This window comes from Brienomyrus brachyistius, unplaced genomic scaffold (genome assembly GCF_023856365.1).
Source record: "Brienomyrus brachyistius isolate T26 unplaced genomic scaffold, BBRACH_0.4 scaffold56, whole genome shotgun sequence".
NCBI classification, from domain to species: domain Eukaryota; kingdom Metazoa; phylum Chordata; class Actinopteri; order Osteoglossiformes; family Mormyridae; genus Brienomyrus; species Brienomyrus brachyistius.
Window position 1 is genome coordinate 1,785,760 of NW_026042331.1, and position 144,179 is coordinate 1,929,938.

The 144,179-nt window shown below is 44.6% G+C and overlaps 5 protein-coding genes across 8 annotated transcripts; 2 read left to right on the top strand and 3 right to left on the bottom strand.

The window, feature by feature from the left end:
- Nucleotides 1-23,233: 23,233 nt before the first annotated feature.
- On the bottom strand, nucleotides 23,234-113,756 carry LOC125724482 (uncharacterized). 3 transcript variants are annotated; one of them, XR_007387193.1, is made up of 3 exons: nucleotides 113,147-113,756; nucleotides 111,595-112,466; nucleotides 23,234-24,021 (listed from the first exon to the last, which is right to left on the bottom strand). XR_007387193.1 is itself a non-coding variant. In XM_049001208.1 (2 exons), exons 1-2 carry the CDS (start codon nucleotides 113,152-113,154, stop codon nucleotides 111,749-111,751), a joined length of 726 nt encoding a protein of 241 aa, XP_048857165.1. In that variant the 5' UTR covers nucleotides 113,155-113,756; the 3' UTR covers nucleotides 110,852-111,748. The 3 variants fall into 3 exon arrangements, 1 of the variants encoding a protein (XP_048857165.1); XR_007387194.1 differs by lacking the exon at nucleotides 23,234-24,021 and adding an exon at nucleotides 110,852-111,594 and having other exon boundaries at nucleotides 111,655-112,466; XM_049001208.1 differs by lacking the exon at nucleotides 23,234-24,021 and having other exon boundaries at nucleotides 110,852-112,466.
- On the bottom strand, nucleotides 23,970-26,432 carry LOC125724483 (uncharacterized). Of its 2 annotated transcripts, XM_049001210.1 has the most exons (3): nucleotides 25,598-26,432; nucleotides 24,105-24,854; nucleotides 23,970-24,072 (listed from the first exon to the last, which is right to left on the bottom strand). In XM_049001210.1, exons 1-2 carry the CDS (start codon nucleotides 25,603-25,605, stop codon nucleotides 24,137-24,139), a joined length of 726 nt encoding a protein of 241 aa, XP_048857167.1. In that variant the 5' UTR covers nucleotides 25,606-26,432; the 3' UTR covers nucleotides 23,970-24,072; nucleotides 24,105-24,136. The 2 variants fall into 2 exon arrangements, with proteins under 2 accessions (XP_048857167.1, XP_048857166.1); XM_049001209.1 differs by having other exon boundaries at nucleotides 24,010-24,854.
- LOC125724459 (germinal-center associated nuclear protein-like) lies at nucleotides 34,541-37,694 on the top strand. The gene is made up of 11 exons (XM_049001163.1): nucleotides 34,541-34,630; nucleotides 34,707-34,841; nucleotides 34,944-35,097; nucleotides 35,308-35,602; nucleotides 35,725-35,822; nucleotides 35,897-36,287; nucleotides 36,391-36,642; nucleotides 36,726-36,855; nucleotides 37,044-37,223; nucleotides 37,319-37,469; nucleotides 37,564-37,694. Exons 1-11 carry the CDS (start codon nucleotides 34,572-34,574, stop codon nucleotides 37,648-37,650), a joined length of 1,932 nt encoding a protein of 643 aa, XP_048857120.1. The 5' UTR covers nucleotides 34,541-34,571; the 3' UTR covers nucleotides 37,651-37,694.
- On the top strand, nucleotides 38,895-47,999 carry LOC125724498 (germinal-center associated nuclear protein-like). Its single transcript, XM_049001219.1, has 28 exons — nucleotides 38,895-39,133; nucleotides 39,215-39,444; nucleotides 39,559-39,640; nucleotides 39,769-39,907; nucleotides 40,287-40,437; nucleotides 40,592-40,717; nucleotides 40,814-41,011; nucleotides 41,091-41,359; nucleotides 41,441-41,603; nucleotides 41,687-41,841; nucleotides 41,961-42,184; nucleotides 42,279-42,475; nucleotides 42,566-42,666; nucleotides 42,759-42,890; nucleotides 42,974-43,087; nucleotides 43,173-43,325; nucleotides 43,408-43,605; nucleotides 44,592-44,660; nucleotides 44,737-44,871; nucleotides 44,974-45,127; nucleotides 45,338-45,602; nucleotides 45,756-45,853; nucleotides 45,928-46,318; nucleotides 46,422-46,673; nucleotides 46,757-46,886; nucleotides 47,075-47,254; nucleotides 47,350-47,500; nucleotides 47,594-47,999. Exons 1-28 carry the CDS (start codon nucleotides 39,046-39,048, stop codon nucleotides 47,750-47,752), a joined length of 4,704 nt encoding a protein of 1,567 aa, XP_048857176.1. The 5' UTR covers nucleotides 38,895-39,045; the 3' UTR covers nucleotides 47,753-47,999.
- LOC125724474 (splicing factor U2AF 65 kDa subunit-like) lies at nucleotides 59,161-66,843 on the bottom strand. The gene is made up of 8 exons (XM_049001194.1): nucleotides 66,713-66,843; nucleotides 65,034-65,185; nucleotides 64,567-64,683; nucleotides 64,341-64,479; nucleotides 63,036-63,115; nucleotides 59,965-60,087; nucleotides 59,787-59,873; nucleotides 59,161-59,600 (listed from the first exon to the last, which is right to left on the bottom strand). Exons 1-8 carry the CDS (start codon nucleotides 66,759-66,761, stop codon nucleotides 59,223-59,225), a joined length of 1,125 nt encoding a protein of 374 aa, XP_048857151.1. The 5' UTR covers nucleotides 66,762-66,843; the 3' UTR covers nucleotides 59,161-59,222.
- Nucleotides 113,757-144,179: the final 30,423 nt, after the last annotated feature.

Consider the following 144,179-nt stretch of genomic DNA (forward strand, 5'->3'; position numbering starts at 1 on the left):
GCGCAACAACCAACTGTGAGCAGAGCTGCCGCTACTCTCCCGCGCCGGCCTTTTCAATTCACAAACGCGGAAGTAGCGTCGAGGCTCGGGGCATGGCCAGGTCCGGGAGGCGGAGACGAAGGCAGCCGGACAACAATCAGGACAATCCCCCCCAAACCTTACGGCACGTAACAGAGGTCAACCGCCCCTCCCAGGGCCAGCCCCTGCCACCACCAGCACTCCAGACCCCACGCCCCATAACCACCAGTTAGCACCCGCTCAAGCTCCCCCCCACCACCCCCAGCCAGGGCAAACACCCAGACATCATAAAACGGCAGCCATCCCAAGAAGCCACTAGACGCCCATTGCTCGAGGGCCCAACCCCGCCATCCGCCAGGATCCCGAGGAGACGAGACCACAGCCGACCACCCCCCCCATATAATGGAATTGGCCCAGAGAGAGAGTGGACCAGAGAGAATCCAATTCACATAATTGTTTATTTTGGATGGGAGCAGATATTCTCTCCATACTTAAGTGGTCTAACAGTAAATTTCTATGCTGAGTAATACATAAATTATTTTTTGATTTCCTGTTCATGAAGATAGTTTTCTTTGCAATGCCTAAGGCAGTAAGGATTATGTGTGCCTTATTTTCTTCCATATCTAATTCACTTGCATCTCCTAAAATATACAGTGTGGGTGAGGTTGGGATATGACAATTAAACCATACTGATAGATCTTCACATATCATCTGCCAGAACTTCTGCACCGGTGTGCAGGACCTTATTGCATGCATGTACTGTAGTTCTCCACAAAGTTACCTGAGCAGTGGGTACATAAGTTTGAGTGTTTAAGGCCTATTTGGAACATCCTTTGTCCTGTGTAGTGTATTCAATGGAGAGTTTTGTATTGTACAAGTTGCAAGTTGGGACTTTTAGTCATTTTGAAAGGGTTTAAACATATTTGATTCCAAACGTTTTGCTCGGGATCAATGGATAGATCTTGCTCCCATTTTGAGGTTGGGAGGGAAATTGAGTCATCTATTTATAGATTTATAATCCCTTTATCACGCCATACAGGAAAGTTCAATGCTTTCTTTTTTTGGCAAATATCTGGATTGTTCCAAATGGGTGTTAGATTACAGGGCTAAGTGCAGACCTGGTTATTTTAAAAAATTCCCACCAGGCTGTCAATGAGGTTACTAAGGCTTTTAAAACAGTTATAACGCTTCATGCTAGGACTTATAAAGGGTAGATCAGAGATTTTTTACTTCTCCACTGATTGCTTGTTCTAAGTCCAGCCATGGACTGTCTACTGGGCTTGATTTAATCCAATTTGATACATACTGCAATCTGTTGGCTAAGAAGTAGTGATAGAAATTTGGTAGTTCTAGACCACCATCACCTTTAGCATTTTGTAGGGTTTTTAATCTTATTCGCGATGGTTTATTCTTCCATAAAAATGATGAGATGCTTGTGTCTAGTGATATAAACCAAGCAATAGAGGGTTTATTAGGGATCATTGAGAACAAGTAATTGATTTTAGGCAGGATCTTCATTTTAATGGTGGCAATTCTACCCATGAGTGATATAGGTAGATTTTTCCATCGCATGAAATCTACCATTTTTAATACTGGAATGTCATTCATCTGTACCAAGTCTGAGAGCCTGGTGGAAAAATGTATGCCTAAGTATCTGAGGTTACCTGACTGCAATAGAGTAGCAGTTGTGTTTTGGAAATTACAAGGCAGAACTGTTGGTCTGCTCCAGTTGACGGAGTAGTCTGATATAGATGAGAACTTATCTATAAGTGATATTGTCTTAAGAAGAGAGGCTGGTGAGTTCCTAAGAAAGAGTAATACGTCAACTGCATAAAGGCTTATCTTATGGTCTATTTTTTTTTTGTTTGAATTCCTTTAATATGTAAATTTTGTCTAATCGCCGCTGCTAGTGGCTCAATGAAGATAACAAAAAGCGAGGGAGAGAGCGGGCAGCCCTGCCTGGTGCCCCTCTGCAAACGGAGGCTTCGAGAAAATAGTTCATTTGTCCTAATACGTTCATTTGGAGAGCTGTATAGTGTTTTAATCCAGCTTATGAAGGATGAACCAAATCCAAATTTATGTAGAACTGCAAATAGAAATTTACAATTTACTTTGTCAAATGCTTTCTCTGCATCTAGAGATATAACCGTGGTTTCTAATTTGTTAATGGAGCAATAGTCTATAACATTCAATAGTCTACGTGTATTATTGGCTGAGTGTCTACCCTTGATAAAAACCTGTTTGGTCAGGATGTATAAGAAATGGACTAACTTTCTCTAATCTTTTGGCAAGGACTTTGGCAAATTATTTTAAGATCTACGTCTATGAGTAAGATTGGGCGGTAGCTCGATGTCAGCGTTGGGTCTTTACCAGGTTTCAGAAGCAGGCTAATAGTTCAAGTTTGGAGATAGCGAGTGATCATTCTGAATTTGAGTAACCATTCTGATAAAAACGGGTGCTAACGTTGGCCAAAATACTTTGTAGAATTCTGCTGGGAAACCATCGGGACCTGGGACTTTATTATTTGGAAGATGCTGTACGGCTCCGGGTCCGGTGGCAAAAGACCCATCCGCTGACATACAGTTTGTTGACCGCGATGACAGCACGGGAGCCTCCGTCGATGAATTTTTTCCTTATAGGGAACAGGATCTTCCTTCTTTCCAGGATCTCCTTGGGAAACTGGTCGTTGATGCTAAAGTTTGTTCCTTTTAATTCCCGGCCGAGGCTTTTAACCAGTTCTTTTTGTTTAAAGTGCTCGAATTTAGCCACTATTGGTCTGGGTCTGCGTCCGTCGGGTCTCTTCACTCCTAGGTGGTGAACTCGATAGAAGCTGATGGTTTTTACTGTGTCCTCCGGGAGTTTTAGCTGAGTTAGAATGAACTCTTTCACTGTAATAATAATAATAATAATAATAATAATAATAATAATAATAATAATAAATTTTATTTGTATTGCACTTTATATTTTAGCAATTTCAAAGTGCTAAAATATGCTTTCTCCAGGATGCCTGAAATTACTAAATTGTCTGTCATGCGGCGGGCCTGGAGGTCAATGATAGTTTATTTTATTTTTTAATTTTCCTCCGAAAGGTGCATCATTCCATCTGTGAGGGATTTTACCGATTCCCCGAGGGTCGCATTCTCTGCAGCAAGTGATTCCACCTGTTGTTGGCTGTACTCCACTGACTCACGCAAAGCCTGGAACTCTTTATGGAGAATTTCCATTAGGGACAGACGCGCCTCTAAGCAGGATAGTCGTATATCTATAGACTCCAAAATGTCTGTCACATCGTTGGTATTACGAGAAGCCGCTTCTGGGGAGTCCTCGGGGCGGCTTCTCTTGGAGGACGAGTTATTTTTACAGGTGGAAGTGGTCGGTGTTTTGTCTGATTTCCGCATAGCAATTCTCTCGAAGTACTCGTCTATACAATTTTCTAAACTGTTCAGAATTTCACTGTGCTCCAGGATGCTAAATTTTTTTATGGATACAACTGAAATGAATTTTGATTACCTTTAAGGCTGTCTAGAGATAAGTTGGCGTGGAAAGAATCCGATTGATAACCTTTTTGCAGTCAGCTGCGCACCGCCGTGTTCAATACTGCCGTGCTTCTCGTCGAGGTCTCGCGTTGTTACAGCATAGCCCCTACTCAGTTTTTCTCCAGTTTTCTTGCTGCTCTTGTCTCTCGCACCCCAGTAAAATGGCCGCCGCTTCGTTTTCATTATGCATACCTTGGACAATGACATCAACTTAATGCGACCTATCATATTTTGACTCTCGTTGCTCTAGCTTGTTAGTAGCTGACAGGAGAACAAAAGGATATCAGTTCATCAATTGAAATTTCTCAAGTTCATGACTGTAAGTATGACCACAGTGCATATGGTGCAACTGATAGTTTTGTTACTTCATACCATCTGATGTGGACCCAGGCCGCATGTTAAACATGTCAAGTAAATTGGCGATGCTAATTTCTGTTAGCCTGTTAATGGCAGTTCCCATTAGGTGTTAGCATAGTGCTAATTGTCAATGACGGTAATCGATCTAAAATCATTTTGGAGGCCTACGTGGTCCCACTGTTAAGCAAATAAATTCAGTGAACCAAATCTGAAACAGCACAAAGACGATAACAGTCTTAAAAATGATTAGACTTAGAGCTCTTTCATTTAAAAACAAATTGAGCTTAGGCTACTTGAAGCCTACATCTAAATGCCTGTGTTTGTGTGTTTGTGTAGGTTCCTGTGATATCCTTCAAGCCCAGTAATCACCACACAATAAATATTACTTGGCTTGTGCCGTTTATTTGCACTACTACAAACAGGCTTAACGGCTTCTGGCTCAACTTCTTGTTCTAGCTAGCTTCCATTATTCCCCAGAACGTTAGCTCCCTCTAGAGGAATTATATGGGTATGCTTTCACATTCAGTTTACCACAGTTAGCCTACAGAAAATCTGTATTGGATCAGTATTTCTGTTTAGCCTACATTTTTGTGCATTACTGTATTTAATATCTTTGACACTAATAGGCAGTGTTGCAGGAAAATAGTAGCCTATAATGGTTAATTTAGAGAATGTGTTTCTAATTACAGAAGTGAGGGAGAGCAGAATCATGTGAAGGAGGTGTACGTTTAAGGTGGAATGGACGATAAATCCTGAGTTCAGGTACTGGATAGGGCATGTGACAGATAATGTACATCGGGCATACTGCAAGATATGCAAGAAAGCTTTTGATGTAGGCAACATGGGCATTTCTGCTGTTCAAAGCCATGCCAAAGGACAGGGACACAAGAGGGTCCTCTCCTTTTGAGCAAGTCACTGGTGTTGTGTTAGACCATAGCTACTTGCCAGCCAGCTTTGGAGCCCTAACTGAGAATGCTCTGGTGTATATCACAGGTTTTGTTGTTAGGCAGGTCGTGAAGAAGCTGAAGTGTGATGTGCTGCAGTAGCTTGGTTAGTACAGCCGTGCCTTCACGTCTCGTCAGAACTATCATCTGCTGACCTTGCGTAACAATGGAGGCCTGCTGATACTAAGCCATGGTACAGTAAAGGTGATTGGCTCAGCTGAGCAGTGCATCAGACAGGCCTCCAACATCCAGTCTCTGTTGAATAGGGTTGTGAAAGCAGATGTAGGTTTTCAGGATATATTTAATCGTTGTGATCACATTGCTGAAACTCAAGATGGCATTGGCAACCATCATTTCAATTTAATTTCACTTGTCTTGCTTTCACAAGTTGAGAGAAGACCATGTGGCAAAAGTACATACTCTCCAACTACAGAGCAGCAGTTTGAGGAAGAAACTGTGTAAAATAGTATTGTTACAAGGATACTAAATACTAGACACAGAGCCTCTGTCTTCCCACCCCCACGTCACAGGAAAGACACAGCTTCTGTACTGACACCAGTATATATTGCAGTTCATTGGCTATAGTTCTTGACAAATATACACAAGATGCCTGTGTGTATGGACCTGCCCTGTCTATAGTTATTTTTCCAAAAAGCAGGTAAACGGATGTTCATCTTTCATATTAAATGTAAAAAAAAAATAAAGTATTTTCTTTGTCTGGAAAATGTATTGTGTACAGTTCATTGTCTATAGTTCTCTACAAGTCTATACAAATGCCCGTTGCTTTGGATAAAGGCGTCTGCCAAATGCTTAAATGCAGTAACGGTCCTAGCCGATGAGGCGCCCTAGGCGAGCATCAGCGCCGGCGCCCCCCCAGGCGTAGGGAAACTATAGCGGAACTAATGTTGCGTTTGGGTTGAGGTCTGGTCAGTTTTGCTGGTAACATTTTTGTTTTGCTCAGTTATAAGTGCAGCATTTGTTATGCGGCTGAGAAAGTGTTTTAAGTTATAATGTCAATATTCATGGATATTGGAGTTACTGTATGAGCTGCAGTCATAAGTTAATGGCGTGAGCGAGCTGTAGCCTATTTGTTTGTGTTTGGTTATTTTTAGGAAATTGCCTGTGTTTTTACTTATTCATTTTTTGATTTATGTGCTTTATTTTATCTAGTTCTCACGGCATGCTCGACCGGATAGATATGTGAATAAATGCCCGTGATCAGAGATCAACTTGTGTTCGTTATTGAGGGAGGTTACAAGGGGGGGGGGCTCATAGGAAAGTTATGTATCATCATCATTGTCATCATCATCATTATTATTATTACTACTTAATAGGCTTTGTTTAGCAGGTAAATTTATGTGGGCTTGTTCTTTTCATATTAAGACACATTAATACCAACTAGCTTTAAGAATAGTGGAATGTTACACTTTTTTCTTCCTCCATTTGTGGCGCCCCCTGGATGAATGGCGCCCTTGGCCCATTGCCTATATTGCCAATGCCACGAGCCGGCCTGCATTAATGTAAATGCATGAGTGGTAACACAATGGGATTTATCATGGAGATTACCAGGGTCTTTCAGCTAACATTGCTGGCCTTTTTTGTGGTGTTTTGTATTTGCATTGTTCTGCACGTAGTAGGAGAGTAGTGTATGTTTATTTCGATTGGAAGAATGAAAAAATACCTATATGCGCATTACATTTTGAACATAAAAGTAGGCTGTGTTAAGAAAAACCGCTTCCCTGTCGATTTACTCGTGGCTCGGTCGTAAATACATGTCTGACAAATATAAAGTACAGGTATTTCATGGGTGTCACTGAAATAAAGGTAGCTGATCATGAGAAAGACCTTGGTGTGTATGTTGATGCTTCCATGTCCCATTCTCGCCAGTGTGGGGAAGCAATAAAAAAGGCCAATAGGATGTTGGGGTATATCTCCAGGTGTGTGGAGTTTAAGTCAAGGGAGGTAATGCTAAGATTATACAATTCCTTGGTGAGACCTCACCTAGAATATTGTGTGCAGGTTTGGTCACCATATCTTAAAAAGGACATTGTGGCCTTAGAAAAGGTGCAGCGTAGGGCCACAAAAATGATTCCTGGTCTTAGAGGAATGTCATACGAGGAACGGTTACTTGAGCTAAATCTGTTCAGTCTCAAGCAAAGGAGATTGAGGGGGGACATGATCCAGGTATATAAGATTCTAACAGGTTTGGATGCTGTTCAACCAAATAGTTACTTCAGCATTAGTTTAAATACACGAACTCGTGGCCATAGGTGGAAATTAGCGGGAGAACATTTCAAGCTGGATTTAAGGAAGCACTTCTTTACGCAGCGTGTAGTCAGAGTATGGAATAGCCTTCCTGATAATGTAGTGCAAGCTGAATCCTTGGGTTCCTTTAAATCAGAGCTAGATAAGATTTTAACGACTCTGAGCTATTAGTTTAGTTCTCCCCAAGCGAGCTTGATGGGCCGAATGGCCTCCTCTCGTTTGTATAGTTCTTATGTTCTTATGTTCTTAAGACAATAAAAATCGCTTCTCAAATTTGCCCATTTATGGTTCTTTATTTCTGAATGCCAGCTTGTCCCTGATAGACGTTCATTCATTTAAAAGGAGCTCTACCCCGTCCCAAGATGGCGGCTCTGTTGACGCATTCGCTCCCAAAGACGGCTGTATTCAACGCGACATCCAGTGTTTTTATCTCTGGTACTGATCTAGCTGTAGTTAGATTAAATACAGTACAACTCTTCACGTAAACCCGCATTAGAAACAGAGGTACAGAGAGAGTGTAAGGAAGCTAAACTTCATCCATTATTATAAAAAGAATAAAATACATTACTCCAGATTGCAGTGTTAGTTTGGCCTCCTTTGCATATTTTCCTTTTCCTTCACAATTCATTTATAAAAATAGATCCAGAAAAAGGAATAATTGGAATGTTTCCTTATAGAAACAGTGGGACAAGATAACACTGTGGCCGTTATGAAGCCAGGCGCCGAAAGTTGGTGACGTATCCCAGCTAATAAATGTTATTTATGAGAAAACTACAGTAATGTGGATGTCAGTTCTTCTTTATGCGTGAAGGATGGCGCAATGGCCCTGGTGGACGGCGTGGCCAATGCTGCTGACAGCCTTCGGCTATGATACAGTCCCAATGACCGAGCTGGAGCACACTTCCACTTTTAGGATTGGATGGAGAAGCAGCATACAAGATCGACAGCAAGACAACTTCACCTGTCCAGGAAACCAACCATGCTGAACTGGCCCCTACTAATGGAAGTGAGATGTACTTCTGCAGGGGGTGTTATAGGGGGAAGAACATCCTTGCGTCTGCCGGAGTGCCCCCTCAAGTGGCTGTGACCGAACTCGATGGATGAATTGGACTGCATGAACTATGGCTATGTTAAATGCCAAAATACAATGAAATAATGTTCAACGAATGTTATTGACATCTAATCATAGTGCATGGAAGCAACTGTGGAGTATTAGTTCTACTATGTGGTTACATCTAAAGCCTGAAATACCTCAGTGTAATGATACTTTATGCACTGGGCATGGGGGAATGTATAATGTAGCTACACACCAAGCTCAATGTAGATTCCACGGGTTGTCCATAATAGCTGGAGGGGCATAATGGTGTCGCGGATCGCCCAGGGGAAGCCCCTATGATGTCACGCGGGACTCCCCTGCCACACCCCCGCTGGTTTCCCTAGGAGGGAGTTGAGCAGCGGCCGTAGCGCTTCTACACCTGTCCCGAGAACCGGCAGGACCGGTTACCGTTTGCCCTCCTCTACCAGCTGATGCCCGTCGGGGTAATCGGCGAGCCTTTTTATTCGTGTTTGGCACACCTGCCGGTCTTCAGCCCTCCGTGCTAAGTTCCAGCGTTTATTCCCTGACCTGTCTCCACCTCTGTTCTGCCTCTTCCGCCCTTCGCTTATAGCCTAGCCCTCTCACTGCCGATGCCGATCGCCTGACCACCTGTCTGTTTTCACTACCTCGATTTTGGATTTTTTTTGTCTCTGTCCTGTTGCTCTCTCTCCCGGAGTTGACGGAGAAGATAAATATTGGACTGATCCGCTATAGCGTCCTCCTTATTTTCCGCAACCCCCGCCGTGATTAATGGACTCTACAGGTAAAGGGAGAATAGCTAGATACCTATACTAACAAAAGGTATGATATACGAGATTGTGATAAAACTGATAGAGGATATATATGCTCACTACGAACACGTCATACTAACCCATGTTTTGATACGAAGGGAAACGTGTGCCAATAGTACTATTGGCCCCCCCGAGATATGCTATTTGAAGTCGGTCCTCACATCCTTTGTGTGAGTACCATCCACGTCCATGAACATCTACCATACGTGCCGTATTCCGGATGTTAGAATAACACATATATTTGGAAATGGCAAAACAAAACATATTGGTTAAAAATTCGAACACCTTATGAAAGTATAAACCAAACGCAAATGTCACAAGCAACGCAGTTACTGAATATTTTTGAATGTGTGAAACTAACGTCAATATCTGTCATTACTTGTTGCACATGCTTGAAAATTAGTCAGAAATCTGTCCACTTAAAACTACGTAAATAAATTCTCTACTTGATGGGCTGGTGCTGAATGAATAGGCCAGCTGGCCAACTTGTGTCTGTGCCACTGACTGGCATCCTGACATATAATGACTTTTCCCCCCTCACTGTAAAAAGTCCAGACAGCAAATTAGTTAACAGTAATTAGTAATCACGTGTAGTTCTCATTTATCGTGATGTAAACTTCAAAACCTTTTCTGCACATTTTAATGATTTAATTAATATTACCTAATTTGTTTATCATTTTCTGCAATCACTGTATGTTAAAGCAAGTTTTAAAACTAGCTGTAAAATTATTGATGCTGTTGTTGAGCTGAAATTTGTTCCCGGAGCCTTAGGATATGCCTCTATACACAGGAGTGAGGGGATGGATACACTATTCTATGGATGCCTCTGAAGAGAATAATTATCCCGATTTTATATTGAGAGAGATGGTTAATTCCATTTTAATGCAGACTGGGTTCACAGCCCCTGTTCTGCCCTTGATCTTTTGCATGCATGCTATCATGTATTAGTTTACTCTGAATTTTGATCACATGTCAAACTAAATAAATTTTGGACTGGATTCCATGTTTTTACGCTGTAAGTTACATTTTTATTTCAGCATAATTATAAGATCCCGCAGGTAGAAAATAAGTCTGTTACTTAATAAATGACCATAAAGTAGTTGCTGCTGTATATATTCCATAAATATACTGAACTGGAGTTCTATGCATCCTTACAAAGTAATAACTGTAAGCGTTCTTTAAGTATGAAAGAGTTTAGGACATTGTCACCTGCAGTGGATGGCCACATGTCCCCATAATTATAACTTTAGATTATATTTCTGCATGACTGAGTATTCACTGAGTAACTGGTAGTGTTGGATGGTATTCACGCCTCATATTTACCATTTATATCAGTCTTCAAAGTGTTTAGATTATTAAGGCTGGTCTTGGTTGTTTTCTTGCCTGGAGAAACAGAAGTTTGATGCCATGACGCCACAGCTGCTCGCCGTTCCTGTCAGTACGGTGGAGGTAAGAGTTTGAAACGTTCATCAGCCTGTCAGCTACGCATCTCGCCTGGATACAGGACTCAGCTTTTATTCTTCCGTAATACGCCCTAAGCCCCTCACTCTACTCAATCTCAGTGCTGTTTGGTAGTAAATAAGTCATTGTCACTGACTGCCACAGATTACGGAAATTAAATGGCACAAGTGTAACCCTGTCATTTTAAAGAGGGTAAACTCTGATCAGGAAATTTACGATGTCAGAATAAACTGATTTTTTAAAAGAACTAACTAATGTGCCCTAATAAGGAAATGCATACAATCAGAATAAAATATCTGTGGTTTTTAACAGTGGTACAGTAACAGTCTGATAAAGAAAGGTATCAGATCAATATATCTATAGCATGTAATGGAACTTGCATGAATATATTCTCCCCTCCGGAATTCATATGTGGCGAGTGGTGGTGAGAAAAATACTGCCAAATAGTACCAAGCAATGGTACCAATAGCCACACGTTAGTCCGACTACGCCACCCCAGGTATTACACCCAGAGAAAGTTAAATCGCCCTATCCCCGGGCAAAGGCACACTGGTCCGTTCACCAGAAACAGCGGAGAGACGTTGTTCCAAACACACACACACTTTTATTACACAATAAAACCATAAAAAGAGTAATCAGTCGATCCCAGCACCGTAAGCTTGGAGCACCGCCGCGTACCAGCAGCCACTTCCTGCCGATCTAAGGCTAGGCGCCGGGACCTAGAACAGCCAGAGTCGGGCGGGCACGAGCAAGGAGGGAAAAACAAAATATAACCACAAACCAAACAAAATCACGCAAAACCCAAAGAAAAGCACTGCAGTCTAAAACAAATAAAATACAAAACCATTACATTAATACACAATAAAAACCCCATTCAAAACAGAACAAATGTATCAAAACAAACATAATACAATCAAAACAAAACACAAACCCTTAGGAAGCGGGGGACCAGTCAGACTCTCCAACCCCCGCTCGCACTCATATGGGCACGCACACCCCCCTGCCCCCAGCTATGGACCCGCTTGCGACTCAGCCTGCTATAGGCTAGACAGAGTATGGACAAACCGGAAGCGCAAAGCGCGAAAAGGTGCAAACGTCACTAGACAGCAGCAATAAGGCAAAGTGAAGCTGAGCCGCCGCTAGGCAGAGCAGGGCGCCGTCGCCGCTAGGCAGAGCAGGGCGCAGTCGCCGCTAGGCAGAGCAGGGCGCCGTCGCCGCTAGGCAGAGCAGGGCACAGTCGCCGCTAGGCAGAGCAGGGCGCCGTCGCCGCTAGGCAGAGCAGGGCACAGTCGCCGCTAGGCAGAGCAGGGCGCCGTCGCCGCTAGGCAGAGCAGGGCGCAGTCGCCGCTAGGCAGAGCAGGGCGCAGTCGCCGCTAGGCAGAGCAGGGCGCCGTCGCCGCTAGGCAGAGCAGGGCGCCGTCGCCGCTAGGCAGAGCAGGGCGCCGTCGCCGCTAGGCAGAGCAGGGCGCCGTCGCCGCTAGGCAGAGCAGGGCACAGTCGCCGCTAGGCAGAGCAGGGCGCCGTCGCCGCTAGGCAGAGCAGGGCGCCGTCGCCGCTAGGCAGAGCAGGGCACAGTCGCCGCTAGGCAGAGCAGGGCGCCGTCGCCGCTAGGCAGAGCAGGGCACAGTCGCCGCTAGGCAGAGCAGCAGTAGTTCCACGCGAGATGAAGCAGCTGTCAACCCCACGCCACAACACACGGGACCCTGTAATAATAAAAGGTAAGGACTCAAAACCCAGCCGTATTAGCCCCAACGTCAACCGTTCTACTACAGCTTGTAATATTCACCGTACCGGGCTGAACACACCAAGGTAAAATGTCCGCAGACGAACAGGAGATCCAGCAATTAAGGTGACCGCCGACAAGGAGCCTAGAACATTAGTGCCAGGGTAACCCTTATAGTCTGAGCGCCCTCTCTGATTGGCCACTCCCCTCCAGAACTTAATTAGGCACACACCTCGTTTCCTTCTCCTGCTACACATAGTTCCAGTAGTTATCTGAAATTGCCGTTATTCGGAAAATTACAGACTATGAACAAAAACGGACAATGCAAGAAAATAAAAGAATGTGTATGACGGAACTCTAGAGTATTTTTGCAAGGGTGGGTACTAGCTGGTTTATGTACTAGCTCACATTCAAGAAACACCATAAATGCTACTCATACACAGTTGGGGGGCAGGGGTCAATACATAGACCAAGTCCTTGTGCCTGTAATCGGAAGGTCACCGGTTCAAACCCAGCCTCAGCACGTCTGCGGGTCCTCGAGCAAGGCCCTTAATTCCCCCCAGCTCCCTAGACGCCCCAACAGGTAGCTGCCCTTCACAGACAACTTACTCCACAAAGGGCATGTTGAGGGAGACACAAAAAACGCAATATCCCCACAGGGATTAATAAAGTATTGATTATTATTATTATTATTAGAAGTTGTAGACGATGAATTCCAGCTGAATGATGTTAATTTACACATTGCTGAAACTAAAGTGGAACACCTCAACATAAATGATCTAGAAGCAGGCAGTGTGAAGGTGTCCACATCACATGGCGATGTGGTGAAGGGGCCTCTGCAAACAACGTATGGGAAACAGAAGAAAGGAAAGAACCGGCAAAATTACACCCCACTGTCAAAAACGAGAGCCGGTGGCTGAAGCTGAACATCCTTCTCAGCCTGTTATTTGAATTTGTCAAATTGTTTTTAATCATTGTGGGATTAGCCCCATTGAACCCTTCACATACATACTTACAGCATCTCTAATATACTTTGAATTGTAAACATGTTTCTTCTCTACATCCATTTATCCATCCATCCATTTTCCAAACCGCTTATCCTATCGGGTCGCGGGGGGTCCGGAGCCTATCCCGGAAGCAATGGGCACGAGGCTGGGAACAACCCAGGATGGGGGGCCAGCCCATCGCAGGGCACACTCACACACCATTCACTCACACAGGCACACCTATGGGCAATTTAGCGACTCCAATTAGCCTCAGCATGTTTTTGGACTGTGGGGGGAAACCGGAGTACCCGGAGGAAACCCCACGATGACATGGGGAGAACATGCAAACTCCACACACATGTGACCCAGGCGAAGACTCGAACCTGGGTCCCAGAGGTGTGAGGCAACAGTGCTAACCACTGCACCACCATGCCGCCCCTACATCCATTTATTTCTTACCTATTATGCAATGTAAGGGGAATCTTACTAATGCTAATAATTACAACTAATATTGTAACTGTGTTTTGCTTATGTTTGGAAGTCCTGGGTTAAGGACGAGGAGTTTTGTGCGTGCATGCGTGCCTGCATGTGTGCATGCCTGTGTAAGTACCTACCTGTCTGCGTGCCTGTGTACATGTCTGCCTGTGTGAGTGCATGCGTGCTTGTGTGGGTGCGTGCATTCCTGTGTAAGTACCTACCTGTCTGCGCGCCTGTGTGTGTCCGTGTGTGTGCCTGCCTGTGTGTATATGTCTGTGTGTGTGCATGCCTCTGTGCATGCCTGTGCTTGCGTGCCTGTGTCCGTGCATTCCTGTGTGCTTGTATGCACCTGTGTCTCTGTGTGTCCTTGCATGCATGGGTGCCTCTGAGTGCCTGTGAGCCTACCTGTGTCTGTGCCTGCCTATGTGTGTGTGTGTCTGCGTGCGTGCCTGTGTGCGTACATTTGTGCGTGCCTATGTGTGTGTGTGCCTGCCTGTGTGCGTGTGTGCTTGACTGTTTGGAGGAGTGCCTTTATGCATGTGTGCATACTTGCCTGTCTGTGTTCGCGCGCGCTTGCCTGTCTGCCTGCCTACTTACATGCCTGCCTACTTACATGCCTGCCTACTTACATGCCTGCCTGTGTGCACCATTCACACTCATGGTCAACTTGTTAACTCCAATTAACCGCAGTATGTTCCCAGAGGCGGGTGGCACGGTGATGCAGTGGTTAGCGCTTTCGCCTCACACCTCTGGGATTTGGGTTTAAATGCGGCCCTGAACAGGAGAAGCCCCTGCGGCCCTGAACAGGAGAAGCAGTTTCAGAAGATGGATGGTTGGATGGTCCCAGAGTTGTGAGACAACAGTGCTAACCACTGCACCACTGTGCCATCCCCATGTATGGGATATATAGGAGAAAACCTGTTACAGTTATCCAGTGTGTAACATGTCAAATCATATGACCCAGCCTGTTCCTAAAGGGGACTCGAGAGATTCTGAGTTTAAGAGCCAATAAGGCACAGTTTAAGTCTCTGTAGTGTAAAAATAATGTAACAACAAACAGTTCTATCAACCTGTATGAAGCATATGCAAAATCAATGAACAATGCAAAAATAAGTGTAACTGTCCTGCACTATGTAGCGTATAGTATAGTCATATATACTTAGTCAGTTAATTTTTAATTAGTTACAATTTTGATACAAATTACTATACATTTTAGAAGAAAAATGTTCTATCTATAATTTCTCATGTGTCAGTAATGGCTGGCTGCTTTTGCCAGGTTCCATGTATAAAGTAAATAAGGCTGAATTTTACTTAAATATATGTAGTGCTGATATTAGGAAGAACCATCATTCTTTAGAATTCCACATCCTTTTAAGTTTGGTTCTAATTGTGGTTGAGGAATACCTTCTCTTAGCATCCAAGAGATAGCTTCATTTTCGATTTTGTATTTGTCGCTCCCTCGCTCAGACCTTTGTTCTGTAAACTGCTGTTCAATACTCTCAGCTGTAAGCTTTTCGTTGATCTTTGTAAATACCGTTCTGAATACGCCTGGATGGCTCTGGATAGCATCCAGTAGTCCACAGCTACGAAGCCCATCCTGGAACCTATAAAAAATTTTGATACATTGATCAAAAGAGAAAAAAAACATCCACTAATTTTGAATGCCCTATAAACTTTGAACATGGATAATACATGATGAGGAACATGCCTTTCAAAGTGTTTCCTTATCCTGAAGGACAAACCAATTAATGACGTCTTGCACCACTTCATTTTTATTACTGACAGAGATGCTTCGCAGACATCCAGCCAGCATCAGGTGGGTCTCACATCTTTCAACAGCTTTGTTCAGGTTTTTCTTAAACTCTGAAGCCACAACTTGACACTGGATTGAAAACATTTATTTTTACAGTGAATTATTTGTTCATGCAAACATTAATATCAAGCTTTTCAAATGCACATGAGCATAAAGAGAACTGACAAAACGTACTAAAGAATACGTAAACATTGCTATAAACACCATTTTAAAATTGTACAGCAGTCTGAAATGCAATTATTCACGTTCTTCCCCTACCTCTGACAGCAAGCTTTTTAATTCATGATCATGAATGTCCTCAATGTCTGCACTTTCTGCACCTGACACTATGGCTTGATACAAGACTGGAGCAAAGAAACGTGGGGATGGTCCTCCTTGAACTATGCCCATTGCAATCAACTCTCCTGCATAAAAGTAGCTGTTTTCTTTTAAAGCTACCAGAGAAAGATGAGAAATCATGCAATTACATTCTCAACAGTAACCAAAGCCTGACATATATATGAAATGTTTGATGGTTTCCCTCTGCAACACTTACACACATATATGGCACTCCAAAACTCGCTGGTAGTCAGAACCTGTGAACACTGGGCTCTGCCTTATATGTTGAAATGCAAGTCTGAAGAACTCCCTCATTGGGCCACCCATATAAACTGCTTCTACAGAATTTCCCTCATAAGTGAATTTGGCATCAATTCTCTTTCTGGCAGAGAAATTTGGTCTCCTCATTGTGCGGACAGCACCATCCTAAATGTTCTTCCGGTTGATGTTGAAGCGAAGAGCTTCATCCTTATCAATATTCCTTTTGCAGCATCTGCAAGACATCCTGCAGCCTGAAAAGACAGTCACACAACCAAACATAAAAAAACACTACATAACAAAATTGCGACATTTGAACATTAAACTCACTTGACATTTCTATCAATGACTCTTCTATAGCTCGACTGATTTGTTCATCCTCTGACTCACTCACATCAGAGCAAACAAGGTCGAAATAGTCCCTGAAAAAATTTGCTCATTTGAGGTTGTTCTTACATTTTCTATCTTTCTGAGACCTCATTTACATTAATCATACCTGTATGTACAAACAGATGGACTTTCTGTGTCTATAACAGTGGAAGTTAAAATCTGCGGGGTGATATCAGCTTGGATGTTAGCTAGTGATTGTGAAGTACAAGGTGCTTCCTCTGCCTGGCATCTGGTATCTGGCTGTTGGTTTTGCTTTACAAGAAGAAGAATATAAAGACATTTTCATTTAAATGATACATTAAAATCACTCAGCATACATCTAAATACTTTAACAAATGCTCAGCGAGTTTTAAAGTCCATTTAACACACATTGAAATAATGTCTCAGGTGATGCAAGACAAAAAAAGTCTAAATCATGTATTTTACCTTGAGCACTGTTCAACATGCTGAACTAGAGACTGCATGGGAATATAATTTCTACAGGTCTGACATTTTTCCAGCACCAATGCTTGGCCCTTAAGGTAGAAAGCATAACAGTTAAACACAGCATAATACAAACAAGACATATGTAAATCTCTGAACATAACTCTATTTAGTAATTATTTGTAGTAGTTTAAAGAAATTGAAGATATTTCGTAGGAGAAGTGAGATGCTTTCATGAAACATTTACAAGTGTACAAAAAAGGCAAGATTTTTTGTGACTAACCTCATTAAGCTTACACAATCCATCTGTGCTTATGCTAACTTGGACGGAGTGGACGGATATAGTCGACTGCCTGATTCAAACCACTCTCTGTTCTAAGGTATTTCACGCTATATCCATTGGGTGGTATTGGCAGAGGTTCCAAATATATTGATCTAAAACATGCCAAAATTTGAAATCCTCCAGAAGTATTAAGTGGTGGATAAGCTGCATACAGGACATCTCAGAGGTCTTTGTAATTGCCATTTTTATCTGGGAATGTTATTCGCTTCCTACCTAGGCCACAGTTCTGTAAATGACTATGTTCTTCTGGCAAAGGATGGACATCTTTTTCCGCAAAACAGAAGAAGTCATGTGTCCATGACTCTGTTGTTATACTTGCTCTCTATTTCACCCTTTGGTATGGGTCCCTTTGTCCTCTTAAAACGGTCATACAACTGGAACAGCTGGACTAGATTTCTTTCAATCTGGTCCTGTCTAGATGTGTTAAATTCAGAATGTGCAACAAGTGCAGAAAGACTGGCTGAGGTTGACACCCCAGGTGTTTGATTTGACACCAGTGATGTCGCTTCTGCTACAACTATGTCTGAATTTTCAGACTGTCTCATTAATATCCTTGCAGCTTGATGCAGAAGTCTGGCTAACTTTGGAGACTCGCCACTGGGAAAAAATGCACAATACAGTATGTACTCAGTTATCCAGACATAATTAGTATAATGTCTGTTTCAGCAAAGAGTAGCTGTAACTGGTGATTGTGATCTCACACACTACTAAAACAAAAGTTTAACGAATAATATAGCATTAATAAAATAATGTCATATTAAAGTGAAAAAAGTACTTTTAAATCACATAGCTTTCTAAATTTTAACGTCAAGATATAGCAAGTTCGACCCAATGAAAAACATAACTTCTAAATACTAAGAAGTGCAGGGTGCTGACTACTTGTCATCTACTTAGATTTCCAAAAGGCTTTTGATGTTGTCCCCCACAAGAGGCTCCTACTTAAACTCAAAGTGACAGGTATTTTAGGTACCGTAGCGACCTGGATTGATAACTGGTTAACAGATAGGAAACAGCGAGTAGTTATAAGAGGCACAATGTCACAGTGGGCTTGCGTTCATAGTGGGGTACCGCAGGGTTCGATTTTAGGACCACTATTGTTCCTAATTTACATAAATGATATGGATACCAATATATACAGTAAACTGGTGAAATTTGCAGATGACACCAAGGTGGGTGGTGTAGCAGATACTGAATTAGTGGCTCAGCAGCTACAGCGGGATCTTGATTTAATTAGTGACTGGGCCGATACCTGGCAGATGAAATTTAACGTCGATAAATGTAAGGTACTCCATCTAGGGAGCAGAAATATAAAGTACAGGTATTTCATGGGTGTCACTGAAATAAAGGTAGCTGATCATGAGAAAGACCTTGGTGTGTATGTTGATGCTTCCATGTCCCATTCTCGCCAGTGTGGGGAAGCAATAAAAAAGGCCAATAGGATGTTGGGGTATATCTCCAGGTGTGTGGAGTTTAAGTCAATGGAGGTAATGCTAAGATTATACAATTCCTTGGTGAGACCTCACCTAGAATATTGTGTGCAGGTTTGGTCACCATATCTTAAAAAGGACATTGTGGCCTTAGAAAAGGTGCAGCGTAGGGCTACAAAAATGATTCCTGGTCTTAGAGGAATGTCATACGAGGAACGGTTACTTGAGCTAAATCTGTTCAGTCTCAAGCAAAGGAGATTGAGGGGGGACATGATCTAGGTATATAAGATTCTAACAGGTTTGGATGCTGTTCAACCAAATAGTTACTTCAGCATTAGTTTAAATACACGAACTCGTGGCCATAGGTGGAAATTAGCGGGAGAACATTTCAAGCTGGATTTAAGGAAGCACTTCTTTACGCAGCGTGTAGTCAGAGTATGGAATAGCCTTCCTGATAATGTAGTGCAAGCTGAATCCTTGGGTTCCTTTAAATCAGAGCTAGATAAGATTTTAACGACTCTGAGCTATTAGTTTAGTTCTCCCCAAGCGAGCTTGATGGGCCGAATGGCCTCCTCTCGTTTGTATAGTTCTTATGTTCTTATGTTCTGATTACTTCTGTTGCTTAGTTCGATGTTATTTTATTTCCAGGTGTGATGTGCCGAGTATGAAGCTATTCGCCGCATTATAAGTATGAAAAGAAGACAGAATATCAAAAATATCGAGGCAGAATTAATTCAACAAAGTATCAAAAATATTATTCAAGAAAATGAAACACTTCTTGCGACTGAAGGCGTCTGTCGTCGAAAAGCGAAGCATTACTGTCGCCTTTAAATCATGTCACATTTGCGACGTTTTACAGGAGGTAGTTAATCTTAACTTCAGGTTTGTCTGTAAAATATCATTATAAACAAGTAATGTGAGTTTTCAGTTTGCTTAAAGCAAGATAAATGAAGTTACACTTCCTTTAAAATGAAAGATTACAATCCGTGGCAGAGGGGCAGTTTGCAGCACAACACCGGCATTAAACATCAGCATAATTAAAGCCAAACTAAATGAGTTTAGCGTCATTCGGTAATTACATAGCACAATTATATAACTTAATACATACATATAATGTAAGGACTTCCATATATTGCTGACCAGGAAAAACTTTAAGTTCTAACACGCTGTCAGCGCGTGCCTCGGTGTCCCCACAGTGCACCCACAGTCCTTTGCATGCACCGGTGCGCCCTTAAAACTGCAGGAGCCTTCTTACAGGCATGATTTTTATGATCGCGCATTGCATTTGTTTGACTTTATTAGGCTAAAACTTTTGTTCTAACTCAGACTTTCAGTTTCATGATGCAGGCCCCAGGTGCTACACAGTTAATGGTCCCTGAGTGCACCACAGCTTTCGCTATAAAACAATCTCTCTACAGCCATATTTGGGGGCTGCCACAGGGGTGGCCAGAGGTTTCCAAGGAGGGATGTGGCCGCCCCTTGGAGGCGCCCTTGACATTAAGAGGTGGGGAGATACAGTATATTGTCACACTGGGCCTCCTGACCCTTTGGGCCAGTAAGGCCAGTGTCTCTCTCCGGTAGGCGATCACCTCTTTATGGTGTCTTTCATACTGCTCCATCAGGGCTGCCGGTTCCTCCCGGATGCCCCTCAGAACAGATATTTTTTCCACCTTCAGACCTGAGGAGCTCTTCACTACATTGGCAGCGAATGTTTCTGCACCAGTGGGCTTGAGTGCGTGGGGGGAAGGAGGGGCGTGTGGTGACAAGGAAGCAGGATGGTTGGGGTTTGGTGATCTACCAGACTGAAAGGTATTCTGGGGACTCAGGGGACAGTGTCGCCCTGATGTAGAGGGGCCTATAGGAGGGATGGCTGATGTAGAGGAGCCAGGTGTGGAGGTGCCACACATTGAGGAACCCTGGTGATCACACTACAGGGGGACAAATGTTGGTGGGCCAAGAGGAAGTGGCTGGGGAGTAGAAAGCACAGATGTCTGGGAGGTGGGTAGACTACAGAGATTTATGCACCCCGGGACTCCCTCAAGTGCTTCTGAGATCTAGGATGGCCAATACTCGGTCCTCCCCAGGAGTGAGAGAATGCAGACTGGTGCTCCCCCCAGCCCACCTCACCTGCTCCCTCCAGAGTGCTGCAACCATCCTTTTGGTGATGCTGACATCGTCCCTGCACTTCCTCCTCATACCCTCTGCCAGGCGGCAGCAGCCATGGCCCGCAGAATGTATCTTTTTTCTTTCATCTCCTGCTATATATTTTCCTGATATATATTTGTCTTTTGCAAAGTGCATCGTGGTATAGGAAACGTACCCCAGAGCAGGACTTCAGACTAAACCATTTTCGGGAAGGGTAGGTGTGCTTGGGGTGAAAAAACTTTACATTAACTGGTGAGATAGATTATTTTTTATCTGTACTTTTTTGAATATGAAGAATTATATTATTTTGGGGGATATCTCCCTATTTTAATGCTGGAGGGAGCCCCTCCCCCCAAATTTATGCCTGACCCACAAACCCACACACTGTTCACAGATGAGAACAGCGCAGACCCTGCACGGTCATGTTTGGCAACTCCTTCCAATTTTATAGCCCAAACCAGGAGTAAAAGATGTCGAAAATCAGACCCTTCATAAACTTTTCTATCTTCAATGATACTCCATAATGCTGCTTAAAATGAAGCAATGCACGCACAAGTTAAAGCTCTTTTCGTTTTAATGAATGAGGAAAGAAATAGTTTTGGATAAAGAAATGAATTAGTCTTTTTTTTCCATGTGAGCATCCTCCTGCAGCCTTTAAATATGGAAAAGTGGCTGATGGATGGACTTCTGAGTGAAACTCATTACCCCAAATTTTCTTAAATTGGCTTATATATTTACAACATGGTGACTGCAACAATAATACACCTACGACTGTGGTGTTCTACCTAGAGCACCACTAGAGGGAGCTCACACATTCTATTGTACTTGCCACAGTAACAACAGTGATGTATAGGAACAGTTAGAAGCCGGTAATTTATATATAAAAAATGTAATTTCATTAATCTGAATGGGTGGGCCCAGCTGTCAATCCCACCCAGGCCTATCCATAGCTCCGCCTCTGTGTCAGTCCATCTCTTTGCAGTCCAAGTTGTACATCTACCAATCTGGACAGCAAATTTACAACCGTTCTGTTTCGGTGGTTATATTTAAGGAATGTCACATTAGTAAATTCACGCTTTACATGAACATCTGAAATGGGCAGAGACAAAATCTGCAGTACAGGCAGACCAATGTCTTTAAAACTCCTTTTTCCTTCAGCACCCTCATACTGCAAAACCTCAATCCAAAGTTCTCCATGTTGTTCATCTCTGTGAAACTGCAACAGGAGAGCTCTCTCCACTGGTTTTCTAATTCACCAAGGGAACAGGAAAGGCCCTCTTTTGGTAGGCTGCCTACTGCAGGTAATCTTACCCGGGGATGTAGCATCTCCAGCTTACTCAAGTGACTCTGGAAGTCGCATTTGATACTGTGTCCAGAAGCAGTCCATGCTGCGCTTAGGAATGACGTCTGTTTCAGTGTAGAATTGACTGTAAATTCCTAGCAAAAAAAACTGCCAGAAAAGTATTGCAAAATTGCTGTTAATCACTGTAAAACCCCCAGCTCCATGGGTGTCCCTACAGGTGGCTGCCCTTTGCTGCCAGGCTTGCTGTCACCTTCGTCTGTGCCCATGTGTCAAGTAGGGCAAAATGGGGTAGGTGAAAATAGAATTTCCCCAAGGGGAGTAACAAAGTACCTTCATTTCATTTAGAAAAGAATTCCAAAATGTCTTTTACAGGTTTTGTCGTATGTAAATTACAGCAATTGTCTTTTTTAAACAGAAAAATAACAATTAACTGTAATCTAGTTTAAAATGTTATCATGTATTCTATTCAAATTATTGAAGTTACCTGGCAACTGGAATTGGCAAATACTATTGATTCCAATGAAACATTTGAAACCACAAAATCACATGAAGAAAACGTACGCTGACCGTTACTGAAACGACCTGGTATCTGTTTCATACCTCACTTTACAACACACAGGACTTTTTTTTAACAATTTAAAGGCACAAGTTATTTTACGTCATGGCCAAGCCACCTTTGCTAGTTTAATGGCAGAAAAATAGTCAAAGCCAGGCGCCTGGTCCACAAGGGATGTACTCAGTCGCTGCTGTGTTTATGGTTTAAACATGCTATAAACTAATTTTTTCTAACATTTTCTTTAAGAGCTAGGTGCACTTGCACCTTGGTGGATTGCCATTATATTTGTGGATTTGCCAGGTAGAAGAAAAGAATGCTTCTCTACAGAGATACAGAAACAAATCTGCTTGTACACAATGTGAAAGCGTTTGAGCAGACCATCTACAACAACAGCAGGATTCCACCAAAGTAGAGGTCTGCATTCCCGTAGAATCCATGGCAATTAAGTGCAGGGCAGGACAAACTTTCATTTTTGAATGCAGGAGCACAAGGGAAGTGACTGATATGCTCGCAGTAAAAAGAATGAAACAAGTGCTTTTTGTTATCAAACAATTATTTATTTGCATGAGTAAATAGAAAATTACACAACAAAGTATAGCACGATATCACAACATTACATTGTCTCAAAGCGCTTTAGAGCACCCCCACCCAAAGCCCCCAGTGAGTAAGCCATAGGCGACAGTGGCAAGGAAAAACTCCCTAGAAGGAAGAAACCTTGGGAGGCACCAGACTCAAAGGGGAAGCCCAAACCTCCAGGGGCCGGCAGGGAGAGTGAAAAACACACACATCAGATAACTGCAACAGGTATTCTTCTACATATCCTATACATATGCATGGTACAGTGGTTAGCACTGTTGCCTCACACCTCTGGGAACATTTATCCATTTTCTAAAACCGCTTCTCCTGTTCAGGGATGTGGGGATCAATTTGCCTTTTGGAACAGGCGGTCAGATGGATCCCAGAGGCTACAGGCACGAGGCAGGGAACAACCCAGGATGGGACACCAACCCATCACAGGGCAGGCTCACACACACAGATCATTCACACACACACACACACACACACACACACACAAACACACACACAAAAACTCACCATTCATTCACACACCATTCATAAACACCATTCACACACCAGTCACTCACACAGCATTCACTCACACACACACCATTCATAAACACCATTCACACAGCATTCACTCACACACACCATTCATAAACACCAGACACACACCAGTCACTCACACACCATTCACTCCCCATTCACACACACATAGACCATTCACATACACCATATACTCACACACACCATTCACTCACACACGCCATTACCACTCACACACCATTCACACACCTGTCACTCACACACACCATTCACTCACACGCCATTACCTCACACACACCATTCAATCACCATTCTCATACACACACACACACACACCACTTACACACACACACACACACACCACTTACACACACCATTCACACCCATCATTACCAAACACACTCACATACCATTGACATATACCACATTCCCATTTGATGTGGACACCTTCACACTGCCTGCTTCTAGATTATTTATGTTCAGGTGTTCCACTAATAATTTGTCCACTTTAGTTCCAGCAATTTCCCAATTAAGAGCATTCAGCTGGAATTCACTGTCTACAACCTCTATCTCCACATCCATAATTTCCAATTCAAATTCTGAATTAAAACCCCTCTCTGCAGTCTCCTCCAATTTGACCTCTCCAATTTGTATTTCGACAATTTCAAATTTATCATTTACACCATCTAGCTCAAACTGGCAGAGGTCGACCACTACGGCTCCTATTTTCAGCCTGTCTTGGTGGTCATCTGCAGGCTTTATGGAGACTGTCCTTTCATTTAACAGAAAAACCTCTAACCCATGCATGTCTAACCCCTTATCCCTCCCAGGCTGGTTGATGGGTGGAGTTGCTGGGGAGCACTCTCCTTCTTCACCCCAGCAGATGATCTCATCCCACTTGTCCCAGGCTGCCCAATACACATCATCCGTCCAGCTAACTGCCTTGGCAATTGGCTTTCGGGTGTGTGACACGATGGAACGGTCAGCCTGGTCAGAGGGTGATTCTGCTGGGGAGCACAGCTCTTCCTCATCTTCCCAGTCAATCACTTCCATCCACTTGTCCCAAGTTGCCCAGTATCGATCGTTGCTCCAGCTGACAGCTTTTGCAATTCGTTTGTTTCTGAATGAGGAAAAACACACAAGCAATACAATAGAGCTGTCAGTCACTCCTGGCACATGGAATTCAGTTCTGCACTGACACCTTCGCAATGAACAACTGCATTATAGCATAGGAAACTAGTTAACTTTCACATACAATTTACATATAATCAAGAAAGAAGCCTGGAACAATTTTAAATTTTACTAAATGGCAATATACTGATTTTAGTCACCAAACAAACTTTTCAGGTCTTGCTTCACTACTTTTATCTGTGTTTGTTGCAATACATCTGCCCTCTCCTGGTCTGCTGGAATATCATTGCTGTAGGCAGCACCGAGCGCAACCACCCGCATCCTCTTCCGAATGCAACATGAAAGCGCAGGAAAGCGCACGTGCAAAAGTGAAATATCATCTAGACTTTGCGGCACAGGAAACTAGCCGACTTGCACATAAAATTTAAATATAACCAACACAGTAGCCCGCAACAATATTCACCTTATGTAAAAGCAATGAACTAATTTACTCACAAGCAAGCGCAATTATTTACTTAAGCGCAGTAAAGCGCACGCGGAAAAGCGAAATATCAACTACACTTTGCGCATAAAATTTAAATATAATTAACATTGTACCCCGGAACAAAATCACTTTATTTAAAAGCAATATACTGACTTTACTCACCAAACATATTTTAATATACATGCAAATTTGACAGATACTAAATAAGAAAAATTATCCGATAAAATGGGAGCAGAAAAGCAACGTACCTCGTCATCTTGGTGCAGAAAACAAGTGAAGCTGCGTCTTTCAAACCGGCAGCGTCCCACGTGCCGAAGAGTCAAATGTAATCAAGCAACACGGCCCACACAATTAAATAATAACATCATAATAATTATAGCTCTTGTATAATTATTCTATATATTATTCTATAATTAGAGGAACAGACTTTTACAAGTTAACTTGTTCACCGAGAATAGTATACAACACCGTAAGCATATAACCCTTAAAGGATGATTAATTAAAATTCGCACATTCATCCTGCATAACATAAAACAATGACTTAAAGAGACTTAATATGAAATGAACGCTACTGTCCGAGGGCATTTATCTCCACAAATCGCTATGTAACATAATGTCTTAAATACTCTGATTTTCAGAATGACAGAATCTTAACATTTAAAACTTTGTTTTGCGATACCGATACGTAGTGATATTGGTATGTGGAACAACGTTATGTTACACACGCCTCCCACAATTCAAGAAGCTGTAGTTAGATTAAGAGCGTATTCACAATTTACCCGTTTGCCTTTTACCTTGACTGAGCACGATCCCCCACCCCAGCTGGTCTGCATTCCCCACATTGCAATTAACGATCCTGGCCTCAGCGCTTTTGTTACCGTGGGACTTTGTTATGTTGAAGAAAACATTAGAAGGGAACTTCTGTCGCACAACTGAATGAAATTTATGATTAATGCATGGCAGCATTCTCCAAGTACAGTGGGACGGACTCCCCAACGGACCGAGAGTGCTTGTGATGTAAAATACACTAAGATAATTCAGTTCCTTTAAAGAGCGGTTCTTTTAATACTCTGTATTATAATTTTCGTGTGCTGTCCCCTTAAAAAGCATATCACCAGTATTCCTTATTCAAATTGTCCCATTAAAAACTACAATCCCCAAACGTCAAATTGCATGCTTCTGCATGTCACCTACACTTCAGACTTCATCCTCAAAATCAAAGCAGTATTAACACAAGCGACATGTGCCATCACTTAAAGCCAATGTAACTTTTTTAAAATAAAGTCTGTTTCAACTGGATTTTTACCTAAGTAAAACAACCATTTTATGTTCTATTTATCTTAAAACTACTGAAACAAATAATTGGCTACAATGCAGTTCCGCTGTTTTGTTTGGCACCGTAAATTATGTCCTGCATTCTGTGGAAAAAAATTAAGGCTGAGGAATGTTACGTAACACAGTTAAAATGCAAAAGTTCTCTCTGGTGTAATTCACTGCATAAAACCATGGTCTTAAGTGTGGTGTCTTCTTCATAACACTCCCTGACTTTTGTATCCGTGACCATGAGATAGGGTGGGCTGCTTTTCTTCCTTCATTTTACTAGTGTTCCTCCCTTTCCTCCCAGCCTTGGCTGGTGGTTCAGGCAGCATCACCTTCTTTTAATGGACCCAGGTGTCATTTATTTTGAAGTGCAGAAAATGTTCTAGCAGAGGTCTTAGACAATTTCTGAATTACACAGAACTCTGACTTCTTCTGAAGCTGTGAGAAATTGTTCATCTGTAATTGTTGCATTGATATTTGTTGATGTGCGTGTGCCCTCCTTGAGCAGTAAAGGGGAGATCACATGCAGAGCTGATTTTCTGTAGTTTCTTAGTCTAAATAAAAATAAAATATTCTCTTCATATAGTCTGGAAGAGCCAATTAGTTATTTCTAGAAAAATAAATAGAGCCAATGAAGGAACCAGATGTCACAGTAACACAGGTCACTGTCTGTGGTGCTGGGTGTTGGGCTGGCGCTGAAGAAATAGGATAACTGGCCAAAGTGTCCGTGTGCCTCCACTGATTACAGGACATTAGTTAACAGTAATTAGCAATCACTTATAGTTCTCATTTATAATGATGTAAAATTATAAATATATATATATATCCATCCATCCATCCATCCATTTTCCAAACTGCTTATCCTACTGGGTCGCGGGGGTTCCTGAGCCTATCCCAGTTCCCAATGGGCACGAGGCAGGGAACAACCTAGGATGGGGGGCCAGCCCATCGCAGGTCACACTCACATACCATTCACTCTCACATGCACACCTATGGGCAATTTAGTAACTCCAATTAGCCTCAGCATGTTTTTGATTGTGGGGGTACACCGGAGTACCCGGAGGAAACCCCACGAGGACACGGGCAGAACATGCAAACTCCACACACATGTAATCCAGGCAGAGACTCGAACCTGGGTCCCAGAGGTGTGAGGCAACAGTGTTAACCACTGCACCACCATATATATATATATGTAAATATATATATATATATATATATATATATATATATATATTATGGACAAAATATAATCGTGATTTAATGTATCCCTTCTGCTCTTAAAAAAGCGCAATATGTCTGAATGACGAATATGTCTATTACGTTTTAATAATCTTGTTAATATTTGTTTACTTTTTTTTCTGTAATCACTCTATGTTAAAGCAATTTTTAAATCTAGCTGTGAAATTGATGATGCTGTTGTTATTCTGACTGTCTGAACATAAGTGAGGGGATGGATGCACTATTCTATGGAGGCCTCTGAAGAGAATAAATTATCCCAATATTATATTGGGAGAGATGATTAAATCAGAGCTAGATAAGATTTTAACAACTCTGAGCTATTAGTTAAGTTCTTCCCAAATGAGTTTGATGGGCCGAAAGGCCTCCTCTAATTTGTAAATTTCTTATGTTCTAAGACATACAGTACTGTGTGAAAGTCTTAGGCAGTCCAAAGAAATGTTTAAAGCTGTTTATCTGGGTAGCAAGTGTACTTTGACTTAGAATAAATGACACAATTTAACATTAGAACATGTGCAAATTAAGAGTAACACAATAAAAACTAGTAATAACTTCTTCTGTTTTCTAAAGCGTTACTGATATCTAGTTGGATGGCTAGATGAACACCGCTTCAGTTCCCAAACTTCTCCCCAGCGGCACCTCAGCCGTTCCATGATTTTGTTAAATTTCACCAACAGCTCAATTAAATAATTAATTATACTGGTTTAAAAAGTCAGTGACAGATTGACTAGCTGTACTGTATGAGGTGTGCTAGTGGCCAAGTCAAAAAATACATGGCTGCACTGGATGGTCGTTACAAATACTAGGATGATTTTAGCAGAGGTTCTGAAATGGCTAAGCTGACACACTTTGACAGGCATAATGTAGCTGAAGTTCAGCCTGTAGCTGAAGACCCTGCCCCACTGCAGAAGTTCAAGGGAATTCTGCTTTTCCTTCTCCATCACTTCCTGGATGGCCTCTTTCGAAGACCTCTTCATGCACACCCTAGCCAGATGCACTGAGAGGCTTGGCTGTGTCTTCTTGCACACGGGGCAGAGCAGGAAATGCCTGCTCGAAGCACTGGGGATAAAATAAAATTAAAAAAAGTCATAAATAAAGATTAGATTTGATTCATTACTTTTAGTTGAATAAAGAAACAGTCCAGTCATCATCAACACTGTTCGTTTCACAGTGGTTTGGATAAATAACATTTGCATATCCTGATGGCTCCTAGATTGAGTAAAGTACATAATCACAGCTATTGAAACATGTTAACTAATTACTTACATTTATATTAAAATAAAATTTTATTAATTAAATTAAACTTAAGCTGCTTCAAAATATTATTTTAGGTTTGTAATGTACATAATCATAGCTATTGAAACATGTTGACTAATTACTTACATTTATATTAAAATAAAATTTAATTAATTAAATTAAACTTAAGTTGCTTCAAAATATTGTTTTAGTTTTGTAATGGATGCAATTTAAGTTTTAACAATAGCAGTCAGTGGTCAGAGACTTTTGCACAGTGTCAGTAAAGTAGAACAAGTTTATCCACAATTTCTACAGATTCTAATGAAATGAACAGTCCATTATTGGGATGGCTGAGGTCCTTCACGATCTTCTTGGCCTTGGTCCAGCACCGCCTGCTGTAGATTGAGTGCAGGTCAGGGAGCTCGGTGCAGATGGTGCGCTCAGCTGATCGCACAACCCTCTGTAGAGCTCGTCTGTCCTGCATGGTGCTGTTCTCGAACCAGGTTTCCTCCCAGAGTACGTGCAGATCAGTTGCATTGGGGAGTCCATACTGTGATGCTGAGTGAGTGTAGTAGGAGTTTGAGAGATGAAACTCCTGATGATTTACTCCCTCGGCTAACTAACCAGAACAGGATCATACCAATACCAAAATTATAAGTTTATAAATGTTTTTCACTACCCTGATTCATTCAGTTATTTCTGTTTGTTAATTCCACCCCCCAAGCAAATACATAAACAAACAAACAAACAAATATTGAGGGGGGATGTGTCAGAGGTGATAGAATCAGTGGATGAATCTAAAAAAAAAAGTCATGATTTTTTTCTCTCCAAAACATAATGCACAAAAGTTAGGTAAGACATTGACATGTTATGACAGTAGCATGATGCAGAGGAACAAACAGAAGGAAATATCAAACTAAACCTGAGTCAACTAGGACTAATTACACTAAATTAAGTGGAACACACAAAATACCTAAAACCACTTAATAAACAAACAACAAATATTGCATTAGATAAACTATACTGATGCCTGAGAGAAGTTGTTGTGCAAGCTGCAGCAAGTACGTAAGGCACAGGTGCAGAGACACTACATATAGTGCAAACTAATTTAAAAGTATACAGTACACACAATGATTCCTGAAAAATCAAAATACCGTGGAATACTAATGAAATACTTATCAGGATGATGATGATGATGATGATAGAAATAATAAAGAATTAGTTTAAGGTATTATGCAATTGACATGTACAATTAAAAAAGAAATTGCACCAGACATTTCCTGTGGCAAAGAAGGGTTGCTTTGTGGCATGTCGCCGACAGGATGTCATGGGCAGGAGGGTAGGCAGGCAGGGCAGCACAGGCAGAAGGGCTGGCGGGCAGCCAGAACTGTTTTGCCACTGCAGTTTGTTTTACAGTTTCATCTGCATTTGTTTCCCCAAGGTATAACAGCAGCTAATTTATGAACATGCTGCTTTTCAGAAAAGAAGTTTAATTTCCAGGAGCATGACCAGTGCACACATTTAGTGTTGACGGTTCTTTGTAAAATGGATGTCCTGTACTTTTATTGATCTGTCCGTCCGTCCATCCATCCATCCATCCATCCATTTTCTAACTACTTCTGATGAAGTTCCGGGTTATGGCGAATTGAACGTCTGACTCCGGTCAGCTGAGCAAAGTTGGTAACCTTGGTATTGTGTGTAGGAGATTCGGTATAACTATAATTTCGTTCTCCATTTACATGCCGGAAGTGTCTTTAAGTGTTATGTAGTTTTGCCTGAAACGCAAAAATAAAAGAAAGCAATTAGAGCTAACCAGTTGCTGCTGTAGTGATTGAAGAACTTTTGTCGGAAGTTGGATTCGAACCCACGCCTTACTTCAGAGAACAGAATACACCTTACTTCGGAAGGCTGTTTACGTTGAGTCGGGCGAATGAGACCACTCGGCCATGGGGCAGTTTCCAGTTAAGGCTGGCTCGCTGCGAAGAGTGGGTGAGTCCTAGTGTGCGTTAGAGCGGGGTAGCGATTTCAGTCAGAAATTTCAGGGTAATAGCGGCGAAAAAAATGGATCATATTGCCAATGTTGCTCAGAATCGCAGTAGCCTTCCGATGGTATGCGGTGCGTTGCGGTAGATTACTGTGACAAGAAAGCAAACTTTCATTATTACCATTCTGTTTATATTAAATTACGATCTTCCATATTAATCAAGGGATTGTAAAACTGAGAATATTTCAGCTCCAGTAGTTTATATTAAAGTTGCCCGAGTCACAACATGGTCTTTAAATGGCAAAGACAGACATAAATCAAATGTATATGAGCAGCAACATAACTTAGCATCCGGACCCCCCGCGACCCAATAGGATAAGCGGTTTGGAAAATGGATGGATGGATGGAAATGTGATGTGGTGGCGAAGTCGTGCAGAAGTTTTACAACTGCACTATCGATTTATCACTTTATTTAGAAATATAAATTCAGTTCTTATCATTTTTAAAAGTTACTTTCTTTCACATTTGAATTTCAAGGTGTCCCTCACAGTGACACTGAAGGGCGGGGCTACGGGGGGCGGAGGTGGGGGACGCGGTCAGAATGGTATGCACTTTGGCTCCTCAAATTTCACCATCCTATGATTCTGCTGCGCGTCCTCGTGACCCAATTTTAATAGTTTTATTAATATATTTTTTTTAAATTTGCGAATACAAAAAATGTCGTCTTTACTGCAAAAAGTCATCCCTTATGTGTAATGTAATGCTTTTTTTTTACCACTAGATGTCGACATAGACCGTGGAAAGCCGGTCAAAGTAAGTGCGACACTTAGCGGCAATTACAATATTTATTGTTAAATCAATGTAAAAAAAAGTTAAATGTAATGACTTGTACTTTTTTTATGAATTTGGATCTCTTTAGAGCAAACATATTCAAATGGTTTGCTTTTATAACGCTCCAAGTAACTGCGCAAGCCCCTCAAAGTGCTTTATGCCTCTCGCTTCCCATTCATTTCAATGGGCTTTCCCGACATTTGGGTAATTGTTTATTCCAAAGCCTCGAAAACACTCTGAACTGCAATTTGTCATGCAAAATGCATAATTTGTTGTATAAAATATGCTGACTTCTAAAAAACAATTTATTAAAAGAAAATAAAAAGGGCATGCCATTATATATTTGGTTGCTTTTTGCCACCGTTTGACCGTTTTCTGCTCAGTAACTGTGCCTGGTCCTTCCCTGCTGTAAAGCTATTTTTAGTACCTCTTGCTAGCTCACCATTTGGTCACTGACAAAAGATAAAAGAAGCCGACCACCCAGACAGGCAGGCGCCCAGAGTAATTACTGCCATAAAGCTATCACGTGTACGGGGAATGCAAAGAACGAAACTAAATGGATACAAACACCCCAGCCCATTTCAAAACAAAAACATTTCGCTGCTATTTTGCAACATTCTGGATATTTCAGAGCACAATGTTTACCTTCTATGTAAAGAGCTAAATGAGCATGAGCGCCGAAACCCCCTCCCCCGTTGTTCCCCCCAGTTCAGGAGTGGACGCTTCTGCTCAGAAGCTGCAAGGCTTTTGGCACAGCGTTTGGGGAAGCTCAGGGAAAGCAGCAGTCGAGCCCAGAGGACCCCCCCGCGGGAGTGAATGCGTCTTTTCCGGTGCTACATTGCTTTTGCACGGTGAGAGCGTTTGGAAAGGCCCAGCTCGGCGAAAGCGGCAGCCGATCTCTTTACGGACCCGCCCCCGCTGGAGTGAGAGAGTCTTCCACGGTGCTGCAAGGGTTTTGCACGGTGCTAGCGTTTGGAGAGGCCCAGCTCGGCGAAATACTAGGTAAGTTGAATCCTAGGTCCTTAGGACTCTGAGCGTATTCACAGTGGGCTGTCTTTTCGGAGCCTGCTTTTTATTACAAGTTTAGCTGTTTATTACTAGCTATCATTCTTTCATACCTTTAGCCCCATCCCTTCTGCATTGCCATAGCGCTTTGGTTTCATATCTGATTAGTATTTAGTTGTTTTTTTTTTCATGGTAGTTGAATGCAGGCTCCGCTCCTAATCCCATTAAATTTGAATACTGGGTCATTAGGACCCAAAGAGAATCACGGGCGCCATTTTGATGACGTAAACTTTTTTTTTTTTTCGCCATTTTGGTATCCTGCCGTCCTGAGATATGCCCCGAAACACACAAAGTCAGCGCACTGCAACTGAATCCCAACATGTTTAAAAAAAATGCTTCTAAACCGCAAATTAAACTGGGTGACGAGGACCCTGTAAGGTGCCAAAGGAGAGGAGACCTGCACATGTAAAGTCACTCTACCTCTGCTTCCAGCGAGACAAGAGCTCCAGATTCTGTTGAAGATTTCATCTTTTGTTGCACAACTTCTCAAGAATGGCTTCCAAGTTGTAAGTTATGATCAATTTATTATTTCATTTGAATCTGTAGAAATTGTGGATAAACTTGTTCTACTTTACTGACACTGTGCAAAAGTCTCTGACCACTGACTGCTATTGTTAAAACTTAAATTGCATCAATTACAAAACTAAAACAATATTTTGAAGCAACTTAAGTTTAATTTAATTAATTAAATTAATTAAAGGCGATTGGCTCAGCTGAGCAGTGCATCAGACAAGCCTCCAACATCCAGTCTCTGTTGAACAGGGTTGTTAAAGCAGATGTAGGTTTTCAGGATATATTTAATCTTTGTGATCACATTACAAGGGGGGGCGGCTCATAGGAAAGTTACGTATCATCATCATCATCATCATCATTATTATTATTATTACTTAATAGGCTTTGCTAAGCAGGTAAATTCATGTGGGCTTGTTCTTTTCATATTAAGACGCATTAATACCAACTAGCTTTAAGAATAGTGGAATGTTACACTTTTTTCTTCCTCCGTTTGTGGCACCCCCTGGATGAATGGCGCCCTTAGCATTTGCCTATATTGCCAATGCCACGGGCCGGCCTGCATAAATGCATGAGTGGTAACGCAATGGGGCTTATCATGGAGATTACCAGGGTCTTTCAGCTAACATTGCTGGCCTTTTTTTGTTGTGTTTTGTATTTGCATTGTTCTGCATGTAGTAGGAGAGTAGTGTATGTTTATTTCGAATGGAAGAATGAAAAAATACCTATATGTGCATTACATTTTGAACATAAAAGTAGGCTGTGTTAAGAAAACCCGCTTCTCTGTCGATTTACTCGTGGCTCGGTCGTAAATACATGTCTGACATTTATAATGAACCAAGACAATAAAAATCGCTTCTCAAATTTGCCCATTTATGGTTCTTTATTTCTGAATGCCAGCTTGTCCCTGATAGACGTTCATTCATTTAAAAGGAGCTCTACCCCGTCCCAAGATGGCGGCTCTGTTGACGCATTCGCTCCCATAGACGGCTGTATTCAACGCGACAACCAGTGCTGCTGCCTTCTGCAGGTTGGCGAAGATGCGAAGGGAAACCGAGCATCAGATGAAGGTCCACTTGTTCTACCAGCAGCTCCTGAGGTATGGTGCTACTGTAGAGTAGCTGTTAGCCATCCATCACTCTCCATGTGCTCATCTACATCTCCATCCACTTCAGCGAATCTGTGTGGGGGCCACTGGACCTGCTCAGTCTGGTGGCAGCAAGCGTCTCGAACCCATCTGACACAATCTTCTGGAAGGCAGCCCTCTTGTTGCCAAGTGATCATGAAAGAGATGCCAGTGTTGCTAACCAGTAAGTGGGGGAACTGGGTGTCGTTCGGGGAGGGATTGGGTGTTAGTTGGGTTTAGAGGTCCTGGAGCTTACATTTGTGCCCCCCTCCCATCTCTGATGCAGGATTTTGACAGAATGGCTGGAGTCCAAATTCGGTAACTCGGAGAAGCAAGAACACAGGGAGATGGTCCCCAACGGACACATGCAAACCTTGAGCATCAGCAGCGGCCTGCGGAGCGTGGGGGAGCGCATGCACACAGTGCACGTGTGTGTGAAGGTGTGGCAGATAGGGGGGAACTTGCCGATGAATATCGACAGGCTTCATGCCCCTGTGTTGCATGTTCTGTCATTAATGTTAGTCTAGCATAGCTTAACATAGCCTAGCATAGTCTGGCACTATGTGATATTAGCAGGTCCTGTGGTAACACAGATGTTTGCGAAGGGTGCAAGTGCAGGAAGTGAGGCCATGTTTCTCACTGTGGGTCAGGTGGCCCGCGGGCCCCTCAGCGAGGAAGGCCAGTTGGCATTGGAGAAGCGGAAGGGGCTGATGGGCATGGGCGCCCTGCTGATGCTGCTGCCCTCGGCAGTCAGTCCCGGGGCTGATGAGGAAGACGGGGACATCTTCCTGTTATCCGCCCTGCTGCAGCTCCGGCAGATCCAGCAGGCTAATGCCTGGCCACAGGCCCTTCCTCTGGTGGTGGTGGTCCCAGGGCAGGCTGGGCACAGGGCCAGCGATGAACGGCTAGAGGAAGGTGTGACACTAACCGTGTCTATGACAACAGGTGTCGCGTGGGATTCGCTTACTTTACTTATAGCATTTCTCTTGAGGCTATGTTTACGTATGCAGAGCTAATACAGTTGGTTTGTTCCTCCTGTCTGACCATCGGTTTCCTTTCCCTGTAAGACCTGATGCTTCAGACACTCATTGAGGAAGGTTTGATTTCAGAGTACATGTTCGTCCATATCCCCGAGACCACGAACGAACCCCAAGGATCCGAGCAGGTGAGTGTGCATGTTGTCGCTGGCCTCGGTAAGATTGAACCATCCCATTGACTTTCACCCCCGTATCCCCGCAGATCCGCCATGCCGTCAGGTGGCTCGCTGCCCGCTCCACGGCACCAGCCCGGCTCGTCTCGCAGACGTTGGTGCAGGTTGTGGAGGCCGGGCTCTGCCGCGAGTTTGCTGGTAGGCTTCACCGTGATCGGAGGGACCGTGACATGGCGGGACTGCCCTCCCAGGGCCCTGCACCCGTCATCGGCCTCTACAACACTGTCCTGGCTTTCTTGGCTGGCCTTGTGTCGTCCCCGAGTCTGGCTGGCCTCTCCTGGCCCGTGGCAGAGTTCTCGGTGCCAGGGGGTGGTGACTGCCTACCACATCTGCTCTGGAACTCGGCTGAGCACCTGGAGTGGCTCCAGGGGGCAGTCCTGAGCCTGCGGCTGCCCGACTGGCCGCTGCCAGCCGTGGGGGGTATGTCCATGCCTCAGATTCGGAATTCGGACTTCTTGCTAAGTGGCTGCTTCTTAGTCTGTTTCCTTAAATTTCTGCTGCTGCCACCGCTCCCCCCACCCAGCTCCTTGGAGCCAGCTGGTTGCCTCCATCTTCCAGTACGTATCTCAAATCCCATGGTCCCGCCACAGCCAGCCACTCCTTATGTCCCAGTTGGAGAACCTTTTGGAGAGGCTGCGTCAGGACTGTGTGGGCCGAGGTGGGGGGCCGGACAAGGAGCCCACTTTCTGGGAGGTGCCCTGGGACGAAATTGTCATGCTCTGTGTAGAGCACCAACTCCGGGACTGGAACCCTCCTGGGTGCCCCGTGAGTGAAGGTGAGGGGGGTGGGGTGGGTCTGACGTTTGGGGGGGCCTACTGGGGATGCCATGCAGGTGTGAACCTATCCCACCATCTTCAGATGTCATCAGTGACGACGGAGAAATCTCGGTGTATTTCCTGAGCGATGGGCTGCAGGGCTTCATACCGCCGTCCTGCTGGGTGGATGCCGTAAAGCAGACGCACAGGGACAAGCAGCAGGGGAAGGCAGGGTAAGAGCCAGCCAGCCATGTAAATCTAACACATTCCAGATAGACTGTTAACAGTGACCTGCAGATTTAATGAATATTATTTACTATTAAATGGAAGAAGAGGGAAAGCCATCAGCTTCCAGTCTTGCTCATATCCCCAAGAGTGGTGTACAATACTGGCTTCTTATCCAAAGTCTCTGCCATTGCAGGTGTCACCAGAGCATGTGGCCTCATCCTCGAATGGCCAGGCCACGTCTTCAACAGAAGCTGTTTCACAGCATGGTTGAGGACCCTGAGTCCGGATCCGGTGTTGCCCCTGTTTTGGATGCTGCCTCCAGCCCCCAGGACCTCCTGGCTCACATTGAGGAGGAGAAAGAACAGAGCCGCAGGTCTGACAGAGAACAGACATGCTACACACGTGTACTCTCTCATGTGAGTTGTGGCATAAACATTGAGCCATTTCCTGTTTGACTTGGATCTGCAGGTTCGAGGACCAGCTGCGTACCTGGCTTGACGTCGAGTCCCTGGGCCCTTCCTCTTCCTCCTCACCACTTTTCTTGCCTTCTTCGTTACTGTCTGTACCGGAGATCGTAGTGCCCTCCCCAAAGATGGCTGCCCCACCTGCACTTGCCCTGGTATTGACCCTGTGCCTACACAGTTGCTCACATTTTAAGACCCCAAGTACCCTGTGCTCATCAGTTGAGACTGTTTCTGTGCCCATTTTTGTAGCAGAAGGAGCGCAGTGTCCGCAGTGACCAGGCCAGGGGAGCTGCCAGTTTGTATATTTCCGCAGATGTGACACAGGCACGGATATAATCTCCCAGGCCGAAGGACGCCGAAATCTACCGCGCTGTAAGAACTCTGTTTCGACTTTTGAAGGCCGTATTTTTGGGCTTTTTACACAATGAATCCGTCTGGGCTTTTCGGCAGAACACAAGGCGGAGCGTTTCAGTCTCCGCGCGCCCCGACCTCGGGGCTCTTTTCCTTCGGCCAGCAGAACGCCCCTTTCGTGCAGCCGCCTGCCCTCGGCCAGGGCACCGGCCAGACCTCGCTCTTCAGTACATCGTCTGCCTTCGGCCAGACCGGATCCCTTTTCGGGCAGCCTGGCGGGACGGCGTCTGGACAGGCCCCGACCTTCGGCATGCCCGGTTCTGGGAGTCAGACCCCGTCGTTTGTACAGAGCGACACCAGGTTCGGCCCGCCGCCCTCCTTCGGGCAGCCGGCCGGGGTCGGTCAGAGCTCTGTCTTTAACCAGAACTCGGCTTTTCCCCAGACCTCTGCCTTCGGACAGACCGGCGGATTTGCTCAGCACACACCCGGCTTCGGCGGCTCTAACGCTATCTCCGCCTCCTCTGTTCCCCCCTCCTCGGGGTCTAGTCAACCACTGAGATTCGGACAGTTGTCCACAGGGTCTTCTTCGGTATTCTCCCCTGGAAGCGTTCAGGGCCGCGGATTTAGCACCTCAGAGTTCAGCTTCAAGCCGTCAGACGCAGCTGTGTTCAAACCTATTTATAGCGCCAGTCCTGAACCGGCTGTGTCCCAGGCTGTGTCCGAGTCTTTTGGTTCCAGCCCATCCAGCACCACCGCTACCAGTATGGACAGCAGTGGGCCTGCTCCTGCTGCCTCTGAGTTCCTTTCTGGAGCATTAGGTTTTAGCTTCTCACAGCCCATCGCAGTGTCCAGCAGCATCCTCCCCACCAAAGATGCACATCCCAGCACCACCCAGGAGTTCAGCTTCTCGAAACCAGCAGCACCCTCCGTTGGTGCTGGCAGTGGCCTGGGTGGGGGGACCTCCCAGGCCGCCTCTGTCTCCAGGTACTCTGCCTCTAGCCTCCATGAGCCCCGGCCACTGTTTGGTGCTGTCAGCTTTGGTCCGCTAAAACCCAAGACTGACGCTGGGGTTGTGTCTGGTGAGGTCCGTGGGGGGGGGGGGGCGATGAGGGGGAGAATGCAGGGGAGGCAGCGGCTAAGGGTACCAAGCGGAAGGAGGAGATGGTGGAGCATTTATCAGAGGAGCCCCAAGTTGGTGCTGACTCCGCCCCCAGGCACCCTCCCAAGAGGCCCCTGGTCCGGGGCCGGGGGCCTGTCAGCAGCATCTTTCGCAGTGCCTTGACCAGCATCCTGAAGACACCGGCCCTACAGACCCGGCGAGAGCCGAAGAGGAGTGAGGAGCCACAGCCAGACTGGGGGGAGGCGGAGCACCAGGGTTCGATGGCACCGACCACCAGCCACTCACCCTCAACGCCGCCAAGGTCACAGGCCCCAACCCGGGAGGTCCTTGAGAGGGCGGAGGAGTTGGGTGAGTACTCCCAGGAAGAAGCACATTGGGTTCGAAGCCAAGTATAGTCTGAAAAACTGAACTCTGTGACACTTGCCACAGATCCCGAAACTGAGGCAGCATCAACAGTGAGACGTGCCCGCCGCCTGGACAGCACAGACAGCCTGGGGGGGATGTCACCCTCCGAAGCCATGGTGCTCCAATGCAAGAACATTCCAGCCAGTCTTAACAGCAAGGACATCCTGGGGGAACATTTCCGCCAGTTCGGACGTGTGCAGCGGATCTTCTGCAGGCCCCAGAAGAACCTGGCCATAGTGCACTTCCACGACCATGTGAGCAATGGCTTTGCACACCTTTGGGGGGGGGGCTTGGTCGCTGTACTCATTAGGCTGTGGTCTCGTCCATGATCTCCCGGGCTTTCCTCACTGACTTTTGGTATCTTTCAGGCTTCTGCTGCCAAAGCCAAGAAGAAGGGCAAACTGCTGCGCAGGCATGAGCTCACCATCTTCTGGCAGAGGAAGAAGCAGAGTGAGTGACTATTACGGTGCTCTCTATCTGTGCATCGAGCCAAGGCCAGGGCGGGGTCTTTGTGACTCGTTGCAGCCTTTCATTCCCATGTCAGCTGTTTCGATGAACTGGTTCTGTGTGTCTCTTAGGTCCAGGAGAGAAGGGCCAAAGGCCTCCAGATGACCCTGATCCTCAGAGCCAGGCAGGAGGCTTTGAGTCAGCCCCTGTCTGCAAAGCCCTCTCCAAATCCACCTCCGGCTGGTCCTCCAGCTCATCCCTATCCAGAGGGTAATCTTGTCTTTAAATCATTCTCTTACCGTAAGAGTAAATAACTCAATTTTACAATAAGATGGCCGGGTCTTTATTAAATTAAGTTAGGGAAGAAAATCACCTTTTTGAAACCCAATGCAAGTTCTTTAAAAAAAAAAAAAAAATCTGGATCACTCTGGTTTTTTATTATGTATACATTTTGTTTGTTTTTTTTCCAAGCAGCTTGAGTTATGTTAGGTCATCTGGTAATGAAACTCTTTACCTCAGGCTCGGATTCGTGACATTAAAGTCAAACTGAGTTCTTTGGCTGCTATGCCCCCTACTGGCCAGGTGTTCAAAGGAGCCCAGGTTTTGCCAGCTTTTAGAAGCTCTTCAGCCTTTGGTCTGTCCCTCTCAGGTCACCAGCCAAGAAACCCCTGGCGACAAAGGCCCTGCAGTTTGAGAGTGAGCCGCAGATGGAGCCCAGCCCAGACGGCCTCGAATCCGAACATCTAGCCAGCAGCCTCCCCTCTCCCCTCTTCCACCTGATTGGCCAGGTAGCTGAAACCGCAGAGGAGAAGTATCGTCTGCTAGAGCAGCGGGACAAGATCCTGTGACAGGGTAGGTCCCCCTAGGGTCACGTTGCTGAGCCACCCCCCCCTCCCACCCCAAAGTGAATCGCCAGCTGACACGGTCTCCTCTGGCACAGCTCGGCCCAAGAGGACCGACCTGGATCTGTCCAAGGTGTTTGTGGGTACGTGTCCTGACATGTGTCCGGAGAAGGAGCGTTACATGAGGGAGACCCGGAACCAACTGAGCTCTTTTGAGGTCATCCCCAACACGGAGAAGGTATCACCACCCCTGCCCCTCTTTCCTAATGCTTCCCCCTCCCCGCCATGAATTGACAGACCACAGGCTGCAAATCACCCTCTGCACTCCACGCAGGTGGACCACACTGCTGCCATTAAGGAGTACAGCAGGTCCTCTGCTGACCAGGAGGAGCCCCTCCCCCATGAACTGCGGCCCCTTACTGTGCTGAACATGACCATGAACTACCTGGTTACCCAGGTCATGGACCAGGGTGAGGACAACTACCGTGACTGGTATGACTTTGTGTGGAACCGCACACGAGGTATCCGGAAGGTGAGCAACATTAGTCCGTGTCTCATTATTCCTGTGCCCTGCGGGCCTCGTCCTGATCCTTTTTCTGGGCCATCTGCAGGATATCACTCAGCAGCACCTGTGCGACCCGCTTACGGTGTCCCTTATTGAAAAGTGCGCCCGCTTCCACATCCACTGCGCACACCACCTGTGCCAGGAGCCCATGATGTCCTTTGATGCTAAGATCAACAATGAAAACCTGACCAAATGCTTGCAGAGCCTCAAGGAGATGTACCAGGACCTGGCCAGCAAGAACATCTACTGCCCTCATGAGGCAGAGTTTCGGCAGTACAGCGTGCTCCTGAAGCTCAATGATGGAGACATCCTCCGGTGGGTGGCTGGCCGGCAGTCGGTGTCCCGTGTCACCGTGGCACCTCTCCAGCTGACATTTCATTCCCTCCCTACCTGCAGGGAGGTGCAGCAATTTCGGGCGGAGCTCCGAAACTCTCCGGAGGTGAAGTTTGCCGTCCAGGCCTTTGCCGCTGTCAACAGCAACAACTTCGTGAGGTTCTTCAAGCTGGTCAAGGTGGCCTCGTATCTGGCTGGTTGCATCTTGCACCGCTACTTCGACCAGGTGGGGGAGCCGTTGCTCCGCTCCCTACATCCTCATCAGCCCCAATACCTCACTTACCTGGACCGCTCTGGTGCCCCCTACAGGTGCGCCGTGAGGCTCTGCGGGCCCTGAATGTGGCCTACAGCTCCCGTGGTTCCACCACATTCCCGGTCGAAGACCTGGTCCGGATGCTCATGTTCCAGAATGCCGGCGAGGCTTCGGACCTCGCGCTGCAGTATGGGCTCGCGGTCGATGCAGGGTAAGGCTGGGCTGTGCTTCGTTGTCCCTTTTGTGTTGGGGGCAGGGTGGCTTATCTCTGATGGGGGTGCTAATCTATGATGGGTGGTATATTTTATTGAAGCTCTGCCCTCCCCCTAGCATGGTGGAGCTAAGCCGGACAGCGTACCAGGAGCCTGAGATCCAGCCACGTCCAAAGCGCTCTGTGGCCATCGCAAGGAAGCGGGAGGTGCTGGTGGGCCAAGTGGTCAACGGCGCGCCACTGCCCAACCCACCCCAACACACACCCGTCAACAGCTTTGACAGCCGCAACAAGTACCGTGGGGATGGGCAGCCAGCGGAGGCAGGCAGTGTGCCCAGGGCTGGTGCGTCTGCACTCCACCTTCCGCTAACTGTTACGCTTCGTCCACCTTCTGGCCTCTGATTGTAATTTTGTCATTTTTCCTGCCCACGCTGTAGCAGCCTCCCCTCAGAGGCCCCCCATTGAGCTGGATGCGCGGGCCCTCCAGCACCGATCCAAGATGCCGAGCGACCCAGCGGAGTCAGCTGGCCTCCCTGGTAGAGAGGAGAGTGGAGCACTTGGGGCATCTCCGTCGGAGGCACCACCAGTCGCCCCACCTACGCCTCCCCCACCGGAGCCCGTTTACACAGAGCAGGTGATAGATTGCTCATTGCTGCGTGTCAACCCAGTAGCAGTGTGTTGGTATTGCCATAGTAATGACAAATAACCCCCCCCCCCCTTGCAGGACATCGCCACGGAGGTAGAGGCCATGCTGGAGGAGGTAGTGCAGGCCGAGGTGGCTGACGTGGCTGCCACCGGAGCCGAGTACATCTCTGCTGCACTCAGGTAGGAGCGTGAGCCAGATAGGGAGCAGTGGCCTCTAGAGGGTTGTCACACTCAACCAACACCAGTTTGGTGATGTGGATGGGTTGTTGCAGCATGTGCAACGGCCAGGTGGAGGCAGTGCTGAGTGAGGTGGTGGAGCAGATGCTGCGGGAGGTTTCTGCTGCCGAGATCCAGGCAGAGAGGGAGCATATCGCTGAGGAGAAGCGCAGGATGGAGGAAGCCAGGTAGGCCTCACCTGTCTGGGCTGGGGAGGAGGGGTGGGTGCATTTTGAGGGGATGTGCCATCTGATGGGCCTGTCTCTGTCAGGAGAAAGCAGGAACACGAGGAGCTCCTGGCCCGGCTCAGCAAGACACTGTGTGCCGAGATCACACAGGAGGTGCTGCGCGACTGCATCGTGGAGACTGCCTTAACAGAGATCAGGTACTGGTGAGCCAAGGGGGATCAGAGGTCATAGAGAGTGTTCAGATAACTGTATATAGGCTGAACGCATGCCCCTTCGTGCCAGGCGTGCCCAAGAAGAGCAGGCAGAATGTGTGGCTCGCAGCTCACAAGACGTGTGTGAGGTACTGCTGGAGGAGACGCTGTGTGGTGAGCTCACCCTGCTGGCCCAAGATGTCCTGGAAGCAGAGCTTCTGAGTATACGCAGGTTCATCAAAAGGTAAGGGGCAGTGGTAAGGGGACCAGATATTTTGCCCACATGCTCGCCGACAACCGGGCTTCACCCTGTGCATGTGTTGCAGGTGGCGTGATGTGGTGGCCGTGCGCAGGCAGCTGAAGCGACAGATGCGTGATTTTCCTGCTGCCCCTGGCTGTGTGGACCCCCGCTTCAGGCTGCAGGCCTTGGCCCCCAGTGCCCCCCCCTCACCCTGCCTGGACAGGCTGGCCCGGGGCGTGGTCAACCTGGGGCACGCTGGGGACCTCTCTGTTTCCTGCACCAGGTACATCTCTCTCACAGCATAATAATGCTGACATAATATTCATAATAGAGGTGCACCGATCCCACTTTTTCAGTGCCAATATAATCTTGATACCTGAACATAAGGTATTGGCTGATTATGAGTATGATCCAGGACCAAAGCTCTTTTTTTTTTTCCAAGCTAGTAAATACAAATGGAAAAGAAGTTTTAATTAGCCCACAAGAAACATACATAAGATACTGTTCCACCTCTTTTGTGCATCTTGTATTGAGCATTTTTGAGACATTTTGCAGTTGTTTGAATATCTTCACAAGTACACCCAAGTGGCATGCGTCACTTTTCACTGTGATAGCAGCACCTCGTGTATCAAGCTATAGCGAGTGCGCAAAACAGCCCAAGCTGGCTTCCAAATCCATCGCTTTTTTTCATATTACTTGCATTGCCTTAATTGAGTGCACTATTAGTGGGATTTTCCACTGAATGTTACTTTGTTTTTACAAAGATCGCAAATCGCTGTGCTACTGGTTGTTTCAAGCATAAAATTCTTCCAGGTTTTAGACATGTTAGTTTGCTTCGCAAGCATGCAAGTTGCATTTGCTACCATCACCTGATCCTTCCACTACAAAGGACATGCACATGACGTCATAGCAGGGGAAGTCACTGCACTCACACACACTGAGTGTCAAAAAACCGAGGAAGCGTTAACGTTCAGCTTGAATGCCACAAAAAATAAAAAAGGGGGGAAAGCTGTTGTGCGATTTGATTGTACCACTCAGTATAAGAAGAAATAGACTGGCAATAACTAAATAATTATTGAACATGGATCGGTCACATGTGGCCGATGTCCGATCCGTCTGATTAGGTATCTTGAATATTGGATCGGGGCACCTCTGCTGAATTAGACAGTACTTCCCAAAATGACTTCCGTCCTGTCCGTTTATTTTGCTGGCCATTGATTTGCTGTAGTGTTAAGTGTACCGATGCTGACACTCTGCTGCCTTCTGCAGGTTGGCGAAGATGCGAAGGGAAACCGAGCATCAGATGAAGGTCCACTTGTTCTACCAGCAGCTCCTGAGGTATGGTGCTACTGTAGAGTAGCTGTTAGCCATCCATCACTCTCCATGTGCTCATCTACATCTCCATCCACTTCAGCGAATCTGTGTGGGGGCCACTGGACCTGCTCAGTCTGGTGGCAGCAAGCGTCTCGAACCCATCTGACACAATCTTCTGGAAGGCAGCCCTCTTGTTGCCAAGTGATCATGAAAGAGATGCCAGTGTTGCTAACCAGTAAGTGGGGGAACTGGGTGTCGTTCGGGGAGGGATTGGGTGTTAGTTGGGTTTAGAGGTCCTGGAGCTTACATTTGTGCCCCCCTCCCATCTCTGATGCAGGATTTTGACAGAATGGCTGGAGTCCAAATTCGGTAACTCGGAGAAGCAAGAACACAGGGAGATGGTCCCCAACGGACACATGCAAACCTTGAGCATCAGCAGCGGCCTGCGGAGCGTGGGGGAGCGCATGCACACAGTGCACGTGTGTGTGAAGGTGTGGCAGATAGGGGGGAACTTGCCGATGAATATCGACAGGCTTCATGCCCCTGTGTTGCATGTTCTGTCATTAATGTTAGTCTAGCATAGCTTAACATAGCCTAGCATAGTCTGGCACTATGTGATATTAGCAGGTCCTGTGGTAACACAGATGTTTGCGAAGGGTGCAAGTGCAGGAAGTGAGGCCATGTTTCTCACTGTGGGTCAGGTGGCCCGCGGGCCCCTCAGCGAGGAAGGCCAGTTGGCATTGGAGAAGCGGAAGGGGCTGATGGGCATGGGCGCCCTGCTGATGCTGCTGCCCTCGGCAGTCAGTCCCGGGGCTGATGAGGAAGACGGGGACATCTTCCTGTTATCCGCCCTGCTGCAGCTCCGGCAGATCCAGCAGGCTAATGCCTGGCCACAGGCCCTTCCTCTGGTGGTGGTGGTCCCAGGGCAGGCTGGGCACAGGGCCAGCGATGAACGGCTAGAGGAAGGTGTGACACTAACCGTGTCTATGACAACAGGTGTCGCGTGGGATTCGCTTACTTTTACTTATAGCATTTCTCTTGAGGCTATGTTTACGTATGCAGAGCTAATACAGTTGGTTTGTTCCTCCTGTCTGACCGTCGGTTTCCTTTCCCTGTAAGACCTGATGCTTCAGACACTCATTGAGGAAGGTTTGATTTCAGAGTACATGTTCGTCCATATCCCCGAGACCACGAACGAACCCCAAGGATCCGAGCAGGTGAGTGTGCATGTTGTCGCTGGCCTCGGTAAGATTGAACCATCCCATTGACTATCACCCCCGTATCCCCGCAGATCCGCCATGCCGTCAGGTGGCTCGCTGCCCGCTCCACGGCACCAGCCCGGCTCGTCTCGCAGACGTTGGTGCAGGTTGTGGAGGCCGGGCTCTGCCGCGAGTTTGCTGGTAGGCTTCACCGTGATCGGAGGGACCGTGACATGGCGGGACTGCCCTCCCAGGGCCCTGCACCCGTCATCGGCCTCTACAACACTGTCCTGGCTTTCTTGGCTGGCCTTGTGTCGTCCCCGAGTCTGGCTGGCCTCTCCTGGCCCGTGGCAGAGTTCTCGGTGCCAGGGGGTGGTGACTGCCTACCACATCTGCTCTGGAACTCGGCTGAGCACCTGGAGTGGCTCCAGGGGGCAGTCCTGAGCCTGCGGCTGCCCGACTGGCCGCTGCCAGCCGTGGGGGGTATGTCCATGCCTCAGATTCGGAATTCGGATTTCTTGCTAAGTGGCTGCTTCTTAGTCTGTTTCCTTAAATTTCTGCTGCTGCCACCGCTCCCCCCACCCAGCTCCTTGGAGCCAGCTGGTTGCCTCCATCTTCCAGTACGTATCTCAAATCCCATGGTCCCGCCACAGCCAGCCACTCCTTATGTCCCAGTTGGAGAACCTTTTGGAGAGGCTGCGTCAGGACTGTGTGGGCCGAGGTGGGGGGCCGGACAAGGAGCCCACTTTCTGGGAGGTGCCCTGGGACGAAATTGTCATGCTCTGTGTAGAGCACCAACTCCTGGACTGGAACCCTCCTGGGTGCCCCGTGAGTGAAGGTGAGGGGGGTGGGGTGGGTCTGACGTTTGGGGGGGCCTACTGGGGATGCCATGCAGGTGTGAACCTATCCCACCATCTTCAGATGTCATCAGTGACGACGGAGAAATCCCGGTGTATTTCCTGAGCGATGGGCTGCAGGGCTTCATACCGCCGTCCTGCTGGGTGGATGCCGTAAAGCAGACGCACAGGGACAAGCAGCAGGGGAAGGCAGGGTAAGAGCCAGCCAGCCATGTAAATCTAACACATTCCAGATAGACTGTTAACAGTGACCTGCAGATTTAATGAATATTATTTACTATTAAATGGAAGAAGAGGGAAAGCCATCAGCTTCCAGTCTTGCTCATATCCCCAAGAGTGGTGTACAATACTGGCTTCTTATCCAAAGTCTCTGCCATTGCAGGTGTCACCAGAGCATGTGGCCTCATCCTCGAATGGCCAGGCCACGTCTTCAACAGAAGCTGTTTCACAGCATGGTTGAGGACCCTGAGTCCGGATCCGGTGTTGCCCCTGTTTTGGATGCTGCCTCCAGCCCCCAGGACCTCCTGGCTCGCATTGAGGAGGAGAAAGAACAGAGCCGCAGGTCTGACAGAGAACAGACATGCTACACACGTGTACTCTCTCATGTGAGTTGTGGCATAAACATTGAGCCATTTCCTGTTTGACTTGGATCTGCAGGTTCGAGGACCAGCTGCGTACCTGGCTTGACGTCGAGTCCCTGGGCCCTTCCTCTTCCTCCTCACCACTTTTCTTGCCTTCTTCGTTACTGTCTGTACCGGAGATCGTAGTGCCCTCCCCAAAGATGGCTGCCCCACCTGCACTTGCCCTGGTATTGACCCTGTGCTACACAGTTGCTCACATTTTAAGACCCCAAGTACCCTGTGCTCATCAGTTGAGACTGTTTCTGTGCCCATTTTTGTAGCAGAAGGAGCGCAGTGTCCTCAGTGACCAGGCCAGGGGAGCTGCCAGTTCTATGGCGAGGCGTCTACAGGAGCTGGAGCAGCTGATCTCTGCAAGCCGGGAGGAGGAGCTCGCATGTGAGCTGAAGCTAAGCTGCCTTCTGGACATTGTTGATGACTGAGTGTCATGTGACCCACCTGATGTCTGCCGTTGACTGCCACAAGTTGTCTCTCTTATGCCTGATTTCTGCAGTATATTTAGTTGTGTGGTACTTGTGCATATATTGCTTTGAAGAGTATGATGTACAGTAATTTACACAACATTGGGAGTGTTGTAACTGGGGGAAAAACATGTCATAGGAAATGGACAGTTTTTTAGGGTTTTTTTTGTGCAAATTTTAAATATTAAAATGTTATTGTATTTAGAAACCCATGGCTATTTCTTTGTTTTTTTTCCATCATGAAACTTTGTTTATTGTACTTTTAAATTGAATCACAATTTGCTGCAGAATCTTTAAAACCTGTGACGTTATTTGCCCATATTATACACTCATACGTGGGGTTGTTACTGCTGTTTCTTTAACCTTGTGTATTGTTGGTCAAAATTAACAATTTAGGTAATATCTGCATTGTACACCATTGCAAAAGTATGTCTTTTTTTAGATTCTTAAAGAAAGTTCATGTAATTGCTTAGTGAACTGCTGTGATCTTCAGTTCAGTCTGCCACTGAGTTCCTTTTATAAACTGGCTGGCTGGTTTTTAAGAAAATATGCCCGTGGATGCCCTACAGGTGGCAGCAGGGAGCCATCTGCATATGTACAGACAGTCTGCTGGTTAAGAATATTCGACTGACTTGATGTAGCTAAGATATTTTACATTTAAAAGCAGATGGCCATAGATCCTATCATACTAATTTAGTTTAAAACTATTTTTAATATCAAACATATGGATTACTTTATGATGCTCATGAAAACATCACCCTGCTTTATTCTTTCGTGGGCTTGAGGTACAGTACTGTATGCAGTTATTTTTAATATTACTGTACTATAATGTTCTGTAGTATTACTCTTCTCACACCAATAAATTTGACTTTAAGACTGACTTAGGATGGATCTTCTATTCTGGGGACTTCCTGTATTCTGTATGATGTTCATTATGAACTGCTTCCTCTGATAGTTTTCTGCTTGTTGAAATAATGTCTACCTGCCCCTGCGCTCACTGTCATGTAATTCTGTTATGCACTTTTAAATGCAGGGAGCAGATAATCCCTCCCCCCCCCCCCCTGCTGACTGTTCCAAATCATGGGTGCATGTTACAAGTGCGGAACATATTTTAACTTAGTACTAACTTAGCATCATATTTGATCTGATTCGACTGAATATTCCAGGTTTCCATCTCTCATGCATCTGGTGTGAGGTGTTTTCAGACTCTCAGGCTGGCGCAAAGAAATCTTACGGCAAGTCTATTTTACACTAGTATAAACGTAAAATCAGCGACACCAAAGGCGTTAGAGTAGTTTGCAAAACCTACAGACTATTTAAAAGGTAACACAACTGTTGCATACGTTTTATATGCGTGTTATCTGGGTGTGCAGACTTGTGGCGAATTGAACGTCTCACTCCGGTCAGCTGAGCAAAGTTGGTAACCTTGGTATTGTGTGTAGGAGATTCGGTATAACTATAATTTCGTTCTCCATTTGCATGCCCGAAGTGTCTTTAAGTGTTATGTAGTTTTGCCTGAAACGCAACAATAAAACAAAGCAATTAAAGCCAATCAGTTGCTCAAATGCTGCTGTGGTGATTGAAGAACTTTTGTCGGAAGTGGGATTCGAACCCACGGCTTACTTCGGAGAACAGAATATCCCTTGCGTCGGAAGGCCAGTTACGTCGTGCGTGGTGTCTGAGACCCCGCGCGGGCGGCGAGAATAGTTTAGCTTAACTTCCCTTAACTTTTCCCATTCATTTTCAATGGTAGTGCTTAACAGTACGGATGTAATATTCTTTCGGCCGCTGGTTGATGTTTTGTCGCTGTTTCGACGCCTCCAATGACGTTTTACCCTTATCACTACCGACAGTCGACACAACTGGATTTTGGAAAAGAGCAGCAGAGAGTGAGTAGTATTTCAGTAAATTTGGTGATTCACCTAAAAGAAAAACCGCCCGGTCGAACGGAAAGGACGACTTTCCAAGGTAAACTGAACAGCAATCTTATATTTTCTTAAATATTCCGATGTATTTCACATTCCAAAATCGAACTGGATGCTGTACGTTTTACGGAGCCCCTCGCGAAGCTCTCTGTGTAATGCTGAAGTAGTTATTCACTCGCTCCATAGGTAGCATTGCTTTTGAAATATTTAATAATTAATATTCAATTTTTAATGCACAATTTAAATAAAAACATGTTTGACTTTGGAAATTAAGGCGGGTACCGTTTATAAGAATTCCACTCATCGTGAGGAATCCAAAAGTATCTTTTATTAGTGGCCCGGTAAAGCAGTACATTTATTAAGCTAGACAGTGTCCATTTATGGAAAACGAGTAATTTGCAGTAAAACGAGCATACACTGGTCAAGTAGAATGAGTCTAGGCAGATGAGACAGAATAAACTGGATTACCGTTTATAAACTAACCTTATATATATAGTGTATTATACATATACTAATTCTGCACGTTCCTATATGCAAGGTACTGTGACGGTAACTTTCCTGTAAGTCATTGATATTTAACTACAACTTTTTTATGCATATTGTTTGCTGGCATTGCCGTTAACTTAGATATTAAAGAATTCCTCACATAATCGTTAAGTATTAAACCTACTAAAGTTGTTCAAACAAACCTTGTTTTAGGTTAAAGCAAGTCAGTTAGAAGCTATTACACTTACTTTGCTACCAAATGGCAAAGGTGTCAGATCACAGAATTCTTGTTTATAATTCCATGCCCTTCTGTGTTTCTTTACGCCTGTCAACTACCACCTGTCAAAAGTGAGGATGAGAATTTGGTTGGGTTTGGAGTCCGTGCTGGCAAGACCTGGAAGGATATTTGGGACAGTAGGGATGATGGGTATGAGGCTGTTATCCTCAAACAACAATGCGTACCAGGCAGCAAAATGTACCGACTACAGCAGTACCTGAGGCTGAAGCACAGCAATCTTCAGATGACACTGGAGGCTTCTGCTCCCTCAAGACCAGCACTTCCAGACACTTCTACTAATCCTCCAGGTTGGCTGACAGTTTCATATATGTGGTTCTGTGCATTGATTATGTCTTTTATTCATATCTATTTTGTTTTATAGAAATAGAGGAAGATGAGGAATTGGAGAGGATGATGCTTTGTTGGTCCCCTTCCAAAACCGAAGGCCCGATGAGTGAGAATCTCATATGCATGCACACACACAAACAGTCACTCTTCAGGATTCAGTATAAATTAAGGAATCAATATTATTTGTGGTTCATTTGTGGTTTTTTCACTTTGCTTTCAGGTTTGCAAGTTGTTGGAGTCCATGATGCTAAAGGTTCTTTCCCTTCAATTATGGAGGATAATTCTGGATGTCATGATCAGAATTTTTCATCCAAGTTCTTTATTATTCATCTTGTTTTGGCCACGTTCAGGCCCGTTTTGATGCCTGTGTTCTGTTTGTTCCATTGTTCAAGACTATGCAGCCAGAGATGACCTGGAGGGAGTTTCAAAAATCTCCTTTTTATGAGGCTGAAAAGCAGCGTTGGTCAGCGGAGAGAAAAAAGTAACACACTACCTGCTACTTCAAGAGCAGCGTTATTTGTAAAAATTGTAAATGTTTTCCATATACACTCTGTCCACTTTATTAAGAACAGCTATTTTGTGTCTGGGCTCATTTTTCACTGACAAATAATGCATGGCAACAGGTGGGTTACAATCAGATTGTAAAAATTGCCGCTGTTAGGTAGGTTTTCTTAAAGAAGTGGCAAGCATAGTTTTTTTTTTAAAACAAAAAAAGTAAAGATTGTTTTATATTCTTTATAGTTCAGTATTGTTTGAATATACACTTGCAGCATTTTAACATATGGTTAATATGTTCCTTGTTTGTTCCTGATTCTCTAAGGTCATAAATTATCCCTGAGCATCTCTCAAAGTGTGGGGCAGTTACCCCAATGGCTAAACTCCCCATCGTGACCCTTTCAGATCTGTCCTATTAATCATTCCCTATCCACTGGCTAAATCTCTCTTGTCTCATCACCACCTCAACCAGTGTGGTGAGTCTAAGAAAGTGTTACGGCGTCAGTCAGGAGTTTTGGGCACACCTACCTATAGAATTGTTTCTTTGTACTATTCTTTACATTTTATAATATTTATAAAGACATCATAACTATAAAGTAATACACATGGAATTATGCACTACTCAGAAAAGTTATTTAAAAAAAATAATTTGTTGGGGGGGACAATTCTGTTGGAACTCAGAAGGTTGCCGGTTCAAATCCCAGGGCTGGCCGAGTGATCCCACCATTGGGCCCTTGAGCAAGGCCCTTAACCCCAGCTGCTCCAGGGACTGACTGATCCTGCTTTCTACTTTATACTAGTTTAATGAGGTGGCCTCCTGGAATGCTTTTCCAGCTCTCCTGAAGGAGCCGTCTCATATATGCTGAGCACTCAGCCGATTTTCTTTAACTCTCTGGTCAGACTCCTTGAAAAACATTTCTACTGGGTTTAGCTCAAGTATCCAGGTAATATGACCCAGTCCCTTTGTAGGCAGAGTGGTGTGTCCAAATTACTGACTGGTACTGTATGTCTAACTATCTGACAGTTGTTAAAATGCTGCAGCATCACTGTTAGTATTGTCATAACAATGCTATTTTTAATTATGCTTTTTGTTTTGATTCAGGATTCAATGAGTCATTTGTTAACATGCTACAAAATGCATGCATTAACACTGCTGTTTAAGAAAATTAATCATTTCATCTATTTAATATTTGACATACACTACCGTTCAATTATATACCCTGTGACAAGACTTGATTGGGGTCAGTTTTATCCTACAAAAGGATAATGACCCAAACCAAACCTCCAAAATGTGTTAGCAATATTTAAAGAATAAGCAGTCAGACATACCAGGAGATTGATGCAGAGGACTGCCAGTTGCTGATAATAGGCCTCTATATGTAGATGTGGATAAAATTTTGCGAATTGCATGAAAATGTGTTTTTCTTTGGAAAACAAAGAAATTTGCATGTGATCCCAAACTTTTGAGCGGTAATGTATATCTTGGGGGTGGCATGGTGGTGCAGTGGTTAGCACTGTTGCCTCACACCTCTGGGACCCAGGTTTGAGTCGCCGCCTGTGTCACATGTGTGTGGAGTTTGCATGTTCTCCCCATGTCGTTGTGGGGGGTACTCCGGTTTCCCCCCACAGTCCAAAAACATGCTGAGGCTAATTGGAGTTGCTAAATTGCCCATAGGTGTGCATGTGAGAGTGAATGGTGTGTGAGTGTGCCCTGCGATGGGCTGGCCCCCCATCCTGGGTTGTTCCCTGCCTCGTGCCCATTGCTTCCGGGATAGGCTCCGGACCCCCGTGACCCAGTAGAATAAGCGGTTTGGAAAATGGATGGATGGATGGATGTATATCTTATCATACCCCTGAGTATGAGAACCTGAGTACTTGTCTCTTTCTGTGTAAATAGACTCAATAAACAATACATTTTATTCATAACTGTCTATGTCTGTTTAATTACCACAGCGACATAAATAAATAAATAAATAAAATTGTAACCATAGTTTTAAGCTGTTTATTAAATACATCAATATCAAGAAAACGAAGAATAATGGATGAATGTGATTACAAGAAATGGAGAAATTTGTTCATGCTTTTTTGAAAACATGCCTCAAAATGATTAGCATTTCAATCTAACTTGAAATGTATCAGAAAAAAAATCATTAACGGAGATTTGGCAGCGCCGGGGAGGGTCTCTTCGCTTCGCAAAAAAAATCCTTCAATTTCATTGGCTGCCACTGTGTTATGGCTATACGCGACCGGCCCCCGCGTGACAGGCGGGGATACTCACCACTATACTAACGAGGAAATTTACGCGCACTGCTTTTACATATTCAAGATAAACAGCGGATGACTATTAACATTTGCGAGTAATCAATGATTGTACAAAATTTTCTTTCTTACACAAAGAAAATGTTGAGGGCAGAATGAAAAATGATTGCCTGTCTATCTGAACCAATCAGATTGTCTGTCGTCTATCTGAACCAATCAGATTGTCTGTCGTCTATCTGAACCAATCAGATTGTCTGTCGTCTATCTGAACCAATCAGATTGTCTGTCGTCTATCTGAACCAATCAGATTGTCTGTCGTCTATCTGAACCAATCAGATTGTCTGTCGTCTATCTGAACCAATCAGATTGTCTGTCGTCTATCTGAACCAATCAGATTGTCTGTCGTCTATCTGAACCAATCAGATTGTCTGTCGTCTATCTGAACCAATCAGATTGTCTGTCTATCTGAACCAATCAGATTGTCTGTCGTCTATCTGAACCAATCAGATTGTCTGTCGTCTATCTGAACCAATCAGATTGTCTGTCGTCTATCTGAACCAATCAGATTGTCTGTCGTCTATCTGAACCAATCAGATTGTCTGTCGTCTATCTGAACCAGATTGTCTGTCGTCTATCTGAACCAATCAGATTGTCTGTCGTCTATCTGAGCCAATCAGATTGTCCGTCGTCTATCTGAGCCAATCAGATTGTCCGTCGTCTATCTGAACCAATCAGATTGTCCGTCGTCTATCTGAGCCAATCAGATTGTCCGTCGTCTATCTGAGCCAATCAGATTGTCCGTCGTCTATCTGAGCCAATCAGATTGTCCGTCGTCTATCTGAGCCAATCAGATTGTCCGTCGTCTATCTGAGCCAATCAGATTGTCCGTCGTCTATCTGAGCCAATCAGATTGTCCGTCGTCTATCTGAGCCAATCAGATTGTCCGTCGTCTATCTGAGCCAATCAGATTGTCCGTCGTCTATCTGAGCCAATCAGATTGTCCGTCGTCTATCTGAGCCAATCAGATTGTCCGTCGTCTATCTGAGCCAATCAGATTGTCCGTCGTCTATCTGAGCCAATCAGATTGTCCGTCGTCTATCTGAGCCAATCAGATTGTCCGTCGTCTATCTGAGCCAATCAGATTGTCCGTCGTCTATCTGAGCCAATCAGATTGTCCGTCGTCTATCTGAGCCAATCAGATTGTCCGTCGTCTATCTGAGCCAATCAGATTGTCCGTCGTCTATCTGAGCCAATCAGATTGTCCGTCGTCTATCTGAGCCAATCAGATTGTCCGTCGTCTATCTGAGCCAATCAGATTGTCCGTCGTCTATCTGAGCCAATCAGATTGTCCGTCGTCTATCTGAGCCAATCAGATTGTCCGTCGTCTATCTGAGCCAATCAGATTGTCCGTCGTCTATCTGAGCCAATCAGATTGTCCGTCGTCTATCTGAGCCAATCAGATTGTCCGTCGTCTATCTGAGCCAATCAGATTGTCCGTCGTCTATCTGAGCCAATCAGATTGTCCGTCGTCTATCTGAGCCAATCAGATTGTCCGTCGTCTATCTGAGCCAATCAGATTGTCCGTCGTCTATCTGAGCCAATCAGATTGTCCGTCGTCTATCTGAGCCAATCAGATTGTCCGTCGTCTATCTGAGCCAATCAGATTGTCCGTCGTCTATCTGAGCCAATCAGATTGTCCGTCGTCTATCTGAGCCAATCAGATTGTCCGTCGTCTATCTGAGCCAATCAGATTGTCCGTCGTCTATCTGAGCCAATCAGATTGTCCGTCGTCTATCTGAGCCAATCAGATTGTCCGTCGTCTATCTGAGCCAATCAGATTGTCCGTCGTCTATCTGAGCCAATCAGATTGTCCGTCGTCTATCTGAGCCAATCAGATTGTCCGTCGTCTATCTGAGCCAATCAGATTGTCCGTCGTCTATCTGAGCCAATCAGATTGTCCGTCGTCTATCTGAGCCAATCAGATTGTCCGTCGTCTATCTGAGCCAATCAGATTGTCCGTCGTCTATCTGAGCCAATCAGATTGTCCGTCGTCTATCTGAGCCAATCAGATTGTCCGTCGTCTATCTGAGCCAATCAGATTGTCCGTCGTCTATCTGAGCCAATCAGATTGTCCGTCGTCTATCTGAGCCAATCAGATTGTCCGTCGTCTATCTGAGCCAATCAGATTGTCCGTCGTCTATCTGAGCCAATCAGATTGTCCGTCGTCTATCTGAGCCAATCAGATTGTCCGTCGTCTATCTGAGCCAATCAGATTGTCCGTCGTCTATCTGAGCCAATCAGATTGTCCGTCGTCTATCTGAGCCAATCAGATTGTCCGTCGTCTATCTGAGCCAATCAGATTGTCCGTCGTCTATCTGAGCCAATCAGATTGTCCGTCGTCTATCTGAGCCAATCAGATTGTCCGTCGTCTATCTGAGCCAATCAGATTGTCCGTCGTCTATCTGAGCCAATCAGATTGTCCGTCGTCTATCTGAGCCAATCAGATTGTCCGTCGTCTATCTGAGCCAATCAGATTGTCCGTCGTCTATCTGAGCCAATCAGATTGTCCGTCGTCTATCTGAGCCAATCAGATTGTCCGTCGTCTATCTGAGCCAATCAGATTGTCCGTCGTCTATCTGAGCCAATCAGATTGTCCGTCGTCTATCTGAGCCAATCAGATTGTCCGTCGTCTATCTGAGCCAATCAGATTGTCCGTCGTCTATCTGAGCCAATCAGATTGTCCGTCGTCTATCTGAGCCAATCAGATTGTCCGTCGTCTATCTGAGCCAATCAGATTGTCCGTCGTCTATCTGAGCCAATCAGATTGTCCGTCGTCTATCTGAGCCAATCAGATTGTCCGTCGTCTATCTGAGCCAATCAGATTGTCCGTCGTCTATCTGAGCCAATCAGATTGTCCGTCGTCTATCTGAGCCAATCAGATTGTCCGTCGTCTATCTGAGCCAATCAGATTGTCCGTCGTCTATCTGAGCCAATCAGATTGTCCGTCGTCTATCTGAGCCAATCAGATTGTCCGTCGTCTATCTGAGCCAATCAGATTGTCCGTCGTCTATCTGAGCCAATCAGATTGTCCGTCGTCTATCTGAGCCAATCAGATTGTCCGTCGTCTATCTGAGCCAATCAGATTGTCCGTCGTCTATCTGAGCCAATCAGATTGTCCGTCGTCTATCTGAGCCAATCAGATTGTCCGTCGTCTATCTGAGCCAATCAGATTGTCCGTCGTCTATCTGAGCCAATCAGATTGTCCGTCGTCTATCTGAGCCAATCAGATTGTCCGTCGTCTATCTGAGCCAATCAGATTGTCCGTCGTCTATCTGAGCCAATCAGATTGTCCGTCGTCTATCTGAGCCAATCAGATTGTCCGTCGTCTATCTGAGCCAATCAGATTGTCCGTCGTCTATCTGAGCCAATCAGATTGTCCGTCGTCTATCTGAGCCAATCAGATTGTCCGTCGTCTATCTGAGCCAATCAGATTGTCCGTCGTCTATCTGAGCCAATCAGATTGTCCGTCGTCTATCTGAGCCAATCAGATTGTCCGTCGTCTATCTGAGCCAATCAGATTGTCCGTCGTCTATCTGAGCCAATCAGATTGTCCGTCGTCTATCTGAGCCAATCAGATTGTCCGTCGTCTATCTGAGCCAATCAGATTGTCCGTCGTCTATCTGAGCCAATCAGATTGTCCGTCGTCTATCTGAGCCAATCAGATTGTCCGTCGTCTATCTGAGCCAATCAGATTGTCCGTCGTCTATCTGAGCCAATCAGATTGTCCGTCGTCTATCTGAGCCAATCAGATTGTCCGTCGTCTATCTGAGCCAATCAGATTGTCCGTCGTCTATCTGAGCCAATCAGATTGTCCGTCGTCTATCTGAGCCAATCAGATTGTCCGTCGTCTATCTGAGCCAATCAGATTGTCCGTCGTCTATCTGAGCCAATCAGATTGTCCGTCGTCTATCTGAGCCAATCAGATTGTCCGTCGTCTATCTGAGCCAATCAGATTGTCCGTCGTCTATCTGAGCCAATCAGATTGTCCGTCGTCTATCTGAGCCAATCAGATTGTCCGTCGTCTATCTGAGCCAATCAGATTGTCCGTCGTCTATCTGAGCCAATCAGATTGTCCGTCGTCTATCTGAGCCAATCAGATTGTCCGTCGTCTATCTGAGCCAATCAGATTGTCCGTCGTCTATCTGAGCCAATCAGATTGTCCGTCGTCTATCTGAGCCAATCAGATTGTCCGTCGTCTATCTGAGCCAATCAGATTGTCCGTCGTCTATCTGAGCCAATCAGATTGTCCGTCGTCTATCTGAGCCAATCAGATTGTCCGTCGTCTATCTGAGCCAATCAGATTGTCCGTCGTCTATCTGAGCCAATCAGATTGTCCGTCGTCTATCTGAGCCAATCAGATTGTCCGTCGTCTATCTGAGCCAATCAGATTGTCCGTCGTCTATCTGAGCCAATCAGATTGTCCGTCGTCTATCTGAGCCAATCAGATTGTCCGTCGTCTATCTGAGCCAATCAGATTGTCCGTCGTCTATCTGAGCCAATCAGATTGTCCGTCGTCTATCTGAGCCAATCAGATTGTCCGTCGTCTATCTGAGCCAATCAGATTGTCCGTCGTCTATCTGAGCCAATCAGATTGTCCGTCGTCTATCTGAGCCAATCAGATTGTCCGTCGTCTATCTGAGCCAATCAGATTGTCCGTCGTCTATCTGAGCCAATCAGATTGTCCGTCGTCTATCTGAGCCAATCAGATTGTCCGTCGTCTATCTGAGCCAATCAGATTGTCCGTCGTCTATCTGAGCCAATCAGATTGTCCGTCGTCTATCTGAACCAATCAGATTGTCCGTCGTCTATCTGAACCAGATTGTCCGTCGTCTATCTGAACCAGATTGTCCGTCGTCTATCTGAACCAATCAGATTGTCCGTCGTCTATCTGAACCAATCAGATTGTCCGTCGTCTATCTGAACCAATCAGATTGTCTGTCGTCTATCTGAACCAATCAGATTGTCTGTCGTCTATCTGAACCAATCAGATTGTCTGTCGTCTATCTGAACCAATCAGATTGTCTGTCGTCTATCTGAACCAATCAGATTGTCTGTCGTCTATCTGAACCAATCAGATTGTCTGTCGTCTATCTGAACCAATCAGATTGTCTGTCGTCTATCTGAACCAATCAGATTGTCTGTCGTCTATCTGAACCAATCAGATTGTCTGTCGTCTATCTGAACCAATCAGATTGTCTGTCGTCTATCTGAACCAATCAGATTGTCTGTCGTCTATCTGAACCAATCAGATTGTCTGTCGTCTATCTGAACCAATCAGATTGTCTGTCGTCTATCTGAACCAATCCGATTGTCTGTCGTCTATCTGAACCAATCAGATTGTCTGTCGTCTATCTGAACCAATCAGATTGTCTGTCGTCTATCTGAACCAATCAGATTGTCTGTCGTCTATCTGAACCAATCAGATTGTCTGTCGTCTATCTGAACCAATCAGATTGTCTGTCTGTCTATCTGAACCAATCAGATTGTCTGTCGTCTATCTGAACCAATCAGATTGTCTATCTGAACCAATCAGATTGTCTGTCTATCTGAACCAATCAGATTGTCTGTCTATCTGAACCAATCAGATTGTTTTTCTTACACAAAAAATTATTCCGTTTTCAAAACACTTTTGTGCAAGAAATGCTCCCATGAGCCTGTGTTTAGTGCCTACAGAGGTCTTCTTTTTGCCACTGGTACAGGAGAGTACGGGTCCCACCTTGCCACAGCCAGGCACCTCCACGCCATCGACGGGCCGCGGAATCTCGATGGAGCGCACGTTGCCGTACTTGCAACACTCCTCCCGGATGTCCTCCAGGATCTCCTCGTAGTCCTCGTCGTCCACCAGCTCCTCGGGCATGACCATGTTGAGGAGGCACAGCACCTCCGTGGGCATGCCGGAGCTCTGCAGCCGCTGCAGCCCTGGAACCTGCAGCGTCACCGGCGTCTCGATGATGGCCGTCTGTCCCGGGGGGCGACAAGAGTGTCAGATACCCCCTGATCGTCCAATCGTCTCGAGTAACAGCGAGAAATTTACATGGACCCAAATAAACCCAAGAAATAGGGGCATTAAGCTTCCTGGGAGGCACCCAGGAACCAAGTTGGGTTTAGGACATCAGAAAGGCGGCAGCCGAGGGCAAATACTCACAGCGTTGGCATTCTTAGCCCCCACGCTTGCCCGCTGGACGATGAGCTTCTTGTCTCCGAGCTGCATGCCATTGAGTCCAGCCATGGCCTGCGGGATGCATCCCACACAAGCGTCAGCAATTCCATCCGGAAGCCCCGAGTCACCCCAGACCTTCCAGCTGCTGCCCCACCTCACGCACCTGGTCAGTGGCACTGATGTCCACGTATTCACAGAAAGCGTAACCCTTAGACAGTGACGTGGCACTGTCCTTCACAAGGTTGAAGGCCTTAAGAGGTCCGAACGACGTCAAGAGTTCCTTCACCTGGGCAAGAGGAGGAGACGCGGGAGGGCGATTAGCCCGACAGTCCAGGCACGGCGCCTCGCTAGAAATGCTAATCTTAACTGTGGGAGAAGCAGCATGTTAAACTTTGCAAAACGACATGAGGAAACAGTGAAGACATCAGGAAAATGGCTTTATGACAAGTGGCTTGACATTACGGTGCAACACTAGAGCTCAAAGCCCCCTGTGCCCTTTCTGCATGACTTACTTACTGGGAGCGTACAAAAGTAACTATTTTGATTCTTGTCAATGAATGATAACACAGATTCCCCCCCCCCATCCTACAGCATATACAACACAACTGAATTCCTAATCAAGTTCTCTGATAATTCCAACTACGAATTTTGAAATATGGACCGAGTTGCATCTGATTTTAAGGGCCACAATAATTAAGGTAGATGGTATATAAAAAAAAAACTAAATAAAAACAGCTAATTATATGTTAAGTGTTCCATGTATACAATGTGGAGGGGGGGGGGCGACTCGGCAGAACACAAACCCAGCCGAATCACTGACTTCCTGTTCTTAAAACCAAGAACCACATTGGTGCAGTTAATTAGAGGGACAAAGCCTACAGGAGATAAACTCACAGGTAAAGCTAAGAGCCGCCACAGGGTCCTGCTAAAGGGGCCACGGCTTGAAGCCAAACAGGACGAAATAGCTCTGCTAACATCATTCCTCACTTATTCTACAGGAATCTACTGTAAAGCCGCATTAACCACTGACTTCAGAAAGGAGTCACCTGGGACACTGGCAGCCACAAGAGGGCGCTACCTCCTACCTTCTCTTAGGGGCAAAAAAAAAAAAAAATCAAATTTATACCCTGTGATCAGCATAATAAGTCTCTCCCCAGCCTTCAACCCCCAAAAAAAGGACCCCATATGCTTAAGAGCACTCCAGGACAGAGCCCCCCCACAGGGGCAGGCCGTCGACAGGGAGGATATCCGTGCGAGGGACGGAATGTCTTACTTGCCTTGTGTTACATGTTGGCATGGCAGCAGTAGGTCAGTACTACTGAACAAATTATGAGCGAAGACTTAACGATCTTACAGGCCCCTAGCTGGGGACAAAGTGGGGAACAAAAATGAAAGAGCTGTAAGTATCAAAGCGGTAGCAGGGACTGCAAAAAAAATGTAAACACCAGGATACAAGCAGCGGTTTCCATTTCACCTGTCTATGGCACATTTACTGGCTTTGACGTGAAATACATTAACAGTTCTGCTGGATTCAAACTCTCTCCCCCCAGTGCTGCTTTGGTACAGCCTTCCTCTTGACTTGGATTACATGTGACTCACACTGGATAAGAAAGATTACGATGACAATCCGAAAAGGAGGAAAAAAATCAAAGAAAAACAAACTGACTGCACTTCTCACTTACCTTTCACTGAAACCGCGATCACTATCTTGTGGGCTGAGTCTTGCCATTTTTAACAGTTTAGGCTAAAGTGAGTGGGACACCGGAGCTCAAAATGTTACAATGCAGGGGTGGACGCAAAACGTTTTGCGATTAACTTTTGCAAAATAAATAGGTAAACTATTAAATGCCTGTATGGATTATGTCTATAATGGGCCGATTTCAGTGGGGTGGCGATATAGGAAGAAAAAAAAAAAATCATAAAAGATGCTAATGAGAAGTAGAAAATGTCTAAAATGTGACCCTTTCAACACTTTCAGAGTAAGACGACCTCATCTGTGCATGTTGTTATGGTAATATTATCCATCACTGACGTCATAACAGAATAGGGCATGGGGCACGATGTGAAAACTCCAGTGAAGCTGATAATCGTTCACCGGGAAAAAGGTCCGAAGTATTTTCTGCCTTTCGAGCGACACAGCAATGTAGGGAACGATTCTTCCGCAGCTCCCCATCGCTGTTAACGGGATGTGAAGTCATCGTTCTCAGTGTGCGGACATGGACGTGAGACACGGCACGTCTGCGAATACTGAAGCGTTTGGGGACTTGGTCGATCTCCCCCACATTTCAAGCACAGTCTATGGTAGTGTTTCCCAGCCCAGTCCTCGGGGGTACCCCCCCGGTCAGTCCACGTTTTTGCTTCCTCTCAGCGCACCTGTACCAGGTATTCGGTGTTCCTGATTGGCTGGGAGCTAGGAGGGAGCGAAAATGTGGACAGTCGGCGGTTCCCCGAGGACTGGGATTGGGCAAACACAGGTGTACGGCAATGTGGAGGTATTCGTCAGTTAGGTGACGCGCAGATGACTCGATTTTAAATTTTCATGCAGCAAAACGACGCGGCTGATTCATCCGACTAACACTCAGCAATTAACCCGATATACAAATATTCCAGGGTACCCAGCAACAGGCAGCACAGGGACTGGCTACGTGACTGGTTCGGCAAGCCGCCAGCTGTAAGGCACGTTTCCCAAAGCCTTTGTTGCTAATAAGGTTATTTGCTAACAACATTAGCAACTTACAACTGAATGGTTCCAACTATGCAAGTCGATAACATGAGGTTTTGGGAAACGTACCTTTTACATTAGCGGGGTCTCAATATCTTCATAATTTACAGCTGGATAAACAATGAGCGTAATGTAACTGTCAACTCATTACCTACATGTCTAATAAATGTTTAATAAATCCCATGAATATCTTTAAAAAAAAAAAAAAAAAAAACCTCAAATGTGCGGCTATTTTCAGCAGCTAGCTTTAAACATGATGCTGACATTTGACCCCCCAGTATCTTGTAATGAATTTTAAGCGGTGAGGTAACTTTGACAGGCTTTCTTTTCCTACTAATCAGTTACACAGAGACGAGTGTTTATTTTATGTATGTATGTATGTGCGTGCGCGTGCGTGCGTGCGTGCGTGCGTGTGTGTGCATGCCTGCTTGAGTTCCACGTGCAGCAGTGGGACAGAAACACAGGAGGGTTGTGGGTCGGCTCCCCGGCGACAGAGACTGAGGGCGGGGTACCTGATCGTCACTGAGATAGTTGGGCAGGCCTCCGACAAAGAGCTTGTGTGGCGAGTCTGGAACCACGGTGGAGACGACCCCTGCAGACAGAGCGGCACGGCGCCCAAAGCCGGCCGATCACAGCAAACCGTCAACATGCCGGATAATGACCACGAGCAAACGGCGCGAGTGAAATAAGCCAACTTCAAATCAGTATGACGTCGTTATCTTCTATATAATATCAGATAAATGTAACTCCAGCAAAAAAATACCTAAATACTGGGGCAGTTTGACGACTGTTTTTTGTCTCTCCCATCTTGCTCTCCATGGGAGATGCTGACACATGCAGCACCAGTCAAAAGTATGGACACACCTGCTCTTAATGCATTTGTCTCTATTTTAGCTGTTATTCACCTTATAGTAAAAGGCCTTTGGGCATGGAAGTTATGCATATGAAGTACTGCAAAGACAAAATTTTTGTCTCTTCAAAATAGGAGCCATTGGCTTCGATGACAGCATTGCGGACTCAACCAGCTAACATATGTACCCACCTGGACCGTTTCTCCAACAGTCCTCGAGTTTCCACAAGTTCTGCGCGCAAGCTGGCTACCTTACTCTTACTCTCATCCAACTGATCCCAAACCAGCTCTATAGAGTTTAGGTTGGGGGGCTGTGGGGACCATCTCTTTCCTAGTTCACAAGGTAATAAGCTACTTGCATAACCTTCAAGGTGGGCTTTGGGTCATTATCTTGCTGAAAAACAAGTCATTTTCAGTAGGTGTGTCCAGAATTTTTGACTAGAATAGGAGCCAGCAACCCTAGAACAATTTGGGGGTTAGGGTCCTTGCTCAAGGGCCCAGTGGTGAAATCACTCTGCCAACCCTGCCAACCAGCAACCTTCTTTTCATGGGCAAACATCACAGAGCCACACAACACCCCTATGTTAACAGTAAGAAGTGAGTGACTGAGCTGTGTGTGTGTGTGTGGCTCAGCTGGTTAGGATGCCAGCGTTATCATCAGAAGATCACTGGTTCACATCACTGGTGATCACACCACTGGGCCGGCGAGTTTGCTCTAGGGACAGGCTGACCCTGATTTCTCAAAAAAAAAAAAAAAAAAAAACATTCTTCACTTTGGATAAAACTGTCTGCTAAATATTTACAACATTAAGTAAATAAAAGTGAAAGTCTCCCTCTTTATATGACAAGACATCCGCAGCTTGCGAAGGACAGTCAGTCCGTAACGAGTACAAAAAACTGGCCTTGCCGATCGGCTCTTCAAAGGTAAATAAAGATTAAGGTTATGACGGCGACAAGCAAAACGGACCTGGTACGTGGAAGGCGGGCTGCTCTGAGATGCCAGGCAGGGGGCGATAGTCGTGGGGCCGCCTGATTTTTAACGACTGACCCTGGAAAATGATGCCGTCGAAGGCCATTGCCTGCGTGGTCTCATCCACGGACCGAAACTAGGGCAGAACGAAGAACGTCGTTAATCAGGGAAGGCTGCGGTCTCCGCCTGGACACAGCAGCCATTAGGCAGGAAAGACTCTTACTTCAAGGAAGGCAAAGTTCTTGTCCTGGTTTATCTGAACAGCGAGGACGGGATTGGTGGGACCTTGACATAAGCCAGCCAATCGCATCTGGGTATTGAAGAAATCCGCCATGGCCTCCTAAAAAGACAGGCAGACACACTGAATGAAGACAGGCAGACGTCTGAAGACATCAAAACAGGCAAACGAGAAAAAAAATGACTGACAAGTCTAGTACATTTATCTATTTATTTTGCGGACACTTTCATCCAAAGCAACATACATTTCATTGAAGAAGCAGGACCAGACAGTTCCTAGAGCAAATAGTGCTTAAGGGCTGCGCTCGGGGGCCCAATGGTGAAATCACTCTGCTGCCCAAGGGATTTGAACCAACAACCTTCTTGTGACCGGCTCAGTGTCCTAACTCACTGAGCTACACATGACACCAGTATGCATGACAGAAGGCAACGCGGGACTTTGCCTGGACTCACCTCCGTCAGGCCGAAGGGGATGTTGCCGACATAAAGCCGCCTGGCCTGCCGGGTCATCTGGCTGCCGACCATCGGCACCTGGGTGGGCGTCACTGCCACGCCGCTGGTGGTGGATGTTGCCAGTAAAGCTATCGTGGGGATCTGCCCTGCAGCTGTGGGGAGGAGAAAGGGCTTCAAGACCCCAACCAGGGACGGCCTGAATTTTGCCTCTGCTCTCTGTATGGGGAATTTGCCTGGAATAGGCTCCAGGGGAGCCTGACTAAGATAACTGGTTGGACGATGGATGGGTAATTAATATCGTTTCAATCTGACAGACAGCACTTTATTAAACTAGCAATAAAATATCACCTTTCTATCCCGGCAGGTCCTTCATATAGAAGCTTAAATAAATCCCTGAAGGTGCAGTTTTCAGTGAAGCATTTAAACGCAGGTGCTGCTCGAGGAATCAGCTTCATGCATCAGTTATAACAGCGTTACGGTAATGCACCGCTGCAAAAGTACAGACACGGAGCGGCCAATGCATCTTACGTAAATCGGTAATAACCAATTACCGCAATCGCAGGCATAGTCAGAGCGCAGATATGAATGACTGGAACTGCTAGTTTATCAAACACGGCGGCACTTAGTGCTCGTCTAGCCGAATCAGGTCGTTTCGAATGACATTTTAGTGATTTAGTGATAAGGAGCTGATATGACAAGATTGCCATTTGATAGGTACATAAATCAATCCTACTTTCGACTCCGTTGTAACGCATGTTGTATATTTCAGTTGCGTTAGTATGGCTTAAGTTTATTCAGTTTACTGGATTCTCTGCACTTTAATGAAGTTATATGTGTATTGTTATATAACTGTACATCATTGTTAGTTACTGCTATCCGCTGTAAAGGTAGATACAGGTGCAAGACTTTGCAATAACGACCTAAAAGCAGTTGTTATGATTCCAGGGAACGCGGCTGATTTTTAGAGTCTATACATCATGAAGAAACGGCGATCGTGTGAGAAAGACTTATTCTGTACGGATGACAGGGCCAGCATTTCGGACCCAAGGGAAAGGCTATTGTGCATCGGAAAGAGACAAAATCATATCATTATATAGAAAACTCGTCGTAGTATTTAAAAACCAAGTAACTAACACTGTTATTAAGTGCGGACTTTAAATCAAGTGGTCGCGGTCGTTTTTATTTGCATAAAACTTTAAACGTGATCTTGAAAATATAACGCTTGCAACAAACATCCATGCATAGTGTGTTACTGCGAATGAAAATACGCGGGTCGCAATTTATGATCCAAGTGTATAATGGTAAATAATTAAATAAATAAAACCGCAGGCTTTCACATCGAGTGCACCCCAATAACGTTTCATTGAAATGTCCATGTTATGTACGCCGGGCACTGATGGATGCAGGCCTAGCGATCTCTATAACAATGCCAAGCAAAGAATGTCACTGATTTACCAAAGCGGTCAGTTTTCGGGGATCCTGCGGCAGCTGGGAGAAGAAGAATCGGGCAGGTTTCAGAATCGGCGAGCGCTCGGATAAAAGGCACCGATTTCCCAGCCGCGCTTTTCTTTTCGGAACCAGCAGAAGTGCCCTCCGCACCATCCTCGGCGCTAGGACACGCCGGCCACTTTATTACCCTAAAACAGGGAGCATACACCGATCTTCAAAGCCAAACTTACCTTGCCGATTTTCGCTTAACTGCTTCTCAAACTCATCGAAATCGGACATTTTTCAGTCCGTACTAAAGACGTATTGCAAAATAAGCAGAGGTCCAACAGTAGGCCTTTGAATGGGCTACAGGCTGCATTGGGTTCTGCTGCTTTTTCTTCCGAGTCGCCTGCCCCTCCTCCCCCGAAGTCATCGGCTCTTCCTCGGTTGTATCACACACAGGTTCGGAAACATTCGATGCGCATTACCGTCCCCTCCTGCACTGGAGGGTTAAGGACAACGTGATTATATCGAACCAAAATTGAAATGTGCAAGTTGACTTTCCTAGTTATACGTCTTCATTTTTATTCTGGGTTTAACAACCATGAGTTTATGACGTATTTTACATGATTAGTTGGCGACTGGACCTTATTGTTTATATCTCTTATTAAGGATCCATCCATCCATACATCAATTATCAAAACCACACACTTACAATCCGAGTCTAGTTTCATATGCTGCGCTGCTGAGCGACCCGCAGAATATTATGCATGAGTACAAGTCACAAGCCCCGTTTCCACTAACACGGGGCCGGTTCTAGCTTGGTGCCTTTTGAGACCGAGGCAAAAAGATGCAGAAATGTGTTTTTCTTTGGAAAACAAAGAAATTTGCATGTGATCCCAAACTTTTGAGCGGTAATGTATATCTTGGGGGTGGCATGGTGGTGCAGTGGTTAGCACTGTTGCCTCACACCTCTGGGACCCAGGTTTGAGTCGCCGCCTGTGTCACATGTGTGTGGAGTTTGCATGTTCTCCCCATGTCGTCGTGGGGGGTACTCCGGTTTCCCCCCACAGTCCAAAAACATGCTGAGGCTAATTGGAGTTGCTAAATTGCCCATAGGTGTGCATGTGAGAGTGAATGGTGTGTGAGTGTGCCCTGCGATGGGCTGGCCCCCCATCCTGGGTTGTTCCCTGCCTCGTGCCCATTGCTTCCGGGATAGGCTCCGGACCCCCGTGACCCAGTAGAATAAGCGGTTTGGAAAATGGATGGATGGATGGATGTATATCTTATCATACCCCTGAGTATGAGAACCTGAGTACTTGTCTCTTTCTGTGTAAATAGACTCAATAAACAATACATTTTATTCATAACTGTCTATGTCTGTTTAATTACCACAGCGACATAAATAAATAAATAAATAAAATTGTAACCATAGTTTTAAGCTGTTTATTAAATACATCAATATCAAGAAAACGAAGAATAATGGATGAATGTGATTACAAGAAATGGAGAAATTTGTTCATGCTTTTTTGAAAACATGCCTCAAAATGATTAGCATTTCAATCTAACTTGAAATGTATCAGAAAAAAAATCATTAACGGAGATTTTGCAGCGCCGGGGAGGGTCTCTTCGCTTCGCAAAAAAAATCCTTCAATTTCATTGGCTGCCACTGTGTTATGGCTATACGCGACCGGCCCCGCTCGGCCATGCGGCAGTTTCCCGTTAAACCGTAAGGAGTAGGTTAAGTCCAGCCTTGGCCTCCAAGCTGACGTTTTTCTACATATGTGCTTGTGTATCATGGACAGTAAGAGGGGGCAGGCAAGGAGAGAATTTCTCTCTTTGGGGATCAATAGAGTGTTATTATTATAACGTCTAAAAAGTATGATGGTCTGTCGATGAATCAATAAGAAAATAAATGAAGTCGTTTTCGCGAACACGCTGGTAAAGCCAGGGGCCGGACCGACTGTAGGGGGCGTGGCCAGAGACTGCCTGCTGACCATAGCTGTCAAGTCTCCCGTTTTGGCCGGGAAACTACCGTATTTTACTTCTCTTTCCCGCCGTCCTCCCGTATTAGTATTTTCCCGTAAATCTCCCGTATAATAATATATATATATATTTAAAAATTCTTCTGCCTCTCCAAACTGAACTGTCAGTAGCCTCGCGAGAACTGCCACCTGCATAGCCTGGGTGGCAGTTATCGCGAGATTAGTGCCAACAGCGGGAACGAGAAAGGAGAGAGATGGATGGATGGATGGATGTGTAGAAGGAGAAGGCGTCCCTGCCAAGAAACAAAGAAGTCATGTAAATACATCGGAAAATGGGACGACGAATTTACTTTCCTAAAGAGGAGCAGGATGGGGCACAGTCACGCGTTCTGTAAGATTTGTAAATGCGATTTTAGTGTCTCCCACGGGGAAGGAACGATGTCAGTCGGCATGAAAAATCCAAGTCATTAGTGAATGACAGAGAGCCGCATGAGTGAACATGAAAAATTAGTAGAAAATGCGCAATGAAAATAAAATGTAAATGACAAATGGTTATTTTATATTTCTTGTACACCTGTCTTAAAATGTAAGGGATACTGGAGCCTGGTTGCGGTGGTGGGATGGCTCTCGGCGGGTGCCGGAAAATTTCCTTTATTTTCAAATCCAAACCTTGACAGGTATGCTGCTGACTGTTCCAAATCATGGGTGCATGTTACAAGTGCGGAACATATTTTAACTTAGTACTAACTTAGCATCATATTTGATCTGATTCGACTGAATATTCCAGGTTTCCATCTCTCATGCATCTGGTGTGAGGTGTTTTCAGACTCTCAGGCTGGCGCAAAGAAATCTTACGGCAAGTCTATTTTACACTAGTATAAACGTAAAATCAGCGACACCAAAGGCGTTAGAGTAGTTTGCAAAACCTACAGACTATTTAAAAGGTAACACAACTGTTGCGTTAGAGTAGTTTGCAAAACCTACAGACTATTTAAAAGGTAACACAACTGTTGCATACGTTTTATATGCGTGTTATCTGGGTGTGCAGACTTGTGGCGAATTGAACGTCTCACTCCGGTCAGCTGAGCAAAGTTGGTAACCTTGGTATTGTGTGTAGGAGATTCGGTATAACTATAATTTCGTTCTCCATTTGCATGCCCGAAGTGTCTTTAAGTGTTATGTAGTTTTGCCTGAAACGCAACAATAAAACAAAGCAATTAAAGCCAATCAGTTGCTCAAATGCTGCTGTGGTGATTGAAGAACTTTTGTCGGAAGTGGGATTCGAACCCACGGCTTACTTCGGAGAACAGAATATCCCTTGCGTCGGAAGGCCAGTTACGTCGTGCGTGGTGTCTGAGACCGCTCGGCCATGCGGCAGTTTCCCGTTAAACCGTAAGGAGTAGGTTAAGTCCAGCCTTGGCCTCCAAGCTGACGTTTTTCTACATATGTGCTTGTGTATCATGGACAGTAAGAGGGGGCAGGCAAGGAGAGAATTTCTCTCTTTGGGGATCAATAGAGTGTTATTATTATAACGTCTAAAAAGTATGATGGTCTGTCGATGAATCAATAAGAAAATAAATGAAGTCGTTTTCGCGAACACGCTGGTAAAGCCAGGGGCCGGACCGACTGTAGGGGGCGTGGCCAGAGACTGCCTGCTGACCATAGCTGTCAAGTCTCCCGTTTTGGCCGGGAAACTACCGTATTTTACTTCTCTTTCCCGCCGTCCTCCCGTATTAGTATTTTCCCGTAAATCTCCCGTATAATAATATATATATATATTTAAAAATTCTTCTGCCTCTCCAAACTGAACTGTCAGTAGCCTCGCGAGAACTGCCACCTGCATAGCCTGGGTGGCAGTTATCGCGAGATTAGTGCCAACAGCGGGAACGAGAAAGGAGAGAGATGGATGGATGGATGGATGTGTAGAAGGAGAAGGCGTCCCTGCCAAGAAACAAAGAAGTCATGTAAATACATCGGAAAATGGGACGACGAATTTACTTTCCTAAAGAGGAGCAGGATGGGGCACAGTCACGCGTTCTGTAAGATTTGTAAATGCGATTTTAGTGTCTCCCACGGGGAAGGAACGATGTCAGTCGGCATGAAAAATCCAAGTCATTAGTGAATGACAGAGAGCCGCATGAGTGAACATGAAAAATTAGTAGAAAATGCGCAATGAAAATAAAATGTAAATGACAAATGGTTATTTTATATTTCTTGTACACCTGTCTTAAAATGTAAGGGATACTGGAGCCTGGTTGCGGTGGTGGGATGGCTCTCGGCGGGTGCCGGAAAATTTCCTTTATTTTCAAATCCAAACCTTGACAGGTATGCTGCTGACTGTTCCAAATCATGGGTGCATGTTACAAGTGCGGAACATATTTTAACTTAGTACTAACTTAGCATCATATTTGATCTGATTCGACTGAATATTCCAGGTTTCCATCTCTCATGCATCTGGTGTGAGGTGTTTTCAGACTCTCAGGCTGGCGCAAAGAAATCTTACGGCAAGTCTATTTTACACTAGTATAAACGTAAAATCAGCGACACCAAAGGCGTTAGAGTAGTTTGCAAAACCTACAGACTATTTAAAAGGTAACACAACTGTTGCATACGTTTTATATGCGTGTTATCTGGGTGTGCAGACTTGTGGCGAATTGAACGTCTCACTCCGGTCAGCTGAGCAAAGTTGGTAACCTTGGTATTGTGTGTAGGAGATTCGGTATAACTATAATTTCGTTCTCCATTTGCATGCCCGAAGTGTCTTTAAGTGTTATGTAGTTTTGCCTGAAACGCAACAATAAAACAAAGCAATTAAAGCCAATCAGTTGCTCAAATGCTGCTGTGGTGATTGAAGAACTTTTGTCGGAAGTGGGATTCGAACCCACGGCTTACTTCGGAGAACAGAATATCCCTTGCGTCGGAAGGCCAGTTACGTCGTGCGTGGTGTCTGAGACCGCTCGGCCATGCGGCAGTTCCAGTTGAACCCTAAAGAGTAGGTTAAGTCCAGCCTTGGCTTCCAAGCTGACGTTTTTCTACATATGTGCTTGTGTATCATGGACAGTAAGAGGGGGCAGGCAAGGAGAGAATTTCTCTCTTTGGGGATCAATAGAGTGTTGTTATTGTAACGTCTAAAACGTATGATGGTCTGTCGATAAATCAATAACAATATGAATGAAGTCAATGTTTATCTAAAGAAATCAGAATTCAGGAAAAGCCAGGGGCCGGACCGAGTGTAGGGGGCGTGGCCAGAGACAGCCTGCTGACTGTTCCAAATCATGGGTGCATGTTACAAGTCCGGAACATATTTTAACTTAGTACTAACTTAGCATCATATTTGATCTGATTCGACTGAATATCCCAGGTTTCCATCTCTCATGCATCTGGTGTGACGTGTTTTCAGACTCTCAGGCTGGCGCAAAGAAATCTTACGGGAATTGAACGTCTCACTCCGGTCAGCTGAGCAAAGTTGGTAACCTTGGTATTGTGTGTAGGAGATTCGGTATAACTATAATTTCGTTCTCCATTTACATGCCGGAAGTGTCTTTAAAGGGGTACCACCCATCCAGTATAGTTATCACTGGGCTATCACAATGTCATCACAATACTAAAGACTGAAACAAAGCCGTGAGGTCAGACCCTCTGTATACAGCACACAGTCTCACCCTCACATCCTGTATGACCACATTTCTGCTGTTCACATGGCATTTCTCCAGCTTCCATTGCCCTGCAATGGACTGACCCATGAAGGTCTACCTCACTTTACACTTTGCCCATGTCTTGTGTGTATACCCTGTCCGATCCTAACGTGTATTTAGTGTGTGTAAATCTCTCACTGCATCTGCATTTCGCAGTTCAGCTTCTGACAACATTGTGTTTCCCATCTGTGTATTTGGGTTCGGTGCTTGTTGGGTGCCTGTCGTGGTCCTTCTATTTACAATTGTACGCGGGGCATGCTGGGATATGCGCCCCGCCGGTGTTACACTAGTATAAAAAAAGGAATCTGGTCGAGTTTGTTCATTGACCAAATTTTGTTTTTGTGAACCAAATTGTTTGTAGGCCAAAGCATTTGTGAACTGCAAGCACTACTGTACTAATGATAAATTGGTATGAAAAAATGGAGACAATTTCTGAGACACCAGAGCGATCCGTGTACTGTAATATTTATCTCATCAATAACACAGTAAAAATACACATTAGCGCCAATTCATCTTCTTTATTCATCATGAATATTTTAATTCATTAATGCAGGAGTCTGTGATAAATCGCTATCAGCATTTGGTTTATAATGGCCAATTAATGATAACTAAAAAGAAACAGAGAGACTGAAGACAGAACTTTCAACCATGATATGAGTACTGTTGCTGCATAATTTGTCCACCAGGGGTCACAGCGCAACCCCCATCTCGGCAAGATGGATGACTTGAAATACGTTTCTATATCAAGTTGAATTATTTTTATTTCTATAGCACATTTAAAAACAATCTATGTTGTGCCAAAGTGCTGTAGGTCAAAATAATATAAATATATAGTAAAAGTAGAGACATTGGCCAATGTTACACAAAAAATAATCAGAATCAGACTGTGGTTTATTGCCAAGTAGGTTGACCCTACAAGGAATTATTTTTGGTATAATGGTGCTCCATGGAAAAACAAGACTAAGCAACAACCAAGTTCAAAAAACAGTGCAAAAGTTATACAATAATCTAGTAATAAATATAAAATCACTATAAATGTTAAATACATGATGTGCAAAGCAGAATAGTCAGATTAAATAGATAAATAAAATGTGTTCCTGTGTGTGCAGGGTCAGTACAGAGATGCATCTAATAAGAAGCGGTGTAAGGCTGAATTAGCTCCGAGACGGACTGGGGACCTATGCCATGTATCGCCTTAGAAAGAAATAAGAAATCTTTAAACTGTATTCTCAGAAATTCTCAAAACTTAACAGGTAGCCAATGCAATGCAGCCAACACAGGGGAAATTTGGTGTCTATTTTTTGTTGAGAGCCTGGTAGCACCGTTTTGAACAAGGTGTAGTCAGAATAAAGATGCTTCTGGTAAACCTGGGTACAGAGAACGGCAGTAACCCAATCAGGATAAAAGCAGGAGTAACTCTCCAGGTCTTTGGCTGAAAGGTGTGGTTTAAGCCAGGCTATTGAACTCAGCTGACAGAAACACCCCTTCACAACAGCATTTATTTGTTTATCAAACTCAGTGATGAATCAAAGATGACACCAAGATTTTTAGTATGTGACTGGAAGTTTTCTGAATGAGGCCCTAATTGTTCTCTGAGATCATGAACAGTGACCAAAACTCATTACCTCTGTCTTGTTTTCATTAATCTGGACGAAAGTCATTGCTGTCCTGTTCTTAATATCCTCCAGACAGTTAGAAAGGGCCACCAGAGAGCAGCAGTCACCAGGTTTTAATGGCAGATAGAGCTGCGTATCACCAGCATAGCAATGATATTTTACATAATAACGTTCACAAATAGAGCCCAAAGGAAGCATGTATAGAGGGAATATGAGAGGGCCTGTATCACAGGACTGGATATGTTTACAAGTAAGGCCATAGTACTGAAGGGGTGTGGCCATCCCACACAGTGACAAGCCCATTCATTCACCTCATCTAGGCCTTTTACTAGGGATTTAAGGTCCTGATTTTCCTCTCAGACCCTAGAAAACACTGCCAGGCTCAGATTCCCGATCCCACATCCTGCTGAAGCCTTTCCCAAGATCAGACACTAGTTTTGTTTTCCTTGTTCTTATAGTAAAATGATGGTCTTTGACTTTTATACATCATCACTGTTCTGTTAATTACACATGACCTAATCTAAGTATTACACAAACCAAGCATAATTACTTAGAGATGTCATAAGATGGAAAATCCTTATTCAGTTAATTATTTTCCCCACAGGTGCTGACAGTGTGTCTACAGTGAAATGGGCCTGTGTACAGAGAAGATGATCTGTAACAATCCCATGTTCCTATGGTGACAGATATAAAACTCATGTGAAATACTGGTGCAGAGGGTATAATGTGAGGTCATGTACTCCCATAGTACACACTGACTCTCCACAGGAGGGTAAAGTGTGAGTCAAAGATGATCCTGACCAGCGAGTCTTCACTGTGACCATCAACAATCTGACAGCTGAGGACTCCGATCGGTACTGGTGTGGTGTGAAGATCAGTGGAGCCTCTCTGATCAGGTTAATCTGTCAGTCACTGATGGTAAGATGTCTGTACTGCAGACTGTAGCCAATGAGATGCACAGTATGTAACATGTCACTGAGTCAAAAAGGAAGGACCTTAACACAAACACTGATGGAAAAATGTTTTAATATTTTAAAAATCTGCATTTTAATTTAATTCAATATGATAAACGAGACTTGGAAGAAGTAACAGTGTCAGCTAAATCGGGCGACTTCATGAGGTTAAATATGATAAGCAATATGTTAAAAAATGTCAGTTTATTGGCCAAACATTTACATACAGTATGTATGTTGTAATGGGCTGACATTCATAAAACATTTCATTGCTGTGCAAGTCTTTGAGTGTTTTACCTGTGTGTTGAAGTCCTCCAGGGCTGTCAGTGGACAAACAGGAGGTGACGGGTGTGGATGGAGACAGTGTTACTATGGAAACAACAAAAGACAAAGGATGTGGTGTAAGATTGGGGGCTCCTGTGCATCAGAGAGATCAGTGAGTTTGCATGGGAGGCCTGTCCTGATCAGGGATGACACAGAAAATAAAACCTTCATTGTGACAATGAGTGGGCTGGAGAGGAAGGACACTGGCTGGCATTGGTGTGCTGCTGGAAACCTGCAGATTCCAGTTCATATAACTGTCAAACGTAAGTAATTGATTTAAATCTGCCTGTGAATCCTTTGTGCTTGAATATAAATAGATAAATACTAATTTTATTTTATTTTTGAAACCCAGCAGTTTCACTCACAAAGGGGTTTGTGCTTCTTTGTGAGGATATTTATCAGCTGTTGTGAAACAATTATTTATTGGGATTATTGTTTCAATGATAGTGGCACGGTGGTCCAGTAGGTGGCGCTGTTGCTTCACACCTCCATGTTCAGGGGTTTGAATCTGGCTTCTGCTCTTTCTGTGTGGAGTTTGCATGTTCTCTACATGCTGTGTGGGTTTCCTCCAACAATCCAAAAACACACAGTCAGCCTAATTGGTGTCTCTAATATAGAATGTGTGTCTTCTAGTTTATGATCAGTCTAATTGTGTGAAGACTGACTAACATGTCTGTAGGTGGTTTTTCATTGCAGCGTAGGCCAGTGTTACAGTTGTACTCTGTAATATCTGTTCCAGTGCTGCATCCATCCATTGTCTGAAACTGCTTGTCTAATTCAGGGTCCCTATGGGCGCAAGGCAGGGTACGTTCCATGACAGGGTGCCAACCCATTGCAGGACACACTCACACTCCATTCTCTCGCACAAGCACACCTACCGGCAATTTGACAACTCCAATTAGCCTCAGCATGTTTTTGGACTGTGGGGGGAAATCAGAGTACCTGGAGGAAACCCCACAATGACACGGGGAGAACATGCAAACTCCACACACACAGAACTCTGGTAGAGACTTGAGCACACGTGCCAGAGGTGTGAGGTGACATTGCAAACCACTGCACCACCGTGCCACCCTGCTACAATAAATACATTATAATATGTTAATAAAATCATTTATCTCACCTGTTCACTATCAGTGCCGTGGGATGTGAATACTTTGGTCATGACACTAATTCATTGTTCTCCATCTAATCATTTTCTCTGTAGAATACCTTTCATAATTTATATTTCAGTTTCAAGAGTGACCTTTTCTTAGTCTTTATTGACTAACAGAGCACTGCTTTTTATTAACGATCCTTTCTCCTGTTTCCACTGCTCTCCTTTTCTCTGCACATGATGAAGAAGGAGGGGATAATGAAAAACTGAGGTAAGCATTCAGCAGCATTTACAGTAGTGTGGGGATCCAGCTAGCAGCATTTACCTGATCACACAGTAATGGGAAACTGTCATTTTAATTTTAAGAGAAAAAGATATTATTTTTTATTTTATTTTATTAATAATAAACTTGAGATCCCATCCCATCCAGGGTGAGCCCTTGCCTTGTGCCCTATGCTGCTGGGGAACGACTGCAGGCCTGTTTTTACAAAATAGTGTAACATGTTGTGTGATAATCTCTAGCTATTTTCATGCTTTTTGTTAATGTCTCCTGTTCCTCACATGTAACCTGTGTAATACAGTAGTACAGATGGCTGTACCGTGTTGCTATAAAGCACGTAAGACTTTACTGTTCAAATCCACCCTCTTATTCAGCTCTTTGGTCCAGCTGGCTCTGCATGTAGGACTGGGCTTATCGGTGCTGCTGTTGATCATCAAGATGGTTTTACTTCAGTCAGAATAGATTCACTCTTCTGTTCTTCAGGTTTAATTGTGATACGTGTGACTGACAGACACACTGATGTCTGACAGGTGGGAGCAGGTTCTGGATGCTGTACTGAAAGCTGGGACTGGTGTGTTTTATCTGATTTGCACCATCATCACCATTCAGCTGCACTGGACCTCCTGTAGAAAGCGGGAACCAATCAGAGAGAAGCAGAGGGTCTCCCTGTGTTAGAGGAAGCTGGCAGAGGAGATGACCTTCGTGGAGCAGAATGAGTCAGACAAGCTGGAAATAAATGGTTATATATATATTTTATATATATATATATATATATATATATATATATATATTCCCTCCACCACCCCCCCTCTGCGGAGGACTACTTTATTTCTATTTATTTTTATTTATTTCCTCAAGAGAGGGAGAAGGAGAGAGGGGGGGACAGAAGGACGAAAACGGAGAGGAAGGTAAATAGAGAGGGAGGGAGGGAAAAGAGAAAAACAATTAAGAAGAAAGAAAACCACAGATAATCTGCTTCAATACCTGCTGAGAGAAAACAACAACCAACATCTGTACGAATCACAATGAGCATGTTAAGGAGCAACAGCCGATAAAGACAGTGTGTGTTTGTGACAACCTGTTTGTACACCTGCGTGTATCTGTGAGAACCTGTTTGTACACCTGCGTGTATCTGTGAGAACCTGTTTGTACACCTGCTTGTATCTGTGAGAACCTGTTTGTACTCCTGTTTGTGTCTGTGAGAACCTGTTTGTACCCCTGTGTGCACACCTGTATCTGTGAGCGCGCCGGTGTTCAAAAGGTTTCTCCATGTAAATGTCTAGTAGTGTGTGTGGGGAGCCACAGCCCCATCCCTCAGGACATGAAGCAGACACGGAGGAGGCCCGGACCCCAGACATCCAGAGGCCCCCCAGGGCATGGGAGCCCCCGGAGGACCACCGCAGGGAGAATAGCATCCCTCACCCAGAAAAGGGCAGAGGAGAGCTCCGGAGGGAGGCCATCCGGCAGCCACAGTGCAGGAGCCCCAGGGGGCCGTGGCGCTGAGCCCGCAAGCTCCGCCGGCGGCCGGCCCCACCAGAACAGACCAGGCCCTGGGCCCAGAGATCCAAGGGCCCCCCCACCCCCCAGCAAGGGCCGACAGAGCCAGGAGGGCCAGACCCCGCCAGGCAACCGCCGAGGGTGAGCCAGCACCCACCCAAGCACCCAGCCCTGGACATCGAGAACCACCAACGCACCAGCGGCCGGGGGCCCCATCCACCGGCAGGGAGTGTGGCGGCGGGGCCACAGCTCTTCCTCTCAGCCCCCAGCCCCAAATGGCGAACAGGGAACGGGGGTGTGAAAAGACCCCATGCCCCCCTTCGCCCGCTCAGATGTGTTGTTGGTGCGTGTTGTTCTAAAGTGCTTTTAAAACAGGTGAAGGGCATAGCGATAACCATCCCCTGCCGACCAACAGCTGGTGTTAGCTCAGCCCCTCCCCAGAACCCTCAATGTCTATGTGTGATTAAAATTGAGATGTGGGCCCTGGCACCAGAGGTAAGGCTGAATGAACAGACCGCCCTCTGGATGCCATTCTGTGTGCCCACCCCCAAGGCCCTAAATGTATGTGTTGTGAGAGAGTAAGTAATGAGAGTGTCTACGTTGTAGTGTATGAATGAGGTACATGTGGTCGCGAGGGGACAGAGGAGGGATACTTCCCCTGTATCCCAGCAACGCACCTGCACCTCAAAGCCCTACGTGTGTGGTGGTGTGATGGAGCGGGAGAAGGGAGGCACTTCGGGATGGGGAGGAAAGGAATGGCGGGGGGCCAAATTCCCCCCCCTCTGGAGCCAGCTCCCCCGCTGACCCCCATAGGCACCCCCCCCCCCCCCCCCGAAATCCATCCAAGGTGGGGGGCCCAGGCCCATCCAGACCGGGGCCAAAGGCAGTGGCATCAGCGGGCCCCACAGAGCCCAAGACACCCCACCACAGAGGAAAAACTACCCCCGCCCCAGCATTCAGTCAACTCTCAGACTGCATAAGACAAAAGACATCCAGGTTGAGTCCCTCCTCCTCCTCTATTGGATCCCCCCCCCCCCCCCCCGCAGAGTGGATACCCCAAAAGCAGGGACCCCCTGCGGACAGATGGTAAGAACCTCCCCAACCGGCCGAGGTACACGGTTATGTTAACTGCAGTGAGGCCTCTTTCACTTGACCCTGCTAAGTCTGTACAGTCATAGCAAGAGAGTCAGTTAAACACAGAGAGGTTGATCTGCAGTGTTGGATTATCTGTTGGGAACCTGTACAACCACGTATTGGCCACTTATTCACAAGCGCTTTGCTGCCACTTGCTGGTTAATGTTTAATAATAGTTAACTAGTGAAGGTTAGACTGGATTTTATTAAATTGTCTATTAATTCTGAAAAAATGCGGTACTATGCAAAAGTCTTGGGCCATCAAAGAAAATGTTTAATGCTATTTATCTGGGTTTTGTATATTTGCTCAGAACAAAAACACAATTATCATTAAAATATATGCAAATTAAAAGTAACACAATAAAAACTAACAAGAATTTCTCCTTTTCTCCAAAAAGTTGCTGATGCCTTGTTGGATCACTAGATGAACCACGCTTTGGTTACAAAATCTCTCCTCAGGGGCACCTCAGCCATTCCATGTATTTGTTAAATTTCACCACCAGCTCGCTTAATTAATTTAATTATTAAACAAATGTTAATGATGTATTGATTAGCCATAGGAGTTGTGTTAATGGTCAAGTCAAAAATATATGGGTGTATTAGATGGTTGGTGCAAATGCTGTACTGACTTAGAAGAGATTTTGAAATGACTGGGCTGCCACTCTTTGATGGACAAAATATTATAATTCTAGACCAAGATGAACATCATTTTATTTGACGGCCCAAGACTTTTGCATAGTTTTGTATATGTCTTTTATACTGGTCATTATTTGTTTTAATACATGATTAATAAATTGATACTTTACAAAACATTTAGTATTTTTATGAAATTGGTTATTATTAAAAACAAATTCCACAAACTTAAACGGTTTGGGGTTATTAGGTCACGCCTCCTTGTCAGGGCCCACCAATCAGGGACTCTTTTAGAGGGTGATGTACGCATTAAATCAGGACCGCCCACTTATCGCTCCAATCACACCACCATCCAATCCAATCACAAATCACACCAGTTTGTCTCAGCTGACAGCAGCCTCACATATCAACTAAGGAGGAAGACGGCATATCAAAAGTAAAAAGAAAGACAACATCAAATGAAAACATCCCTGTGTTTTCTGCTTTCAATCCCATTAAATGACAGTAAATCTAGTTGCTGTCCATGGTTCTGAAAACCTGGATCAGTAAATTTCAAATGAAACTTCTTTACCTGATTTAATTGTAACATATTTTGTTGGCAATGATGCTTTGTTGAGTCTAGAAAGGCGCAAAGTGGGTTACAGATAATTTAAATGAAGTAGTTTTACTTAAAAACCAGAAAGCTTTGAATAATCAGTTCAGCTTTGGACTATAGTGCTTCACAAAAGTAAAATCCATCCAGTTAAATCTCTTTACCTCCAAGTCAAGAAGGAATCAAATGCAGAAGCACATTGTGGGAGATACAAGGTGCAAACACATTAAAAGCACTTTTTTGTGTGAACATTATAAAACAGATTGATACATATTAAGCAGTTTGCAACTTTACATCCAGAGCTACATCAGTCAGAAAAAGATGACCAGCCCAACCAGCAGCTCCATCTCTGATTGTACAGAATCCCTTGTCTGAAGTCATGACTAAACTAATTTCCATCTCTGCCTTCAGCTTCATCAGATAGATTAAATTAGGAACTAAACTAAACTAGGAGGGAAATACAGTCAAACTATGTAAGTAGCTGAATTTTGTTTATCCACTAGAGGGCAGCCACACATAGATTCCCTTATAAATGGTTCTGATGCTTCAGGGAAGCACTGTAGAGAGACCCAGGTATGCCAGTGAGGAGCAGATAAAGAGCAGACGGATCCACCAACTAGCTGTAATATATAGTATTTTCATTGAATTTAAACAAATGAATATAACAGTGTCAGAGTGTCAGATCCATGTGACTTTTTATGATTGATGAGCTTTGAAAGCCTGAAAATGACTGAGGACGCCCACGGACCCCATTATGTGTGAAACACCATTGTGGTGCTGAGAGAAAGACAAACAGCACTCAGTCTGACAGGACTGCTGATAAGACCCAGATGAAGTGAATCACCTGACTTTGCCCCCCTTCCCCTCTGGACACCCCCGCCCCTGTCATACAGACACCTTCCTAATGGACTTCTTGATTTGTACTGATCCACAGATATTAAAAGGACCTACTGCAGTGACATTTTAAAACTGTATAAAACATAATAAAGACTGAAACAAAGGCCTGAGGTCAGACCCTCTGTATGCGGCACACAGTGTTTCTGCAGAGTCTCACACTCACATCCTGTATGACGACATTTCTGCTGTTCAGAATAAGTCTGATTTCACTGCTCTTTGCTCATTTGCAATATGAGGAAGTAACAGTTTAGAAAAGAACTAGACTTATTTGATTAATTTGTTTGTAGTTTAAACTGTGAGCATGAATGATTCACTGTGAAGGCCAGCTATCAATAATTTTGCTATGAAATCATGTTTCTACCCCTCCTGGAGCCGACACCTTATCGTGGTGGAGGGGTTTGCGTGTTACAATGATCCCAGGAGCTATGTTGTCTGGGGCTTTATGCCCCTGGTAGGGTCACCCAAGGCAAACAGGTCCTGGGTGAGGAACCAGACGAAGCACGGCTCAAAAACCCCTTATGATGAGAAAAATATTGGAACCACGTTTTCCCTTGCCCGGACGCGGGTCACCGGGGCCCCCCCCTGGAGCCAGGCCTGGGGGTGGGGCTCGATGGCGAGCGCCTGGCGGCCAGGCCTACATCCATGGGGCCTGGTTGGGCGCAGCCCGAACAAGGCACGTGGGTCCCCCCTCCAATGGGCTCACCACCCATGGGAGGGGCCATAGGGGTCGGGTGCGAAGTGATCTGGGCGGCGGCCAAAGGCGGGGACCTTGGCGGTCCGATCCTCGGCTGCAGAAGCTAGCTCTAGGGACATGGAATGTCACCTCTCTGATGGGGAAAGAGCCCGAGCGGGTGCGCGAGGTTGTGAAGTTCCGGCTAGATATAGTCGGACTCACCTCGACGCACGGCTTGGGCTCTGGAACCAGTCTCCTTGAGGGGGGTTGGACCCTTTTCCACTCTGGAGTTGCCCGCGGGGAGAGGCGCCGAGCGGGCGTGGGCATACTTATTGCCCCCAGGCTGGGCGCCTGTACATTGGGGTTTACCGCAGTGGACGAGAGGGTAGCCTCCCTCCGCCTTCGGGTGGGGAGACGGGTCCTGACTGTTGTTTGCGCTTATGCGCCAAACAGCAGTTCGGAATACCCACCCTTTTTGGAGTCCTTGGAAGGGGTGTTGGAGAGCGCTCCTCCTGGGGACTCCCTTGTTCTGCTGGGGGACTTCAATGCTCACGTGGGCAGCGACAGTGAGACCTGGAGGGGCGTGATTGGGAGGAACGGCCCCCCCGATCTGAACCCGAGCGGTGTTTTGTTATTGGACTTCTGTGCTCGTCACGGACTGTCCATAATGAACACCATGTTCAAGCATAAGGGTGTCCATATGTGTACTTGGCACCAGGACACCCTAGGCCGCAGTTCGATGATCGACTTTGTAGTCGTGTCGTCGGACTTGCGGCCGCATGTTTTGGACACTCGGGTGAAGAGAGGAGCGGAGCTGTCAACCGATCACTACCTGGTGGTGGGTTGGCTCCGCTGGTGGGGGAGGAAGCCGGCCAGGCCTGGCAGGCCCAAGCGTATAGTGAGGGTCTGCTGGGAACGTCTGGCGGAATCCCCTGTCAGGGAAAGTTTCAACTCCTACCTCCAGCAGAACTTCTCCCATATCCCGGGGGAGGCGGGGGACATTGAGTCCGAATGGGCCATGTTCCGTGCCTCCATTGTGGAGGCGGCTGACCGGAGCTGCGGCCGCAAGGTGGTCGGTGCCTGTCGCGGCGGTAATCCCCGAACCCGCTGGTGGACACCGGTGGTAAGGGATGCCGTCAAGCTGAAGAAGGAGTCTTATCGGGCCTTTCTGGCCTGTGGGACTCCAGACGCAGCTGACGGCTACCGGCAGGCCAAGCGGAATGCGGCTTTGGCGGTCGCTGAGGCAAAAACTCGGGTGTGGGAGGAGTTTGGTGAGGCCATGGAGAACGACTTCCGGACGGCTTCGAGGAGATTCTGGTCCACCATCCGGCGGCTCCGGGCGGGAAAGCGGTGCAGCATCAACACTATTTATGGTGGGGATGGTGCGCTGCTGACCTCAGCTCGGGACGTTTTGGGTCGGTGGAGGGAGTACTTCGAAGACCTCCTCAATCCCACCGACACGCCTTCCAATATGGAAGCAGAGTGTGGGGACTTGGGGGTGGACTCGCCTATCTCGGGGGTGGAGGTCGCTGAGGTGGTCAAAAAGCTCCTCGGCGGCCGGGCCCCGGGAGTGGACGAGATTCGCCCAGAGTTCCTCAAGGCTCTGGATGCTGCGGGGCTGTCCTGGTTGACACGCATCTGCAGCATCGCGTGGACATCGGGGGCAGTACCTCTGGACTGGCAGACCGGGGTGGTGGTCCCCCTCTTTAAGAAGGGGGACCGGAGGGTGTGCTCCAACTACAGGGGGATCACACTCCTCAGCCTCCCTGGTAAGGTCTATTCGGGGGTCCTGGAAAGGAGGGTCCGCCGGATTGTCGAACCTCGGATTCAGGAGGAGCAGTGTGGTTTTCGCCCTGGCCGTGGAACAGTGGACCAGCTCTATACTCTCAGCAGGGTTCTGGAGGGTTCATGGGAGTTTGCCCGACCAGTCTACATGTGTTTTGTGGACTTGGAAAAGGCATTCGACCGTGTCCCTCGTGGGGTCCTGTGGGGAGTGCTCCGGGAGTATGGGGTACCGGGCTCCCTTTTAAGGGCGGTTCGGTCCCTGTATGACCGGTGCCAGAGTTTGGTCCGCATGGGCGGCAATAAGTCGGACTCGTTTCTGGTGAGGGTTGGACTCCGTCAGGGCTGCCCTTTGTCACCGATTCTGTTCATAGTTTTTATGGACAGAATTTCTAGGCGCAGCCAGGGCGTTGAGGGCGTCCGGTTCGGTGACCTCAGGATTAGGTCTCTGCTTTTTGCGGATGATGTGGTTCTGTTGGCCTCATCGAGCCGTGACCTTCAGCTCTCGCTGGAGCAGTTCGCAGCCGAGTGCGAAGCGGCTGGGATGAGAATCAGCACCTCCAAATCCGAGACCATGGTTCTCAGCCGGAAAAGGGTAGAGTGCTCTCTCCGGGTTGGGGATGGGGTCCTCCCCCAAGTGGAGGAATTTAAGTATCTCGGGATCTTGTTCACGAGTGGGGGAACGATGGAGCGGGAGATCGACAGGCGGATCGGTGCGGCGTCGGCAGTCATGCGGGCGCTGCATCGGTCTGTCATGGTGAAGAGAGAGCTGAGCCAAAAGGCGAAGCTCTCGATTTACCAGTCGATCTACGTTCCTACCCTCACCTATGGTCATGAGCTTTGGGTAGTGACCGAAAGAACGAGATCGCGGGTACAAGCGGCCGAAATGAGTTTCCTCCGCAGGGTGGCTGGGCTCTCCCTTAGAGATAGGGTGAGGAGCTCAGTCATTCGGGAGGGACTCAGAGTAGAGCCGCTGCTCCTCCGCATCGAGAGGAGTCAGATGAGGTGGCTCGGGCATCTGATCAGGATGCCTCCGGGACGCCTCCCTGGGGAGGTATTCCGGGCATGTCCCACTGGGAGGAGACCCCGGGGAAGACCCAGGACACGCTGGAGAGACTATGTCTCTCGGCTGGCCTGGGAACGCCTCGGGGTCCCCCCAGAGGAGCTAGACGAAGTGGCCGGGGAGAGGGAAGTCTGGGTCTCCCTGCTGAGGCTGCTGCCCCCGCGACCCGACCCCGGATTAAGCGGGAGATGATGGATGGATGGATGGATCATGTTTCTAAAATAAGATTCTAGATGTAATCAAAATATTTATTCCTGGTAAGAGCAGGACAAAAGCAGCATCAAACTGTTTTCCTTATTACAGACAAGAAATAGAGAGAAAATGTATCAGTGCACAAACAGTTTATTTTTATCAAAGATAGATGGATGATTTTTAAACATTTAAAACCCAGAAAAAGGGAGGCAGTGAAGTTATGGAGAGTCAGGAAGTGAGTGTCAGTCTCCACAGATCTGAGGTCAGCGATACACACTTCAGGCTCCTCTGATGCTCCTCTTCATCCTCTTCTTCACTGATGGGCCTCCAGGTGAGGATCACTTACTCTGGGACAGGCTCTCACTCTCTCTCACTCCACCATTCAGCGTAGTTAAGATGAAGATACATTTTGCACAATATACTTACTACATCTATATTTTTATATTCATATTGTTCCCTGAAGTTTTATCACTTCCCAATAATAGTCTGTGGCGGTAGCATGTTGACTGACTGATTTTAGAATTGATTGCAGTCTTCCTTGTGTCCACTATGTGGCAGCAGTATACAGGAAATATCTTATTCTGTCACAGCTGCTGGTGTGTGTATAAATTCACATACTCTGATAGTAAGTAACTCTGCCTCCAACTGTTTGTCAGGGATCTGGGCAGGAATGAATTACATGTCAAATGTACATACAACAGAGATGGGCTCCTGGGAGAACTTTGCCAGAAGTTGAAACACGACTTTAAGAATGACACTGATCCAGAAGTGGATAGTTTAGGTCCAGAGAGTAAAAATCCAGTCCTGTATTTTGTTTCAAACAACTAGTTGTGTAAAGTGCCACAGACTCAGAGTACTCAGCTGGTTGGTTGAAACTAAATCTTGGTCTGGATTTTTACTTTCTGGACCTGAACTATCCACTGCTGCACTGACCCCCACCTTCTTCTTTTTTTTCGCCTTTGTCTTGTCCGGCAGCTTTAGCAGAATCGAGGTCTGAATGCACTGCTCTGCCAAACATGTTTGCTTTACCATGAGGGGCTCTATAAACTCTGTATAGACTCCTCATGTTAATCGATTTCTTTATTTTATTTTATTTGATTTTATTTATTTATTTTATTTTGAACACATACAAAATTTTGCAGTGGGTGAGCTGGCCGAAGAGGAGGGACAGATTAGGAGGGAAAAAAGAAGGAAAAAGAAAAAAGGAATAAGTGAGAAACATGTCAAGAGTGGATAAATTCAGAAATGTGAAATTATCCAGAAATGGATGAATTCAGGAACAAACAAAATTAAAAAGTGAAGAAAGTAACACAACTATACAAGCATATAAAATCTTAGTGTGTGCTTGGATGGATGCATGCAAGTATAAGTGCATGTGTGCTCAATTGTGTAGGTGAGATGCAGGCTAGGGTGCGTGTGTTGTGTGCGTGTGTTGTGTGCATGTGTTGTGTGCGTGTGTTGTGTGCGTGTGTTGTGTGCGTGTGTTTTCAACATGAAATGGACTAAATAGCAAGGGTGGGACGCCGCAACCACACCCCACAAGAGCCAGAGGTCGGCGGAGACAGGCCCGGGAGGACCAGGACGTACGCAGCACCCAAAGAGCACGGAAGAGCCGGGCCCCACGTCCCAATAACAGCCATGCCTCCACTCCAGCCGGGGGAGGAGGGAGGTCCCAGACGCAGCCCCCGCAGCCAAAAGGGCATGAGCCCCAAAGAACCAGAGGTGGGTTCCCAAATGCGAGGGCGCGGCCACTCCCGTATGAGCTAAGGCCAGGGCCCCTAGGACCCCAGGCGGCCGGGGGCCGACCAGCTCCCAGTAGAGAGCCTCACCCACGCTGGAGAGGCCCGAGCCCCCCCCGGGCCACCAGCCAGTGGAAAGGGGCCAGCAACCATGCCCAGGAGACCAACCGCACCCAGGACGGAGCAGCAAGCACGGACCCAGGCCGCCACCATCCACACAGACACCCCGCAAACACACCTCGCAGCCATGCACATACACCATACACACATCCCCACAACATACACAGACACCCACACACAGAGACAAAAAGACATAGGCCCATTTACTCCGAACTGCCCTCCGACGTGCGGGAGAATGCAACCAGCCGCGACCCCAGGGCGCCACCAGCCGAGCGACCACCCAAGCGCCCCCCCCACACCCCTGGCAGGAAGCAGGGGAGTAGGAAGACCCTCCCACTCTCCTCCCCCATGCACCTGTGTGAAAGGTAGAGTGTTGGAGGCGTGTGGTGATGTATGAGACTGTATGTAGTGTAAGGGTGAGTATGACAGTTGAGAAACTAAGATGAATTTAAAATTGACGGGGGAAGCGTTGAGGAGCGCTGCTTGTGAACAGCTCTCCTCCACATCTCCTCCCCATCAAGACCCTCAATGTATATGATGTGAGTAAAATTTGGGGGCGGCAGCAGCACAGAGGCGAGTGATACCACCAGCCTCTGAGTAGTGCCCCCGCCCCCCAAGGCCCCGTGTGTATACTGGTATGTGATGACTAAAGTGCAATTAAAACGGGGAGGCAGAAGGCCGCGCAACAGAGTGAGTAAGGCCACGTAAATGGCCCTCCCCACCGTAGTATGCACGGCATACGCCCCCCCCCCCCCCCAGAGGTCGTACATGTGTGCGTGGCATGTTGTGAATGAGGGGGGAGAGGGGCTAGGATTCATAAGGCCAGGGGGCAGATTATTCACCCCCTGGAAAAAGAAAGCCAGCTAACCAGCTGCCTTAGTAGGCACCCCAGCCCCCCCCGCCGAGCGGGAAGGAGCGGACCTGGGGCCTCCAGGGCACTGCCAGCACCAAAACCCACCCCACCCCTCCCCCACCCTCGGCGGCACCCCGGTGGAAACACAGGCCACCCCGGCGCAGGGAGGCACCCACCGAAGAGATGGCCAGGCCCCAGGCGCCACAGCCTCGAACCCCGTACCGAGGCCTGCACCAAAGAGGTGTTACGATCTTCAGTCTAGGGTTGAGGACCGCCAGAAAGGTAAAGGGAAAGGAGAGGGGAAAACGAGACAACCAGGGTATGGGAAAAGGGAACACGGGACACAAAGGGATCTTTTTTTGTATTTTTTTTATGTTTATTCACAAAGACTTTCACACACAATAGGGCAACAGACTTCGGGAGTGACACCGCCAAAACAATAAACAAAACCCCACTAACGAACACGTCCCAAACTAAGCTAATTCTAAATGAAAAGAAAATGACACAGACTAATCCTAACTCCCTAACCAAAACACAGAATAAGCAACACGTACGCAAAACAAAACAGCCGTCACTCCCTACGCACTTAACAGAAACGGACATACAGAACACCAAAGCCGAAACACAGTATCCGAGGGGCGAAGCAAGAGAGGAGTCAGGAGGAAGGCAATAGATCACAAACCAGAAAGCAGTCAAAACCAAAGGCAAAGGTACAGAGGGATAAGGCAAGAGACGAAAACCGGAAAACCAAAAACTGTCATACACGATCAATCAAAAGAACACAAGCAAATCAATAGCGCAACAACCAACTGTGAGCAGAGCTGCCGCTACTCTCCCGCGCCGGCCTTTTCAATTCACAAACGCGGAAGTAGCGTCGAGGCTCGGGGCATGGCCAGGTCCGGGAGGCGGAGACGAAGGCAGCCGGACAACAATCAGGACAATCCCCCCCAAACCTTACGGCACGTAACAGAGGTCAACCGCCCCTCCCAGGGCCAGCCCCTGCCACCACGAGCACTCCAGACCCCACGCCCCATAACCACCAGTTAGCACCCGCCCAAGCTCCCCCCCACCACCCCCAGCCAGGGCAAACACCCAGACATCATAAAACGGCAGCCATCCCAAGAAGCCACTAGACGCCCATTGCTCGAGGGCCCAACCCCGCCATCCGCCAGGATCCCGAGGAGACGAGACCACAGCCGACCACCCCCCCATATAATGGAATTGGCCCAGAGAGAGAGTGGACCAGAGAGAATCCAATTCACATAATTGTTTATTTTGGATGGGAGCAGATATTCTCTCCATACTTAAGTGGTCTAACAGTAAATTTCTATGCTGAGTAATACATAAATTATTTTTTGATTTCCTGTTCATGAAGATAGTTTTCTTTGCAATGCCTAAGGCAGTAAGGATTATGTGTGCCTTATTTTCTTCCATATCTAATTCACTTGCATCTCCTAAAATATACAGTGTGGGTGAGGTTGGGATATGACAATTAAACCATACTGATAGATCTTCACATATCATCTGCCAGAACTTCTGCACCGGTGTGCAGGACCTTATTGCATGCATGTACTGTAGTTCTCCACAAAGTTACCTGAGCAGTGGGTACATAAGTTTGAGTGTTTAAGGCCTATTTGGAACATCCTTTGTCCTGTGTAGTGTATTCAATGGAGAGTTTTGTATTGTACAAGTTGCAAGTTGGGACTTTTAGTCATTTTGAAAGGGTTTAAACATATTTGATTCCAAACGTTTTGCTCGGGATCAATGGATAGATCTTGCTCCCATTTTGAGGTTGGGAGGGAAATTGAGTCATCTATTTATAGATTTATAATCCCTTTATCACGCCATACAGGAAAGTTCAATGCTTTCTTTTTTTGGCAAATATCTGGATTGTTCCAAATGGGTGTTAGATTACAGGGTTAAGTGCAGACCTGGTTATTTTAAAAAATTCCCACCAGGCTGTCAATGAGGTTACTAAGGCTTTTAAAACAGTTATAACGCTTCATGCTAGGACTTATAAAGGGTAGATCAGAGATTTTTTACTTCTCCACTGATTGCTTGTTCTAAGTCCAGCCATGGACTGTCTACTGGGCTTGATTTAATCCAATTTGATACATACTGCAATCTGTTGGCTAAGAAGTAGTGATAGAAATTTGGTAGTTCTAGACCACCATCACCTTTAGCATTTTGTAGGGTTTTTAATCTTATTCGCGATGGTTTATTCTTCCATAAAAATGATGAGATGCTTGTGTCTAGTGATATAAACCAAGCAATAGAGGGTTTATTAGGGATCATTGAGAACAAGTAATTGATTTTAGGCAGGATCTTCATTTTAATGGTGGCAATTCTACCCATGAGTGATATAGGTAGATTTTTCCATCGCATGAAATCTACCATTTTTAATACTGGAATGTCATTCATCTGTACCAAGTCTGAGAGCCTGGTGGAAAAATGTATGCCTAAGTATCTGAGGTTACCTGACTGCAATAGAGTAGCAGTTGTGTTTTGGAAATTACAAGGCAGAACTGTTGGTCTGCTCCAGTTGACGGAGTAGTCTGATATAGATGAGAACTTATCTATAAGTGATATTGTCTTAAGAAGAGAGGCTGGTGAGTTCCTAAGAAAGAGTAATACGTCAACTGCATAAAGGCTTATCTTATGGTCTATTTTTTTTTTGTTTGAATTCCTTTAATATGTAAATTTTGTCTAATCGCCGCTGCTAGTGGCTCAATGAAGATAACAAAAAGCGAGGGAGAGAGCGGGCAGCCCTGCCTGGTGCCCCTCTGCAAACGGAGGCTTCGAGAAAATAGTTCATTTGTCCTAATACGTTCATTTGGAGAGCTGTATAGTGTTTTAATCCAGCTTATGAAGGATGAACCAAATCCAAATTTATGTAGAACTGCAAATAGAAATTTACAATTTACTTTGTCAAATGCTTTCTCTGCATCTAGAGATATAACCGTGGTTTCTAATTTGTTAATGGAGCAATAGTCTATAACATTCAATAGTCTACGTGTATTATTGGCTGAGTGTCTACCCTTGATAAAAACCTGTTTGGTCAGGATGTATAAGAAATGGACTAACTTTCTCTAATCTTTTGGCAAGGACTTTGGCAAATTATTTTAAGATCTACGTCTATGAGTAAGATTGGGCGGTAGCTCGATGTCAGCGTTGGGTCTTTACCAGGTTTCAGAAGCAGGCTAATAGTTCAAGTTTGGAGATAGCGAGTGATCATTCTGAATTTGAGTAACCATTCTGATAAAAACGGGTGCTAACGTTGGCCAAAATACTTTGTAGAATTCTGCTGGGAAACCATCGGGACCTGGGACTTTATTATTTGGAAGATGCTGTACGGCTCCGGGTCCGGTGGCAAAAGACCCATCCGCTGACATACAGTTTGTTGACCGCGATGACAGCACGGGAGCCTCCGTCGATGAATTTTTTCCTTATAGGGAACAGGATCTTCCTTCTTTCCAGGATCTCCTTGGGAAACTGGTCGTTGATGCTAAAGTTTGTTCCTTTTAATTCCCGGCCGAGGCTTTTAACCAGTTCTTTTTGTTTAAAGTGCTCGAATTTAGCCACTATTGGTCTGGGTCTGCGTCCGTCGGGTCTCTTCACTCCTAGGTGGTGAACTCGATAGATGCTGATGGTTTTTACTGTGTCCTCCGGGAGTTTTAGCTGAGTTAGAATGAACTCTTTCACTGTAATAATAATAATAATAATAATAATAATAATAAATTTTATTTGTATTGCACTTTATATTTTAGCAATTTCAAAGTGCTAAAATATGCTTTCTCCAGGATGCCTGAAATTACTAAATTGTCTGTCATGCGGCGGGCCTGGAGGTCAATGATAGTTTATTTTATTTTTTAATTTTCCTCCGAAAGGCGCATCATTCCATCTGTGAGGGATTTTACCGATTCCCCGAGGGTCGCATTCTCTGCAGCAAGTGATTCCACCTGTTGTTGGCTGTACTCCACTGACTCACGCAAAGCCTGGAACTCTTTATGGAGAATTTCCATTAGGGACAGACGCGCCTCTAAGCAGGATAGTCGTATATCTATAGACTCCAAAATGTCTGTCACATCGTTGGTATTACGAGAAGCCGCTTCTGGGGAGTCCTCGGGGCGGCTTCTCTTGGAGGACGAGTTATTTTTACAGGTGGAAGTGGTCGGTGTTTTGTCTGATTTTCGCATAGCAATTCTCTCGAAGTACTCGTCTATACAATTTTCTAAACTGTTCAGAATTTCACTGTGCTCCAGGATGCTAAATTTTTTTATGGATACAACTGAAATGAATTTTGATTACCTTTAAGGCTGTCTAGAGATAAGTTGGCGTGGAAAGAATCCGATTGATAACCTTTTTGCAGTCAGCTGCGCACCGCCGTGTTCAATACTGCCGTGCTTCTCGTCGAGGTCTCGCGTTGTTACAGCATAGCCCCTACTCAGTTTTTCTCCAGTTTTCTTGCTGCTCTTGTCTCTCGCACCCCAGTAAAATGGCCGCCGCTTCGTTTTCATTATGCATACCTTGGACAATGACATCAACTTAATGCGACCTATCATATTTTGACTCTCGTTGCTCTAGCTTGTTAGTAGCTGACAGGAGAACAAAAGGATATCAGTTCATCAATTGAAATTTCTCAAGTTCATGACTGTAAGTATGACCACAGTGCATATGGTGCAACTGATAGTTTTGTTACTTCATACCATCTGATGTGGACCCAGGCCGCATGTTAAACATGTCAAGTAAATTGGCGATGCTAATTTCTGTTAGCCTGTTAATGGCAGTTCCCATTAGGTGTTAGCATAGTGCTAATTGTCAATGACGGTAATCGATCTAAAATCATTTTGGAGGCCTACGTGGTCCCACTGTTAAGCAAATAAATTCAGTGAACCAAATCTGAAACAGCACAAAGACGATAACAGTCTTAAAAATGATTAGACTTAGAGCTCTTTCATTTAAAAACAAATTGAGCTTAGGCTACTTGAAGCCTACATCTAAATGCCTGTGTTTGTGTGTTTGTGTAGGTTCCTGTGATATCCTTCAAGCCCAGTAATCACCACACAATAAATATTACTTGGCTTGTGCCGTTTATTTGCACTACTACAAACAGGCTTAACGGCTTCTGGCTCAACTTCTTGTTCTAGCTAGCTTCCATTATTCCCCAGAACGTTAGCTCCCTCTAGAGGAATTATATGGGTATGCTTTCACATTCAGTTTACCACAGTTAGCCTACAGAAAATCTGTATTGGATCAGTATTTCTGTTTAGCCTACATTTTTGTGCATTACTGTATTTAATATCTTTGACACTAATAGGCAGTGTTGCAGGAAAATAGTAGCCTATAATGGTTAATTTAGAGAATGTGTTTCTAATTACAGAAGTGAGGGAGAGCAGAATCATGTGAAGGAGGTGTACGTTTAAGGTGGAATGGACGATAAATCCTGAGTTCAGGTACTGGATAGGGCATGTGACAGATAATGTACATCGGGCATACTGCAAGATATGCAAGAAAGCTTTTGATGTAGGCAACATGGGCATTTCTGCTGTTCAAAGCCATGCCAAAGGACAGGGACACAAGAGGGTCCTCTCCTTTTGAGCAAGTCACTGGTGTTGTGTTAGACCATAGCTACTTGCCAGCCAGCTTTGGAGCCCTAACTGAGAATGCTCTGGTGTATATCACAGGTTTTGTTGTTAGGCAGGTCGTGAAGAAGCTGAAGTGTGATGTGCTGCAGTAGCTTGGTTAGTACAGCCGTGCCTTCACGTCTCGTCAGAACTATCATCTGCTGACCTTGCGTAACAATGGAGGCCTGCTGATACTAAGCCATGGTACAGTAAAGGTGATTGGCTCAGCTGAGCAGTGCATCAGACAGGCCTCCAACATCCAGTCTCTGTTGAATAGGGTTGTGAAAGCAGATGTAGGTTTTCAGGATATATTTAATCGTTGTGATCACATTGCTGAAACTCAAGATGGCATTGGCAACCATCATTTCAATTTAATTTCACTTGTCTTGCTTTCACAAGTTGAGAGAAGACCATGTGGCAAAAGTACATACTCTCCAACTACAGAGCAGCAGTTTGAGGAAGAAACTGTGTAAAATAGTATTGTTACAAGGATACTAAATACTAGACACAGAGCCTCTGTCTTCCCACCCCCACGTCACAGGAAAGACACAGCTTCTGTACTGACACCAGTATATATTGCAGTTCATTGGCTATAGTTCTTGACAAATATACACAAGATGCCTGTGTGTATGGACCTGCCCTGTCTATAGTTATTTTTCCAAAAAGCAGGTAAACGGATGTTCATCTTTCATATTAAATGTAAAAAAAAAAATAAAGTATTTTCTTTGTCTGGAAAATGTATTGTGTACAGTTCATTGTCTATAGTTCTCTACAAGTCTATACAAATGCCCGTTGCTTTGGATAAAGGCGTCTGCCAAATGCTTAAATGCAGTAACGGTCCTAGCCGATGAGGCGCCCTAGGCGAGCATCAGCGCCGGCGCCCCCCCAGGCGTAGGGAAACTATAGCGGAACTAATGTTGCGTTTGGGTTGAGGTCTGGTCAGTTTTGCTGGTAACATTTTTGTTTTGCTCAGTTATAAGTGCAGCATTTGTTATGCGGCTGAGAAAGTGTTTTAAGTTATAATGTCAATATTCATGGATATTGGAGTTACTGTATGAGCTGCAGTCATAAGTTAATGGCGTGAGCGAGCTGTAGCCTATTTGTTTGTGTTTGGTTATTTTTAGGAAATTGCCTGTGTTTTTACTTATTCATTTTTTGATGTATGTGCTTTATTTTATCTAGTTCTCACGGCATGCTCGACCGGATAGATATGTGAATAAATGCCCGTGATCAGAGATCAACTTGTGTTCGTTATTGAGGGAGGTTACAAGGGGGGGGGGGCTCATAGGAAAGTTATGTATCATCATCATCGTCATCATCATCATTATTATTATTACTACTTAATAGGCTTTGTTTAGCAGGTAAATTCATGTGGGCTTGTTCTTTTCATATTAAGACACATTAATACCAACTAGCTTTAAGAATAGTGGAATGTTACACTTTTTTCTTCCTCCGTTTGTGGCGCCCCCTGGATGAATGGCGCCCTTGGCCCATTGCCTATATTGCCAATGCCACGAGCCGGCCTGCATTAATGTAAATGCATGAGTGGTAACACAATGGGATTTATCATGGAGATTACCAGGGTCTTTCAGCTAACATTGCTGGCCTTTTTTGTGGTGTTTTGTATTTGCATTGTTCTGCACGTAGTAGGAGAGTAGTGTATGTTTATTTCGATTGGAAGAATGAAAAAATACCTATATGCGCATTACATTTTGAACATAAAAGTAGGCTGTGTTAAGAAAAACCGCTTCCCTGTCGATTTACTCGTGGCTCGGTCGTAAATACATGTCTGACATTTATAATGAACCAAGACAATAAAAATCGCTTCTCAAATTTGCCCATTTATGGTTCTTTATTTCTGAATGCCAGCTTGTCCCTGATAGACGTTCATTCATTTAAAAGGAGCTCTACCCCGTCCCAAGATGGCGGCTCTGTTGACGCATTCGCTCCCAAAGACGGCTGTATTCAACGCGACATCCAGTGTTTTTATCTCTGGTACTGATCTAGCTGTAGTTAGATTAAATACAGTACAACTCTTCACGTAAACCCGCATTAGAAACAGAGGTACAGAGAGAGTGTAAGGAAGCTAAACTTCATCCATTATTATAAAAAGAATAAAATACATTACTCCAGATTGCAGTGTTAGTTTGGCCTCCTTTGCATATTTTCCTTTTCCTTCACAATTCATTTATAAAAATAGATCCAGAAAAAGGAATAATTGGAATGTTTCCTTATAGAAACAGTGGGACAAGATAACACTGTGGCCGTTATGAAGCCAGGCGCCGAAAGTTGGTGACGTATCCCAGCTAATAAATGTTATTTATGAGAAAACTACAGTAATGTGGATGTCAGTTCTTCTTTATGCGTGAAGGATGGCGCAATGGCCCTGGTGGACGGCGTGGCCAATGCTGCTGACAGCCTTCGGCTATGATACAGTCCCAATGACCGAGCTGGAGCACACTTCCACTTTTAGGATTGGATGGAGAAGCAGCATACAAGATCGACAGCAAGACAACTTCACCTGTCCAGGAAACCAACCATGCTGAACTGGCCCCTACTAATGGAAGTGAGATGTACTTCTGCAGGGGGTGTTATAGGGGGAAGAACATCCTTGCGTCTGCCGGAGTGCCCCCTCAAGTGGCTGTGACCGAACTCGATGGATGAATTGGACTGCATGTACTATGGCTATGTTAAATGCCAAAATACAACGAAATAATGTTCAACGAATGTTATTGACATCTAATCATAGTGCATGGAAGCAACTGTGGAGTATTAGTTCTACTATGTGGTTACATCTAAAGCCTGAAATACCTCAGTGTAATGATACTTTATGCACTGGGCATGGGGGAATGTATAATGTAGCTACACACCAAGCTCAATGTAGATTCCACGGGTTGTCCATAATAGCTGGAGGGGCATAATGGTGTCGTGGATCGCCCAGGGGAAGCCCCTATGATGTCACGCGGGACTCCCCTGCCACACCCCCGCTGGTTTCCCTAGGAGGGAGTTGAGCAGCGGCCGTAGCGCTTCTACACCTGTCCCGAGAACCGGCAGGACCGGTTACCGTTTGCCCTCCTCTACCAGCTGATGCCCGTCGGGGTAATCGGCGAGCCTTTTTATTCGTGTTTGGCACACCTGCCGGTCTTCAGCCCTCCGTGCTAAGTTCCAGCGTTTATTCCCTGACCTGTCTCCACCTCTGTTCTGCCTCTTCCGCCCTTCGCTTATAGCCTAGCCCTCTCACTGCCGATGCCGATCGCCTGACCACCTGTCTGTTTTCACTACCTCGATTTTGGATTTTTTTTGTCTCTGTCCTGTTGCTCTCTCTCCCGGAGTTGACGGAGAAGATAAATATTGGACTGATCCGCTATAGCGTCCTCCTTATTTTCCGCAACCCCCGCCGTGATTAATGGACTCTACAGGTAAAGGGAGAATAGCTAGATACCTATACTAACAAAAGGTATGATATACGAGATTGTGATAAAACTGATAGAGGATATATATGCTCACTACGAACACGTCATACTAACCCATGTTTTGATACGAAGGGAAACGTGTGCCAATAGTACTATTGGCCCCCCCGAGATATGCTATTTGAAGTCGGTCCTCACATCCTTTGTGTGAGTACCATCCACGTCCATGAACATCTACCATACGTGCCGTATTCCGGATGTTAGAATAACACATATATTTGGAAATGGCAAAACAAAACATATTGGTTAAAAATTCGAACACCTTATGAAAGTATAAACCAAACGCAAATGTCACAAGCAACGCAGTTACTGAATATTTTTGAATGTGTGAAACTAACGTCAATATCTGTCATTACTTGTTGCACATGCTTGAAAATTAGTCAGAAATCTGTCCACTTAAAACTACGTAAATAAATTCTCTACTTGATGGGCTGGTGCTGAATGAATAGGCCAGCTGGCCAACTTGTGTCTGTGCCACTGACTGGCATCCTGACATATAATGACTTTTCCCCCCTCACTGTAAAAAGCCCAGACAGCAAATTAGTTAACAGTAATTAGTAATCACGTGTAGTTCTCATTTATCGTGATGTAAACTTCAAAACCTTTTCTGCACATTTTAATGATTTAATTAATATTACCTAATTTGTTTATCATTTTCTGCAATCACTGTATGTTAAAGCAAGTTTTAAAACTAGCTGTAAAATTATTGATGCTGTTGTTGAGCTGAAATTTGTTGCCGGAGCCTTAGGATATGCCTCTATACACAGGAGTGAGGGGATGGATACACTATTCTATGGATGCCTCTGAAGAGAATAATTATCCCGATTTTATATTGAGAGAGATGGTTAATTCCATTTTAATGCAGACTGGGTTCACAGCCCCTGTTCTGCCCTTGATCTTTTGCATGCATGCTATCATGTATTAGTTTACTCTGAATTTTGATCACATGTCAAACTAAATAAATTTTGGACTGGATTCCATGTTTTTACGCTGTAAGTTACATTTTTATTTCAGCATAATTATAAGATCCCGCAGGTAGAAAATAAGTCTGTTACTTAATAAATGACCATAAAGTAGTTGCTGCTGTATATATTCCATAAATATACTGAACTGGAGTTCTATGCATCCTTACAAAGTAATAACTGTAAGCGTTCTTTAAGTATGAAAGAGTTTAGGACATTGTCACCTGCAGTGGATGGCCACATGTCCCCATAATTATAACTTTAGATTATATTTCTGCATGACTGAGTATTCACTGAGTAACTGGTAGTGTTGGATGGTATTCACGCCTCATATTTACCATTTATATCAGTCTTCAAAGTGTTTAGATTATTAAGGCTGGTCTTGGTTGTTTTCTTGCCTGGAGAAACAGAAGTTTGATGCCATGACGCCACAGCTGCTCGCCGTTCCTGTCAGTACGGTGGAGGTAAGAGTTTGAAACGTTCATCAGCCTGTCAGCTACGCATCTCGCCTGGATACAGGACTCAGCTTTTATTCTTCCGTAATACGCCCTAAGCCCCTCACTCTACTCAATCTCAGTGCTGTTTGGTAGTAAATAAGTCATTGTCACTGACTGCCACAGATTACGGAAATTAAATGGCACAAGTGTAACCCTGTCATTTTAAAGAGGGTAAACTCTGATCAGGAAATTTACGATGTCAGAATAAACTGATTTTTTAAAAGAACTAACTAATGTGCCCTAATAAGGAAATGCATACAATCAGAATAAAATATCTGTGGTTTTTAACAGTGGTACAGTAACAGTCTGATAAAGAAAGGTATCAGATCAATATATCTATAGCATGTAATGGAACTTGCATGAATATATTCTCCCCTCCGGAATTCATATGTGGCGAGTGGTGGTGAGAGAAATACTGCCAAATAGTACCAAGCAATGGTACCAATAGCCACACGTTAGTCCGACTACGCCACCCCAGGTATTACACCCAGAGAAAGTTAAATCGCCCTATCCCCGGGCAAAGGCACACTGGTCCGTTCACCAGAAACAGCGGAGAGACGTTGTTCCAAACACACACACACTTTTATTACACAATAAAACCATAAAAAGAGTAATCAGTCGATCCCAGCACCGTAAGCTTGGAGCACCGCCGCGTACCAGCAGCCACTTCCTGCCGATCTAAGGCTAGGCGCCGGGACCTAGAACAGCCAGAGTCGGGCGGGCACGAGCAAGGAGGGAAAAACAAAATATAACCACAAACCAAACAAAATCACGCAAAACCCAAAGAAAAGCACTGCAGTCTAAAACAAATAAAATACAAAACCATTACATTAATACACAATAAAAACCCCATTCAAAACAGAACAAATGTATCAAAACAAACATAATACAATCAAAACAAAACACAAACCCTTAGGAAGCGGGGGACCAGTCAGACTCTCCAACCCCCGCTCGCACTCATATGGGCACGCACACCCCCCTGCCCCCAGCTATGGACCCGCTTGCGACTCAGCCTGCTATAGGCTAGACAGAGTATGGACAAACCGGAAGCGCAAAGCGCGAAAAGGTGCAAACGTCACTAGACAGCAGCAATAAGGCAAAGTGAAGCTGAGCCGCCGCTAGGCAGAGCAGGGCGCCGTCGCCGCTAGGCAGAGCAGGGCGCAGTCGCCGCTAGGCAGAGCAGGGCGCCGTCGCCGCTAGGCAGAGCAGGGCACAGTCGCCGCTAGGCAGAGCAGGGCGCCGTCGCCGCTAGGCAGAGCAGGGCACAGTCGCCGCTAGGCAGAGCAGGGCGCCGTCGCCGCTAGGCAGAGCAGGGCGCAGTCGCCGCTAGGCAGAGCAGGGCGCAGTCGCCGCTAGGCAGAGCAGGGCGCCGTCGCCGCTAGGCAGAGCAGGGCGCCGTCGCCGCTAGGCAGAGCAGGGCGCCGTCGCCGCTAGGCAGAGCAGGGCACAGTCGCCGCTAGGCAGAGCAGGGCACCGTCGCCGCTAGGCAGAGCAGGGCGCCGTCGCCGCTAGGCAGAGCAGGGCACAGTCGCCGCTAGGCAGAGCAGGGCGCCGTCGCCGCTAGGCAGAGCAGGGCACAGTCGCCGCTAGGCAGAGCAGCAGTAGTTCCACGCGAGATGAAGCAGCTGTCAACCCCACGCCACAACACACGGGACCCTGTAATAATAAAAGGTAAGGACTCAAAACCCAGCCGTATTAGCCCCAACGTCAACCGTTCTACTACAGCTTGTAATATTCACCGTACCGGGCTGAACACACCAAGGTAAAATGTCCGCAGACGAACAGGAGATCCAGCAATTAAGGTGACCGCCGACAAGGAGCCTAGAACATTAGTGCCAGGGTAACCCTTATAGTCTGAGCGCCCTCTCTGATTGGCCACTCCCCTCCAGAACTTAATTAGGCACACACCTCGTTTCCTTCTCCTGCTACACATAGTTCCAGTAGTTATCTGAAATTGCCGTTATTCGGAAAATTACAGACTATGAACAAAAACGGACAATGCAAGAAAATAAAAGAATGTGTATGACGGAACTCTAGAGTATTTTTGCAAGGGTGGGTACTAGCTGGTTTATGTACTAGCTCACATTCAAGAAACACCATAAATGCTACTCATACACAGTTGGGGGGCAGGGGTCAATACATAGACCAAGTCCTTGTGCCTGTAATCGGAAGGTCACCGGTTCAAACCCAGCCTCAGCACGTCTGCGGGTCCTCGAGCAAGGCCCTTAATTCCCCCCAGCTCCCTAGACGCCCCAACAGGTAGCTGCCCTTCACAGACAACTTACTCCACAAAGGGCATGTTGAGGGAGACACAAAAAACGCAATATCCCCACAGGGATTAATAAAGTATTGATTATTATTATTATTATTAGAAGTTGTAGACGATGAATTCCAGCTGAATGATGTTAATTTACACATTGCTGAAACTAAAGTGGAACACCTCAACATAAATGATCTAGAAGCAGGCAGTGTGAAGGTGTCCACATCACATGGCGATGTGGTGAAGGGGCCTCTGCAAACAACGTATGGGAAACAGAAGAAAGGAAAGAACCGGCAAAATTACACCCCACTGTCAAAAACGAGAGCCGGTGGCTGAAGCTGAACATCCTTCTCAGCCTGTTATTTGAATTTGTCAAATTGTTTTTAATCATTGTGGGATTAGCCCCATTGAACCCTTCACATACATACTTACAGCATCTCTAATATACTTTGAATTGTAAACATGTTTCTTCTCTACATCCATTTATCCATCCATCCATTTTCCAAACCGCTTATCCTATCGGGTCGCGGGGGGTCCGGAGCCTATCCCGGAAGCAATGGGCACGAGGCTGGGAACAACCCAGGATGGGGGGCCAGCCCATCGCAGGGCACACTCACACACCATTCACTCACACAGGCACACCTATGGGCAATTTAGCGACTCCAATTAGCCTCAGCATGTTTTTGGACTGTGGGGGGAAACCGGAGTACCCGGAGGAAACCCCACGATGACATGGGGAGAACATGCAAACTCCACACACATGTGACCCAGGCGAAGACTCGAACCTGGGTCCCAGAGGTGTGAGGCAACAGTGCTAACCACTGCACCACCATGCCGCCCCTACATCCATTTATTTCTTACCTATTATGCAATGTAAGGGGAATCTTACTAATGCTAATAATTACAACTAATATTGTAACTGTGTTTTGCTTATGTTTGGAAGTCCTGGGTTAAGGACGAGGAGTTTTGTGCGTGCATGCGTGCCTGCATGTGTGCATGCCTGTGTAAGTACCTACCTGTCTGCGTGCCTGTGTACATGTCTGCCTGTGTGAGTGCATGCGTGCTTGTGTGGGTGCGTGCATTCCTGTGTAAGTACCTACCTGTCTGCGCGCCTGTGTGTGTCCGTGTGTGTGCCTGCCTGTGTGTATATGTCTGTGTGTGTGCATGCCTCTGTGCATGCCTGTGCTTGCGTGCCTGTGTCCGTGCATTCCTGTGTGCTTGTATGCACCTGTGTCTCTGTGTGTCCTTGCATGCATGGGTGCCTCTGAGTGCCTGTGAGCCTACCTGTGTCTGTGCCTGCCTATGTGTGTGTGTGTCTGCGTGCGTGCCTGTGTGCGTACATTTGTGCGTGCCTATGTGTGTGTGTGCCTGCCTGTGTGCGTGTGTGCTTGACTGTTTGGAGGAGTGCCTTTATGCATGTGTGCATACTTGCCTGTCTGTGTTCGCGCGCGCTTGCCTGTCTGCCTGCCTACTTACATGCCTGCCTACTTACATGCCTGCCTACTTACATGCCTGCCTGTGTGCACCATTCACACTCATGGTCAACTTGTTAACTCCAATTAACCGCAGTATGTTCCCAGAGGCGGGTGGCACGGTGATGCAGTGGTTAGCGCTTTCGCCTCACACCTCTGGGATTTGGGTTTAAATGCGGCCCTGAACAGGAGAAGCCCCTGCGGCCCTGAACAGGAGAAGCAGTTTCAGAAGATGGATGGTTGGATGGTCCCAGAGTTGTGAGACAACAGTGCTAACCACTGCACCACTGTGCCATCCCCATGTATGGGATATATAGGAGAAAACCTGTTACAGTTATCCAGTGTGTAACATGTCAAATCATATGACCCAGCCTGTTCCTAAAGGGGACTCGAGAGATTCTGAGTTTAAGAGCCAATAAGGCACAGTTTAAGTCTCTGTAGTGTAAAAATAATGTAACAACAAACAGTTCTATCAACCTGTATGAAGCATATGCAAAATCAATGAACAATGCAAAAATAAGTGTAACTGTCCTGCACTATGTAGCGTATAGTATAGTCATATATACTTAGTCAGTTAATTTTTAATTAGTTACAATTTTGATACAAATTACTATACATTTTAGAAGAAAAATGTTCTATCTATAATTTCTCATGTGTCAGTAATGGCTGGCTGCTTTTGCCAGGTTCCATGTATAAAGTAAATAAGGCTGAATTTTACTTAAATATATGTAGTGCTGATATTAGGAAGAACCATCATTCTTTAGAATTCCACATCCTTTTAAGTTTGGTTCTAATTGTGGTTGAGGAATACCTTCTCTTAGCATCCAAGAGATAGCTTCATTTTCGATTTTGTATTTGTCGCTCCCTCGCTCAGACCTTTGTTCTGTAAACTGCTGTTCAATACTCTCAGCTGTAAGCTTTTCGTTGATCTTTGTAAATACCGTTCTGAATACGCCTGGATGGCTCTGGATAGCATCCAGTAGTCCACAGCTACGAAGCCCATCCTGGAACCTATAAAAAATTTTGATACATTGATCAAAAGAGAAAAAAAACATCCACTAATTTTGAATGCCCTATAAACTTTGAACATGGATAATACATGATGAGGAACATGCCTTTCAAAGTGTTTCCTTATCCTGAAGGACAAACCAATTAATGACGTCTTGCACCACTTCATTTTTATTACTGACAGAGATGCTTCGCAGACATCCAGCCAGCATCAGGTGGGTCTCACATCTTTCAACAGCTTTGTTCAGGTTTTTCTTAAACTCTGAAGCCACAACTTGACACTGGATTGAAAACATTTATTTTTACAGTGAATTATTTGTTCATGCAAACATTAATATCAAGCTTTTCAAATGCACATGAGCATAAAGAGAACTGACAAAACGTACTAAAGAATACGTAAACATTGCTATAAACACCATTTTAAAATTGTACAGCAGTCTGAAATGCAATTATTCACGTTCTTCCCCTACCTCTGACAGCAAGCTTTTTAATTCATGATCATGAATGTCCTCAATGTCTGCACTTTCTGCACCTGACACCATGGCTTGATACAAGACTGGAGCAAAGAAACGTGGGGATGGTCCTCCTTGAACTATGCCCATTGCAATCAACTCTCCTGCATAAAAGTAGCTGTTTTCTTTTAAAGCTACCAGAGAAAGATGAGAAATCATGCAATTACATTCTCAACAGTAACCAAAGCCTGACATATATATGAAATGTTTGATGGTTTCCCTCTGCAACACTTACACACATATATGGCACTCCAAAACTCGCTGGTAGTCAGAACCTGTGAACACTGGGCTCTGCCTTATATGTTGAAATGCAAGTCTGAAGAACTCCCTCATTGGGCCACCCATATAAACTGCTTCTACAGAATTTCCCTCATAAGTGAATTTGGCATCAATTCTCTTTCTGGCAGAGAAATTTGGTCTCCTCATTGTGCGGACAGCACCATCCTAAATGTTCTTCCGGTTGATGTTGAAGCGAAGAGCTTCATCCTTATCAATATTCCTTTTGCAGCATCTGCAAGACATCCTGCAGCCTGAAAAGACAGTCACACAACCAAACATAAAAAAACACTACATAACAAAATTGCGACATTTGAACATTAAACTCACTTGACATTTCTATCAATGACTCTTCTATAGCTCGACTGATTTGTTCATCCTCTGACTCACTCACATCAGAGCAAACAAGGTCGAAATAGTCCCTGAAAAAATTTGCTCATTTGAGGTTGTTCTTACATTTTCTATCTTTCTGAGACCTCATTTACATTAATCATACCTGTATGTACAAACAGATGGACTTTCTTTGTCTATAACAGTGGAAGTTAAAATCTGCGGGGTGATATCAGCTTGGATGTTAGCTAGTGATTGTGAAGTACAAGGTGCTTCCTCTGCCTGGCATCTGGTATCTGGCTGTTGGTTTTGCTTTACAAGAAGAAGAATATAAAGACATTTTCATTTAAATGATACATTAAAATCACTCAGCATACATCTAAATACTTTAACAAATGCTCAGCGAGTTTTAAAGTCCATTTAACACACATTGAAATAATGTCTCAGGTGATGCAAGACAAAAAAAGTCTAAATCATGTATTTTACCTTGAGCACTGTTCAACATGCTGAACTAGAGACTGCATGGGAATATAATTTCTACAGGTCTGACATTTTTCCAGCACCAATGCTTGGCCCTTAAGGTAGAAAGCATAACAGTTAAACACAGCATAATACAAACAAGACATATGTAAATCTCTGAACATAACTCTATTTAGTAATTATTTGTAGTAGTTTAAAGAAATTGAAGATATTTCGTAGGAGAAGTGAGATGCTTTCATGAAACATTTACAAGTGTACAAAAAAGGCAAGATTTTTTGTGACTAACCTCATTAAGCTTACACAATCCATCTGTGCTTATGCTAACTTGGACGGAGTGGACGGATATAGTCGACTGCCTGATTCAAACCACTCTCTGTTCTAAGGTATTTCACGCTATATCCATTGGGTGGTATTGGCAGAGGTTCCAAATATATTGATCTAAAACATGCCAAAATTTGAAATCCTCCAGAAGTATTAAGTGGTGGATAAGCTGCATACAGGACATCTCAGAGGTCTTTGTAATTGCCATTTTTATCTGGGAATGTTATTCGCTTCCTTCCTAGGCCACAGTTCTGTAAATGACTATGTTCTTCTGGCAAAGGATGGACATCTTTTTCCGCAAAACAGAAGAAGTCATGTGTCCATGACTCTGTTGTTATACTTGCTCTCTATTTCACCCTTTGGTATGGGTCCCTTTGTCCTCTTAAAACGGTCATACAACTGGAACAGCTGGACTAGATTTCTTTCAATCTGGTCCTGTCTAGATGTGTTAAATTCAGAATGTGCAACAAGTGCAGAAAGACTGGCTGAGGTTGACACCCCAGGTGTTTGATTTGACACCAGTGATGTCGCTTCTGCTACAACTATGTCTGAATTTTCAGACTGTCTCATTAATATCCTTGCAGCTTGATGCAGAAGTCTGGCTAACTTTGGAGACTCGCCACTGGGAAAAAATGCACAATACAGTATGTACTCAGTTATCCAGACATAATTAGTCTAATGTCTGTTTCAGCAAAGAGTAGCTGTAACTGGTGATTGTGATCTCACACACTACTAAAACAAAAGTTTAACGAATAATATAGCATTAATAAAATAATGTCATATTAAAGTGAAAAAAGTACTTTTAAATCACATAGCTTTCTAAATTTTAACGTCAAGATATAGCAAGTTCGACCCAATGAAAAACATAACTTCTAAATACTAAGAAGTGCAGGGTGCTGACTACTTGTCATCTACTTAGATTTCCAAAAGGCTTTTGATGTTGTCCCCCACAAGAGGCTCCTACTTAAACTCAAAGTGACAGGTATTTTAGGTACCGTAGCGACCTGGATTGATAACTGGTTAACAGATAGGAAACAGCGAGTAGTTATAAGAGGCACAATGTCACAGTGGGCTTGCGTTCATAGTGGGGTACCGCAGGGTTCGATTTTAGGACCACTATTGTTCCTAATTTACATAAATGATATGGATACCAATATATACAGTAAACTGGTGAAATTTGCAGATGACACCAAGGTGGGTGGTGTAGCACATACTGAATTAGTGGCTCAGCAGCTACAGCGGGATCTTGATTTAATTAGTGACTGGGCCGATACCTGGCAGATGAAATTTAACGTCGATAAATGTAAGGTACTCCATCTAGGGAGCAGAAATATAAAGTACAGGTATTTCATGGGTGTCACTGAAATAAAGGTAGCTGATCATGAGAAAGACCTTAGTGTGTATGTTGATGCTTCCATGTCCCATTCTCGCCAGTGTGGGGAAGCAATAAAAAAGGCCAATAGGATGTTGGGGTATATCTCCAGGTGTGTGGAGTTTAAGTCAAGGGAGGTAATGCTAAGATTATACAATTCCTTGGTGAGACCTCACCTAGAATATTGTGTGCAGGTTTGGTCACCATATCTTAAAAAGGACATTGTGGCCTTAGAAAAGGTGCAGCGTAGGGCTACAAAAATGATTCCTGGTCTTAGAGGAATGTCATACGAGGAACGGTTACTTGAGCTAAATCTGTTCAGTCTCAAGCAAAGGAGATTGAGGGGGGACATGATCTAGGTATATAAGATTCTAACAGGTTTGGATGCTGTTCAACCAAATAGTTACTTCAGCATTAGTTTAAATACACGAACTCGTGGCCATAGGTGGAAATTAGCGGGAGAACATTTCAAGCTGGATTTAAGGAAGCACTTCTTTACGCAGCGTGTAGTCAGAGTATGGAATAGCCTTCCTGATAATGTAGTGCAAGCTGAATCCTTGGGTTCCTTTAAATCAGAGCTAGATAAGATTTTAACGACTCTGAGCTATTAGTTTAGTTCTCCCCAAGCGAGCTTGATGGGCCGAATGGCCTCCTCTCGTTTGTATAGTTCTTATGTTCTTATGTTCTGATTACTTCTGTTGCTTAGTTCGATGTTATTTTATTTCCAGGTGTGATGTGCCGAGTATGAAGCTATTCGCCGCATTATAAGTATGACAAGAAGACAGAATATCAAAAATATCGAGGCAGAATTAATTCAACAAAGTATCAAAAATATTATTCAAGAAAATGAAACACTTCTTGCGACTGAAGGCGTCTGTCGTCGAAAAGCGAAGCATTACTGTCGCCTTTAAATCATGTCACATTTGCGACGTTTTACAGGAGGTAGTTAATCTTAACTTCAGGTTTGTCTGTAAAATATCATTATAAACAAGTAATGTGAGTTTTCAGTTTGCTTAAAGCAAGATAAATGAAGTTACACTTCCTTTAAAATGAAAGATTACAATCCGTGGCAGAGGGGCAGTTTGCAGCACAACACCGGCATTAAACATCAGCATAATTAAAGCCAAACTAAATGAGTTTAGCGTCATTCGGTAATTACATAGCACAATTATATAACTTAATACATACATATAATGTAAGGACTTCCATATATTGCTGACCAGGAAAAACTTTAAGTTCTAACACGCTGTCAGCGCGTGCCTCGGTGTCCCCACAGTGCACCCACAGTCCTTTGCATGCACCGGTGCGCCCTTAAAACTGCAGGAGCCTTCTTACAGGCATGATTTTTATGATCGCGCATTGCATTTGTTTGACTTTATTAGGCTAAAACTTTTGTTCTAACTCAGACTTTCAGTTTCATGATGCAGGCCCCAGGTGCTACACAGTTAATGGTCCCTGAGTGCACCACAGCTTTCGCTATAAAACAATCTCTCTACAGCCATATTTGGGGGCTGCCACAGGGGTGGCCAGAGGTTTCCAAGGAGGGATGTGGCCGCCCCTTGGAGGCGCCCTTGACATTAAGAGGTGGGGAGATACAGTATATTGTCACACTGGGCCTCCTGACCCTTTGGGCCAGTAAGGCCAGTGTCTCTCTCCGGTAGGCGATCACCTCTTTATGGTGTCTTTCATACTGCTCCATCAGGGCTGCCGGTTCCTCCCGGATGCCCCTCAGAACAGATATTTTTTCCACCTTCAGACCTGAGGAGCTCTTCACTACATTGGCAGCGAATGTTTCTGCACCAGTGGGCTTGAGTGCGTGGGGGGAAGGAGGGGCGTGTGGTGACAAGGAAGCAGGATGGTTGGGGTTTGGTGATCTACCAGACTGAAAGGTATTCTGGGGACTCAGGGGACAGTGTCGCCCTGATGTAGAGGGGCCTATAGGAGGGATGGCTGATGTAGAGGAGCCAGGTGTGGAGGTGCCACACATTGAGGAACCCTGGTGATCACACTACAGGGGGACAAATGTTGGTGGGCCAAGAGGAAGTGGCTGGGGAGTAGAAAGCACAGATGTCTGGGAGGTGGGTAGACTACAGAGATTTATGCACCCCGGGACTCCCTCAAGTGCTTCTGAGATCTAGGATGGCCAATACTCGGTCCTCCCCAGGAGTGAGAGAATGCAGACTGGTGCTCCCCCCAGCCCACCTCACCTGCTCCCTCCAGAGTGCTGCAACCATCCTTTTGGTGATGCTGACATCGTCCCTGCACTTCCTCCTCATACCCTCTGCCAGGCGGCAGCAGCCATGGCCCGCAGAATGTATCTTTTTTCTTTCATCTCCTGCTATATATTTTCCTGATATATATTTGTCTTTTGCAAAGTGCATCGTGGTATAGGAAACGTACCCCAGAGCAGGACTTCAGACTAAACCATTTTCGGGAAGGGTAGGTGTGCTTGGGGTGAAAAAACTTTACATTAACTGGTGAGATAGATTAATTTTATCTGTACTTTTTTGAATATGAAGAATTATATTATTTTGGGGGATATCTCCCTATTTTAATGCTGGAGGGAGCCCCTCCCCCCAAATTTATGCCTGACCCACAAACCCACACACTGTTCACAGATGAGAACAGCGCAGACCCTGCACGGTCATGTTTGGCAACTCCTTCCAATTTTATAGCCCAAACCAGGAGTAAAAGATGTCGAAAATCAGACCCTTCATAAACTTTTCTATCTTCAATGATACTCCATAATGCTGCTTAAAATGAAGCAATGCACGCACAAGTTAAAGCTCTTTTCGTTTTAATGAATGAGGAAAGAAATAGTTTTGGATAAAGAAATGAATTAGTCTTTTTTTTCCATGTGAGCATCCTCCTGCAGCCTTTAAATATGGAAAAGTGGCTGATGGATGGACTTCTGAGTGAAACTCATTACCCCAAATTTTCTTAAATTGGCTTATATATTTACAACATGGTGACTGCAACAATAATACACCTACGACTGTGGTGTTCTACCTAGAGCACCACTAGAGGGAGCTCACACATTCTATTGTACTTGCCACAGTAACAACAGTGATGTATAGGAACAGTTAGAAGCCGGTAATTTATATATAAAAAATGTAATTTCATTAATCTGAATGGGTGGGCCCAGCTGTCAATCCCACCCAGGCCTATCCATAGCTCCGCCTCTGTGTCAGTCCATCTCTTTGCAGTCCAAGTTGTACATCTACCAATCTGGACAGCAAATTTACAACCGTTCTGTTTCGGTGGTTATATTTAAGGAATGTCACATTAGTAAATTCACGCTTTACATGAACATCTGAAATGGGCAGAGACAAAATCTGCAGTACAGGCAGACCAATGTCTTTAAAACTCCTTTTTCCTTCAGCACCCTCATACTGCAAAACCTCAATCCAAAGTTCTCCATGTTGTTCATCTCTGTGAAACTGCAACAGGAGAGCTCTCTCCACTGGTTTTCTAATTCACCAAGGGAACAGGAAAGGCCCTCTTTTGGTAGGCTGCCTACTGCAGGTAATCTTACCCGGGGATGTAGCATCTCCAGCTTACTCAAGTGACTCTGGAAGTCGCATTTGATACTGTGTCCAGAAGCAGTCCATGCTGCGCTTAGGAATGACGTCTGTTTCAGTGTAGAATTGACTGTAAATTCCTAGCAAAAAAAACTGCCAGAAAAGTATTGCAAAATTGCTGTTAATCACTGTAAAACCCCCAGCTCCATGGGTGTCCCTACAGGTGGCTGCCCTTTGCTGCCAGGCTTGCTGTCACCTTCGTCTGTGCCCATGTGTCAAGTAGGGCAAAATGGGGTAGGTGAAAATAGAATTTCCCCAAGGGGAGTAACAAAGTACCTTCATTTCATTTAGAAAAGAATTCCAAAATGTCTTTTACAGGTTTTGTCGTATGTAAATTACAGCAATTGTCTTTTTTAAACAGAAAAATAACAATTAACTGTAATCTAGTTTAAAATGTTATCATGTATTCTATTCAAATTATTGAAGTTACCTGGCAACTGGAATTGGCAAATACTATTGATTCCAATGAAACATTTGAAACCACAAAATCACATGAAGAAAACGTACGCTGACCGTTACTGAAACGACCTGGTATCTGTTTCATACCTCACTTTACAACACACAGGACTTTTTTTTAACAATTTAAAGGCACAAGTTATTTTACGTCATGGCCAAGCCACCTTTGCTAGTTTAATGGCAGAAAAATAGTCAAAGCCAGGCGCCTGGTCCACAAGGGATGTACTCAGTCACTGCTGTGTTTATGGTTTAAACATGCTATAAACTAATTTTTTCTAACATTTTCTTTAAGAGCTAGGTGCACTTGCACCTTGGTGGATTGCTATTATATTTGTGGATTTGCCAGGTAGAAGAAAAGAATGCTTCTCTACAGAGATACAGAAACAAATCTGCTTGTACACAATGTGAAAGCGTTTGAGCAGACCATCTACAACAACAGCAGGATTCCACCAAAGTAGAGGTCTGCATTCCCGTAGAATCCATGGCAATTAAGTGCAGGGCAGGACAAACTTTCATTTTTGAATGCAGGAGCACAAGGGAAGTGACTGATATGCTCGCAGTAAAAAGAATGAAACAAGTGCTTTTTGTTATCAAACAATTATTTATTTGCATGAGTAAATAGAAAATTACACAACAAAGTATAGCACGATATCACAACATTACATTGTCTCAAAGCGCTTTAGAGCACCCCCACCCAAAGCCCCCAGTGAGTAAGCCATAGGCGACAGTGGCAAGGAAAAACTCCCTAGAAGGAAGAAACCTTGGGAGGCACCAGACTCAAAGGGGAAGCCCAAACCTCCAGGGGCCGGCAGGGAGAGTGAAAAACACACACATCAGATAACTGCAACAGGTATTCTTCTACATATCCTATACATATGCATGGTACAGTGGTTAGCACTGTTGCCTCACACCTCTGGGAACATTTATCCATTTTCTAAAACCGCTTCTCCTGTTCAGGGATGTGGGGATCAATTTGCCTTTTGGAACAGGCGGTCAGATGGATCCCAGAGGCTACAGGCACGAGGCAGGGAACAACCCAGGATGGGACACCAACCCATCACAGGGCAGGCTCACACACACAGATCATTCACACACACACACACACAAACACACACACAAAAACTCACCATTCATTCACACACCATTCATAAACACCATTCACACACCAGTCACTCACACAGCATTCACTCACACACACACCATTCATAAACACCATTCACACAGCATTCACTCACACACACCATTCATAAACACCAGACACACACCAGTCACTCACACACCATTCACTCCCCATTCACACACACATAGACCATTCACATACACCATATACTCACACACACCATTCACTCACACACGCCATTACCACTCACACTCACTCACACATGCCATTACCTCACACACACCATTCACACACCTGTCACTCACACACACCATTCACTCACACGCCATTACCTCACACACACCATTCAATCACCATTCTCATACACACACACACACACACACACCACTTACACACACCATTCACACCCATCATTACCAAACACACTCACATACCATTGACATATACCACATTCCCATTTGATGTGGACACCTTCACACTGTCTGCTTCTAGATTATTTATGTTCAGGTGTTCCACTAATAATTTGTCCACTTTAGTTCCAGCAATTTCCCAATTAAGAGCATTCAGCTGGAATTCACTGTCTACAACCTCTATCTCCACATCCAAAATTTCCAATTCAAATTCTGAATTAAAACCCCTCTCTGCAGTCTCCTCCAATTTGACCTCTCCAATTTGTATTTCGACAATTTCAAATTTATCATTTACACCATCTAGCTCAAACTGGCAGAGGTCGACCACTACGGCTCCTATTTTCAGCCTGTCTTGGTGGTCATATGCAGGCTTTATGGAGACTGTCCTTTCATTTAACAGAAAAACCTCTAACCCATGCATGTCTAACCCCTTATCCCTCCCAGGCTGGTTGATGGGTGGAGTTGCTGGGGAGCACTCTCCTTCTTCACCCCAGCAGATGATCTCATCCCACTTGTCCCAGGCTGCCCAATACACATCATCCGTCCAGCTAACTGCCTTGGCAATTGGCTTTCGGGTGTGTGACACGATGGAACGGTCAGCCTGGTCAGAGGGTGATTCTGCTGGGGAGCACAGCTCTTCCTCATCTTCCCAGTCAATCACTTCCATCCACTTGTCCCAAGTTGCCCAGTATCGATCGTTGCTCCAGCTGACAGCTTTTGCAATTCGTTTGTTTCTGAATGAGGAAAAACACACAAGCAATACAATAGAGCTGTCAGTCACTCCTGGCACATGGAATTCAGTTCTGCACTGACACCTTCGCAATGAACAACTGCATTATAGCATAGGAAACTAGTTAACTTTCACATACAATTTACATATAATCAAGAAAGAAGCCTGGAACAATTTTAAATTTTACTAAATGGCAATATACTGATTTTAGTCACCAAACAAACTTTTCAGGTCTTGCTTCACTACTTTTATCTGTGTTTGTTGCAATACATCTGCCCTCTCCTGGTCTGCTGGAATATCATTGCTGTAGGCAGCACCGAGCGCAACCACCCGCATCCTCTTCCGAATGCAACATGAAAGCGCGGGAAAGCGCACGTGCAAAAGTGAAATATCATCTAGACTTTGCGGCACAGGAAACTAGCCGACTTGCACATAAAATTTAAATATAACCAACACAGTAGCCCGCAACAATATTCACTTTATTTAAAAGCAATGAACTAATTTACTCACAAGAGTATTTTGTAATATAGTATCTCATAGAAAATGTTGATTCTGAAAGGAAACTAAAGGTTTTCTGACAAATGTAGTGGGGTGTACTCATTTATGCTGAGCACTGTATATATATGGTGGTGCAGTGGTTAACACTGTTGCCTCACACCTCTGCAGAGCAGAAAAGCAACGTACCTCGTCATCTTGGTGCAGAAAACAAGTGAAGCTGCGTCTTTCAAACCGGCAGCGTCCCACGTGCCGAAGAGTCAAATGTAATCAAGCAACACGGCCCACACAATTAAATAATAACATCATAATAATTATAGCTCTTGTATAATTATTCTATATATTATTCTATAATTAGAGGAACAGACTTTTATGTCAATAAAATGGGCACGAGGCAGGGAACAACCTAGGATGGGGGGCCAGCCCATCACAGGTCACACTCACATACCATTCACTCTCACATGCACACCTATGGGCAATTTAGTAACTCCAATTAGCCTCAGCATGTTTTTGATTGTGGGGGTACACCGGAGTACCCGGAGGAAACCCCACGAGGACACGGGGAGAACATGCAAACTCCACACACATGTAATCCAGGCAGAGACTCGAACCTGGGTCCCAGAGGTGTGAGGCAACAGTGTTAACCACTGCACCACCATATATATACAGTGCTCAGCATAAATGAGTACACCCCACTACATTTGTCAGAAAACCTTTAGTTTCCTTTCAGAATCAACATTTTCTATGAGATACTATATTACAAAATACTCTCACAAATGTGGGCCATTGATTGCAAACAAGATTTGTTGATTTGCACACACAAAAAAGTGATTTTCCTAACAAATTCACTCAAGCCCATGTTGCATAAATGAGTACATCCCAATTATAGTCTTAGGAGAAAAGCCACACTTAAGACTACAAAATTCTAATTAACAGGCATTCAACCACAGGTGAGTCTAATGATTCATTTAAGAGGTGTCCAGCAGACAGGTGACTATAAAAGGGCATTACTTAACAAAGAAAAGCCCTTCCCATTTCATGCTGTCAGCAATGGCTCCACATGGAAGAGAAATGTCACAAAATCTGAGAAAGGCAATCATTTCTTTACACAAAAAAGGTGAGGGCTACAAGAAGATCAGCAAAGCTTTACCTATCAGTCAAAATACTGTAGCAAAAGTGATCCAAAAATTTAAGAAAGATGGAAGTGCAACGATCTTACAGCGACGTCCAGGCCGTCCACGGAAGTTAACATCTCGAGAGGAGCGTCTGCTGATGAGAAGGGTTGAAGAAAATCGCCATGCAAGTTCACTGCAGTTAGCTAAAGTAGTAGAAAGCCAAACTGGAGTGACCGTTTCCCGTGACACCATACGGCGCACACTGCAGAGGAATGGCATGCATGGGTATCGTCCACGAAGGAAGCCTCTCCTAAAGCCCATGCACAAAAAAGCACGCCTAGAATTTGCTAGGGCCCATGCGGAAAAAGATGAAGACTACTGGGACTCTATACTCTGGAGTGATGAGACAAAAATCCCTGTTTTTGGAACTACTTGTTTCAAAACTGTATGGCGTCGTAAAGGTGAGGATTTCAAAGAAAAATGCATGGTGCCTACAGTGAAGCATGGTGGTGGCAGTGTCCTTATGTGGGGCTGCATGAGTGCTGCTGGTGTTGGGGAGCTGCATTTCATTGATGGTATCATGAACTCAACAATGTACTGCTCTATACTGAAGGAGAAGATGCTGCCATCTCTCCATGCACTTAGTCGTCGTGCACTTTTCCAACACGACAATGATCCAAAACACACATCTAAAGCTACTGTTGCATTTCTGAAGAAGAACACGGTGAAGGTGATTGAATGGCCAAGTATGTCTCCTGATCTGAACCCAATCGAACACCTGTGGGGAATTCTGAAGCGACAAGTTGAGCATCACTCTCCATCCAGGCTCTGAAACAGGTTATTCTTGAAGGATGGAAAAAGATAGATGTTGCAATATGTCACCAACTTGTTCATTCCATGCCTAGAAGACTTGGTGCTGTCCTTAAAAATCACGGCGGTCATACAAAATACTAGATGTAGTACATTTTGTTGCGGGGTGTATTCATTTTTGCTTCAACCAATTTGAGTAAAACTGAAGATTTTGTGATCTAAGTTATATTATTAACCTTAATTTCATGTTATGGAGTTAAACAAGTGTTCAATAAAACTCAGCCTTGTGAAAATTTTGGAAGTTATTCTTTTGTTCATTGAGCTACTGATTACATTCGTACTTTTCAAAGGGGGTGTACTCATTTATGCTGAGCACTGTATATGTAAATATATATATATATATATATAATTATGGACAAAATATAATCGTGATTTAATGTATCCCTTCTGCTCTTAAAAAAGCGCAATATGTCTGAATGACGAATATGTCTATTACGTTTTAATAATCTTGTTAATATTTGTTTACCTTTTTTTCTGTAATCACTCTGTTAAAGCAATTTTTAAATCTAGCTGTGAAATTGATGATGCTGTTATTCTGACTGTCTGAACATAAGTGAGGGGATGGATGCACTATTCTATGGAGGCCTCTGAAGAGAATAAATTATCCCAATATTATATTGAGAGAGATGATTAAATCAGAGCTAGATAAGATTTTAACAACTCTGAGCTATTAGTTAAGTTCTTCCCAAATGAGTTTGATGGGCCGAAAGGCCTCCTCTAATTTGTACATTTCTTATGTTCTAAGACATACAGTACTGTGTGAAAGTCTTAGGCAGTCCAAAGAAATGTTTAAAGCTGTTTATCTGGGTAGCAAGTGTACTTTGACTTAGAATAAATGACACAATTTAACATTAGAACATGTGCAAATTAAGAGTAACACAATAAAAACTAGTAATAACTTCTTCTGTTTTCTAAAGCGTTACTGATATCCAGTTGGATGGCTAGATGAACACCGCTTCAGTTCCCAAACTTCTCCCCAGGGGCACCTCAGCCGTTCCATGATTTTGTTAAATTTCACCAACAGCTCAATTAAATAATTAATTATACTGGTTTAAAAAGTCAGTGACAGATTGACTAGCTGTACTGTATGAGGTGTGCTAGTGGCCAAGTCAAAAAATACATGGCTGCACTGGATGGTCGTTACAAATACTAGGATGATTTTAGCAGAGGTTCTGAAATGGCTAAGCTGACACACTTTGACAGGCATAATGTAGCTGAAGTTCAGCCTGTAGCTGAAGACTCTGCCCCACTGCAGAAGTTCAAGGGAATTCTGCTTTTCCTTCTCCATCACTTCCTGGATGGCCTCTTTCGAAGACCTCTTCATGCACACCCTAGCCAGATGCACTGAGAGGCTTGGCTGTGTCTTCTTGCACACGGGGCAGAGCAGGAAATGCCTGCTCGAAGCACTGGGGATAAAATTAAATTAAAAAAAGTCATAAATAAAGATTAGATTTGATTCATTACTTTTAGTTGAATAAAGAAACAGTCCAGTCATCATCAACACTGTTCGTTTCACAGTGGTTTGGATAAATAACATTTGCATATCCTGATGGCTCCTAGACTGAGTAAAGTACATAATCACAGCTATTGAAACATGTTAACTAATTACTTACATTTATATTAAAATAAAATTTAATTAATTAAATTAAACTTAAGCTGCTTCAAAATATTATTTTAGGTTTGTAATGTACATAATCATAGCTATTGAAACATGTTGACTAATTACTTACATTTATATTAAAATAAAATTTAATTAATTAAATTAAACAAGTTGCTTCAAAATATTGTTTTAGTTTTGTAATGGATGCAATTTAAGTTTTAACAATAGCAGTCAGTGGTCAGAGACTTTTGCACAGTGTCAGTAAAGTAGAACAAGTTTATCCACAATTTCTACAGATTCTAATGAAATGAACAGTCCATTATTGGGATGGCTGAGGTCCTTCACGATCTTCTTGGCCTTGGTCCAGCACCGCCTGCTGTAGATTGAGTGCAGGTCAGGGAGCTCGGTGCAGATGGTGCGCTCAGCTGATCGCACAACCCTCTGTAGAGCTCGTCTGTCCTGCATGGTGCTGTTCCCGAACCAGGTTTCCTCCCAGAGTACGTGCAGATCAGTTGCATTGGGGAGTCCATACTGTGATGCTGAGTGAGTGTAGTAGGAGTTTGAGAGATGAAACTCCTGATGATTTACTCCCTCGGCTAACTAACCAGAACAGGATCATACCAATACCAAAATTATAAGTTTATAAATGTTTTTCACTACCCTGATTCATTCAGTTATTTCTGTTTGTTAATTCCACCCCCCAAGCAAATACATAAACAAACAAACAAACAAATATTGAGGGGGGATGTGTCAGAGGTGATAGAATCAGTGGATGAATCTAAAAAAAAAGTCATGATTTTTTTCTCTCCAAAACATAATTCACAAAAGTTAGGTAAGACATTGACATGTTATGACAGTAGCATGATGCAGAGGAACAAACAGAAGGAAATATCAAACTAAACCTGAGTCAATTAGGACTAATTACACTAAATTACGTGGAACACACAAAATACCTAAAACCACTTAATAAACAAACAACAAATATTGCATTAGATAAACTATACTGATGCCTGAGAGAAGTTGTTGTGCAAGCTGCAGCAAGTACGTAAGGCACAGGTGCAGAGACACTACATATAGTGCAAACTAATTTAAAAGTATACAGTACACACAATGATTCCTGAAAAATCAAAATACCGTGGAATACTAATGAAATACTTATCAGGATGATGATGATGATGATGATGATGATGATAGAAATAATAAAGAATTAGTTTAAGGTATTATGCAATTGACATGTACAATTAAAAAAGAAATTGCACCAGACATTTCCTGTGGCAAAGAAGGGTTGCTTTGTGGCATGTCGCCGACAGGATGTCATGGGCAGGAGGGTAGGCAGGCAGGGCAGCACAGGCAGAAGGGCTGGCGGGCAGCCAGAACTGTTTTGCCACTGCAGTTTGTTTTACAGTTTCATCTGCATTTGTTTCCCCAAGGTATAACAGCAGCTAATTTATGAACATGCTGCTTTTCAGAAAAGAAGTTTAATTTCCAGGAGCATGACCAGTGCACACATTTAGTGTTGACGGTTCTTTGTAAAATGGATGTCCTGTACTTTTATTGATCTGTCCGTCCGTCCATCCATCCATCCATCCATCCATTTTCTAACTACTTCTGATGAAGTTCCGGGTTATGAGGTATCCTGAAGCCCAGGCCATATGGGACACACACACACACATAGGGTATACCTATCTTTATGGGGCGAGCTCATTCACATCTATGGGATAAATGCTAACGCTAACTATGACAAGCTTAACCCCCACCCTGCCATAACCATAAGTAACCAAGCAAAATACAAGAGATTTTGCATTTCTAGTTTTTCCATAGCAGTCACAGATTTTTATAAAATAGAGTTTTCCCTTATGGGGACCAGGAAACCAGTCCCCATAAGGGAAAAAAACGGCTATTTATCACGTTATGGGGACATTGTGTCCCCATAAGGACAGGTATACCCGCTCGCACACACACACACACACACACACACACACACACATACACACACACACATGCACACAGATGGATAGATAAACACAGTTACTGTGGATGTCGATCCTGTATTAATAAGACAGAACTGTCATACTTAATAGGATCATATCCCTAGTTCTACATATGCATAATTATATTTAATACAAATGACACTTTAATGTTAATTTCTACAGCTGAACAGAAGACGCTTCAGAGAGTGGTGAGGATGACAGAGAAAATAATTCTCCAGGCTCTCTCCCATCGGTTCAAGAACTTCACTACTCACGTTGCCACAATAGATCCATTAAGATCGTAAAAGATCCCACGCACCCATAAGCTGTTTGAACTTCTGCCCTCTGGTAAACGTTACCGCAGTATGCATTGCAGAACAACCAGATTTAATAACAGCTTCTACCCCCAAGCCATCAGAATACTAAACGCTAATGAACATAAGTTTATGTGAAGCCCTTCTCTCTCTTACTCTCTGTGCACTTTATTACCGCAACTGGTATTAAGTTTACTTTTTATTTATATAGTGCAATAATATAATCAGGAATGGTGCGTGAGTGTGCCCTGCGATGGGCTGGCCCCCCATTCTGGGTTGTTCCGTGCCCCGTGCCCAGTGCTTCCGGGATAGGCTCCGGACCCCCCGCGACCCAGTAGGATAAGCGGTTTGGAAAATGGATGGTGGGATGGATGTATACGTAACTAACAAGGGGACTTTGCGGGTGGTTCAAGAGTATGCCCTAGGTGATACTGCTTCACTGCGTTCAGTTGGCGCTATCTGCAGACATCGTAACACTGTATGGCTCTTGTTCCGAAAAAACATTATCAAAAGAAGGAAAAAAATAATATTTAAAGAAGACAAAAAAAACATCCAAGGGAAAAAAATTTACAAAAAAATTATATCCGAAGAAGAAGGAAAAACATGCAAAGGAAAAAAAAAAACAAACTTTGTCCAAACAAACTTGACACTGTTGATTTAAGGACTTCAAGACACTGTAAACACAGCGGGCAGATACCTGTCCACAGTGCATTTCTGCTGATATCTTTCAGGTAAGAGCAGTGCTGATAAATGTCATCAATGAGGTAACCTTTCAAATATGGCAGTTTAAAAAATCTCCTGATATATCATGAACATTGGCTTATCAATAGTCTAAATTGAAATAATTTCTGACATAGGTTTGTTTGATGTTTAATTTTGAGTATTCCATTGGGCTGTGCAAATTAAGTATTTAATTTATAGGCACTGACAAATACTGATTTAACAAATATGTAACCTTTCTACAAAATGAACACTTGTTTGCTAGTTTGAAAATAACAGAATAAACACTGAATATTTTGTAGTTTAATTTAAAGGCACCAACATTTAAACACGGTGAAATCTTTCTTATCCAGTTACAATAAAAGCAAATCTGCTGAGACTGCGACTCTGTTCTCAAAACTGTAAGTTCATCAGAGGTGGAGACTTCCAGTCCACAGGGTACAAATCCAGACCAAGATTTTGTTTCAACCAACCAGTAGTATAAGAAGTCACATTCACAGAGCACTCAACTGGTTGGTTAAAACAAAATCTTGGTCTGGATTTGTACTCTCTGGACCTAAAATCTCCAGCTTTGAAGTTCATATGCAAAATAAGCCCACTATTTCACTAAAGCTTCAGGATAGTCTGTTCAATATAGTACTGTGTTCAAAACCAAATACACAAAAAGACATTTTGCAAGCAAATCCAAACACAAGTGGACACATACACCGGTTCACACTACGCCATTCCACACTAATGAATTTACAGCACCACTGGGTAGGAATAAGGCTTGATGCGATAAACCACCTATAACATTATATATCACAGACCTGCTCAAAGAGAAGAGGCGGAAAGCATCAAGGGAAAACTTTCAGAGTGAAGGAACCAAACTGGGCAGGGAATATTGCCCCTCCCCCTGCTTCCCGTGGGCCATAGATATGGGGGCTGAACTCATATACCTGATGTCAGTGTCATGCTGAGAAAAGTTCTGTTGGGCTAAAGAGACGGGAATATGGAGGCTCATGGACTCAGTTCTTAATTAGATTGGCCCACTGGAGCGTCCCGAGGTCCCACGTGACACAGGGTATTTATGTCCCGGCCTCACCTTCTTGCGTGACGCAAGAAATAAAAATAGAATAGAAATAGAAATAAAACTTTATGTAGGTAAACTCAAAACGCCTTCACTAGTCACACTGGCTGACTATCTCAAACGATTATAAAGCAGCATTTTGAAAACTGCTTTTTCTAAATAACAGGTACAACACTTACCTTGGCTTCTGGCCAAATGCCTTTCACAGCTTGGCACTCCAACGAAACGAAATTTGTATTTCCCCCTACCTCGTTGTCCCTTCAGTTCCTTCTGGAACTGGAACAAGAGCCAGACAGTGTTACGATGTCTGCAGATAGTGCCAAACAGATAAGGTGCAAAGACAGACGCAAAAATAAAACGAAGCAATTAGAGCCAACCAGTTGCTCAGATGCTGCTGTAGTGATTGAAGAACTTTTGTCGGAAGTTGACATAATGTCTTTTAACATTTGCTTTCATAGCGCTGTTCTACATTAAACATTTTGAAACGAAGCAGCCGAACTCGTGCCAGCGGTACGAAACGCGTCGAAGTTTCCCGACTCGACGCTGGAAAAGGCAGGGGCCGGACTGACTGTAGGGGGCGTGGCCAGAGACAGCCTGGCCACTGTTCCAAATCATGGGTGCATGTTACAAGTCCGGAACATATTTTAACTTAGTACTAACTTAGCATCATATTTGATCTAATTCGACTGAATATTCCAGGTTTCCATCTCTCATGCATCTGGTGTGACGTGTTTTCAGACTCTCAGGCTGGCGCAAAGAAATCTTACGGCAAGTCTATTTTACACTAGTATAAACGTAAAATCAGCGACACCAAAGGCGTTGGAGTAGTTTGCAAAACCTACAGACTATTTAAAAGGTAACACAACTGTTACATAGGTTTTATATCCGTGTGTCTGGGTGTGCAGACTTGTGGCGAATTGAACGTCTGACTCCGGTCAGCTGAGCAAAGTTGGTAACCTTGGTATTGTGTGTAGGAGATTCGGTATAACTATAATTTCGTTCTCCATTTACATGCCGGAAGTGTCTTTAAGTGTTATGTAGTTTTGCCTGAAACGCAAAAATAAAAGAAAGCAATTAGAACTAACCAGTTGCTGCTGTAGTGATTGAAGAGCTTTTGTCGGAAGTTGGATTCGAACCCAAGCCTTACTTCGGAGAACAGAATGCACCTTACTTCGGAAGGCTGTTTACGTTGAGTCGGGCGAATGAGACCACTCGGCCATGGGGCAGTTTCCAGTTAAGCCCTAAGGAGTAGGTTAAGTCCAGCCTTGGCTTCCAAGCTGACGTTTTTCTACATATGTGCTTGTGTATCATGGACAGTAAGAGGGGGCAGGCAAGGAGAGAATTTCTCTTTGGTGATCAATAGAGTGTTATTATTATAACGTCTAAAACGTATGATGGTCTGTCGATAAATCAATAACAATATGAATGAAGTCAATGTTTATCTAAAGAAATCAGAATGACAGTATATGTTATTTAACAACCTGAACACAACACGAAACGTTAGCAGTAACATATGATGCTCTGCTGCCTTCAGTGAAAGTCCTGACATAATGTCTTTTAACATTTGCTTTCATAGCGCTGTTCTACATTAAACATTTTGAAACGAAGCAGCCGAACTCGTGCCAGCGGTACGAAACGCGTCGAAGTTTCCCGACTCGACGCTGGAAAAGGCAGGGGCCGGACTGACTGTTGGGGGCGTGGCCAGAGACAGCCTGGCCACTGTTCCAAATCATGGGTGCATGTTACAAGTCCGGAACATATTTTAACTTAGTACTAACTTAGCATCATATTTGATCTAATTCGACTGAATATTCCAGGTTTCCATCTCTCATGCATCTGGTGTGACGTGTTTTCAGACTCTCAGGCTTGCGCAAAGAAATCTTACGGCAAGTCTATTTTACACTAGTATAAACGTAAAATCAGCGACACCAAAGGCGTTGGAGTAGTTTGCAAAACCTACAGACTATTTAAAAGGTAACACATGGCTTTCTTTTATTTTGGCGTTTCAGGCAAAACTACATAACACTTAAAGACACTTCCGGCATGTAAATGGAGAACGAAATTATAGTTATACCGAATCTCCTACACACAATACCAAGGTTACCAACTTTGCTCAGCTGACCGGAGTGAGACGTTCAATTCCCGTAAGATTTCTTTGCGCTAGCCTGAGAGTCTGAAAACACGTCACACCAGATGCATGAGAGATGGAAACCTGGAATATTCAGTCGAATTAGATCAAATATGATGCTAAGTTAGTACTAAGTTAAAATATGTTCCGGACTTGTAACATGCACCCATGATTTGGAACAGTGGCCAGGCTGTCTCTGGCCACGCCCCCTACAGTCAGTCCGGCCCCTGCCTTTTCCAGCGTCGAGTCGGGAAACTTCGACGCGTTTCGTACCGCTGGCACGAGTTCGGCTGCTTCGTTTCAAAATGTTTAATGTAGAACAGCGCTATGAAAGCAAATGTTAAAAGACATTATGTCAGGACTTTCACTGAAGGCAGCAGAGCATCATATGTTACTGCTAACGTTTCGTGTTGTGTTCAGGTTGTTAAATAACATATACTGTCATTCTGATTTCTTTAGATAAACATTGACTTCATTCATATTGTTATTGATTTATCGACAGACCATCATACGTTTTAGACGTTATAATAATAACACTCTATTGATCACCAAAGAGAAATTCTCTCCTTGCCTGCCCCCTCTTACTGTCCATGATACACAAGCACATATGTAGAAAAACGTCAGCTTGGAAGCCAAGGCTGGACTTAACCTACTCCTTAGGGCTTAACTGGAAACTGCCCCATGGCCGAGTGGTCTCATTCGCCCGACTCAACATAAACAGCCTTCCGAAGTAAGGTGTATTCTGTTCTCCGAAGTAAGGTGTGGGTTCGAATCCAACTTCCGACAAAAGTTCTTCAATCACTACAGCAGCAATTGGTTAGTTCTAATTGCTTTCTTTTATTTTTGCGTTTCAGGCAAAACTACATAACACTTAAAGACACTTCCGGCATGTAAATGGAGAACGAAATTATAGTTATACCGAATCTCCTACACCCAATACCAAGGTTACCAACTTTGCTCAGCTGACCGGAGTCAGACGTTCAATTCGCCACAAGTCTGCACACCCAGACACACGGATATAAAACCTATGTAACAGTTGTGTTACCTTTTAAATAGTCTGTAGGTTTTGCAAACTACTCCAACGCCTTTGGTGTCGCTGATTTTACGTTTATACTAGTGTAAAATAGACTTGCCGTAAGATTTCTTTGCGCCAGCCTGAGAGTCTGAAAACACGTCACACCAGATGCATGAGAGATGGAAACCTGGAATATTCAGTCGAATTAGATCAAATATGATGCTAAGTTAGTACTAAGTTAAAATATGTTCCGGACTTGTAACATGCACCCATGATTTGGAACAGTGGCCAGGCTGTCTCTGGCCACGCCCCCTACAGTCAGTCCGGCCCCTGCCTTTTCCAGCGTCGAGTCGGGAAACTTCGACGCGTTTCATACCGCTGGCGCGAGTTCGGCTGCTTCGTTTCAAAATGTTTAATGTAGAACAGCGCTATGAAAGCAAATGTTAAAAGACATTATGTCAGGACTTTCACTGAAGGCAGCAGAGCATCATATGTTACTGCTAACGTTTCGTGTTGTGTTCAGGTTGTTAAATAACATATACTGTCATTCTGATTTCTTTAGATAAACATTGACTTCATTCATATTGTTATTGATTTATCGACAGACCATTATACGTTTTAGACGTTATAATAATAACACTCTATTGATCACCAAAGAGAAATTCTCTCCTTGCCTGCCCCCTCTTACTGTCCATGATACACAAGCACATATGTAGAAAAACGTCAGCTTGGAAGCCAAGGCTGGACTTAACCTACTCCTTAGGGCTTAACTGGAAACTGCCCCATGGCCGAGTGGTCTCATTCGCCCGACTCAACGTAAACAGCCTTCCGAAGTAAGGCGTGGGTTCGAATCCAACTTCCGACAAAAGTTCTTCAATCACTACAGCAGCAACTGGTTAGTTCTAATTGCTTTCTTTTATTTTTGCGTTTCAGGCAAAACTACATAACACTTAAAGACACTTCCGGCATGTAAATGGAGAACGAAATTATAGTTATACCGAATCTCCTACACACAATACCAAGGTTACCAACTTTGCTCAGCTGACCGGAGTGAGACGTTCAATTCCCGTAAGATTTCTTTGCGCCAGCCTGAGAGTCTGAAAACACGTCACACCAGATGCATGATAGATGGAAACCTGGGATATTCAGTCGAATCAGATCAAATATGATGCTAAGTTAGTACTAAGTTAAAATATGTTCCGGACTTGTAACATGCACCCATGATTTGGAACAGTCAGCAGGCTGTCTCTGGCCACGCCCCCTACACTCGGTCCGGCCCCTGGCTTTTCCTGAATTCTGATTTCTTTAGATAAACATTGACTTCATTCATATTGTTATTGATTTATCGACAGACCATCATACGTTTTAGACGTCATAATAACAACACTCTATTGATCCCCAAAGAGAGAAATTCTCTCCTTGCCTGCCCCCTCTTACTGTCCATGATACACAAGCACATATGTAGAAAAACGTCAGCTTGGAAGCCAAGGCTGGACTTAACCTACTCCTTAGGGTTCAACTGGAAACTGCCCCATGGCCGAGCGGTCTCAAGCCTCCCACGCAGCGTAAATGGCCTTTCAAAGTAAGGTGTATTCTGTTCTCCGAAGTAAGGCGTGGGTTCAAATCCAACTTCCGACAAAAGTTCTTCAATCGCTACAGCAGAATTTGAGCAACTGCTTGGCTTTAATTGCTTTGTTTTATTTTTGCGTTTCAGGCAAAACTACATAACACTTAAAGACACTTCCGGCATGTAAATGGAGAACGAAATTATAGTTATACCGAATCTCCTACACACAATACCAAGGTTACCAACTTTGCTCAGCTGACCGGAGTGAGACGTTCAATTCCCGTAAGATTTCTTTGCGCCAGCCTGAGAGTCTGAAAACACGTCACACCAGATGCATGAGAGATGGAAACCTGGGATATTCAGTCGAATTAGATCAAATATGATGCTAAGTTAGTACTAAGTTAAAATATGTTCCGGACTTGTAACATGCACCCATGATTTGGAACAGTGGCCAGGCTGTCTCTGGCCACGCCCCCTACAGTCAGTCCGGCCCCTGCCTTTTCCAGCGTCTAGTCGGGAAACTTCGACGCATTTCGTACCGCTGGCACGAGTTCGGCTGCTTCGTTTCAAAATGTTTAATGTAGAACAGCGCTATGAAAGCAAATGTTAAAAGACATTATGTCAGGACTTTCACTGAAGGCAGCAGAGCATCATATGTTACTGCTAACGTTTCGTGTTGTGTTCAGGTTGTTAAATAACATATACTGTCATTCTGATTTCTTTAGATAAACATTGACTTCATTCATATTGTTATTGATTTATCGACAGACCATCATACGTTTTAGACATTATAATAATAACACTCTATTGATCACCAAAGAGAAATTCTCTCCTTGCCTGCCCCCTCTTACTGTCCATGATACACAAGCACATATGTAGAAAAACGTCAGCTTGGAAGCCAAGGCTGGACTTAACCTACTCCTTAGGGTTTAAACCTGAAGAACAAAACAGTGAATCTGTTCTGACTGAAGTAAAACCACCTTGATAATCGACAGCAGCACCGATCAGCTCAGTCCTACATACAGAGCCAGCTGGACCAAAGAGCTGAATAAGAGGGTGGATGTGAACAGTAAAGTCTTACATGCTTTATAGAAACACGGTACAGCCACATCTGTACTATTACACAGGACACATGTGAGGAACAGGAGACATTAACAAAGAGCATGAAAATAGCTAGAGATTATCACACAACATGTTGCACTATTTTGTAAAAACAGGCCTGCAGTTGTTCCCCAGCAGCACAGGGCACAAGGCAAGGGCTCACTCTGGATGGGATGGGATCTCAAGTTTATTATTAAGAAAATGAAATAAAAAATATTTTTTTCCCTTAAAATTAAAATGACAGTTTCCCATTACTGTGTGATCAGGTAAATGCTGCTAGCTGGACCCCCACACTACTGTAAATGCTGCTGAATGCTTACCTCCGTTTTTCATTATCCCCTCCTTCTTCATCATGTGCAGAGAAACAGGAGAAAGGATAGTTAATAAAAAGCAGGGTTTGCACTGTCGCCTCACTCCTCTGGCACGTGTACTCAAGTCTTCGCTGGAGTTCCGTGTGTATGGAGTTTGCATGCTCCCCCTGTGTCATTGTGGGGTTCCCTCCAGGGACTCTGATTTCCCCCCACAGTCCAAAAACATGCTGAGGCTAATTGGAGTTGTCAAATTGCCGGTAGGTGTGCTTGTGCGAGGGAATGGAGTGTGAGCGTGTCCTGCAATGGGTTGGCACCCTGTCATGGGACGTTCCCTGCCTTGCGCCCATAGGGACCCTGAGTTAGACAAGCAGTTTCAGACAATGGATGGATGCAGCACTGGAACAGATATTACAGAGTACAACTGTAACACTGGTCTACGCTGCAATGAAAAACCACCTACAGACATGTTAGTCAGTCTGCACACCATTAGTAACAATTCATCCTCACAAAGATGAAAAAATGCCTGAATTATGTTGCAAGCTACATGGATTTGTCTGGATTTGTATACATGACAAGTGACTGGCTGTATGTCTGTGGAAAACGCTGTGATTTTTGTCATATTACAGACTGATCATAAACTAGAAGACACACATTCAATATTAAAGACACCAATTAGCCTGACTGTGCGTTTTTGGATTGTTGGAGGAAACCCACACAGCATGTGGAGAACATGCAGACTCCACACAGACAGAGCAGAAGCCAGATTCAAACCCCTAAACATGGAGGCGTGAAGCAACAGCGCCGCCTACTGGACCACCGTGCCACTATCATTGAAACAATAATCCCAATAAATAACTCTGTTTCACAACAGCTGATAAATAGGGGATTATCCCCACAAAGAAGCACAAACCCCTTCGTGAGTGAAACTGCTGGGTTGATTAGTATGTATCTATATTCAAGCATAAATAATTCACAGGCAGATTTAAATCAATTACTTATGTTTAACAGTAATATGAACTGGAATCTGCAGGATTCCAGCAGCACACCAATACCAGCCAGTGTCCTTCCTCTCCAGCCCACTCATTGTCACAATGAAGGTTTTATTTTCTGTGTCATCCCTGATCAGGACAGGCCTCCCATGCAAACTCACTGATCTCTCTGATGCACAGGAACCCCCAATCTTACACAACATCCTATGTCTTTTGTTGTTTCCATAGTAACACTGACACTGTCTCCATCCACACCCGTCACCTCCTGTTTGTCCACAGACAGCCCTGGAGGACCTGAACACACAGGTAAAACACTCAAAGATTTGCATAGCAATGAAATGTTTATGAATATCAGCCCATCACAACATGCATATGTAAATGTTTGCCCAATAAACTGACATTTTTTAACATATTACTTATCATATTTAACCTCATCAAGTCGCCCAATTTAGCTGACACTGTTACTTCTTCCAAGTCTCGTTTATCACATTGAATTAAATTAAAATGCAGATTTTTTAAATATTAAAACAATTTTCCTTCAGTGTTTGTGTTAATGTCCTTCCTTTTTGACTCCATGACATGTTACATACTGTGCATCTCATTGGCTACAGTCTGCAGTACAGACATCTTCCCATGAGTGACTGACAGATTAACCTGATCAAAGAGGCTCCACTGATCTTCACACCACACCAGTACCGATCAGAGTCCTCAGCTGTCAGATTGCTGATGGTCACAGTGAAGACTCGGTAGTCAAGATCATCTCTGACTGACACTTTACCCTCCTGTGGAGAGTCAGTGTGTACTATGGGAGTACATGACCTCACATGATACCCTCTGCACCAGTATTTCACATGAGTTTTATATCTGTCACCATAGAAACATGGGATTGTAACAGATCATCCTCTCTGTACACAGACCCATTTCACTATGGACACACTGTCAGCACCTGTGGGGAAAATAATTAACCGAATAAGGATTTTCCACATCATGACATCTCTAAGTGATGATGCTTGGCTTGTATAATACTTAGATTAGGTCATGTGTAATTAACAGAACAGTGATGATGTTGCCTGAAAAGGCAAAGACCATCATTTTATTATAAGAACAAGGAAAACAAAACTAGTGTCTGATCTTGGGAAGGGCTTCAGCAGGATGTGGGATTGGGAATCTGAGCCTGGCAGTGTGTTCTAGGGTCTGAGAGGAAAACCAGGACCTTAAATCCCTAGTAAAAGGCCTAGATGAGGTGAATGAATGGGCTTGTCACTGTGTGGGATGGCCACACCCCTTCAGTACTATGACCTTACTTGTAAACATATCCAGTCCTGTGATACAGGCCCTCTCCTATTCCGTCTATACATGCTTCCTTTGGGCTCTATTTGTGAATGTTATTATGTAAAATATCATTGCTATGCCAGTGATATGCAGCTCTATCTGCCATTAAAACCTGGATACTGCTGCTCTCTGATGGCCCTTTCTAACTGTCTGGAGGACATTAAGAACAGGACCGCAATGACTTTGGTCCTGATTAATGAAAACAAGACAGAGGTAATGAGTTTTGGTCACTCAAGGTCTGTTCATGATCTCAGAGAACAATTAGGGTCTCATTCAGAAAACTTCCGGTCACATACTAAAAATCTTGGTTTCATCTTTGATTCATCATTGAGTTTGATAAACAAATAAATTCTGTTGTGAAGGGGTGTTTCTGTCAGCTGAGTTCAATAGCCAGGCTTAAATCACACCTTTCAGCCAAAGACCTGGAGACAGTTACTCCTGCTTTTATCTTATCCCCATTGAATTACTAAAATTATATATTTTATGTAACTTTGTCCAATGTCTCTGATTGTATTACGTATTTCATGTTTTTATTGTAGCATTTTTAATTACAGCATTTTGCCATAACATGTATTGTTTGTTAATGTGCCTTTTAAATACAAATCACTTGACATGACTTGTACAAAAAGCATTTCAATGTACGTTAGTTCAGCCATCTATCTTGCATATTCTTATTAAGTACAGGGTCAGTACAGTAAAGGGAGCGTGGAGCTGATCTGAGGCAGAACAGGGCTCAAGGCAGGGGAACACCCAGGACAGGATGCCAGTCTGTCACAGGGCAAACACTCACACACAGTCACTATGGGTACTTTTAGAGGCACCAATTCACCTGAACCACGTGTCTTTGGACTGCGGGAGGAAACCAGAGAACTGAGAGGAATCCAACGTGGAGACCATGTAAACTGCCCATGTAACACCCTCAATAAAGGGGAAATGTAAATAAACACATCCAGGGACCATGCTTCCTCCGTGGTAGCATTATCGAGAATATATGTGTATTATTTTCAAAACATCTGCAGAGATACATCGTTTTGTCCAAAATAAAATATTCCAACAATTAAATATGCATTTATAAGGTTATTCTCAAAACAAAATATTGCACCAATTATATGCACTTTCAGCTCATCCAGCTGTTAGATCCGAATGTAATTCCATTCTGCTGTAAAGGTAAATAAACACTAACATCTCTCACTTTTCTTAAAACAGATAAAATCAAGTGTAACAGGTAAGTATAACAAGGATCTATTAATCAATAAACATGACCTTAAATTGACAAATGAGAATCTACAGAAAATAAACAAAAAAATACATATAGCATTTGTCCCTTCGTATTATCCGTTTCTTATCATGGCGACTCACTTAAGAAGTGAACATACGAATAAATGTGTAACAAAGTACACCCACAAACATACCAAAACCCAAATGCTTTGTGTGCGTCTTACTGAGCTTGACCTGAGCAGAGTGCACACGCTGTACAACAAGCTGGCCTCAGGTCGTTCTGTTCCCGCCACTGGGGAAGAAGTTTCAGCTAGCCGCTTAGCCATATACTGATTAACAATTTACAACTGACAATACAGCTTCAAAACACACTCAACATACAATCGACATGTTAATAAAACACACATAAAATAGCGCAGCAAACATATTAACAATTGAGAAGCTAATATGCTCATACCGTACCTGAATAAAGGGGAAATGTAAATAAACACATCCAGGCACGACGCTTCCTCCGTGGTAGCATTACTGAGAATGAGGCATCGCGCTGAAAGTTTCCCCTTTCCGGCCTCCGCAGACATAATCAATCAACCCGTTGTGAGCAGAAAGGCTCAGCAGGTAGACCGCAAGTTAAATATGGATGTACAGGCAGGTATCATTTTTTTTCTTTAAAAGCTTTTAACCCCGGCAGCCCATTTTTAACGTTTTAACTTTTCTCAGAGCTTTGACATTTTAACTTTTTTTAAATAAGGCTTTGTTTTTATCAGACATTTTATATTTGTAATTATGAATTTATTAATGTATTAATAAATGAATTCTGCTTTCCTCAATGACTGTTTTATTTTTTCAAAACTACTGTGATACAGCTTTCAAATAAAAATTAATCTATCACACCCAAAGAGAGCTGGGCCGGATATCGAAACCACAAGCCCAGCTAGAGGTTAACTTGCTCTCCAAACCTGCTGCAGAGTGAAAGGCAACCAGGTCTAGTCTCAACCCCTGAGGCTGATCGTGACCGCTGATCTGGACCCCCTTGCCTTCTCACTGTGGATCTTCAATTCCACGTCACTCATCCCCCTCCCTCTGAGCCTCAACACCTACATCTAGCAGAAAACAGCAATATTACCATTATTTTGCAATTATTATACTTTTAACATCACATCTGTCTGTGACAGACAGTTTGACCCAAGACCAAGCTACGCCCTGCCCTTAGTACCCCAGTTGACATCCCTGGTGGATCATTTCATCCTATGCCTATGCAAGGAGGGACGTGATGATGAAACGCCTCCATCTGTTACCAAAGAACAAGGGATAAGTTCTTTTCCTAACTTCGCTGGGTGTTTCACTGTGGGAGATACAGACGGCTCCCAGAATGCACTGCTGTATCCCGAATCAGGAAACTATAAACACCCAAAAGTTGATTCTTACACCAGTTCTGAGGGTTTATGTCGTGGTTTTTCTCCTTCCCCGCCAAATCAGAAGTCAGAGGGCCGCTTGTGTAGTATCCAGAATTCAGTCTTTACTGCAACAATGAAGTTACAACCAAGGCTGGACACGTAAAGTGTGTCCAGTACTGTTTTACACCAAGTTCTTATCATTATCATTCTCTTCTTATCTCATCACTTAAGCATCATCATTCCTTCATCCATTCACAATCATTGTTTTTTCCCTTAATCCACACCCCTAGGTGATAAGTTTGTCCATCATTTCTTTTACCGTTTGGCCTCTCGGCTGAACATAATGGTGGCGCGAGCAGCTCCACTTGGTTTTTTAAAAATGCTCAGCCGTGAACTTCTGGTGAACTCAGGCGAATCCCTTCCTTCAGTAGTAAACCTTGGCAGTTTCAGCCTGTTACACATTGTCTAACTAGAAGGTTGATAATATATTTGTCCTTTAACATAGTGATAAAATATACGCTAATAAAAGTGAATATTCATAGATTCAGGACTAACAAAGTAACATAAACAGAAACTCAGACTAACAAAAGGTGCAAATACATACTCAGTTGATTACATTGTGTTGATTACATTATAATGTTTACATTGTAAACATAATATCATGGATATTTGGCATACTTTTTAATAATATTATAATACTTGTATTCTACGTTATATAGTGCTAAATAATATTCAATATATTTCCCCCACACACAATCCTGTCCATCCAGCCCAGGAGGGAGGGCAAAAACCCTATCACCCAGGGAAATTCCACTCCCAGCCCGCCACAGGCGCGCCCCCCCCCCCTTCGGGGTCCATGGCAGGCATGGCTCACAAACTACTAACACTGAGAATCAACCAACAGCAGCACAGAGGGTACATCAGGAAGGGAGGGGAGGATCGCCATAAAATGACCTCCCATGAATATATTGCATGTATAGCAGGACTACAAAATCTAGATATATCTAATACAAAGATAAGTAAAAGGTTAACTAATAACATTGCATACTACTATAACAGACAGTCTGTCATAATCAGAAAATCCCAGATGTCGTGGGAGGCAGGCATGCTGCAGGTCTCCCGCCCGGAGTATTCACACACGGTACGGCCGAACTTCAGCTATGGGCAGGACTGCATCCAAGGTGTCTATGTCGCTATCCGTTTCCGTGTTGGTCCAGGAGGATGCCGCTCCAAACGGTCCTCCCACCACTCTAGACATTGCAGCTATAGTCGCCTGCCAGGCCAGTGCTCTCCCCACTAGGGAGCGAACAAGAGAAACTACACAACAAAAGATTAGTAGCAGAGCAAAAATGAGCACAGCACCCACACAGAGTGCTTTCATAAGGGCTTGCTGCCAATTTCCCCACATATCATACCACCAGTCAAACAACCCATCATGTTGTCCTGCATTACTTGCCATCTCATCCTGTAACCCCGGCAACTTTCTCATAGCCTCAGTAAAGGAACCATCCGGGGCTGTATTATTAAAAATAAACGTACAGCACTGATCCCCGAACAGCACACACACTCCCCCTTTTTCTGCCAGGAGCCAATCCAGGGCTATCCTGTTCTGCCAGGCCATCAGACTGGTGGCCTGAAGCTGCTCCCCCAGAGATGCGAGTGCCTCCTGAGTATAGTTGGTAAACCTCTGCTGATTATAGTACAAATAATTTATCCATTCCACATTTTTGTTAATAGTAGGCCAAATCAATATCGATTCGAAACCAGCAGCTATCACTTCTCACCTTATATTTCTCTGGAATGCCCCTTGGCTGGCCAATTGCATCTATATATACATTGGGATCATTCTCGTAATTTGCAACAAATCTGCGGGACCTAGACGGTCGTCTTCTAGAATATATATCCACCTTGCTGACTAACATTATCCTAGCGCAGAGGCCTCCCCAATTATAGGGAAGAGTAGGCCTCAATCCGCCCTCCTTACCACACAGCCACTACACATCTGCCAGGGGCACACTCTGGTTTTCTAGCGCATCCAGCGGAACACGTGATAGTTCTCCGTTCTGTAATCAGGGACCTTTCACATTCCAAACAGTTCCACATATTCCCCAGAAGATGCCTACCTCCTCTGGCCTATCATTTGTAAAACACTCATAAATAAGTCCCTTGAAAAAACTCAATTTGTTCGCCATAATATCTTGCTGTCCCCCTTTCCAGGGCTTAAACTGCCCACAATGCTTTTCCACCCTGTACGCATATTTAGAATTTCCCTGATATATCAGACACTGATATGGGCAGTATGGTATGCGCTCTGACTGGTTAGATATGGGTCTGCAGTCTTTCTCAGGGGCCTGCCCCTCCTGACACAGACTCTTCCAGAATCTTATAATCCTCTCCATTTCCCATTCTTCACACTGTTTATTAGTTTATGGGAATGGGACTACTCTAACTGAAGGGTCAGGACCTGCACACAACACACAACCCTCCTGCCCTAATGAAGCGGCGGTATACTTAGCCTATTTATACCACCAATTTCCAAGCATACGTTTTGCTAACCCATCCAGGTCTACTTCATCCTGGGTATATTCTACAATTTGCTCACTCTCCTCACTCCCATATCTCCTCCCTATCTCTCCGCTTTCGCTCATTGTTATCTGAGAGGTTATTCAGCATCAAAGGACAAGGCGGAGTCAGTGAAGTCAATTGTTCTGAACTCACCTGACCTGTGGTCCTGCTGTGCCCCCAGACCTGAAGGGCCGGATATATCATTAGCATCACCAATATCATCGCTATCAGCCCTACCAGAACCCACAGCTTCGTGTCCTGTCTGGAGTGGCTGGTCTGCTTGCGACGCTCCCTCTTGACCCTCAGTCTGCTCTGAACCTGAAACTGGCTCCTCTCCAAGCTGTGGAGCTCCTCTGGGAGCTCCATCAGGGCCATCTGAGTCAAGGGCAGCTACATCCTCTGTGTCGTTTTCAGTGACTATCTGCCTTTCGTGCAGTACTCTAGTGCAGTGGTTCAAATGATACCACGTGTTACTCCCTTCTACCTGTACTGCTGTTGCTGTGGCTCGTGTCACCTTGAAGGGTCCCTCTCGTCGGGGCTTGTGCCACTTTCGCCGGAACACTCGCAGGTAGACTTTATCTCCTGGAAAGATGACTGGCTCCTTCTGGTCTGTGTCTTCTTTCTGTGCTTTCTCCCTTTCCTGTTTGGAAATAGCTTTGTGTATTTTGGTTAACGTCCTCATGTACAACTTTAATTCATCCCCCAGCTGATCTAGGCTGGGTCCCTTATACGGCCCCCTCCAAGTCGATCCAGGCATTGGTCTCCCTGTCAGCATTTCATGCGGAGACAAATGCGTCACCCTGTGCGCTTCCATCCGATACGCCATCAAGGCTGTTGGCAGTGCATCTACCCAGTTCATTTTCGTGGTGGCGCAAATCTTATTCAGCTTCTGCTTAAGTGTGCCATTCACTCTCTGCACCATGCCCTGCGACTGAGGGTGATACACACATCCCAACCTTTGTTTTATTCTCAGCTGTTGAACCACTAACTTAGTAACTTTCCCCACAAATGCAGCTCCATTATCAGAGCTGATTTCAGTTGGTATCCCAAACCTCGGAATCACCTCTCTGATCAGGAATTTCACCACTGTCATCGCCCCCATGTCCTTGGACGGTATTGCCTCCACCCATCTGCTGAACCTGTCCACAATCACAAGCATATATCGCTTTCCATATGCTGTTTTTCCCATGTCCACATAGTCCATCACCAAGTGTCTGAATAGTCCCTCCGGCACTGGAATGTGCCCTACTGGGGCTGTGATTGCTTTGCGTACATTGTTCTTAATGCACACCTCACATTCTGACAACCTTGTATCCACCATTGCTTGCAGCTGTGGTGCCCAGAAACCTTGCGGTGTAAAAACACCTCCCCCCTTGTGCAATGGTCAAGACCATGCGCATCCGTTATCAAAATGTTCACCAAAGACAGAGGCCCCTCATGGTTGCTATACAGACCATTAGCATCCTTAGAGGCCCCCCTTTTTAGCCACACTGAGGCCTCATAGGGGCCCGCACGCTCCTGCAGGGCCACCAGATCAGAAACAGTAAGGTCCAGCTCTATAGTCACCATAGGCAAAAGATGAGCAGTCCTGACCTGCGCAGCCGCCCTGGCTGCCGCATCAGAGGCCGCATTGCCTTGAATAACAAAATCACGACCTTTGCGGTGGGCATGACACTAAACAATAGCCAAACGCTTGGGATGCATCATTGCGTGTAGCAACTCCAAAATCTGATTATAATGCTGAATGGGGGAGCCGTCAATTTTGCAAAACCCCCTTTGCTTCCAGACTGCTCCAAACAGATGGCATACATCATGTGCGTATGCAGAGTCTGTGTAGATTGTAACCGTCTTATGTTGTCCTCGCCAGCACGCTGCAGTCAAAGCCTTTATCTCCACTAATTGAGCGGAACAGGGTTGTGCCACTGGCTCTGAAACGAGAGTGTGAAAATCATCACCCTGAGGCTGAACTACAGCAAACCCAGCCTTCAAGGCATCCCCATCTCTCCAACATGAGCCATCCACAAACAAAACCATCTCGCTATTTTCAGTGGGAGAGCTCTCCAGGTCTGGTCTCAGTTTAATGTAAACCAAAGACTCTGCCACACACTCATGTGGCTGCCCCTCATCCTCCAGGGGAATGCTGTCTGCAGGGTTCACTGTAGTGCAGCGCTTTATTGTCACATCCGGGTAAGAGAGAAATGCAAAGTACGCTAGCTGCCTTGCTGGGATCAACACAAATTTGCCTTTGTCAATAAGGTCCACCACCTTATGTGAAGTATAAATTGTCACTGGATAACCCATTGTGATGGCAGTGGCCTTTTCATAGCCTAAATAGGCAGCCACCACTGCCTGGAAACAGGGTGGGTATCCCTGAGCCACATTGTCCAGCTTCATACTATAGTATGCCAATGGCTGCTTCCGTCTGCCAGGACACAAGTCCTGAGTGAGCAGGGCTGTCCCAAAGCCGTCCTTCCTGTTCCTGACATACAGATAAAACGGCTTGGTGTAGACTGGGAGGCCCAGAGCAGGTGCATTCTGGTGCTTCTGCTTGATAGATTCAAATGCTACTGAGTTCAAATTAAGGGGGCCTTCAAATTAGTGTGGCCCTCCTCCTTTATCAGTGCCCACTACGGTGCCACCTTCACAGCACAGTCCTCAATCCAGTCCACGCTGAATCCTGTCGTCCCTAAAAAATGTCAGCATCTGTGACACAGTCATGGGTTTCGGAGCCTTAGTGATTCCCTTTAGCTGTTCTGCTATAGCTTTCCTCCCGTGGCTGATCTCACGCCCCAAGTACGTAACCTGCTCTTGGTAGTACTGCAACTTGGCCTTGGACACCTTATGGCCCCCTTTTGCCAAGACCTTCAGCAACTGCACTGAGTCCTGGTGGCAGTCTGCCAGCGTTTCCGCACACAACAATAGATACTCCACATATTGTATCACTGTACTTTTTAAATTCAGTCTAAGTCTGCCTTAAGCACCTGATTAAAAACATGCAGCGAATGCTTAAATCCCTGTGGCATCCTCGTGTAGGTATACTGCTGACCCCTGTAGGTGAAAGCAAACAGAAACTGTGACTGTTCTGCAAGGGGCACACTGAAAAATGCTGAACACAAATCCACAACTGTAAACCATTTTGCATTGGGGGGGCACATTTGTCAACAGGGTGTGTGGATTGGGAACTTCTGCTGTCTGATCCTCCACTACCTCATTTACTGCACACAAATCATGTACCAGCCTCCACTTTTCACCTCCTGCCTTTGGCACAGGGAAGAGGGGGGTGTTGCAGCAGCTAATGGTAGGCACCAACACCCTTGCATCCAGTGATCCCTCTATCGTTTCCCTTACACCTTCCTCGGCCTCAGGTTTCAAGGGGTACTGGTTTTTCCAGGGTGGTGTGCACCCTGGCTTAAGATAAATTTCCAGTGGGCTAGCTGAATTAACTAGGCCTACATCTGTATCATGAGCAGTCCACACCTCCTCAGGCACTTCTCTTTCCATTTCCTGCCAACATTCCTCTGTACTTTCTTTTGAATCACACAAAACTCCTATCATGCTCCACAGCCAGGAATCTCTGTTGTCTAACTTCAAATCACCTACAACCTTTGCACTCTAATCCTTACAATCCTTAACATCTTCTCTCCTGCCGCTGCCTGCACACCTTCATGCACCGTCGGCACCCAAACCACCTGCTTTGCTCGCCGCATCATTTCTCCCAGATCCAGCATGGACTGATTAAAAGCCATCGCTATGAGAATATGTTCTTTATGGCCCAGTTCAAAATAATGTCAGCTGCAGAAATATGGAGCACATGTAATTTATCTGTATTTTAGACGGCAGACGAGGGGCTGGGTGACGTCGTGGCTGGACGACTTGCAGTGTAGCTTGTTATCTGTGCATTCTGGGCAGCGTGCTAACTTCTGATTACTTTTGGCATTTGGTTCGATGTTACGTCATTTCCAGGTGTGTCGGTGCCCAGTATGAAGCTAATCGCCGCATTATAGGTATGAAAAGAAGACAGAATAGCAAAAAAGTGAGAAAAAAATTATACCTAGAAGACCACTAGAGGGAGCTCACACATTCTGTCGTACTTGATACAGTAACAACAGTGATGTATAGGAACAGAGTTAGAAGACAGTAATTTATATATAAAGAATGCAGTTTCATTAATCTAATTGGGTGGGCCCAACTGTCAATACCACCCAGACCTATCCATAGCTCCGCCTCTGCGTCAGTCCATCTACCAAACTGGACAGCAAATTTACAACCGTTCTGTTTCAGTGGTTATATTTAAGGAATGTCACATTAGTAAATTCACACTTTACATGAACATCTGAAATGGGCAGAGTCAAAATCGGCAGTACAGGCAGACCGATGTCTTTGAAACTCCTTTTTCCTTCAGCACCCTCTTACTGCAAAACCTCAATCCAAAGTATTCTATGTTGTTCATCTCTGTGTAACTGTGGTCCATTAAAAGAGGTGATGCTGCCTGAACCACCAGCCAAGGCTGGGAGGAAAGGGAGGAACACTAGTAAAATGAAGGAAGAAAAGCAGCCCACCCTATCTCAAGGTCACGAATACAAAAGTCAGGGAGTGTTATGAAGAAGACACCACACTTAAGACCATTGGTTTTATGCAGTGAATTACACCAGAGAGAGTTTTTGCATTTTACCTGTCTTACGTAACATTCCTCAGCCTTCAGATTTTTCCACAGATTGCAGGACATAATTTAGGGTGCCAAACAAAACAGCGGAACTGCAGTTGTCAGGTATCCCGGGTAGCGACGGGCAGGTAAGTGGGCAGGAGGCAGGGAAAGACAAGGCAGGCAGGTGGAATACAGGGAAAACTGGGGATTTATTAAGGGAAAGAAGGCTACAGGCAGGACAGATCAACGGTAGTAACATCCAACATCAATGACGGACAAATTTGTTTAATTCATTTTAATCCAAAAGTATACAACAACTAAATAAATCAACATAAATAGAAACGAATAAAACCATTCCGACAGCTGCTAGTTTTTATTATGTATCAGACTATTGCTTGCCTTCGGCATTCCTGGTGTAATTACCTGAATAAATGTTTGACAGGAAATCTAATGAGTTTCCTTTTCCTCAGAGACAAATAGCGCCGAGTCTGTGCCGTCAAGCTGCTTGTGTGACCAAATAAAGCTTCAGACATAACTTGTTATCTGTGAGTAAACCTTACCTCTAATCACTTCAGTATTAATAAAGGTTTATAAACAGGACTCTACGGCGATCTGTCACTTTGAATTCCAGTGGTTTTTATAAGGCAACCTATATTGTCACACCCTGCCAGTCCTGTCCTCGTGTGTGCCACGGCCCCTCGTTAACCTCGTGTGGAATCCCCTTGTCATCAGCTGTTGTGAGTTGGTTTTCATTAGTTCTGTGTATTTAAGTCCACGTCAGAGTTTGTTTCACTAGTCCTGTCATTGCATTTTTATGACTATTCTGTCCCGTATGCCTCTCTGTGTGCCCATTAAAACTCTTACCTTGTGCCTCTAATAAATACCCACGGCTTCCTGTCTGTTACAAAGTTTTCGATCCAAGCTGCTACAGTTCCTAAAATCCGTGCAGCTTTGAGCTTAAGCAAGAGCCATTTGTGGGGGACAACATCAAAGACCTCCTGGAAAGCGAAGTAGATGACATCATAGGCCTTTTTGTGATCAATTTCTCTTGTAGCTTCCTCAAAGAAATCAAACAGATTAGTCAAACAGGACCTTCCTCACCTGAATCCATGTTGGTTATCCCTCAGAATGTTACTTACCATTTTCACTTGGATTATAGCTTCCATTATTTTTTCCAGTTAAACTGATTGGCCTATAGTTTGCTGGATTACTTCGATCCCCTTTTTTGAATATGGGTGTTATATTAGCATGCTTCCAATCAGAAGGTATCACACTAGCAGATAAGGATTTCTGGAATAATAAAGTTAAAGGTCGGCTAATAATATTCCTCATCTCCTTTAAAACTGTAGGCAAGATGCCATCTATTTATTTTGAGCTTAGCTAGGCTTAGTACCACATCAGCCTCAGTTATACATATATTGATCATAGACGACATTTGTTGGGGAATGAGGGGTTCAGATATGACCTTTCCATCAGTGAAAATCCCCTGCAACTCTCACAAGAAAGTCTGAAAAAAGGGAAATGTCTCTTCTGTCTTTACAACCCACACTGGTTTCCAATTTTTGTGCATAGCTCAGCAAGAGTACTGCTGTATCCTGGAACAAGAGTTGTATACCATGCAGAAGATGGAGGAGAGAAGGGAGAGGGTCTTGGCAAAGGTTATTTGGGTGTTTTAGTACGAGAGGGGGATATAGGGCTGTCGGAGGAACAAACAGGTACGCTTTGGTCTCTTCAGGAATATTAAAAGTATGAAATATAAAGCGAGACAAAATCATGAAATATTATAAGCAATAGTAAGTAGTCCCTTTAATGATTACAAAATTATGGAATATCAGACAAAATTACGAAATATCATAAGCATTGCTAAGTAGTCCTGTCGGTGTCGGGAGTGGTGGGCGGCGAGTGCCACCTTGCGGACCGCGTAGGAACTGTAGTTTTGAGTTTTAGCACCCTGCTTGTTCAGTCCAAGAGCCGTACGTTTGTATTTGGTTAACGTTTGCTCCCTTAACTGTAATCCTTTATTAAGGTTCCAAAGCACGAAGTGCTATGGAAACTTATTGTTTTTCTTAGGATTATTAAGGTTCCAAAGCACGAAGTGCAATGGAACCTTATTGTTTTTCTTAGGATTATTAAGGTTCCAAAGCACGAAGTGCAATGGAACCTTATTGTTTTTCTTAGGATTATTATTATTAAGGTTCCAAAGCACGAAGTGCTATGGAAACTTATTGTTTTTCTTAGGATTATTAAGGTTCCAAAGCACGAAGTGCATTGGAAACTTATTGTTTTTCTTAGGATTATTATTATTATTATTAAGGTTCCAAAGCACGAAGTGCATTGGAAACTTATTGTTTTTCTTAGGATTATTATTATTATTAAGGTTCCAAAGCACGAAGTGCAATGGAACCTTATTGTTTTTCTTAGGATTATTAAGGTTCCAAAGCACGAAGTGCAATGGAACCTTATTGTTTTTCTTAGGATTATTATTATTATTATTATTATTTTTCTGCCCTAAAACTGAATGTACAGCCTAAACCGTAAGTGCTAGAATTATGAAACTTGGTAGGATGATGTCAATTCCTCCCCGCTACTAAGATAATCCGACCCAACCATGTCGGCCAGATGGGGGCGCCGTGGCGCCCCCTAACGCGTTTTGATTGATATCTCCTGTCCTGTTAGTCCTATAATTGAAATTCATATTTCTACTGATAGAGACATCCTTGCCCTACCAACTTGCCATTTGGACTATTAAGCTCCGCCTACTTAGATTTTTTGCTAATTTGCATAATTTGCAAAACCTACTTTTGCTTGTAATTCCTACACCGTCTGACGGAATCAGACAAATGAGGTATCAAACTGATCAGGTCTCTGAGCTGATGAATACTAATTCAAATAATCCTGATATTGGTCTATCATACGGCCACTAGCCACGCCCAAAGTCTACGTAAATTTAGCCAGTATTGGTCTGACTGTTATAACTTGGCCATACCTTAGCCTACCTTCACCAAATTTGAAATCCTATCTCTGTACCAAATTCTGGGGACACTGTTGAAGGCGGGCCGCATTTCGTCAATAGGGGGCGCTACAACTAAAAACTGCCAATATCTCCTGACTTCCTTGACCGATCCAAATGAAATTTGGCATACATGTACTACTCTGAAGCCTGAGGTCAGGAATCTATCAGGGCAGTCATTAGTCATAAAACCCTAGCCACCATCAGCCAATCAAAATCAAGCAGCATTCTGACAGGCCTTTGACAGGCTTAACAACAGCTGATCTGAAGAAAAATAGGCTTGTACATTTGTCTCCTAACCCCTAGCAACCCCTGCGAAGGCCACCCCAATTGTCCACATGGGGGCGCTACAGCGACAGGATTTGCATTTCTGCTTATTTCTATTGAACTGTTAATGATAAAATTGAGATTTGTTACTTATCTAATGCACTGGCCCATGCCAAATTCAAATCCATGTAGAACTTCATCCTATCTCTTTCCGCTTTTGCGTATTTTATAGGAGTCTAAAAACATGACATTTCGTTAACCTCCTTGGATTTTCAACCAACCTATGTATATCTAGTATTATTCAAATCAGGAGACAGTCCTGGTATACAATTATTCAAAAAATCCTAAACTTTCTATAAGGTACGGCGACCAGCCACATCCAGACCATACAGGTGCCACGCCCACTTCAATCAGACAGCTGTATCTCAGGCCTGCCTCAGCCAATCACTACCAAACTTGAATATGTCATCAAGGACGGTAGTGGGTAAGGGCCCTCCAAATTTGGTGCCGATCGGTCAAACGGGGGCGCTACAGCAATGCAATATGTGTCTCTAAACCTGCAAAACCAGTGAAAGTGACATTTATCTCATTTCTGTTCAAGTCTCATATTACTGGTAAAAATCCTTTGTACTGCAAGTTCTGTGAGTCATGCCAAATCAAGATATATGTATTGCACAATAACAGTCATCTGCATTCCCTTGTGATATTTAAAAACGGATTAAATGAAATATTCCTATAACTTTAACAATCTACACCCCATGTAAGTGATTCTAGTGTCAAGTCAATCAAGACACTGCCGTCAGGGATGATTATTAAAAAATACCTGACCTTTCTGTATAATATGGCCACCAGCCACACCCAACCTGCATCATTTATAAGCCCATTTCAATCAAACAGCTAAATCTCAGGCTTGCTTCATCCAATCCTCACAAAATTTCACCCACTAATGTAGCACTGGCCCACAGACAGACCCTCCAACTTTGATGTCGATCGGTCAAACGGGGGCGCTATGGCGACTGTTCATATGTGTCTAAGAGCAAACTTGGCTGAGAAGGCCTAAAAATATTGAATAGAATTTATCCATGGAGCGCAGGCTCCACCTGCTGGCCAAACCATTTCAATTCCTATTTCAATCAAACAGCTAAATCTCAGGCATTCTTCATCCGATTCTCACCAAATTTTACCCACTAATGTAGCACGGCCTCCCACAGAGACCCACCAACTTTGGTGCCGATCAGTCAAACAGGGGCGCTACAGCCACTGTTCATATGCCATCATCCCAAACCATATATTCAGTCAAGCTCAGGCACTTCACCAGACAGATCTACATTGGTGATATTTCTCCTAAGCAGGTGCAATTACATTTTCCTCCTGTTTCTCATCCACCCTTTTTCTTATCCTAACTAAACGTTTCTACTGTAACATCAACATGTCAGATCTCATGCTATTGTAGTACTGTTTCCTACTTTCTGACTATTTAAATGCATTGGCCAGCAATTACAGTCTCTATTTCATGTCCTATTATTATTGAACTTTTCATTTTATGCCATTGAACTTTTCATTTTATGCTGTGTACTCCATGTCTACCCACTTATTCTGTCCATTAGCTTCTCATGCTATCGTAGTAGTATTTCCTACTTTCTGACTATTTAAATGCATTGCCCAGCAGTTACGGTCTCTATTTTATGTCCTATTATTATTGAACTTTTCATTTTATTCCATGTACTCCATTTCTACCCACTTATTCTTTCCATTAGCTTTGGAACTGCTTATCACTGCTTGCAGTTATATTTATTATTATTATTATTATTTTTCTGCCCTAAAACTGAATGTACAGCCTAAACCGTAAGTGCTAGAATTATGAAACTTGGTAGGATGATGTCAATTCCTCCCCGCTACTCAGATAATCCGACCCAACCATGTCGGCCAGATGGGGGCGCCGTGGCGCCCTCTAACGCGTTTTGATTGATATCTCCTGTCCTGTTAGTCCTATAATTGAAATTCATATTTCTCCTGATAGAG

Excerpts from the sequence above, each read along its gene's own strand:
- LOC125724459 (XM_049001163.1), top strand. The coding sequence starts at position 34,572 with ATGCGAAGGGAAACCGAGCATCAGATGAAGGTCCACTTGTTCTACCAG. Across the intron at positions 35,098-35,307 it reads CAGTGCACGTGTGTGTGAAG|GTGGCCCGCGGGCCCCTCAG; the intron begins GTGTGGCAGATA and ends ACTGTGGGTCAG. Across the intron at positions 36,643-36,725 it reads TGGGTGCCCCGTGAGTGAAG|ATGTCATCAGTGACGACGGA; the intron begins GTGAGGGGGGTG and ends CACCATCTTCAG.
- LOC125724498 (XM_049001219.1), top strand. The coding sequence starts at position 39,046 with ATGGCACCGACCACCAGCCACTCACCCTCAACGCCGCCAAGGTCACAG. Across the intron at positions 41,842-41,960 it reads GGGCTCGCGGTCGATGCAGG|CATGGTGGAGCTAAGCCGGA; the intron begins GTAAGGCTGGGC and ends CCCTCCCCCTAG. Across the intron at positions 45,128-45,337 it reads CAGTGCACGTGTGTGTGAAG|GTGGCCCGCGGGCCCCTCAG; the intron begins GTGTGGCAGATA and ends ACTGTGGGTCAG.
- LOC125724474 (XM_049001194.1), bottom strand. The coding sequence starts at position 66,761 with ATGTCCGATTTCGATGAGTTTGAGAAGCAGTTAAGCGAAAATCGGCAA. Across the intron at positions 63,116-64,340 it reads GCCCGCCTTCCACGTACCAG|GGGTCGTCTCCACCGTGGTT; the intron begins GTCCGTTTTGCT and ends CTCTGTCTGCAG. Across the intron at positions 59,601-59,786 it reads GGGCTAAGAATGCCAACGCT|ACGGCCATCATCGAGACGCC; the intron begins GTGAGTATTTGC and ends CCCCCGGGACAG.